Source organism: Cheilinus undulatus, linkage group 13 (assembly GCF_018320785.1).
Source record: "Cheilinus undulatus linkage group 13, ASM1832078v1, whole genome shotgun sequence".
Lineage (NCBI taxonomy): Eukaryota > Metazoa > Chordata > Actinopteri > Labriformes > Labridae > Cheilinus > Cheilinus undulatus.
In genome coordinates, this window is record NC_054877.1 from 35903257 (window position 1) to 36030080 (window position 126824).

General features: G+C 39.8%; 2 protein-coding genes across 3 annotated transcripts; both read left to right on the plus strand.

The window, feature by feature from the left end:
• Positions 1 to 670: 670 nt before the first annotated feature.
• On the plus strand, positions 671 to 38777 carry dnm3b (dynamin 3b). Its single transcript, XM_041803931.1, has 21 exons — positions 671 to 965; positions 1290 to 1653; positions 4945 to 5018; positions 5233 to 5382; positions 9142 to 9345; positions 11574 to 11672; positions 11869 to 12029; positions 12355 to 12497; positions 12641 to 12776; positions 16026 to 16093; positions 16650 to 16788; positions 18827 to 18913; positions 19808 to 19878; positions 20056 to 20110; positions 23213 to 23326; positions 29066 to 29175; positions 29939 to 30053; positions 32674 to 32838; positions 32997 to 33232; positions 33349 to 33522; positions 37171 to 38777. Exons 2-21 carry the CDS (start codon positions 1493 to 1495, stop codon positions 37211 to 37213), a joined length of 2505 nt encoding a protein of 834 aa, XP_041659865.1. The 5' UTR covers positions 671 to 965; positions 1290 to 1492; the 3' UTR covers positions 37214 to 38777.
• Positions 38778 to 43337: 4560 nt separating this feature from the next.
• LOC121520002 (SUN domain-containing ossification factor-like) lies at positions 43338 to 69205 on the plus strand. Of its 2 annotated transcripts, XM_041803182.1 has the most exons (24): positions 43338 to 43626; positions 48017 to 48131; positions 49391 to 49498; positions 49791 to 50023; positions 50225 to 50332; positions 54297 to 54435; positions 54526 to 54643; positions 54771 to 54895; positions 56106 to 56173; positions 56288 to 56395; positions 56877 to 56982; positions 57475 to 57495; positions 57932 to 57987; positions 59279 to 59361; positions 59581 to 59646; positions 59753 to 59818; positions 60011 to 60095; positions 62744 to 64066; positions 64166 to 64253; positions 66565 to 66669; positions 66907 to 67064; positions 67387 to 67475; positions 68346 to 68401; positions 68507 to 69205. In XM_041803182.1, the coding sequence occupies exons 1-24, from the start codon at positions 43562 to 43564 to the stop codon at positions 68972 to 68974; spliced, it is 3957 nt and encodes a 1318-aa protein (XP_041659116.1). In that variant the 5' UTR covers positions 43338 to 43561; the 3' UTR covers positions 68975 to 69205. The 2 variants fall into 2 exon arrangements, with proteins under 2 accessions (XP_041659116.1, XP_041659117.1); XM_041803183.1 differs by lacking the exon at positions 57475 to 57495.
• The last annotated feature ends 57619 nt before the right edge of the window (positions 69206 to 126824 follow it).

The following is a 126824-nucleotide window of genomic DNA, read 5'->3' on the forward strand; positions in this document are numbered from 1 at the left end:
AGGCAAATGGAGGAGGGTGCGCAGAGCTCTTATGTCCCTGAATCATATCAGATATCGTTCAGTCTTTTTGAAAGCAGGCTTGAGGATCAATTAAGTAAATTAGATCATATCACGATGATAGGCACATAGGCACAAGTGGGGACAGAAAGTTGTGATGTGGCGCATAGGTTGTCCTGACAGAGGTTAAGGCACAATGGCAGCGTCCTTTTACGCATGACCGCTTCCACCAGCCTGGGCCTGCAGTGACAATCTGTGCGCGAGCATATACGTCTGTGTCCAGATAGAGCGAAGCCTGTAGGAATTCGGTTTAAAACGTGATAAATTCATGACGGATGCATTCAATCACGGCTTGATTTTAACATGCTAACAACTCGGTGACATAACATGACAGTCACAGTCTGTATCATGTAGAAAATTTACGACAGATGCTGGTTCCTGCTCCCACTGCAGGATCTGAGGCAGCGCGTCCACCTCTAATGTAGCAGCGATGCGCAGCCGTGCCGCATGACTCACAACGGCAGAGAAGGCACGGATGTAAACAGGGGGCGGGCTCAGGTAGGCCTAACCTGTACCTGCTCAGCCAATAAGGACGTCGCATTTCGCTGCCTCGTCTCCAATCTGGCGCTTCTCATTGGTCCCCCGCAGCGTCAGTCACGGTGCAGGAGTGAGACGCAGCTTCGCAATCACACCGCGGAGAGGAGCGCAGGAGAGGGCGAAAAATGATTAATCTGTCAGAGCGGAATTTGTTTTCGGGATGAAGCCGCTCTGACATCCAGCCGACCTGTACGAAAACACACAAGCACACACGATTAATGTACGGGAATATAAGATCCAGCAGGTGGTGCTTGTGTAATCGTGCAGGGTCTGGTCACTCGTCTTTGCTGCCTGATCTGCGCGTCGGTTCAGCACCGGACAGCGACCGAGACCAACGGACACTGAAAACACCGAGGGAATCCTGAGGCGGGGTATGTCCACAGCAACACATGTGACTAAAATGATACATTTCAGCAGATGCTATCTTTTCATGTGCATGCAGAAAAGAATGTATTGTTTTGCGTGTTTGTGTGGGATTTGTGGAGCCGTGAACGCACCATTTTGCTCATTGTGGCTTAATGGAGCTCCAATCAACAAATGCCCTTGAAACAACAGGCTTCGCTGTGTTTGCGCGTGTGTTTGTGTATGTGCATGAGAGGTTATGGTTGTTGTTGAAAGCAACTGCGCAATTGTCTGTCCCTGTCCGTTCATATCTCTCTTCTCTGCCCCCTCCTCCCCCTCCTCTGCCTCCACAGTCGCTCCGACCCTCGCTTGGCTCGGGGCAACGCGCGGCTAGATGACTTCACTACATCAACAAGCACCGCGGTATCCTGGACTAATATAGCAGCGCCACACATCCTCCCTCCACCCCCCTTACTCCTCCTCCTCCTCCTCCTCCTTCCTCCTCCTTTTCTCTCTCTCCATTCGCTGATCCTTAGTCCCTCAGTCTAAAGGCACCATGGGAAACCGTGGCATGGAGGAGCTGATCCCACTGGTCAACAGGCTGCAGGATGCCTTCAGCTCCATTGGGCAGGCCTGCAACCTGGACCTTCCGCAGATCGCGGTGGTCGGTGGGCAGAGTGCGGGAAAAAGCTCCGTGCTGGAGAACTTTGTGGGCAGGTAAATTTGACCTCCAGGAATAGTATAATCCCTTCTCCAGCTAACCTTGAGGATGACATAAGAGGCCTATGAGGCCAATCTCTGTGCAGAGTTCAAACCATCTCTCCCTGAAGCTTAAAGTCACCGCTGCTGCACAATATGAAATCACACACCTTCAGTTTTCCTCCAGTCAATAGCCTAAATATTCCAAACTCACACCACTGCCTTGTGGCTACATCCAGAGGAGGGCAGGCATATTTGGGTTACAGCAGCACTTGGGGATTTCAACCCAATCAGCACCAACTGCTGTCACACACAGTCACCAGAAATAGCCATCGCCTTTTTATTTTAGTACCCAGGCATCTTTTCACAGGCTCTAATATGCCGCTGACCCTGTAAAAATGACAGTCATGTTCTGTTGCATAAAATGGAAATTGCAGAGATGCATCACTGCCATTTTAAACCATAATCCTAGTGTACACGCAGAAGTGTCGGAAAACACACATGAATCTTCATCATTTCGCAACGGATTCCGGTAAGTTGCGATTAAATAATAAGTAATTTAAGTTTATACTTACATCAAGATAACGCAATAGACAAGAAATGTTAGACAGAGCAGATGCCTACATGCCTACTACATGATGTGCTTCAGCCTGTTAAAAGAGCCTTATATCCAATCAATAACATACTGTTCAGTTCTACAGCTCTGTGTTTCAAATGCATGGCAGACCTCTAGATTGAGAGCTTGTTCATGTAATTGATTCAAATATCTGCAGAAACAAGCTCCCTTAATATAACTATTGAAACATTTATCTAGCTGTGCATGCTGTATATGTGCACTGGTAGGATATATAAAAACAGAGGGTGTCATTTTTTCCTCTTAAAAGTTCAGTTCACTGGCTTGGTAGGGCATGACTTAGCTTATTAAATTTGCTCTTTATCTTTTCTTGCTCTGGAATATGACATGTATAATAATCTGGGGGATAAAATTTGATGGAAAGACGTAAGTTAAGGGTTGAATGAAAGCTGCTGCTTAGTTGCACCATGGGAAATATAGTATTGTTGTTCCTATGCCATTTTCAGGACTGAGTGATATTTGATTCCTCTAATATTAACACAGGAGTTTTCAACCTGTCTCAACAAGTCCCTCAAGTGTGAATATGCCACACTTAATTTAGAAAGCTTCTACATACAGCCATTCTTCTATCTACTCTGTTGTCTGTGGTGACAGGTGATAGTTGTCCTGAGATCTCGACTTGTTAGCACTGTTTTCTTGAGATATTAAATCAATGTAAGATGATACTGCAAGCCAATGTAGGCAGATAATTAAAGCAAATAGGCCAATACTGACAACCAAAATAGGCTGATATTAACAGCCAATGTGGGCTGATATTGACGGAAAATGAGGGCTGATATTTATGGCCAATATAGGCGGATATTAACAGCCAATGTAGGCTGATATTGATAGCCAATGTAGGTCGATATTTACTGCCAATGTAGGCTGATATTAACAGCCATTGTAGGCTAATAAGAATAGCCAATGTAGGCTGATATTTACAGCCAATGTAGGCTGATAAGAACAGCCAATGTAGACTGATATCTACAGCCAATGCAGACTGATATCTACAGCCAATGCAGACTGATATCTACAGCCAATGCAGACTGATATCTACAGCCAAATTTAGGCCAATAAGAACAGCCAATGTAGGCTGATATTGCCAGCCACTATGGGCTGATCTTGACATCCAATGTAGGCTGATATTTACAGCCAGTGTAGACTGATATTGACAGAAAATGTAGGCTGAGATATTCAGCTTATGTAGGCTTATAATGACAGCCAATGTAGGCAGAAATTGAAAGCCAGTGTAGGCTGATATGCTGTTTCCAGCCAATGTAGGCTGATATTATCAGCAAATGTAGGCTGATATTTACTGCCAATATATTAGCTGTCAGTATAATTAGAAATGGTCATATTTTTGGATTTTTGAAATGTACTTGTTATCAGGGGGCAATGCATTTATCTAAAATGCAATGTATAGATGAATGCCTTCTTAAGCCGTTGGTATAATATATCTCTTATGTTTTACCATCTATGATTTAGATACAGGGATGTTGCAGGTTTCAGATTGATCAAGTATTAACAGTAGTAGTATGAAATATCCTTAAATAACAGTATGAATAGATTTGGGAGTTTTCCGAAAGCACAGTATGTCCACCAGATGGCTGTCCACTGAAATATTTTTTACTGACTGCTCTCCTACTGTTTGAAGTTGTATCAATGTCTTTTTTGGTTGTTTTTCACTGTTTTTTTAAGCTGTTTTAAGGACTGTGGTCATCCAAAGTCCAGAGCAATAGGTAGCTCAGCTCATAGCAAGAAAATAATTCATCTCTTAAGACGTTTATTCTAAAAGGTTGAACATTTTCATATCAGATATATGTACTTGTTGATATTTCTTCCATATGGTTTTATTAGAGGTCTTCTCCTGGGTAGAATAATATTAACTAAAACCACCAGAGTGCTTCTTGAACTTTCATTTTACCAAACACAGCTAGTGCAATTAGCTTCATTTTATGTGTACGTATATGTGTGACCAAATAGTGACTTTTATTGCTTTTTAAAAAAAGCATCTGTGCAGGGTAAGATGGATGCATTGATTTTTTTCCTGCTCAAGCCCTCAATTAGGGTCGTGATGCTGAGTAATGAGTCGTCTGTGCGGAACCATTTGTGCGCAGCACTGAATGAACAAGAAGAGGGCTCGCCTTTCTTAACCCTTACCTCTTTAGGGAGCTCTGGGGGTTGATATGTGTTAATTAGGTTTCTTGGAAAAGACCTTTAGCATAAGGGTTAGCTGTTTGTGGCATCTTCAGTTGGATACACATTTGCACACATATAGCATGAGTCAGTGTGGATCCCCCAAGGAAACAGTGGAGTCACCATTTTTAAATGAGAAAGCTTCTTGTCAGTGATGCAGCTTTTTTTTTCCACCTGTTGTTTATCAGGTCAGTTTGTCCTGTAGTGTTGCAGCATTACTGTTGCAGCTGCAGCAGTTAAAACTACAGAATCATCTTTTTCAAAATGGCTTCTATTCGTCCGTGCTTGCATTATCTACCTTATTTCATACCAGATTAGTGACATTGAAAGGTCTGCAGTTGGAATGCTGTTGCAAAAGGTGCAATTATCAGAAATGTTTTCCTTCAGGAGAGAAACAAAGTGGAGGTATAAAATAAAACCTATGCCCCTGCCTTTGCTTTATTAAAAGAATTTGTTTTATTGGCTGTGGTTTTGATATAATCAGATTTGTCTTTCCTCAGGGACTTCCTGCCCCGTGGATCTGGCATTGTCACCCGCAGGCCTCTGGTTCTGCAGCTTATCAGCGCCAATGCAGGTGGGAGCACACACATTTATACACCCACACATGCAAGCATTTGCACATGCACACAAAGATGCATAAACATGAATGCAGCCTCCTCTTTTCCTCTTCAGAAATGCTTTTTCCCCCTGGCTTTTTTCCCTCTTAAACTGATTTTTTTTTTTTTTTGCATACAAATGCAGCACAGCCACTAATCTAGGTTGTGTGGTCTTTATTTTCATCCTGTCAGAATGGGCTGAATTTCTGCATTGCAAAGGGAAGAAATTCACAGAGTTCGACGAGGTTCGCCAAGAGATCGAGGCAGAGACGGACAGGGTCACAGGGGCAAACAAAGGCATATCTCCAGTCCCCATCAACCTGCGAGTTTACTCCCCACATGGTGAGAGTTCATAATTCTCTCATCTTTTCACTGTCAAGCAATAGCACACAATAACACTGGTAAATCAGAGTGGACTATGCAAGCTGTGAGTCATCGTATTCACACTCTTGTGTGATTTGCTGGCAAAAAGTGATTATAAAAACTGGGTCATCAGAACCAAAGAATATGGTTTTGCTTCCAAAAATTATAAATGAATGAATTCTACATTGTTTAGGAGTTGAAAGGAGGAAGCTATTTCTTTTTAGGCACTTTGTTGATAAGGCTAAAAAGATGAAAGTATGTTGAAATGTTTATATGGCTTTATAACCAGCTTAATTAGGTGTTGTCCTTTTTCACAAGAGCTTTTAAAAAGTCAGATTTGAATGATGAATGCTACTTTCAGAGCTTTATTCAGAATAAAAAAGGGAATATTAATTTGAATATCTTGGAGTCAGTTAGCTAAGACCTTACATGAATGTTTTCTGTTCAAAAACTGTTAGTATGGACAATTAACATCCAAGAATATCAGAGTTGTGTCTTGATATCCTAAGATATTCCTAAATAATTAAACTGTACAACTTCTAAAGCAAGAAAATTGTTAGACTTCATCTTGCACTACCTGCTAAATGCAGTCTAATCAAGCAGCAGTCTCCGTGGTTGAGGGTGTGAGTTATGCATAGTTAGGTGTATGGCTGTTTTTCAGACTCGGGCAACTCTATTTATCCCAAAAATGCAATTCAGTTTTACAGTCTACAAAGCCTTATTAAAAGAAATCAAAACAGCTGGGGAAACATCAGGGAAACAGTCACAGCAGAAATTAGACAACCATATTTACATGTCAGTTACAACAGTCTAGCAGAAAAATATACTACAAGCACTATGAATACAGTGACAGAGTGCATAAAGACGACACAACTCAGACTTAAAGCAAGCACTGACCTGAGCACAAGTCAATTCCTGCTTTCAGCATTTAGCAGCCCGATAGCAGAAAAGATGAATGAGATTGAGTGCCTGTTGGTTTTTCCTTCATATGACTGAAAGCCAGCACAGTGTAGCTGTTTGTCAGGTGGCTTTAAGCTCCCCTCAACTCCACTTCTTTGTCTGTTTCATGGCTGAGCTGAAGTTAGTTTGAGGCAGTGTTTTAAATGGCGGAAGCTGCAGGTTGGCTTAAAAAAAACCCTTTTAGTAGCCAAATGTCTGACATCTCTCAGGTTGCTTCCAATTTTTCCACAGTCTGTACATCTAATGTAGCTTAGTGCTTACTAAAGGTAAATCTACCTATAACCAATCTGGATAAAAGTTTGCTTATTGCACAAAGTCTGTAGGTACATGTTAGTTTTACTATTCCCACCAAAAAATGAAACTATCTGTAGTTTATCTCAGCTGATCAAACAACTAACAAAACTGTCTCACCATTATTCAACATATTTAGGATAAAAGGTGAAAGGGTCAATAAAATTAGGTATGGTTTATCTGTTTAGCCAAACACTAAACACAGTATTGAATCCAATTGCATTGCAAACACAGAGGATTTCAAACATACAGAACTACAAAAAAGATTTATAGATATGTTAGCTTAAATTGTCGAAAAATGTAAGCTAGGTTTATTTAGCACGATATTTTTTCAGCTCAAATCATACAGCCTCCACATCCTCCACGGCTTCAATAATAAAGCCAGTGAGGAAATGCACAAAAAAATGCAGTTCCTTGAGTGTCTAACCTGACATGCCACATTCATCTGGGAAAGCTCCCATATAAAGTGTTTTGGAAGGGCAGGGCTTTTCAGAAAATTCTTGGAAGGTGATTAGAGGAATGTTCTGCCTGTCATATTCATGGCGGGCGAACCTCTCAGTGAATAAAAGTGGTGCCAAGGCTGGTCGGGAGACGTGCAAGCATGTCTTCTCTGCCAAGAAAAGCTTTCAGTTTGGCCCTTTGCTCTTGTTTTAAAAAGAAACTAATAGCTACTGCGGCAGCAGCCGTTGGATACACTGGCAAACCCCACCCTTAACGATCTCAAACCCATCCCCCAGCAAGCTGGGAGAAGAGCAAAAACATCCTTTCTGTCATAAAAATCTTTTAGTGTTGCTCTATGCCCTTGTTTTGATAAAGAAATGTTGTCTAGTTCTGAAAAACCTGCTGCTGTGGCTATGCCTGAGCAAATCACTCCTCTAGCAGCCTTTGTATATACCCACTCACACAATGACTAACCCTTTCCCCGCTAGCTCTTACAAACTCGTGTGAAGTAGGTCGCAGACGAATGAAAACATCTTTTCCATTATGCAAAGATTTTAGGGTTGTTTTTATTCTTTATTTCATACAGAAACATTGTCCAGTTCTGGTCAACACTATACCAGAGCTGTATCCAAGCTAATCGCCAAACGGGAGGCCGCAAATGGCTTTCAGTAAAACTAAACCCCTGACGTATCTACCGCCTCATTCTCCTCAAATGATGCTGATTGGTTCGAACAGTGTTCGGTTTGGCACAAACGTTGTGGATTGGAGCTTTTCAAGATGGATTTGCCTGATGACAGAGATGGAGTCTGGCAAATCTGTCTGCTTTGCAAGGTTATGACCGTCTTACCTGACATGGCAGATAGTCTGTTTCATAAATCCATTGCATGGGATGTCTGATGAAAACATGGAGTGTGGCCAGTCCATATGATTTGCAAGATCATTACTGAGTGTCTGCTCAGGGATGACTCCAAAACTAGGAAGATTCATCAACATTCATAATAAGACAGCATTTTTTACCACACTAATTGATATGTTTATAGTAAAAAACAGTTTTGATCTGAATAGCTCATGTTTTTTATTCACACTGTAAGGGGGAGGGGGTTGTAATGCATTCATTTTGATTATATCAAAGTTAAGAGTTATGTACAATTAGTAGAGGCTGACTGACTGACATGTTGCTGTATTGTAGCTGTCAAGGAGGCTTAAAGCCCTCCTCAGCTCCATGTCTTTACCTGTTTCTAGATTGTCAGTTTGAGACAGCATTCAAAATATATTGACTCTAGTTAGCCTTTATTTAAGTATAAATAATCATTGAGGACTTCCTCGTTTGCAAGTGTGTGGAAATACTAAAAAGAACATAAAAACAAAATTGAAAAACGAAGAACCATGTTAAAACAATCGCACATTGTGTTGAAATGATTTCAGAGCATCCTAAATTGTCTGGGAGAAACTAGAGTCAATTATAAGACCTTGTTGTGAATTGTTCCACATTTTAGGAGCACAAAAGTTGAATGCAGATTTACCAAATCCAATGTCCAGTGATCCAGTTTAGCATAGATGTTATGTAGGATGGTGTACGTCCAATCAGGGATTTAGAGATAAAAAGATACAGGTGTTTATCCCGCCTCAGTGCCAGAGAAGAGAGATACCACATCCATGTTTTATACAGTCTATGGTCCTACATCAATACCAGTAACTCCAAAATAAAAGGAAGCATCCTTACATCTGCATTTACAATGATTTGTCAGTTAGCTTGGTCTGTCATTAACTGTGTAACTATGTGATTTGTGAGGTTTTCTGCAGCTCTAAAATCTACACAAAGATATTAATTACATTTTCAGGATGTAAGTAGTAAGAAATGAATACACATATGGATTAAATAATGAATATAACACTGAACAGATTTTTTTGGATGTGTTTAGTACAAAAACATTGCACAGTTGATCTAAAGTCCTCACAGTAAACAGTGAATTTCTGACTTTTCCCACCAAAATGTTACAAAGTCATAGCCAGCTTTTCTTATATTTTATTCCTGTGACTTTGCAGTGCTGAATCTGACTCTCATCGACCTGCCGGGGATCACTAAGGTGCCTGTTGGGGACCAGCCTGCAGACATTGAGCAGCAGATCAGAGACATGATCATGCAGTTCATCACCCGAGAGAGCTGCCTGATTCTGGCAGTCACCCCGGCAAACACTGACCTAGCCAACTCTGACGCTCTGAAACTGGCGAAGGATGTCGACCCACAGGGTGAGAAACGGAGGGAGATGATGGAAACGATTTTTGGAGTAATGGAGGTGGTAGCAAAGATGTGGAAAGTGAAATTGGAGTAAATGAAGCCTGGATAAAAAGGCCATGTGGTTAGTGAGTGCAACCTGAACCAGCTGCAGGGATGGCGCTCAGCGTCTGACCTTGTTCAATGACTTTCTAAATGTGGAAACAGAATTTCCCCTCACAGATTGATCAGTTGTCTTGTTTATCGTTAGAGAATATTCAGAAGAAAACGAAGAGCCTTAAAAGATGACAAATATGATGGAAGAAGAGGAAAGAAAATCTGTAAGAATGAAATAAAACAAACATGGAAGAGATGAAGATAAGAAACAAGGAAGGTCAAGGAGGAGAAATGAATTTAATGCCTATGTAGTTTGACCTTCAGACGGGAGAGGAGAAGGGGATGAAATAGCTCAGAAGCAGAGAACTCGGACGAAATGACCTTGTCATCTTGGAGAGATGAATTGTATTAGACAAAGAGAGTGAGGTGGAAGAATTTAAAAGGGAGCCGGTGGAGAGGAGATGGAGGCAGCTAAATATGCACAGATTGGATTAAGATGCAGACGCAGAATGTTTGTGTTTGTTTTAAAATGAAACACTATCTGTTTAAGGCTTTTAAAAAGTACTAAAAAGTTTTAAATACAAGACTGTAAGGTCCTAAATTCCTTGCTTATTGTTTTTTACATGTGCATCTAAAATGTTGGAATATCATGCAAAGTTTCTTTTTTTCCGTTGATTTACTTCAGAAAGATAAATCTCCATATATCCTAGATTCATCTCATTTGAAGTGAAACATTTCAATACATTTTTTCTTTTAATTTTGATTGTTATGGCTTACCACTCTCAAAAATCCAAAATCCACTATCTTAAAATATTCGAAAATTGTGGAGAAGTCCAAGTCCAGTGTTTCCTGTTTTCATGGTCAGTGATGGTTTGAGGTGTCATGTCATCTGCTGTTGTTGGTCCACTGTGCTTTATCAAGTCCAGAGTCGATGCTGTCGGTCATCTACCAGGACATTTTAGAGCACATCATGCTTCCCTCTGCTGAAGAGTTTTATGGAGATACTAATTTCCTTTTCCAGCAGGACTCGGCACCTGTCCACAGTGAAACCAAAAGTATCAGAAACTGCTTTGCTGATGGTATTACTGTGTTTGACTGGCCAGCCAACTGGCCTGTCCTGAACCCCATAGACAATCTCTTGGTAATGTCAAGAGAAGGATGAGAGACTACAGTACAGATGAGTTCAGGGCTGCTATCAGGGCAACATGGACTCATAACACTCCAGCAGTGCCACAGGCTGACTGACTCCAATAAACATCACATAGATGCAATAATTTGTGTAAAAGGAGCTGCAACCTATTACATCTTCCAAAAGGTCAACATTTCTGTATTATAAATCCTTTTTTGGATAATGGATGAATCTAAAGTATATGGAAAGCCCACTTCTTAAATCAAATCAAAGGAAAAAACAAACTTCTTCATAATATGCTAAGGTTTTGAGAAGTGCCTGTATTTATCCAAAGAGGTTGTAGAGTAGTTTTTCTCCTTTTGTTTGTTATTTAAAGGTTTATTCACAAGATTTTATTGAAACTCTCCCAGATCTGACATTATTCAGCACATTCATTATCTGTCCCACTGAGCTATCAGTCCATCCTCAAAGCTCTGCTTTGATTCATGCTAGCAAGTGAACTATATGTGATTGCATGATGTATGCATGTAAATGATTGGTACATGCGGGGTTTTTAATGCAATGTGGTTGGTGTAATTTTTGTCTTTAATATCAGCACAAAACACACTTTACTGTTAATGTGATGGTTTGGAAATCTAAGATTCAGAAAGGTCTTAAAATGTATGAAGAGAGTCTTGATACAATTTTAGTTTTAATGCCAGATTTTCTGTATACACCCTGCATGAGTGAAAGTCTGTGGCCTTTGAATGAATTTAGCCTAAATGAGCAGCAAATCAAAGAGGACTATTACTCCTGTCACTCATTCACACTATAGCAGTGGTTGGAAGAAGATGGTGCAAAATACTCCCATTTAGAGGTATCATCAGTTTTTTATGTTACTTTTAGGTTCACATTCCACCAAAATATAGCTTTAGGTTATATGTTTAATTTCATATTTATCATGGAAGAAAGGGAAAGTTTAGCCCTATTAGTTCATTTGTAGCAGCATCCCGTCTCCTAACTCTTTATGTTATTTAGGTCTTCGGACTATTGGAGTGATCACCAAACTGGATTTGATGGACGAAGGCACAGATGCACGAGATGTGCTGGAGAACAAGCTGCTTCCGCTGCGAAGAGGTGTGTTTGTGTTTAACAGGAGCACTGTCATTCACTTTAGAATTCTCCCTCTTTCTTTGTAATCAAAGTTTCTAATAACATTTCCCTTCTAGCTTCTCTCACTTCTATTGTCTGTTTATCTAGCCTGTGCTGTTTGTCTTTTTGTATTATGATTCATTATGCCCCTCAATTTGTGTCCTTATTTAATCATTCTCAGGATATATTGGAGTGGTGAATCGTAGTCAGAAGGACATTGACGGGAAAAAAGACATCAGAGCTGCTCTTGAGGCCGAGAGGAAATTCTTCTTCTCTCACCCCTCGTACAGGCATATGGCTGACAGAATGGGCACCCCGCGTCTGCAGAAAGTGCTCAACGAGGTGAGTATAGATTTTCTCTTGGAGCTTTTCCACAGAGCACTTTACATGATTAATAAGAGGGCGGCCTGTTTTTTTTTTCACTGCTATTCTACTGAACATCAGTGTGGGTGATACAAGACTGTCAGTGGGTGGAAAATGTGCTTTCTAGTTCAGCTCCTAATAATTTATGATATCACTCCAGCGATCCACGCTCCCTCTTTGAATGTGATTGTTATGTTGTCTTTGAAGTCTGTAATGCTAAATCTCCGTGCTTCTAAAATACCCACAACATAATCTCCAATGTGATTGTATTTTGTTCCATTTTGCTGGCTTTCTGTCTCAACAGCAACTGACCAACCACATCCGGGACACCCTGCCAGCTTTCCGCAGTAAGCTGCAGTCCCAGCTGTTGGCTCTGGACAAGGAGGCCGAGGAATACCGGGGATACCGACCTGATGACCCGTCACGCAAAACCAAGCAGCTGCTGCAGTCAGTAGCCCGTTTTTCCCACAACAGGAGCTTTTACATTACATTTTGTTCAGAAAACCCCCAGCACCTGTTGTTTATAAGCTTATATTTTAGACTTCAGAGGTCTTAAGTGGTCTTTTATTTGCCATATTTTATTCTTTCAGGATGGTGCAGCAGTTCTCAGTGGATTTTGAGAAAAGGATTGAGGGCTCAGGGGATCAGGTGGACACGGTGGAGCTGTCTGGTGGAGCAAAAATCAACCGCATCTTCCATGAGCGTTTCCCCTTTGAGCTGGTCAAGGTGATATATTAGACAGGAAAGATGGAAAAACAGCACATAAATCAGCTGTTGTGCACTTAGTTGGCCTTTCTTTTTGTTAAAGTTATGTTTTATTTTTTTCTAATCATTAAATTAGGTTCAAGGATTTTCTCAGATCACAAGTCCCCTTACACCCTTTAAAATTTTGACCGTATAAGATTTAAAGAAACATGTAAGTGTAGGCAAGTCAGAATAAGATATATATAAAAAAAAGCCTCCAGCTGCGTCTTTCACCATATTCTGGCTTTTTCTTTGAGACTGTGGCCCTCATTTATCAAATGTGTTTACACCAAAAATTTGGGTGTCATTTACAAGCACAGATCAGCATTTATCAATCTCTACTAGAGTGCATGATACGCTCAAATCCCACATCTGGTCTGAGCATGTGTACGCAAGTTTTCAACTCAGTGTGGATTTGTGGTGCAGCATGGATCTGGCAGTGATAGATTAGATATGGCTTCTGAAAGTTATTTAACATCACACTAAACGTTTGACAGTCCCTGTGAGCAACGCTGCTTTTTAAGTGATGCTGAACATCTCAAGCTTTCAGTTGATTTCCTTGTTACTTGTTGCATGTGATAAATGAGCCTTTCTTTATCAATTTAGTAATATCATAGACAGCCGCTTTCACTAATTATTAAAGTTTGTCTGTACCCGTAATACCACAATATCATGGGAGATTTAACCAGAACAGAACTGCAGTGATTCAGAAAAAAAGATGAAACTCAAGAGGAAACAAGCTAACTTTAGCTTCTTTAATAGGAAGTATTTTTGGACCGCTGTAAATAATTTAAGGGTTCAATAGAAAGAGGAGTGATTTACATCAAATAGTTTAACTGTATAACCCTGGAGAGGATGTTTAGGAGCTGACAATGAAAGAACAAAAAAACATTATTTTATAGTCGATCATAATCAGTCGGCATGTCTGGAGATTTGAATAATTACACTGTGTGTTGTGTGTTGCACATGGACGCGTGGCTGGAGGCTGCAATAGACAGGAGCTCATCCAGCACTATGAAATATAAGAATTATTACTGATATGTTTGAAATGAAAGCTGTTAACATTAAAGATATCATTTATTTATTTATTTATTTATTTTAGGGGGGACCTTTTTATGCCCTTATTGATAATGGAGGACAGTGGATAGAATCAGAAACAGGGATGAGAGAACTGGGGAGAGACATGTGGGAAAGGCCGCAGGCCACAGGCTGAATTCGAACCCGGGATGACCACATACATTGGGTGTGCCATAAACCACTAGGTAGTGTTGGGCAATTAATTGAAAAATAATCAGAACCGACATTTAGACCCAATAACCGACATAAACCTGCTGTCCTGCCATCCAATACTACACGGAAGCGCTACGGAGTAAAACTTAAACTGCGGGGCGGCGAGGGGGGGCTTGCTTTGAGCGTTTCTCTCTCTCTGCACATCAGGCCAGTGTTTGTATGAGACATATGATCAAAGTAATACGTGACCAAACAATCTTATCTGGGCGTCATACATTAGTAAATTAACCCCAAAGATATCTAGTTATAGAGATCGGTGCCATCTGTGATCAATCAATAGGTGCACAGTGGTTGCTCGCTCTGCAGCTCTCTCTCTGCACAGAGACTCTTTCATCAAGTATCGTGCTGATTCTCAGTGTGAATTAATAAACATCAAACTTCCTTGCACGGATCAGCTGTTTTAAATCAATTTGCGGGTGAAAACAAATAATGACGACGTACGTTGAAAGGTTATTTACTATAAAAAAGGTTACTGATGATAGAAATAAAGCAGAAACACAGTTAGGGAGAGAAAGAAAGCAGAACAGGTGAGAAACAGGTGAGGTGCTGTGTGTGTAAACTATGAAGAAAGGAAGGGGGTGCAGAAAATATATAAAATATACAGAATTTTAGTTATTTGTTTTAAAATTAAACAAATATTCACAGCACAAACTGAGGCAAAGGGTGGAATAACTGTTCATTAACCGTAATTGAGGAAAAGAGTTAAATTAATCGTGATTATGATTTTTGCCATAATCGCCCAGCCCTACCACTAGGCCACCTGTGCCCTGTAGATATCAATTATAGAGATGTTTCATTTTTTTTAATTGGCCACCAGACATCTTGGGCTTTCTTAGATCTCATTTTGAGTCTCATGAACAGTCAAAGGAAAGCAGTTTATCTCTGCCGTAAACAGGTATATCACTGTCTGCCCCTCTGTACTTATAAATAGCCTTTATTTATGATAATAATACCTGAGGTATCACAGCCACTCTTATCTCAGTCGAGGAAGTTTTAGGCTGGCATCCTTCTGTGAATGTGCTGCTTCTATTAAGAGCCTTTTTGTTGATATCTACACAGCTGACCCAGATGTAAGCTATTGTTTATGTTATAATCCTAATGGAAAGCATTGTGGTATTATCATATATGGGTTATATATCACAGATGAATAAGTGAAATTTCTAATATCAGCTGGAGTTCAGTTGTCCACAACAGTGCTGTTAATAACAGTGGTGATTTTCTTCCACACCTGGTGCTTCTAATTCCCTTTAATGCCACTTTTCAGGCTAAAAAATGAACAAATATTAAATTTCCCTTTACTTCTCTGACATGCTGGCTGAAACCATGATAAAGGGATTGCGGTGTCACTGCTGTATTATGTATATCCATGTCGGAAACTTTGAGGGCGAGGCCAGGGCATGTTATTCAAATGACGATTGTTTGCAGCCCCTATATTTATTAACGCCTTCTTAGTCATACACTGTTATTTGCCAGATACCTGCATAAATCTTAACTGCACTTAGAACAGTTGAAATAATGACTCCCCTACTAAACATTTTTCTTTCAATTTTAAGATAATTTATTAATGAGAGCTGAAAATAAGACAATGGGATTTTTTGAAGTCTATTTCCTCCCCTTCTTCTTTGTTCACAACAATATTCCCTTCAAACTCCCTTTACACACTATTATCTATGTTTGATGGCCTTTTATTTTCTCTTTTAGTGAGTTTCTCTGGAATGATCCCTAAATAACTTCTCTTTTATCAATTGCTGTTTGAATTCATAGTACAAATGATGTTTTATGTACTACTTACAGTCTATTTTCTCCTTTTCCCAGTTTCCTCTGTCATAATTATATTTGATCTCTCTCAGTCTGCCGTATTCAAGCTGTCACCCATCTTTTATATTTGTACGTCTGTATTCTTGATATACGCTGTCTGAACTCCTCCTCCATTCTCCTCAGATGGAGTGTGATGAGAAGGAGATGCGTCGTGAGATCAGTTACGCCATCAAGAACATCCACGGTATCAGGTAGGAATTTGTCACGTGATTCCTGAGAACATACTAACCTGGGATCTTAGCTCTCTCGTGCTTCTCTCTCTTACGAGGCACAGGTAAAAATGCAATGATTAACAGATAGTTAAATACACTAATGATGTACTTAGCATCTCAACAGGTTGAATTTGGTTTGGCTTAAACACATTTTTGGATCAGGATTTGTGAAAAGGGAAGGGCTTATTGTCTTCCTTTTTTGTTATCTGAGTGTCTCTTTATGTTTAAGTGTTTATGTAGTAGAAGTGCTCCTAAGCAAGAGAGGATCCAACATGTTAAGACGTTCACAACTAAATTAAAGCTGGGATTTTCTCTAAAAGCTACACCCAGGCTAGTTCATGTCATAAATATTTATTTTTATGACATCAGTTTGGTTTTAATCAGGGCAATGACCCCTTTTTCCAGATTGCATGCAGTAATAAGTTTATTATCGCTGCTAACAGAACTCAAAGACGATGAAAGTAGAGTTCATCCAAAAGGGAAACCCCTTTTCACAACAATCGTTTCTTGTTCTCATCTTTTTGGTGCATCTTAGGACTGGATTGTTCACCCCTGACATGGCGTTTGAGGCCATCGTAAAGAAGCAGATCATAAAGCTGAAGGAGCCGTGTGTCAAGTGTGTTGACATGGTCATCCAAGAATTGATTAATGTCGTACGCCAGTGCTCCACAAAGGTAACCCGTGTGGTTTATTATTCTTTTTCTTTTTTTTACAAGGTTGGTGCATATTAATCAGCATTTTTGTTAATATGGCAGAGTTAGCCAAAAGGGTAGTTCCATCTGCAGTCCCTGGTCAATGAATTCATTTATGAGGCTTTGTGAGTTAGAAGCAGAGGTGTTGAAGTATGAAAAAAATAGTTGGATAAAGTTGTTCACAGAAAACACTGTTTAGCGTTTTATGAAAAAAAAAAAAACGGCATACGTAATTGGGAGGAATCCTCCTTTCTATCGTAGAGTAGCCTTCTCTGGGATTGAAAACTAACCACATTTTAATACAAATACTTCTTCAAAATATTGAGTGTAGCAGCTAGGAAGTCAATTTCAAAGAAATGTTGGGAGTCATCCAGCCTATCTCCAGTCATCTGTATGGGGTTGTAATTAAGCAAGAGATTGTCAAGTCCAGGCAAAAATGCAAAAACAAAAGGCGAAGGACTCAAATGCAGGAATGAACTAAGGAGGGTTTAATTAAACAAACAAAAGAACTTACTTAAAAATAAATCCAGGGAAACAAAACTCAAAGTCAAAATCCACAGACATAAACACTAGAGAAGCACAGGGAGAATCACGAGGAATAACACTGGGGAGACATCTGACAAACTGACAAAGGACAGGGAGAAGCACAGAACTTAAATACACAGGGAGTGATTACACAAGGAGAGACAGATGTGGGTAATGAGACTCGGGTGAAACTAGTGAGGGTAATAACGGTGGAGGGAAACTGAAGCAGGAAGCAAAAATGGAATCTCACACAAGGGAAGTCAACTACAAAATAAAACAGGAAACATGGAACACTAAACAAGAAGCACACAAAGACTCAAAGATAACAAAACTGTACTAGAAGCTAAACAAAGGAAACACTGAAAACACAGGAGGATTCAAAGAAACTACAGCCAAAAGGAATACAAAGAACACAACACAAGGAGGGAAACTCAAACACAGGGAGGGAAAGGGATTTACAAAATAACACTAGAACATTACAAGAAATAATGAAACACAAAAGGTCATAACTAAGCACTAGAAACACTAGAAAACAGTAGAGAAACTCAAGAACATAATAGTACAAAACCTGGACCAAAACAGAGATGGAGTAAACCCTGGACTGGTTGCCAGTCAGTCACAGAGCTGACATGTGGAGACCAGGAATGCACAATATTATTGGCCTATATATCAGTATGGGCAGGTATTAGTTTAAAAGGCAGTTCTCGGTATTGGCAGATACATTTCTGTCCAAATTTACAACCGATCTTTTGGTTGTGAATATCAGCATTTATAGAATGTAATTTTATTTTTCCTTTATTTCATTTTAAGTTTCATGCCTTTTCCCTCTCTTTTTATCTGCTATTAATTGTCTTACTTTTGTTTAATTGCTAATGATGTGATGTCGTCTTCTTATATGTGTGTTCATGATTTTACTGTCATATAATATCACTGTCTTTCCCTATATATTTTCATCTTTCAGTATTTTAACTGCCTTCATCATCATCTATGTCCTTCCTTTTCCTTTAATTATGCTAATAGACATCTGTATCAGTTTGTTTTGACTTTCTGTTTAATTATCAAGGCTTTCTCTGTCTAGTTTATTGCTAATTTGTTTTTCATTTTTTGTGAATCCCTGAGGTCTTGCTTTTGCTGTCTGTTAAAGCACTTTGTAAACATTTGTTTACTTACTTGATTATTATTATTATTAATAGTTTTTGTGTTCATGTATTCATTTAATTATCTTCCAGGCTTTTATACTGTTTTGTAGAGAAGGAAAGTAGGCAGAATTGGAAACAGGAATTAGAGGGAAAAAACTGAGAAAATTGTTCACCATCAAAAGATATCCAACCAAATATTGATTTAAACAAACGTAAAAAATAGAGTGTTAAATAAATGTAAAAGATGATAACTTTTGTGTATTCATTGTTGGAATATCATAGTTTCCATTTTCAGTCAAAAAATACTCCGCTAGTCATCATATGTAATGAGTGATAATGTTTGTCTTGTGTTTCAGCTTGAGTGCTTCCCCATGCTGCGGGAGGAAACTGAGAGAATTGTGACGTCTCATATCAGAGACAGAGAAAGTCGGGCCAAAGACCAGGTAACTTTCTAGTAACAATGAACACTAACATTAAAAATTACTTAGACTCACATTTAAATAAGTGTTTTCTCTTTAAAGACAAAAAATTCCCGTAACATCTTGTCTGCAGGTTAAATGAAAATCAGATTCACTTATCTTAGCACAAAGATTGCAAGCAGGGTGAATTATTTAGCCTAGTTTTTTTTTAGAGATAACAAACATATAGTATATTAGAGCAGTATAGCACAAAATCTCATTCACCTTTTACATGTGTTAAATAAATACTCCTGTTCACAAATTTCCTGCAGTACTCTGTGCATTGCACATTTCATGCAAATCATTTAATGAAGCTTTAAACACCATTTTCTATAATGTCACATTTATTATAGAAGCACTGCAATGCAAGAAAAACACCGGTGTTACAGGATAAAATGTAGCCCTGTTCTAGTTGTACTTTAAATTAAATGAGATGTTAAAAACAGAAAGAGTCCTCTTCGTCATTGTGTGGTATGATGAGCATATTATGTTATTTCAATAAAAAAACTAAACAAAGAGGTGTTCATGTGCGCTCTAAGATCACTGCCTGTGTACAGAGGAATATCTCTTTCAGTCTGGTTTTCATAAGTTTTTCTGTTTAGGAGCATCCTCAAGGTACCGTGCACTGTAGTGAGTGGTGTAATAGCAATCACATGTCTGCAGGTTCTCTGTACAGTCATCAGTCATCAGTTTAAAATATATAAAGAAAATACACTGAAATGCTTCCATTGAACCAACATTTAATTAGTAAGATACTTCATTAAACTTTCAATCAAACTTTTACCAGTATAAAAGTAAAACTTATCCCTAAAGTATCATACTGTTTCTCATAAAATTGATCTGAAGTGGTATCATGGAAACTGTTTTGTGTCATTCCAGGTTCTGCTGTTGATAGACATCCAGCTCTCTTATATCAACACCAACCACGAAGACTTCATCGGCTTTGCTAAGTAAAGAAACCATCTATTAGCACGACTCCATAGTGATGAATTATTTATGATTCAAAATGTCATCCTGGTGAAAACAAATGTTTACACAACGTCCTTCTTTTACCTCTGTTCACCTTTTTACTCCCTGACATTCCCGTCTGTCCTGTTGCCTTTGTTTTTGTTGTTTGTCCGCCGCAGTGCGCAGCAGAGGAGCAGTCAGACCAACAAGAGCCAGAGTTCAGCGGGGAATCAGGTGAGAATTTGTCACGTCTTGTCGGCCATATACAAAAACAAACAGAAAGTACAAGGTCGGGGACGGGTGCACAACCACACAGCAGCAGGATGGCTGCTCCAGAAAATAGAGAGAGAGTGAGAAAGACTGAAATGAAAGAGATATGCACTGGGTTGCACCAGCTACCTCAAAAGTTTGAATGTAATTTGTCATTAAGGACAGAGTTTATACATTACTTTCTTGTAAGATGTTAGAGGAGTTGTGATAGTTCCAAGTTAGGCAGAAGCTACAACTTCAATCTTAGCTCCTAGTAGGTATAGAGTCCTCCTTAAAATATGGTTGTCATGTGTTGGTTTATGGTTCTGAAAGATGGGACAGCTTAAAGGATAAGAAGGAGCAGAAGGTTTTACATTGGCTGTTTTGCATTGGCAATTGGATCTCTTGAATAGTTTACATCCTTTAGAAATGTATGACTTGGATTTTTAGTCTGCTTTCATTTTCTATAAGCTGAGATACAGAGTAGGATTGGGCTGTATTTATTTTTTAATTCAGTTAAACCATTCCTAGATTTTTTTTGCAGCAGAATACAGTATAAATGCAAGGTGTTTAAAAACCAAATAAGACAAAAACAAATACATTTATGATCAAACACTTGTTGGTGTGCATGCATGCCTCCTGCTAGTGGAGCCTCTTAGCTCAATCCTTTTATATAATGCATCAAGAAAAAAACAAATAAAGAATCAAACAAAAAGACCCAACAAATGATGTTTTTACAGGCTTACTAGTGATTTATAGTTGCAGCACTCACATTTTACTGGTAAACTGAGTTGCATCAGGACAGACAATCAAATCAAGGTTTGCCATTTTTCCCTCTTCCTCTGTGCACAATGGCATCTATGTGCTGTCTTTATTCCCTCTCTCAGAGACTGAGGAATAAAAATCAAACACTATTATCAGACAGGAGCTAAAAATATGAAGTATTGTTCCATGTGCTTTAAACAGAAAAAGATTGCACAGAGATAATATTTTTTCTGCACTGTGCAGCAACAGCGAGCTCTGTTCAGCTGCAAATTCACAAAAAGTTACAGACTACTTTAGTACTCCAAATAACCACAAATACCAGTTAATTTCATCTACGTATCCCATTAAAGGGATATTTTAGTATTTTTGAAGTTGGGCCATATGAGGTACCTAGCAGTAGTAGTGACATTAGCTTCCAGTGATTTCAGTGAGCATTGCTCCTTTAAGAAGGACCCACTGGTTATACCAGCCAGGAAGCTAGTCTATACGGTGTATCAGATGGATAGTTTCTCCTCAGAAATTTGCTGGTAAAAATGGGCCACGAAACAATGTTGGCTCAAATGTACGCACTTTCAAACATTTTTGAAGCATTTAATTTTTACCCAGTAAGCCTCTGTGTTTTTTGTCATTATTTTGCATTGAAAGGGCATGTAACCTGTAGCCAAAGCTCGCTTTGCAAAATATTGACAAAAGCACACAGGGGTACCACAGTACTGCCCATCTGGTAAAAAGAGGAACACCAACCTGCTGAAAATGAACCTCAGCTGGGAAAAATCCACTGTATGTATGAGCAGTTATATTAATGACTGCCGTCAATTGTTGTAATTTTACACTACACTGCAGACTATCAGAGTCTGATATAGTTAGTTATCATATTTTACATACATTAATGTAGCCTTTTGTGGATCATCAGCAGTTAGAATATATACGAGCTGTTAGCCTATTTAAATAGATTTAGGCATAAGATGTAATACCCTAACAAACTGCATTAAAAAAAATGCTTTGCACTGATTTGCACAGCAGAACTTAAGCATAGCTGGTGCAACAGACTGCTGATCTCCCATTTCAGTAAATCTTTCCTTTGCGCATTTTATTTTACTTATGCTCATATATTAGCATTGTTATATTTTTTAATAATGCATGCTGTGTTATGTTTAGTTTGGCACCAGGTTTGTACTGTGTTTTATTTGTTCCTTTGGTTTTATAGTCTTATCTCACTTTAAGAAGCACATTGGGTTCTGTTACTTTTTTCCACCATCATCACTGGTGTAGTTGTTGAGACGTTTCCCTTTCTCTGAACCCCCTCCTGTGTCATCAAGGTGCCACTTTGCATTTCATCCCCATCCCTTAGTGAGAATCTCAGCTGCCCTCTTATGGGTGTGTGTGGGTGAGTATTGCACATTGTGGGTCATGGTTTGCAATGTCCTTTGTGCCTGCAGTAACACTTCTGCCCATTGTGTGGTGCTCTCTCCGGCACTGCTGCATAACAACCCGTCAGCGTCTCTTTCTTCACTCTGACAGGTCATGGTTTTGTAAGCTAATGTTGGGCAGAGGCTTTTTCTTTAAGACATGTTGTACTAGGAAAAAGCTGCCATTTTTTTTAGGTCTCTAAAGCCGCCACATTCCTTCCTGTTGCAGGCCTCCTCTCCTCCCGCATCAGGCTTGATTGTAAGAGTTTACTATCTAACCGTTTACTCTCTAACACCCCCTCCACCCACCAAAGTCTGCAGACTACAAGGGGTTGCCAGCTAGACAAAGAATGAAATGTTTTCCTCATTTTGTTGTAAAAAAGAGAATCTCTAAGTCTAAAATTTGCAGTAGAAGACATTGCACTTCCCAAATACTTAGTGTGTTTGTTCCTCTGACAGAAAGGCTTTGTAACGGTTTGGGTAACCTCCTTAGTGAGTCTTAGGCGGTGCAAGACTGACAGTAATCTAACCTTATGATCACTTGGCACTGAGCCTGCAGCCTTGTTTATGTAGGGCCTTTAGGGTTAAAACACTTACTGCAGCAGACACACATGCTCTATTGTGTACTTGAAACACTTGTAACACAATGGTAACCTTTAACTAACACAGATCCCTGCATGACACTGCACTGACACACACTCTTTGCTATTTTCTGAAGGAGTCACAGAGACACACCTAACCTGACCTCACACACATTTAATCACAGCTCATGCATCAGACATGATGTGTTGTTTGTTTCATCTCTAATAAAAGATTACAGTTGAAGAGCTCCTGCTATTATCTTGTGTGTATTTTAATTACTCTTTTTAATACTGATGCAACCCCTGACTTTCTGACCTTACCGTCCCCTCAGGTGATTCGTAAAGGCTGGTTGACCATCAACAACATCAGCATCATGAAGGGAGGAGCCAAAGAGTACTGGTTTGTGCTGACAGCTGAGAGCCTCTCCTGGTTCAAGGATGACGAGGTGGGTTTTAATCACATTTTAATCACTCGGGGTTCCCATGGATCCTTAAGTCTTAGAAAGTCGTAAATTAGAATTTTGAAATACAAGGCCATAAAAAGTCTTAAAAAGTCTGACTTTTAATTTGGAAAGATCTTCAATTTTAGATGATGCCTAAACTGAGACGTGTCTTTAATTATTCTTGGTTTCTAGCTAAATTGACTAATTTTAACCAATCTTTTAGGGTGTATGCTTGTCCAAATTAGTGGCATAAAATTATTTTCTTCCCTTACAATAATTAAACTTTTAAATTGATAAAATAAAAAGAGAATAATACATCAATCATAATAATAAAAAGAAAATAGACAATAATACTGATAATAACAAATCCAAACAATATTAAATTATTCTATTAAACAATAATTAATCGTATTAAATACATAATTGATAATTACACTGTTAAAAAATAATTAAGATCTATTTATTTATTTATTATTAATCATTTCAGTAGTTTTTAAGGAAAGAATATGGAGTGTTAAACATTAAAATATACAAAATTTCAATTATTTGTTTTAAAATTATACAAATATTTACAGCACAAACCAAATCACATGTGGAACAATAGTTCATTATTCGTAATCAATGAAAACAATTTCATTTAATCATGATTTTGATTTTTTCCATAATTGTCGAGCCCTAGAACTGAGTATTCACATCTTCATGGTGTAGGCACCATATCTGCTCAGGTGTCAGACCTGCTCAGGGTCCTGTGTCTGGTGAAGTTACACATTATGATTGACTGTAATTTGATTAGTTGGCCGTAACAGTTGATGTGGGACAATGTGATTGACAGTATGCTGGAGAGTTTGTGGAAGTGGTTTTAGGCCAAGAACAGAGTGGTGCAAGAGCCCTTTTGAAATCAGTCATGTTTGTTATTACCATTTTTACATGTCTCATGCCCCCCATTCCCTTTTTGAGCCCCTTAAAATGCTCAAAAGATTGTACACACAGGTGCAGTCTGAAAAATGCAAGGCAGATATAGGTTTCATGATGGCCCTCAAGAATTACCTCAATAGCGCCACCTTTTGTGATTCCATGGAACACCCCCAAAAGTGACTGTCATCCAGAGTATGAAATTTGGTGGGCATATGCAGCTAAGGAAGATATACAAATAAGTCTCTTGGAGCAAAACCCTAACTCCAGCAGGAAATCTACCACTTTGAATTAATTAGCAACAAAAGGAGTGTTTTGGGCCCGTTCCAGGGCTTATACTTGATTGAACAAATCCAAAGGATTTTATCCGATCAAGTTGTCTGTTTATTTTGTTCGAGAATCAGTGCACTATTGTCTTATCAAAGCTTGTAAATCTACGTAATTTATTTTTTCTTTCTAAGATTTTTTTGGGGCTTTTTTTGCCTTTTTTTTAGAAAGGACAGCTTAAGAGAGAAAGAAAACATGGGGAGAGAGAGAGCAGGGTGAAGACATGCGCCAAACAGCGCCAAGACCTGGAATCGATCCCACCACCAGTGCATTGAGGACTGTAGCCCCTGTATATTGATGCCTACTCTAACTACAGAGCTAAACTGGTACCCAGTAATTGTTTTGATTTTTTAATATTTAATGTTAATTGTTATTACACATCAGGCACAGTTTATCAAATTCAAATTCCGTGTATATTAAATCACAGCAGGCAAATAATGCTGATTATGGTTAAAAAAAAAAAAACACTATTGAAAAAAATTCATAGCACTTGTTTCGTAGCGCTAGTGGTCTTAGCCTCTTGTCAATCCTAAACTGATTTCTATTTCTAAAACAAACAACATGAACTGTATGACCACACAGATGCTGTACTGGAAGGTAATATCAACTGAAAAATATAATAAATCAGGGATGCACACAACTATCAGCATGATATTGGGTATCGGTAGATATGAACATTTCTGCAGGAGTTCGCAACAGATAAGTTTGCCGTGAAAACTAGCTATAAATATCGTCTGTCTGCACAAATAATATGTTCCTCCGAAGTCTTTAAACTTAAAAGTGTGTTTTAAGGTGTGGAGTTTTAGGTCTGAAATACATATTTAAATGTTGATATCGATATCCGTATAAGCTAAAATGAATCTGTAAATATCGCCTCATCTGAGAGTGCATCCCTAACAAATATATATCAAGCTATTTTTGATGACATGTTGTATTTCAATTTTTTTGAAACTAGTTCCTGAAATTCTTGGACAAACAAAGTCAAACAGCCAATCACAACATACCAGTGTAGAGTTAATCATATTGTGTGATGTCACTATCAAATGCAGGACCTGATCTGAGACCTCTCGCGGATCTGGAACTCACAGTGGAATTGCTAAGACAGTGTATAGTATACTTTATTGTCCCTAAAGGAAAAATTTGTCTCAGACTGTCCTACATGGTGACACATACAGAACAACAGCAATTACACACTTATTTCCGCTAGGCTGTTTAATAAATGAAGACTGATGGCGTTAGCAATAACTTACCTATGATGGAAAAATGACTCATATCTTTAAGATTTTCTTAAACAGTTCTTTATTATCATTGTGCCAGTGATACATTAGAAAGACAAGGACAGGCCTGCTTTTACCACACATGTCGTCCATGGTGCTGGCACGTTTGGCGGGCTGATGTCTATCTGCCTGTCTGTGCCTGCTGTACAGGTTGGAGGATATTCTGCACAGCAAGTGTAGATAGGCAGACACACTGCAACTCCTTCAGCCAGTCTCTGTGGTGTTGTTTGATTGTCAAACACTGTTTAGTCTCTTAGTTAGATTTTAGTTCCAAGAAAGACACAGAAAGACTTCTTTATGGTCTTGTTTTTCAGGTACATTTTATGTGTTTTTCCCTTTAATTTGGATACATTTATGTTGTTTTGGAATTATTTTGGCTTTGTGTTAGATCTGATAGCTAGCTTGTTGAAGGAGTTCATGAGTGAGTTTGTCATCCGTTCTTTTCATTCATCTTTTTCTGTTGTATCTCAGTTTCCCTTCTTGTCTCCCCTCCTCTTCCCTCTGAGAGTTCAGGCATTTGCTTCTTCTTCTTGCAAATTTGGATTAGTCCCAATATCTGTCTGATGTTCACACAAACAGACTTTTAAAATGTATGAAAGCACACTCAGGCCTCAGACAGCACATGGGCCGCTCAGCACTGAGTCTACGGATTGTCATTTGATTCCTCAGTGTGGTAATATGGGAAATTATAGACTCCACTGGATCGCCTTGTGTATTTCTGTTTTTATACTCCCTGAACTTTCTATAGTCACAGACATGCACACGCACCGACTCATGCACTCGCCCTCCTCCCTCTGTTGGTGTGGTTGGCAAGTAACTTTGGAACTGCTCACATACTTGGCAGGAAAAACACAAGTTTTTAATCCAAACATCAGCCTCTAATGTTTCTGCAGAGAGAAACTTCTCTATAAACTATCAATACTCCTTGAACTCCCTCAACAATACATCGTTTTCTGTGTGCAACAATGAAAAGCTGCATTTACCCTCTTCAATGTTCAGATTTTGTGCACAAATTTAAAACACGAAAGCTCTTGCTCTTTGTGCACCTTTTGAAAAACAGCATAACTTCCATCTTTTTACAGTTATTTTACTCATTAGCAGTCTAAAATATCCCTTGCCTTAAGTCTTCCAAGTCAATTTTGGCCACCCACTGAAATAACTTCACTGGAGGTGTCTGACTGTATTTTCAAACTGCTCTTGATTGATTGGCCCTCGTTCCTTTGGCCTGTGCTCGATGCTTTGCAGCCACTCTCGCTCCTCCCCCCTCTTCCAGTGGACCACATCTTCATCAGAGCACCAGGCGAGCAGCCTGCACACTTACTCATTCACGCCATAAATTATGTGAGCTCGCCTTTCTGTGAGCTTTGGCTTCGAATCTTATATCACTCTGGCTGAAACTTCAGATGTATTCACACTTTGGTTTTCACAGCAAAGTTGTCAAGTGTGCAGTTAGTGTTGAAAATGGGTGATGTATGTTTATTCCACAAAGAAGTGAAAAGGAAGTGGTGCGTGTTAGAATGCACTTAGGACAAAATACAGATGATTATAGACCACATAGAGATGATGAATAGATTAAAAATAAAGCAAAGGGTGAGAAGGGAGATGCAAATTAATAAAAACACATCTTTGAGACTTGAAATGCCAACAGAGAGACAGAGAGAGCGACACAGAAAGACAGACTGACAGAAGAGTGTCCATGCCCAGTCTAACCAATGTGCAGACTACTGTACACCAGTATGACAATGAACAGGTAGTCTGAACACTGGGTGGACGGAGCCGGAGTTAAGAGCCAGGCCTTGTGTTGCTGTTTTCTGCTCTTCCAGATGCTCGCGGCTCTGTCGTCTGTGCGCTCCCTTCGCCCCTCTCCATTTTGGCAGCAAGGATCCCGTCTATCGAGAAAACCCCCTTTTTCGAAACTGCGATTTCGGCCTCCTCCACGATTCTCGCCTTCCCTTAGCTCTTGTTGTTCACATCTCTCAGCTTGTTTATTTGTTTTGGTGAAGCCGTCTGAGCTCTGGGTCCCCTCGCGGTCCATTTCGGTCACAGCGGCCATGAAGAGTATCCAGCCTTGACGTGGCATATTCGCTCAGACGACTGGGACAGACTGGCTGCACGTTCAGGGAGGGGATATCACAAAAAAGAGGGAAAGAGAGGGATGGAGGGGGGAGAAAGGGAGTGAGAAAGAGAGAGGAAGAGAGAGGAAGAGGGAGGGGACCTGTGTGACCATATATGGGCCGCAGTGACCCCTTGGGGAATACACCGCAGAAGAGTCTGCACAGTTTTCTTGTCTTCTCTTTTTCCCTCCCTCCTCATCCTCTTTAATTCTTACCTGCAACCATCTACCAACACTTTCCGCACCTTCACACCAGATGTGGGCTTTCTTCTGCAAATCTTTTGCAAATCCACTTTTGTGCTTCTTCTCCTCGGTCTTTCTTCCTCCTCCCTTTGCCCGCTGCCTCTCTTTAACTTCTCCCTCCTTTCCCTGCTTCTCTGTGTGCTGCTAAGCACTACCAGATGTTGAGTTTTAACGCCAGGCTGTCATTTAATCTCTCTCCCTCTTGCTCTCTCTCCCTCCTTCTTCAAAAAAATCAGGCAGGAAGTGGGCCCCTCTGGAATGGAAAGAAAAAATATTGAAAAAATATAAGAGGGGGAGGGATAAAAGAAAAAAGACAAGGAAAGTTAAGAAAGATGGAGGCAACAATGGAGAGTTAAAAGTTTCCCCCATATCAGGCATCAGTAGCTGGCCGTCTTCAGATGTTTCATCTATAAGAGCGTCAACCTCATGTTGGATGTTGTGCTTGCGCTCTTTTGCGTTCACATATCTGCATTTTAACCTCAGCCGGAGAGTTTACCCAGCGCTCTCTCTGACAAAAACGCACCGTGAAGAACGACTGTGTCTTGACCCACACTGTAATGACTTCCACATGTGCTCGCTCCTTCTCCCTTTTCTTTCCCTGACTCTGCCTCCCCCTTCTCCACCCTCCCACTCCCCCCTCTCTACCTCCCACTCTCATTTCTCCCCCATTCCTCCTCTCTTCTGTCACCCTCATTTCTCTTTACTCACCCCCTCTCTCTCCCTCTTTAAAATCCTGATTTCACCTCTCTCCTGTGAATGTTATCTTGTGCAAACGTTTGAGCCAAATTAATATAAGCAGGGAGAGGCTGAAGGAGAAAACTCGATTAGTCATAAGTTAGCTAATGATCCCTCTGTTTTCCTCATCCACAGGAGAAAGAGAAGAAGTACATGCTCCCTCTGGACAACCTGAAGGTCCGCGATGTGGAGAAGAGTTTCATGTCCAGCAAGCACATATTCTGTATCTTCAACACAGAGTCGAGGTCAGCTGGGAAATCCTCAGATTTATATTTCTGCTTTTCCATTTTCATCTGCAAAAAAAGGTTCTTTAAAAGCATCCACATGCAGGAGATTTAGTTAGAGAATTCAAGGCCTCATGTGTGCTGCAGCGGTAGAAATATGTTTTGGATTATGCCTTTAGTACACTGTGTATGCATGGATGTATGCATGATGGAAGACCGGACCAAAGCGGGATTTCCAACAGATCTACAGCACCGTTCATTGAGTTATATTTATGGGGAAGAATCAAACTATACCAAAAAGCAGCAGTAAAAATATCAGCTATTTTTCGTTGAAATTATCTTAAAATCAGACTTGTTTAAAAGCATATGTGTTATGATAGTGGGTTGCAAAGATTGTTTTAAGGACCAAATGAGCTCAAGGACCTGTATACACAAAGTTGTCTTAATACTGCTGAGATTCAGGTCTGGGTTTAGTTGTTGGTGCAGAGCATAGAAAATTTAATTTTAGATCAAATGTATCTACAGCCTTTATAAAAATTTCATGGTAATTCAGTTTTGTAATCCAATTTAGAAATCTATTGTCTGGAAATCTCAAAAAGAGTTAAAAGCCAAAGTAAGCAACATTTAAAGAAGGCATTTGAACAATCAATACTTCCGATTTTCTGTTTTGTAACTTCAAAAAAACCTTTTCAATGAAAGTCTTTTCTATCACACTTGGTGGTGCTGTGGTACCAGCTCATTGTGACATCCATAAATGCTTATCCTCTGCTATCTTGGTGTTTAGGAATGTGTACAAGGATAATCGTACCCTGGAGTTGGCCTGTGACTCTCAGGATGATGTGGACAGCTGGAAATCGTCTCTCCTGCGGGCGGGGGTCTATCCTGAGAAGACCATTACGGTCAGCAAACCCATTTACTCTACATTGAGCTGGTCCTTCCTGTGTTATCAGTCTGTCTGCTGTGGGTCCCTCCCTCTCCTTCTTTCTTATGTGACTTAACAAAAACATCAGTGAAAGCAATAATCTTAAATTTTGCAACTGTGCACATATTTTGCAGACATGCACAGGAAAGAAACATATTTGACAAAAAAAGTCTAAATTTTTCAACATTTGTATCAAAATGTAAGTTATAATCCTTTTTTAAGGTACAATCCTTTTTTTTCATTATTGTGTTTAAGGTGTTTCTGTTATTTGGGAACTCAAACCTTCTCAAAATGTAATACTAACATTTTGAAACCATTAAGAATAAAGAAAAGATTTGTGTATTTTATTTCTTATTAATTCAGGTCAATGATTAGTGAATGCATTTGTGATTGCATGCTTTATTGTCATTTTCAGTACACTTTAGTTAGGCCCCTGCATCATCTCTAAGCAGCTGCAGTGATATCAAATAAGTCCACCACTGCTCCTTCATATCTCATTTCCCTTTAAAAACTCACAGACAACTCAGTGGAAAAATATAAACATCTCCACTTGTGATATGAAACATTTACCTTGGTTTACTGTTCCCTTATTTTCTTTTTCAATCCATAACGAGTTCCTTTGTCTGTGGTTAATTTCATGTCATAATCTCCAGTCTCCCTGAAGTTACTAATTTTCTTATTTTAAAAAAGAGGTTTGTATCCAAACGGTTAGTCAATTACCCTCATAGCTGTTTGGGTTGCACAGCTTTCATACTAGGAGCATATGTGCTGCATGTTGGATGCATCTCCACGCTGTCAAAGCCCTGTCATTCTTCACAAGTTAAATCTTTCTACAAGTGACTTGATTCAGTTTATAGTAGAACCATGAATTCAAAATTAAAGCATTCTGTTCAAAAGAAGGAAGTTTCTCCACAGAAATTTGGGCTTTTACTTTTGAAAGCACAAATATCAGTGTGGAAATAGAAAGCGTCACATACAAGAGAAGATTATAGAACAACTTCAATAAACAGGTGCATTCAGCTTGTATTTTAGTCAATAACCACGCGCAGCATGTGGAAAGAATAGGTGAGGTCTGTATTCTCTAGATTATTCTGCATGAGACGCAGTGCTCAAGTAGGCAGTCTGACAGCCCTGTCCTGCTTACATGTGAATAAAATGAAAATCAAGCCATGCCACGGCCAAGACGTGCTTACACACGTCTTATGTGGGCTGTCCGAAACTGCCTTTAGTTTGAGACATTACAAGAAATCCAGAAAGAAACAAGATTTTGCGGTTATATTTTTATTGTTTGCCAGCCCTAGTATATATCAACATAAATACGCATATACCCACATTTATAGTATATGCATGTAAATACATATGCATTACATATATGTTTTTGTGCATAAACAGACATGCAGAGATAGACAGATTCATAAATAAATAAATACAGTATATGTATACCAACTAGTCTAGGAAACCTTTCTGCAGCTGTTGTCTGTTACTGTTTGTTAAATGCTTCATGCCTCTGGAAAAAGGCATAGATTTCTACTAGTATTGAGAAAGCATTTAAAACTTCCTGGCAAGATTTCCTTTTCTGTTTGATGTTGACATCTACAAAGGGAAAACTGTGATATCTTTGTCCATATCATTCTTGGAGAAGGGCGATTCATCTATTGAGTTACAGCTAAAGCAGCTTTACTCCTGCTCACTTCAACAGTATCACCCTAATTTCAGTGTGATTCTTCTGCTGGAATTACAAAAATGATAATGCACATTTGTCAGAAGTGAAAGGTCAAGTTTTTTTTCAGGTCTCTCCATAAAAGGAGCAGAAAACAGCTTTCAAATTACAGTTTTCGAAGGAACTATATTTTTTTTTATCAGCGTATACTGACTGTAAATTCTTGACATTTGTACTAATAAGTTTGCAGAGTTTTAGGTTTGACCGACAGCCCTATGCCAGTTAAAGTAATTTTCTTTGTTCATTCTCAATCTTTTAACTTAAAAGTGTATTTGAAGTTCTCAAGCTTGTTTCTGTGTTCATCCTTATTCATTAGAATGTATTCAAAGGACTGGAGTTTTAGGTCTGAAAAATATATTGAATATTGGTATTGGCTGAAATAATTCTATATATGGGCATATCAGATGTAAAAAAAATGATTTTGTCCATCTCTTATCATTTCTGATATGTTTCTGGTAGTGAGGATCTAACAGCTGATTGACTTTAACCACACATCATCAAGCAGGTTTGCAGCTGATGTTTTAATGTTTGAGCTACAGCTGATTGTTAGCTGCACTTTTATGTAGATATCTGTTATGGAGACAAGTAAATCACCAGAAGAATGATGGTAGCTGGTTTGTCATCATGCAAATTCTTCATCCTTATGTAAATCTCTAATCAGAAATTTTATACCAACAAGCTTAATGAAGTTTGAAGAAATATGCATGTTTTTTTTCTAATGGCGTACAGTTCAATATCTCTGATGTGCAGTTTGATACAGAGGAGGGGGCTCCAAGTTTAGTAAGATTTAACCAGTATTTCTGAAACACTGTCCCCTCTTCTCTAATAGTCTTTCTTTGCCTTTTGAATAAAGTATTCCTAATGCCTCCCTCTACAGGTTGAAAGTGAGACCACAACCACTTCAGATAACTTCTCCATGGACCCTCAGCTAGAGCGTAAAGTGGAAACTATCCGTAACCTGGTGGACTCCTACATGGCCATAGTCAACAAGTGCATCCGAGACCTCATGCCCAAGACCATCATGCATCTCATGATCATAAATGTAAAAGATAACACTCACACACTCATTTATATGGCTGTGAAAGTAGCTTCTTTTTAATGTGCACCTTCAAGAATGAAGTATACCTTCGGATGTGACAGTGGTAAATAAAAGAGCACCATTATTGACCATTTTCCTGCACTTTCTCTTCCTACCAATAGGTGAAGGACTTTATCAACGCAGAGCTGTTGGCTCAGCTGTACTCTTCTGGTGACCAGAATACTCTGATGGATGAATCCCAGGAGCAGGCCCAGAGGAGGGACGAGGTGCTGAGGACCCACCAGGCCCTAAAGGAAGCGCTAGGCATTATCGGCGACATCTCCACGACTACCGTCTCCACTCCAATGCCTCCGCCTGTCGACAACTCCTGGGTGGGAGGATCCAGTGGAAGTCGCAGGTAAAGTTGTTTGTGATAACGCGGAAATGAACATACAAATTTGAGGCAAAATGATTTTAGTAACTATGTCTCTTTTCCTTAACATAACTCATCACTGTCTCATTTCTTTCCTCCAGGTCTCCTCCACCCAGCCCTACTGCTCCAAGGAGGATGTCCTCAGGACAGCGTCCAGCTCCCCGAGGGGCCCCACCACCTCCAAACCGCCCAGGACCTCTGGGGCCATTCAATAACAGTGCCGACAGTCCCCAAGCCCCCAGCCGTCCCAACAGGGCCCCTCCCAGCATCCCCAGGTAAACGTGTGCTTCACATAACTCACCTGTCAGGAGAACAGTTAAGATTTTTCTCATCTATACAGCATAAATTCAATTTATGTTGTTTATTTAAAAATACAAAACATTGATAAAAACTATATAGAATTCATGTTTTAGCTTCACGGCTTGAATTAATCTTAGACAAAGATTTAGATCTAATGAAGCCATTATGTGTATGATACTCTGACACATAACTCATAACTGATTGTTCTCCAAATTACATTAAAAGGTTGATGTTGGTCTCAGAATATACAAGTACTTTGGTAGAATTTAAATGCATACATTAAAAAAAAAATATATATATATATTTTTTTATCGACACAGTTGTAGAGTAGTTTGATGTGTTTTATAAATTTGCTTTTATTTACTTACCATTCTTGTTCTCACTGGTGAGATGGGGAACATGGTGCAAGAGCTATTCTATTTCTTGTTCAAAATAACAAAGCATCCCTGATGGTCAGAAATGGCCACTTTATGTTTGTCAGTGTTTGTAAATGCTGAACCATAAGCTTCTGTGAGGCGTTTTTATGGGGTTAAACAGACTGAAATGAATACTGATGCCTCCTGTGAGTCACTAAGCACACTGGACCATCAGGGACAAGAGGATTATTCCTTTGTGGTCATTTTTAATGTTACATCCACCACAACCAGACAAGCCGATTGACCGCATACTACAAAAAAAAAGCCTTTTTAATGTTTTGTTTTTTGGTGGGGCTGGGTGGGGGCACTTTGTTTCCCAATTATGCTTCACATCAGTTCATAGTTGACAGGACTGTAAATGGCATGGCTTGAAATGGCTCTGTGAATCAGCCTTTTATCAGTGTTGTCACCAGGACTTGACATTAACACCCGCCAACTATCGTGGTGGGTCCCCCTGTGACTTCAGCTAGCCACTTTGGCAAGTTGACTTTATAACTGACACAACATCTGCTACACTCCAATTGCACATGGCTGTTAGGCGCAGTGTTTGTGAATTAGATGCTTATTGCAACAACATCGCTTTGGGGAAAATTTTCTCAAATGTATGCAATGTGGCTCAGCCTCTCTGTGAGGGTGCGTCTCTCCGCAATCACCCAACAGCATTCATGCCTTATGCACAGTGACAAACATGCTTACATGTCAGCATTGTAAGGTGAAGAGTCAATCTGCAGAAGAAAGAAAAGTTAGCGTGCTGGATGATTAACACAAACCTACACTTTCATTTCCTGCTTTAAAGCACTTCTCTGCCTATGTCAGGTAAGGGTGTCAGCACTGTTAGCATCTCTTTCATGCACACCTGCCAGGGGTGGGCTGTATGTTAAGACTGGTCCGACATCAGGACCCACCGCCACCTTGCACCGAAATATTGGAACCCAATTAAAAAAAAAAATTCCAACCACTCAGATTTATTTGATGAAAAAAATGTCACAGTTACAGCCCCAAATGGAAAAACAAAATTGAATGGAGCTACAGGACAACAAATACATTTCAAAAGCACATTATTACAGAGGATTTTCCTTATTATCTTGTGAAAACAAGCTGTGTTATCCAAGGAAAAGGAGAAAAATATGTAGAAATCTTGAGACAAAGACTGAAAATTAATTTGATTCTTAGGAAAACCTAAGATTGCCTATATATATTTACTGTAGGTTCACCTAGGGCTTCCATGCAGACTTTTTGCCGCTTTTGTTTTTTTTTTTCTCCTGGCACACATTTGGACACACTGGAAAGAGCTTTGCAACCCACCTTTGGGTCCCAATCCACCAGTTGAGAATCACTGACCTAAATGATGAAACCTCAGCATGTGTGCTTGTTATTAAAACAGTATTAAAGTGTTTGACATGCACAGCTTTGAAGTGTCAGAGATCTGCTGTTTAGTGATTATTAATGGATTTAAAAGACAATTAGATCTCTGGAACTGGTTCACGAGAAACACATCTTTTCCTAATGTGAACAAATTTAAATTATCTATCATTAAAACAGATTATCAAATACAATGTAAAGATTTATTCTACAAATACAAAGACATTATAAATGATAACAGCATAAATGATAACAGGAGTTTAAAGTAGTGCCGAGAAGATTTTAGGTTGGATATTTAACATTCTGTGGTGGAGATTTGGCTGAGTGAGAATTGGAGATGTTTATGAAACCTGCTGTTGTTTTTTAATTTTCTCTCTGAAAAAATAATTAACAATCAGTGTTCAATTATTAGTGTATGCTAAGTATCAGTAAAAACAAAAAAACAGGAACTTTATTGTTGTCAATTATAGTACTCCGCATAAAGAAATTGATATTTGCCAAAAAAAAAAAAAAAAAGACCAGGAAAAATCAGAATCTGTCAAATATGTTATAATATATAATGCAAATATTGGACAAATAACAACATTTTTAACTTAATTGTCTTAGCAACTCTCTCTAACAAGGAAATACGACACATCTTAGTGGTGTGCTGTTTCATAGGACAGGGATGGGAATCGAGTACCAGTTCCAGTTGAGAACCAGTTACTGTTCAATCCATTGTCTATTTATAATTCAATGCCTTACTTCCACGTGCCTTGAAAAATACAGTCCTGTGAGAGGCAGTAACCAAAGCAAACAAGAACAGAGAGAGATCAAGGAAGTAAGAGGAGGTAAACATGGCCGACAGTCACAAAAGCAGGCTAACGTGGTGAAAAGTGTGGCTTCATTTCTCAAAAAAAAAAAAAAAAGACATGAACAGTGTGACATGCAAAGTCTGTTGAACTGGGATTTCATGCAAGACATGCATCTTTTTGCACAAGTACTATTCGTTTTGTACTCTTAATTTATTTTCATACATTCAGAGATCTAGGATCCAGAGACTAGTTTTGTATTTATTTTAAGGCCTTTTAAAGAAAATGAAAAGTAGTATTGTATTCTGATTCAAGTTCAGAGGTTGAAGATCAAGAGAGCAGTTTGTTTTAACTGAGACATTTTTGACAAAAGATATATTTTTTGTGTTTCAGCATGTTCCCCTCCCATGTTGAACACTTTTAGTTATCAAAACTGTTTATTACAGCCAGCAATTGAAGTGTGCTTGTCACTGACTCTCACTGAAGGTGGCGTACATGTTGTTCAGTGTTCAGAGTTGTTAACAGTAAAAACCTAAATAGTCTATTTTTTCCAAAAAGAAAATTCAGACGAAGGAATCTATAAGGGAGTGGATAAAGAACCGAATCGATTAAGGAATCAATAATGGCATTGATAACAATAAAATCCAGTCATTTCCCATCCCTAATTTAGAGGGAGAAGTGCTTTATCAGTCATTGGGTTGATGAGGGAGAAAGTTAGCATGTGTTTTGTCTCATACCCGACATTACTGATTTGGCATTTAAAATGTGGTCTCCCAACACAAAACACTGAGGCTAGTGGAAATGCTGAATGCCTAGTACCTTTGTAAAGAGTTAATGTCAAGCCCTGCTGGTGCCTGGTTTGCTGCTGTGGATCATAAAAAGACATCAGTATTAATTTTAGTCTGTCATAACCAGCTAAAATTCTTCACAAGAGCTTTAATAATTCCTTTCATAAAAATGGATTATAAAATGTTTGCAAAGACTGAAAATAACCTCTCTTTCTCATGTCTTTTTTCTGTTCTCCCATTTTTTGTCATCTGTCTTCTTGATGCAGTCGGCGACCCCCTCCATCTCCAACAAGACAAGCTCCACCATAAACATCTTGCAGGGCTTCCTCCATGCTCCTGTCTCCCTCTCTTTCCCTCTCCTGCTCCCTCCCCAGCCATGGCTCTGCTGTTCTGCTCTCTCCTTTAGTGCAGACGCTGAAGTCTTTGACTCTAAATTTCCTGCCAGGTGACGATGTCCATATATCTATGTACAGTATGGTACTTGTCTTGTGGTGTATGTGTACGTGCGCTTGTTGCTCGCCTGTGCTCCAGGTTTGCTTAGCAGATCCACTACCCTGGTACCCGTCCCTGAACCCCGAAAACCTCTACCTAACACATTCATATACAAACCCCTTCACCTCATCATCCACCAACTCCTTTTGCTGCTTCTACATGAAAATACGCTGAGCAGTCGTACTGCCCTACTCATTCCAAAACGCAGCATGGCACATGAGCTGCTTTTATTGCATGGGAGTGTGCGTATGTAGAGCGTGTGTGTGTGTTTTGTGCGTATGTGTATATGGGGGCAGGACTAATTTGCCTCTATGTAGGCTGTTTATTTAGTATTGTATTAATTTATTGAAGAACGCCCCTCTTTAAATGTTAATTATCAGCTTAATGTTCTCTTAGGGACAGAAGTTGTATCTTAGTATGTGTGATAACGTGTGTGGGAGTAAGAGTGTGTGAGGATATGTGTGCATGTGCTGTCCGTCTGCACGTTTGTTGGCGTTTCAGTTGTGTTTGTTTTCATGGTCGGAGCTGTTAAAGATGACTCATTAAGCCCTCGGGGGTAAATTTAATGTTGGACTTCTGTGCGTTGTTCCTGTGTTGTTGTTGTAGCAGCCGTACACACACATAGCAAGGCTGAGGAGCACCTTCAGTATTATTATCTCTATGGAAGCAGCATCAATAAAACATTTAACCTCGTCATAGGTGCCCACCTGTGCTGTATCAATGGTCAAGTTGTGACCCTCACAGTCTTAAGCTCTGATTCAGATGCTGATTGATGAGATGGAACACGTCACTTGGAAGCGAAAACCTTAGAATTAAATTATCTATGAAGCATTTAACACAAATATTTCCATTTAGCATTTTTCTCAGGTTTTCACATCACAACTTTCACTCTTTATCTTATCACTTGTTTCCTCTTTAAGTTCCTCCTCTCTCACCATTAAAGGTCAGTCAGCGTCTGCACCTGAGCTTAAGGTGCTGTCGTCAACGTTCAAGTGCTTCTCTGTCTGTTTGTTATTGTGTATGTGGGCCTAAACTGTGTTCTGATGTATATAGGTAATGATAAGGAGATACTGTACCTGTGGACTATAAAGACCTCATCAAGGATCCTAGCGCTTTAATCGTTCTCTGTGTCTCTACTCACTAAAGCTCTCTTCTATCTAATTTAGACTGCCTTATCGGCATGAATTACAACTCTATATTGCCAAAGCTAAATATAGAAAGAGAATCAGAAAGTCCAGAAAAAATAAGAAAAATCTGCTGAGGACCAACACAAATTGTTCCAGCTGTAGTGAGGTGGTATCGTTTAGCAGAGGGCAAAATGTTAAACTGGGGAATCGCATCAGTTGTTATTTTCTGTGTCTGTATCGCTCCTCAATAAACTTCTTCCTCATAATGTCCCACTTTGTCACGTGTCTTCACCATTGGGCCTCTGGATCTATGTGACCGTATAAACTGTGTATTTATGGTGCCTATAAATGCCATATTCCTTCCATTACTTGATGATGAATTTTACTGAACTCAGGGGATTTTTAATGCCTTGGAATTTTTTTCATATCGATCCCTTCAATTAATTTTTCAATAACTTTTTGTCTGATTTGCTTGGAGTGTTCCAATGTCTTCATGGTGTAATGGTAGCCAGAATACTGATTAACCAGTGTCCTTCCTGACACAGGTGTCTTTGTACTACAATCACTTGAGATACATTCACTGCACTCAGGTGATCCCCATTTCAGTAATTGTGAGACTCCTAGCACCAATTGGCTGGACCTCTGTTGAGTTAGGTCAGTCACTTTCAAGGGGGTGAATATTTCAGAAATCATAAAGTTTACATTATATTTTTTATTTTATTGACATCACTTCAAAGAAATCTGTTTTCACTTGACATTATGGATATTTTTGGGTCATTTTATGGTCCAAAAAGTCAGATTATATTGACCATGATTAATTTATAAAATCAATAAAAGGGTAAAACATCCTAGAGGATGAATATTTTTTATATGCACTGCATGTTGAATCGTTAATGAAGTGCATCAGAAAAAGTCATGCCATTCACAGAAAGCATGCTTAGGCTGGTCTGCTTAATCACTGATTAACAATACCTAATTCCCGGTCAGCAAACTGTCTTCAACATGCTTAGAAAAGTGATTTGAGTTAAATTTTGTGATAACCTAATATCAGAATGCAGCAGAAAATGTTTTTCTTCACACTGCAATAATTAGTGGCGTTATTACCACATTTAATTGCTACTGACTGTCTTAGCATCACAAACTTGATCCCAAATAATTACACACTCAAACCAGTGTTTGTGTTCACTATAATGTCGATTGATTCAGTCAAGAATAAGCACTAATACTTATCATTGTAAAGCAGTTATTCGTGCATGGACAGAACTCATGTGTACTGTGAAAGCACAGCTGATTTCCATAATATAAAACAGTAAAACGTTTGTCTTGAAAGAAATGTCCAAGTTATGGAAAACAATCATTTTTTCTTCATAGATAGCTTATTTACTTTTTCATTTAACTTACAGTGAATTTATTTTTGTTCCTGCCTTAATGGAGTATAATGAGTCAAAATTACATTATTTTGTAAAAAGTATAAATAAAATAAGTATTAAGCGACAGTTGTCTTAGAAAATACATTTGTTGCATGTGGATTTGCATTAAGGGAATCACATACTTTTTAGGTAGCCTGCATTTTCAGAAATACACACTTAGCAATAATTAACATGACATCAATAAGTCCAATGTGCTTTAATTAACTGTTGTTCTGTGGTACTGATACACAGTGCATTCAGAAAGTATTTATACCTCCTTTACTTTTTCAATTTTATGCTGCAGCCTGACACTACAGTAATTGAACATCATTTTATTCTCATTTATCTACACCCAGTACCCCATAATGACAAAGTGAAAACAGAATTTTAGAAAATTTTCTAAATGTGTGCAAAAACACTGATATAAGAATTCAGACCCTTTGCAACAACACTTTAAATTGAATTTTATCTTTGCTGAGATTTTTCTACACCTTGATTGGAGTCCATCTGATGGTCACTCTGCCTGAGCTACAGAGATCCTGTGTGGAGATGGAGCAAAGTTCCAGAAGGACAACCACCACTGCAGCCCTCCACCAATCTTGGTTATGGTGGAGGGCTGAGACGTAAGCTTATACTCAGTGCAAAATGTATGAAAGAATGCTTGGAGTTTGAAAAAAAATACCTGAAGGATTGTCAGACTGAGAAACAAGCCTCTTTGGTACGATGAAACCAATATTAAACTGTTTGTCCTCAAGTCTAAGGTGGCTTACACACTAGGGGCCCAGTCCCGGATCCAAGTGCACTTGAGCCCAAAGTCTGGTTCGTTTTGGTCTGTGTGAATGCAGGTGAACCATGAATCACTCGGTCTCGGTGCTGTTCAAGTGGAAATCGAATTGAGATGCTGTGGTGTGATCTTAAATGGGCAGATCATGTTCGAAAACCCTCCAATATGGCTGATTTAAAACAATTCTGTGAAGAAGTGTGGGTCAAAATTCCTCCACAGCAATGTGAAAGACTCATCACCAGTTATTGCAAATGCTTGATTTCAGTTATTGCTGCCAAGGGGGGCACAACCAGTTAATAGGTTCAAGGGGCAATTACTATTTCACATAGGGCCAGATAGGTTTGGATTTTTTTCTCCTTAATAAATAAAATCATCGTTTAGAAACTGCATTTTGTATTTACTTGAGTTTTCTTTGTGAAATATAAAACTTGGTTTGATGATCCAAAACATTTAAGTGTGATAAATATGCAAAGAAAACAGGAATTAGAAAGGGGGGAATACTTTTTCAAAGCACTGTATACTGATACAATGATATGTTAACTTAATCAAAATATAGTAGTCTGGCCCCCAACGGTAGCCAAGACAAAATCTGGCCTTTGTACAGATTTAATTGATGACCCTTGCCCTGGGGGTTTATACAGTAAAATGATAACTTTTCTTGAATTGCAATCACACAAGAAAATATAATCTCCAAAAGACGTAACGGCATGGCTCTGTAATAAAGTGAAATGCAACACTTGTTTATCCAAATCTTTATCAAGAAGGCAAGTGGACTTGACTTGACCTGGACTCAAACCTCAATCTAGTCCAGTTTGGATAATCATGACCTGAATGAAGGAGAACCTACAAGGACAACAGCTGTTTTTGAACGTAATGTGGAATTATTCTCAAACTCTGTGCCAGAAACCATCATCTGTAATTGAAATAAAACTACATGCCACTTTCATGTCTTTGAAAGTTTACTTAATACTTCTCTCAAAATACCCTGAAATAAAAGTGAAATTAGTGATTTTAAAAACCACTCAAAAAGCACAAGCACACTAGAAGCTACACAATAAGGTATAGATATAACATAGGTACTTCTAGTCCATAAAATTGGCCCCATAGAATGACTTTCTTTCCATTTATGCTGATTCATTTTTTACTTTTAGGAACAACAGTGACATCTGGTGGCGGAGTGATCTCCAAGCAGCCACTAGTCAGAAACTGCACAATACCTTTGTTTCTACATCTAATTTCTGCAGTCATTTCAGCATGTCTACTCAGTGAATCTGTCATATAAGATGCATCCATTCACAGAGCTTTTTTTGTTACACTCAAAACAAAATCAAGAAACAAAATCAAGCATTCCTGAAGAATGGACATTAAGTTATAGTTTAAGGCAGGATCCTATCCCACCTATTTTACGGTGATATTTGTGAGGCATGAGTGGCAGAAACACATCTCTGCTTTATATTTGTTCTTGTCTTGATTTTTTTAAACACCTGTTCCCTTGAGTTCATATCGGCTTTCTGTGACTTCAAACAGCCTCAGAATACCACAGCACACTAGGTTATTATGTACTTTGTACATTAGCTGGGCTATTTTAGGAGTTTGTGAGAAACTCTAGTTTAAATCACAGCAAAATACAAAACTCTTAACTGCAGGAAGAAATAAAAGTACGATCTACTGAAGGACTAGCCTACTTTATTGGCTCGCATTGCCTTTTCAGAGGATACAAGAATTCAGCACTGTCACTGCAGCAGTGTTTGACCTCAAGGGGGAGCTGTGCAACCATAAGCCCTCGTTGCACTTAGTGTCTGCAGTGGAGCAAGAAGAGACAGGGGAGCGGTGTCTGTGCTGTTTCACTGTTGACATCTTTTTTCAGAGTCGTACATCTTGTACTGAATTATCAAATATTAAGGTCCGTACATGAACAGGTTTCCCCAAGTCACACACATGACGATTATCATATTTGACGAAGAGTCAGATAGATTTTGCTCAACAAATGTAGGCATGTTTAACTCTTAGATAAAATTAAATATTCATCTAATTGAAACAAACAGAATATTAACACATCTTATCCTGTATGATTTATGTTCTCATAAGCTATTCTTAGGGGCGTAAATGACTAGGAACTTTCTATTTATAAAATTATTTAATGCAGAAAAACTGCAGAACGTAGGCATTTAGATCGATCGACAACTTACTGCAATAATAGTTATTCTTCATCAACCTCGAGTGATTGTAGGGTATTATTAATCATTAAAGTCTCAAACGTAAAGCCTGGGAATATTTAAAACTAAATTTAAAAAACTTGACTTTATGATTATGTCTTTTTTTTTTACATCCAGGGTACATTTTACGTCAGCCTTTAGAAAAGGGCTCCAGTGTGTCAATCACTCAGCACGACACCTCGGTGACTCTTGACTCTCACATTGATTACTATATGTCAGACTATTTTTCTCAAAACAAGCCGTAACTACTGAAATTCTTTAGTTTATTAAGGCAGATTTAAACACCCTTTACCCTATTTTGACGCATCACTAGAAGAAGCTCCACCCATTCGGGTGTTGAAAGGCTATGAATCAAGCGCCCCTAACGTACGGCCAGTTTGAACTGCGCAACAACCTCGCTGTCTCTCCATTGGACGGTTAAACAGTGACTCGCGCCGACAGTCGGTAGCAGGTTATGTGTGGGTGACAGCAGTTAGCATCACACTTCACCCATGAAACAACGACCATAAGCTAAGTTTTCAGGAAACCGTTGATGAGTTTGTGTCCGTTTAAGCATAAGAAACCGCTTGATAAACGGATAAAACGTATTTTCTGACCACGGTGAGGATGTCTGTCCCGGCAGGAGAGGGATGAAGATGACACCACTGTTATGGCGAGTTATGTCAGTGTGGCTATGTGTGGCTGTCGTCTGTAGGTAAGTTAACAATTTCCAAACCGTTTGAACAGAGTGTACTGTTGTAACCTGTCGAAGGTGGATATTAACTGATTGAACTGTGACAAACGATGCAGTCTTTTATAAAGTCAGAGCCTTGTACTTTAGCTAGCTACCTAGCTTCATCACTACTGCTGTGATGTGGCACCTGGCTGACTTCTGACTTGTTTGATTGGCGTTAGCTTGTTTCGCTGATCCTCAAACTAGCCTGTTAGCTAACTTTACTAACACACAACCAAGCTGGGGCATAACAACATAACAGACGGACATAACCACCCGTCCATACATGGCATGCTTCTGGGGAGTAAATTAACAGAATTAAATAAATAGATTTAATCAACTGCTGGTGTAACCCTTTTAACTGGCGACTGTCAGCTTATTACATCTGTGTTTTTTGTAGTGACAATCTATATCAAACTGTCAAGGCCCCCGTGAATGCCCTTGAAAGCTTTTTTTTTTCATTACAATATATAAATAAACGTAACAATCATGTGTCTCATGGGTGCCATGATTTCAACAACAACAGACTCATTCGGCTGGATGTCGCCAGATAAAACGGTCACACTTTCAGCTGAAACACCGGAAGTTTTGGTCATGTATGATCATAGACTGAGCATTAAAAGTAACACTTTCCTGATACTTTTGGTTGTTATTTAAGGTGTCAAGATAACAATCATCAGTACCCACCGATGGAAATGACTTTATTACTGCAGACCCAGATTTAGAGTAAATAATTTAAGTTCTAAAGTGATCAATAAGAATACAAAGAACAACTGAGAATGAAACTAAATGTGATATCATGTCACATTACAAACTGTCCACACTGTGTATGTACTTTTCTTATTTAGGTAAGACCCAAGTGCAATCTAGCTGCCTTAAGTGATAGATTATACTGACCGATAACCATTAGGGTTAAACTAGGATGTTGGTGTTAAAGAACAGGACTGCTGCTGAAACAAATAAGGTGAGCCTACACTATGGGTCTATCAGTCAGCTGTTAAAGTAGCTGCTTAATGCCCTCAAAGTGCCATGCATGGGGTGAGAGATGTCAAAACAACAACCAGATATCTGCCGTACATCGATGACTGTACTGTACATTAATGGTTTTCTATTCTCACCATCCATAGTGGCACCAAGGCTAACTTAACTGATGTTTCCCAGATTTAGTTTGTCAGCTGCTGACAGGATTATAGACCTTTCACGTCAGTGGGGCCTGTCTTCTTGAAAGCTTGTTGTGGGTCAATGTAAGTGTGACAGAACATGGTAAAGCCAGCTGAGAGGGAGATTATGTAGGATCATTGTGGGCTCTAGCCATGATGGTAGAGGAAAAGGACAAAACACACACAAGCACTGACTAATGTATTGCTAGATATATAGAGAGGGGAGGGTCAGATGTGATGTAATGTGGTATTAAGATCTATGCTGGTGATGTTGACCTGGCCTACTTTCACAAGCATTGCTGTAGATCTCATTTTAGAGACATTTTAACCTTTTAATGTCTGCCATTATCTTTGCACAGTGCAGTTTATTTAAATAAAATACATTTGTTCTAGTTTGAGCTGTGGAAATGTGTCACTTGTGGATGTTAATTGACTTTTCACAGCATGCAGACATGCCCTGGCAGGAAAAACACAGGTGTAATTAATTACATAATTAACAGCTGCCTGTAACACATTAAGGCTTATGAGCTGCAGGACTCAGCTGAAAGTCATACGAGGACACTTAATAGAATATCTAAGTTGTTTTTGGTTTGTATCACTTAAAGCCATACTCTTCTTGTTGTGAAATGTCTGCTGTGAGGAGTTCTTGAACTTGCCCTTTGTTTTGTTTTTGAACATCTGTTTGATGTCACTGAAGAATCAGACTTGAATTCTTGTTGTCTAATGGTGCCTGGGGATGTTTACTTGGAGTCTTGATTCATTTGTCCACCATCCTATATTTTGGTTTTACAGTGGAATCTCGCAAGAAATCTATCTGCATTTTGTAGGGTCCTTTTTTAACACCTCCTCCCAGTCTGTTTGCCAAGATTTAAAGGACTCATGAAATGTTTGGTAGTATTTTTCACCTTTCTGATGTCCCTATTGGGCAGTATGTATATCTGCTGATAATGAATATGGATCAGATACCACTGCAATGGTCTAAAAGACAATCGACACCATTGTTCAGCTCAGGCTGAAACTCTGTTAAAAATGAGCAAGTAGATACAGAAAATGAACTGCAAAGAATTTTGTTTCTTTATTATATTTCATTATGAAAGCCAGCAATTGCCAGGAAAGACAATACATGTGCAAATTAAGCAATTAAACAATAAGGATTATTGTAAAGAAGGTTTTCTTTTGCCACAGTTTTTTCATCAGTTGAGCATTATATGAGAAAAATGAAGAAAAGGCAAGTATGAAAAGTTTATTTATTTATTTAAGGGCTAATAAAATTAGGTATTGGATCAGTGTGATAGATGGTTAACTCCGTGATCCTCAAGTATCCATACATCCATCCATAAATTCATCTATATGTCTATCCATTACTCCTCATAGGCTATTCTAAGGCACATCCCAGAAGAGACATAGAATACCTTCAGTAAGTTCTGGTGGGTTTATTCCTGGCTGGACATGCCGGAAGACCTCCAAAGAGAGGTGACCAGGAGGCATCCTAAACTGATGCCTCAGCCACTTCAACTGGCTTCCATGGTCATCAACTTCCATGTTGGGGCTCTACGCCTAGCTCCCTCCAAATCCCCAGCTCCTCACACTGTCTCTATCTCGGTCATCCTTCAGAGGGGAACTCATTTGAACTGCTTAACCCAGGATATCATTCTTCCGGTCACTGCTCAATCTAGATCAGTTGGATACTCAAAGCAGAATCATGGGACTAATGTGCTCATAGAGGAAAAGCTAGATTGTAATCAAAGGATAACTATGATATTGTTTTGCCAATGAAAAAGGCTGCTATATTAACACTCATATCATGAACCTAAACATAAACTTAACAATTAACTGGTCTACCTCTTAGTAGATGCCTTTAAGTGCATGAAAGCAAAATAATCCCCATGTTAGTCGCACAGAGGGCTTATGAAAAAATCTCACCGGATTATCTCTGGGAATTATAATTGTGGTTATGAATGAGGCATTTTTCATTGGACAGACCTACACGTCACTTGTGAGTCAGTAGTGTGACTCAGGGACTATCTTGATGAAGGTGTACACATGCACATGAACTTTGCTCTTCCAGAAGTCACAGCCATTTATTTAATTCATAGTACAATTAGCAGCACAGTCCATCCTCATGTAACCTGCTTGTTTAAATTTTTATCTTTCTTGTATTTTATCAGCTGTTTTTTAAAAGTCACATCCTATTTGTGTATTGTAAAAGTTCTCACTTTCTAAACTCACTATTAGACAACATGTATTTTACTAAGAGAAAACACATAAAATCAAAGTTTCCTGCTTTAGGCTAACTCTTTCTCTACCCAGTGAGCAAATTATTCAACAAGTCATGTCTCTGTGTCTGTTTTGCTCCTTTGGGATTTACACTTGGACAGCTGGCTTTAAATGAGAAAACAAATGCTCTGTTGTGTCTGTAACTCCTATAACCTCTCAGGTCACAAAAACAAAGCTGTTGAACCAGCCCAGTGGCCAAGTAAAACACCTGACCTGGAAACCTGTATAAAACCTAGATAAGGGCTGGGATTGTTGACTAGTACTGTTTGCATGTAGTCTTTGAGACAGCATGGGAACCTTTTCCAGCAGGAACCTGCCCTTATTAGGGCAATTATTAAAAGCCTTGTTACCATTTATCATGGTGGTTTTCCTGCCTGGACTGGGCTCAGTCACTTTGACTGTTTCTGTGTCATACAGCAGAGCTGTGCTGTTTTAAACAGAAGAATTGACTAATAAACTTAATATGAACCTAACTTTGCTATGGTATTCCGCAGTCTTACTGCCACCAAGCAGGTGACAGGTACCTTAGATTTTAGACAAAAATAGAACAGATTGAAATATAAATAACATTAGAAGGATACTGTGGACTTCATGTTTGTTTTCAAGGCCATTCAGTCCAGTTGGGCAAAGTGTGACTTTGAAAACATTGCTCACTCTGCATACAGATAAGATGAATTGTCTACATTGGGGTACAGGCCTCCAGGGGGTTTCTGAATGCGTCACTCTGGGACATTTGGCCACCGCCTCCTCTGTGCATGACTCACTGAAGAACAAGAACATGTTTGGACTGCTTGATTTAACAGTTTATAATCCACCTTAACATGACTTCCTTTTCAGGTAGAAGGACCACCTTCCTTCATTAAAAGCTGCCCTATATTTAGAGAAATGTACTTAGTAGTATTAAGAACCTGCATGTCTTTCACTTTATCTTGTAGGTACCCTAGTTTCTATGTGGGTTGCACGGAGTTGCAGCAAGAGCCCCAGAGGCCCGATTCCTCACAGGACATCGGTGCGGAGGAAGACTCAGGGGAAAAGATCCACTGTCAAAAGGTAGACTCAGCTGCACACAACCATACCACAGAGTTTCTCTGGCTGCATTTTGAAATGCAGCCAGAGATGATGCTTTATACTTGTGCAGAAAATTCTATGTCTTTGAAAAGCTTTCTTTGCTCAAATGCCAGAAACACAAAGTCCTATGTTTTCCATTTGTGCAATTAATGTAGCTATTTATTACTTTCTATTATATGGGATATGTTGTGAAATCTTTTGTTTGCTTAAAGTATTTTTTAAAAAAGGTGCTTTTGCAAGTTGTTATCAATGGTTGTAAGGCAGAAATATACGGTTTTTGAATGGAAATTATTTGTCCTGTAACAGTATTTGTCTTCATCCTGAGCTTTCATGGTTTGGATGTTATGGTTCCAAACATTTCCAGTAATAGAGGAAGCAGCTTCAAGTGTGTATTAACTGTTCTCAAGCCTTGTTACTACGTCTCATCCTGTTGATTAACTGATGCATCCATGGCTCACTGACAACTATGCGAATGCAAACTTCATGAATCATGAAATATAATATGCTGCACTCAAAGGCTTGTATTTTTTGTGTTATGATTTGCGTTTGATATGTTTTATATTTTTACAACAGTAGATCATATTCATTGCCACGTTGTTTTTTTATAATGCATATTAAGACTGTCAATTAATCCAATTGTGGATTAAGTTGTTATATGTCCTGCTGCAGTTTTCAAATCGCAGAAGGTACAGTATTTTTTTAAATGAAATGTGTGTTAAAATACCAGTTTGATAATTTTTTTTGTTTATCATTTTCTTTTTGGAGCTGAGATGTTATGCTCTACGGATCATGCACATTCAAGTAACAGTTTTCACTAGAGTAGTTTGCAAAATAATTGTACTTTACCTATTTTTGTATTTTTAAAATTAGAATAACAAAAAACGTAAAACTCCCCTCAACAGTTTGTACCCAATTGGCAATATGAGTCAAAATAATCAGGATCAGATATTTTTTCAAAATCATTTAGTCCCTAATAAAACAATAAAATTGATTATCTAATTGACAATTTTCTCATTGCTGTGCAAAAAATAAAACATTTAAAGAAAATAGTGTGGTGAATCCAGTATTGAGTTGAGCACAACATTTTATCTCTAAATAATTATGGTGAGATTAACTACAAAAGTATCTGAAAAATATCAGCAGCAAAATGTTTGAAGTTGCTCATTTGTTTAGCCTCTTTTGCTCCTTTCACTGTGACAACAATATTTGTCTTTAATTGCATTTATGTGTTTTCTCTTTAGGTTGAGGACAGTTTACCTGCTCAGTCCTTGTCTGAAAGTGTGCAGTTGATAAAGGATGAGCAACAAAAAGAGGAGCAGGCAACCCAAGAAGTGGACAAAAAACATAAGGTAGAGGTACAAACTAGTCGCTGGAATATTAATGAATTGAAATTGGACAGAAACAGAGACAAAGATGATATGTATTTAGATGTTGAAACATGTTTTTTTTCCCTGCAGAGCAGCTCAGTAGCTTCCAGCCTTGATAAGCAGTCTTAAGCATCCCACTGTCCACTACTTTTTATTGATCGTACCTGGAACATCCAAAGCTTAAAGTGTTTAGCTGATCAGTTCGGCGTTGTCTAATGGTGCAAACGATCTAACATTTCCCCAGACAGCTCAAATATCTCTGTTTTTCCATCAGGCTTCAGAAGTGGAGCAGGCTACTGTAAAGGAAGAGTTGGAGGAAGACAAAGAGGTTTTAAAACCTGAGCCAGAACCTCAGCAAAACTCAGAAAATCAACTTTCTGAAGCCTCTATATCTCAAGAACAGGATCTAGCCTCCCTGCTGCCTGCATCTGACCCTGTCACTGATAGCACTACTGAGCTTAAAGATGAGCCCAACACCCCTAAACTTCAAGACATTATCCAAAGCAGGCAAGATTTTGTCACTGCTAGGCTTATCTGTTTTATTTTCATAACAGAGCTTGAAAATGACTTAAACGTTGCTCTGCCAAATCGAATTTTTGTGTTGAAGAAGAACTTTGTTTTGTATTATACCATTGAAGACCTATATGAAAGCAAGTTACTATCTGCGAAAATAGTAATAGCTTTTTTTTTTTTTTTATATTTTTTCAGTGTTTCAGAACTTGCATTTGACAAAGCTGCACCAGAGGTTGTTGATTCAAACCTGCTTCCCGCTGACTGTGAGGGAGAACAAGAATCCAACCCATATGACAATGAGAGGTAAGTGTGGTTTATCTGGCCCACTTAGTGAGATATCAAGATATCTTTTCTTCTGCTTTTGTGAAGTGGGCTTGTCCGCTTCAGAATCAGCTAAATCATATTTGAAAAGAGCCTTCATGTTTTTTTTACATCTCCACAATGACACCAGCTGTGGCAGGACAGGAGGCATTGTGTTCTCTTGTTGTACACCTATCAGTTCATCAGTCTGTCCCCTCCCTGTGAAAGTAGAAACACCAAGAGGAATCTTCATATTTAACACAAACAACAATGAACTGTCACTGTAACACCTTAATGAACATTTTTAATGAAAGCTGTGAAAGTGATTTATAAATTGTGTCTCCATAAGGATTTGAGGTATTTCTTCTCCATTATTTCTTTCTCATTCTTATGAACGCCCACTAAGAAACAGAGAGACTGATCTTTGGTAAATGATGGCTTCTCTTAAGCCTTTGTTTTGATTGTAAGGTTAATGTGTTGTTTCAAAATATCCATATTCAGAAATGTAATATGGGTTTTCCACATGGATGATACTCAAACGGACCATCCAGACGCATTTGTGGCGGCAAAAGTATGACTACTGAAGTTTTTGTGGTGATGACACGATCACCATCTCGAGCACGTGAGAAAGATAAAACGAGTGATAATTTTGCTAATACACCCCAAAACTGAAGCTCCTCATATCTTCATTTTAATAATTTTTTTGCAGCTGTTGCTGTTTATGTTGTCCTGCACTCATAGTTTGGGATGATAGTTGCGATATGTATCTTTAAATCCCCATGTGATAAGGGGATACCAAATTAATCACGTCAAACACAGGAGATGTTAATGAAGCGTCTTTAACTTGCCTGTGTTGCTCTAGTTATGCATAAGTCCAAATGTGGCCTAGCTACAGAAAGTGCAATTTTTCTTGGTCTGAAACCTCTCAGTCCAGTTCTGTGCAGGACTCTATAGATTGTCCTCTTTGAGACTAGAATTCCTGACTTGGCTAAGTCATTCACTAGAATCTTGGCAGTTGTTCTGGGGTTTTTAACACATCTCTCACTAGCTTTCTTTCGAGTCCTTAAAATTTTTCTCTTCCTACCTCTGCCAGGCTTGTTCTATCCGTGTGGCTCTCTTTTAATTTTTTGATGATACTTTTCACTCCATTTCTTGGAAACGCTGTGATAACTTTGTAGATCCTTCTCTTGCTTTGTGAGCATCAGCTATTTTTTTTTCTCAAGTCTAAACTGATATCTCTTGTTTTTGCCATGATGCTTTCTCCAGTGAAAGTTCAAACCCCTACTGAAGTTTTTATATGTGCTTATTGGAAGAGAACCCTCTGTTTTAACTTGATTTTACAAGCTTTGAGCGTTGCACAGTTAAAGCACATCATTGTACAACAGTGATTCGTGCTATGGCTCAACAAAAAGGTCAGGGGCTATTAATTTAGACCCTGTTTGTTTTTGTGAAATAATTTTGTTTCTGTGTACAAAGCGAAATAATGTAAGCATCCATAATAAACTAGGGTGGGTGGATAAGCTGTGTTAAACAATCTTTACTTTGTTTAACAGCACTTGGGAAAACCAGAAATTTTCATGGGGGGCTGATAATTTTGTCCTCATCTGTATGATGTTAATTGCACTTGCTGACTGTCAGCACTAATAAAAAGTTAATTGTTTGTATTAGCAGATATGAAAATTTCTGTTTGGCCATAAAAATCTGAATATATCAGCTATATATTGGCTGTAAGATCAAATTAGTTTGTGGAGATTTAGGCTGGATTAACAGCCTCAGAGAGCTGAAGCTATTTCTTTATTAATCATCATTTATCACACTTTAAAGTGTGTTTTAAGGATTGTAATTTGTTAATTTGTTCATCCTAAATCTTTAAATTGTGTGTTATAAGGACTAAGAACTATATTTGAATTTTAGTATCTATATCTGTATCTGCTGAAATTATTTTGTAAATATTGGCATATCTGTTATCAGCAAAAATCCAGTATTGTGCATCCCTATAAAATATGGCTGTGTTGGTGATTGTTCAGACAACTCTGTTTACCAAATATTTAGTGTCAGTATTGCATTAACACTTTCATTTTCCACAAGCAGAGGTAATTTTGGCCATCCAGCAATCAAAGTACAGTTGAATTATATAATGTTAAAGATTATTTCACCACTCCCTTTCACTCTTGTTATTTCATATTGGCTGTAGGTTTAGGGAATAGGCTTTAGTTCACCTAATCAACATGCCATCATATTTCCCACATTTGGCACTGTTTGAGGATAAATGGAAGTTAGCTTAATTTTTCAGTTTTAAGCCTTAATAAAAGCTGTTCAAGACAAGGGGCAGCACTGGGAAGAACGGCACAGTAAAATGTTTTTTTATTTCGGTTAAATTAAGTGAAAAAGCCATATCTGATATCTGTGACAATATTTTGGTCAGTTTGGACGTTATTTTATGAGTTGAGATTAATCCAACATCTGTTTGGTAAAACCAAACAACAACAAAACTTAAGTCACAACTTCACTAGTTCGAACATAGTGTTTATTGTGGTTTAAAGCCTAACTTTAGACAGCTATGCATAGCTGGTGTAACAGGCCCCTGATTTCTGATTGTTAAGAGCGGACACACACAAAGAAAAAAACAATGAGGCGGGGTGTTACAAACACTTGAGATGCAGGTTTGTCTAGATAGGACAATACCAAAGTACCGCCCCACCCATTATAAAAGCATTAGCACATGCTCAAGATTCATTTTCCACTGACGTTTATTGATATTGGTGATTAAGTTCAAGCAATTTTTATTGGCAAGTCAGGTCAGAAATGCTCAATTGCCCGCACACAAAGGCTCAGTCCTATTTCTAATTTTAACCCCCCACCTCTGGATTTTAAGTCCCCTTGACCCCTTGAAACAGACCAACAGGGAAGTCTTGCCCTGTGAATAAAACGTCTCTTAAAGTTACTGATACATCATCAGTGGCTGTTAACAGATACTGCTGGCATTGCTTTTATAAGCCACTTTTTAAGATGCTGTTTGAAATCGAAGGACCATAATGTATTGAAACAACAGGATATCAGAGTATGTCTCAAGAAAATCTCTGTTTATAGACTAATACATCTCTAGCACTTCAACCTAATCCTTTATTCTTAGAAGAATAAGGACACCCTACTCCTATCACTGAACATGCAAAGTGTAGGGCTAAGTGGTAGGGGCAAGGGCTGTATCAGGATTAAGCCTATACCTCATATCTTTTTACCTTTATTCTGATGTTTGTTTTGTCAGCTATTTTAAATGTATTCTCAGTCTTAGTCCAGTTTTATTCAATAAAAACCCTTACATTTTAGTCTTTACTTTTAGTCACAGTGTTTATTCTCTTTGAGCTGATTTATTCAGCAAATTGTAAAATCAATATAAATGTAAAACACTCATTATGCACTGTCACTACAGTAATTTATTTAAAATACACTGGTTAAGATACTGAAAAAATGGTGGTCAATAAACATTTTTAGTCACATTTTTCGCCAATGAAATTAACTCTGCTTTATTCCTTTTAGCCGCGCTTCTGCCTGCTCTTTCCCACACAAAAAACACTGACTAATCCAAGTGAGGCCTTCATTCAAACACAATGTTACACAAGGCACTTACCAGACATGACTGGGGGAAGTGTTCCACCCTGACTTGCCTTGCACCGGTGCAGATTGTACTGCATGCCTCCAACCAAATGCATTGGAGCGCTCAGTACTTGTTTGCCTCCTAACTCTTCATGCAACCTCAGTTTGAAGTCTTATATTGCCTCACAACGCCTTGCAGCAATCTTCTTGCATTATGCCCACAGCAAGCCTGGTGCCTTATTTTGTCCTGGCCAAAATCAGACGGCCTCTCTATGGGAAACACTGACGATGTAAACTGCTCAACTGTTAAGCTGAGTTATGTAACTTGGAGAAAGTAAATCTTTTTTTTTTTTTTTTTTTTGCCTCTCAACAGTCCTCCAGTCGTTCTGGAGAACACCTCTAACGTCCACACTGCAGGTACTCAACCCCACCCAGCCCCTCCTCTGAGTCCTCCGGCCCCTCAGAGCTCAGAGCATCTGGACACCAACACCTCAGACCATCTGACAAAGCAGGTAGAAACTCCAATTCTGAATGAACTATTTTCCTCTCCCTACCAAAGGAGGAGAAGGTCCCAGCTCTCATTTTCTCATTATCTGTGACAGGATCCGAGCTCCCCTGCTGCCTCAGACACAGATACCAGTGTGAGCAGCAAAGACCCCGAGGACATCCCCACTTTTGATGAGTGGAAGAGGAAGGTGATGGAGGTGGAGAAAGAAAAGAGTAAGACTGCAAGTTTATCTTTCTCAAGAAGGCTTCATGTTGTAGAAAATTACATCCCATCTGTCTGAAACCAAAGAAAGAACTATCTAATCTCCCCTTCAACTTTTTGTTTTCTTTATCTCTGTAGCTCAGTCTACTCACACATCCAACAATGGGGCTTCTACGACAGTGAAGAAGGTACAGAAAAACTTCAACAACTATGCCTCAGTGGAGTGTGGAGCAAAGATCCTTGGCTCTAATCCAGAGGCAAAGGTACTTTATATTTGATAAGAATTATGAAAGCTTTATTTTTGCAGGATCTTTTAAAACAGGAGTTTTCAAAGTGATATAACAAACAAACACAGCCGGGAACAGTCAGATGAATACAAAAGCACAGTCACTATGTGGATCAATATGTGGCTGACCCTTCCTACTGCAGCCAATATATCTTTTTTGGCCATGGTAATCCCTTTTTTAGTTTTTCAGTTTGTTTGATTTGCTTGACGCTGCACTCATGCCAAACTACAGCCATCTCAAGTTGAATCTTCTCGAAGACTGGCTTGGTCTTTGTTGCCTGATCCAGCTTTCTTTCCCCATTTGAGGCCCACACATCCAGGAGACAGCTCTTATTCTCTCCAGACAACTGCTGCTTTGTTTTTATATCCCATTTTCAGTCTGACTTTGCTGTCTTCTCTGAAGCCTGACTCTTAAAAAATGGCACTCTTTTATGTTATTGTAAATCTAGTCCCACCCCAACCAAAAACGTATGCATGTAGCTTCCAGCGTAAGGACACTGACCCTGACTTAAACTTGTTGTTTCCTCTGGATCAGCATGGAGTTGGTTCAACACTGGATATGGTTCTTCTTGCTCAGAGCTTTTCTTTGGCGATGGAAAAACAAGGAACTTATGCAAGGTTAAGCACCACCTCTGAATCAGCTCTGAAACTGGCTTGGTGGAAAAATAAAAGGAAACGACAACGAAAGGTCAAAATAAGTTATGACAGATTAAAAATAGTGAAGGCAATAAGAGGAAATGAAAAATACAGATTATTACAGAAAATCCATAAGGGGGGGTTGATATGATTTTGCACTTAAATCAGTCTGAGGATGAGCTGCTGCATTCTGATCTTGCTGAGGGGAAACAGAGTTCTTTTTTTTGTTTTTGCTAGTGAGAGTAAGTTGGAGTGATCTTGAGAAGATGAGTGTGAGGATGATATTTGCACGGTTTTGAGAGAGCATTGGTTTTATTCTTGCCATAGTAGCAATTTGGAAGGAGCATGACTTCACAGCCTTTTTGGTGTGTTTTTCAAAGTCAAGGTAAAAATAAAACAGTTCCCCAAGCTTCTGGCAGCTAGCTTCATATTAGCAGATTTTTAAATTGGCATGTCTTTTCCTCCTTATCCAGCTGGGCAACCTGCTTTCTCTGTTTGAAACATAATGTCAAATTCAAGCACACATTGATTTGTGAAATCGTCCCATACAGAGCACCTCGGCTATATTGATGGAGAACATGGACCTGTATATGCTTAACCCCTGCAGCAATAAAATCTGGTACGTAATCAGCAATTTCTTAAAACACATGCATCCTAAGATATACAATGTTTTAATATTCATTTTACAAGTTCAGCTAGATTTTGAAGTCTTGTTCTTTTTTTTCTTTCTGAGGTTCATCATTGAGCTCTGTGAGCCCATCCAGGTGAAGCAGCTCGACATTGCTAACTTTGAGCTCTTCTCTTCGACTCCCAAAGACTTTCTGGTCTCCATCAGTGACAGGTGTGCAATTCAGCTGCCATATATTTTTCTTAAACAATGGTTTTTGAAACCCTTGTGAGGAGATTTTGGCTTGTTATAAAACAGATTGAGATGAATTTTGGTGCCTTTTTATGAGCTACAAAATTAAACAAAAACATCAGAAAGAGGATTAAGTATTTTTGTATTTTTATTCATGCCTCTAATAGCTGCCACTGGGTCAGTGTCAGACAAGGTAATTAATAGCACCAGGCTGAAACAGTCTCTGTTTACATTCCCCAAAACAAAGAGTTAGGTGAGTGAGTTGGTGACCACTTTAACAATAAGGCCTTTTTTGGGTAGAAAAACTGAGTGAAGTTTTGCATAGACAGCATCAGAAATATGATGCCATTCTTTCAGGATCAGAACCTGTTATCATTTTAGGATCACTGTTAAACTCTAATGACTTAACCTCATTCACATCCATATCACTGGATTGACTTTTTTTGTCTGGTTACTCCTGTAGATATCCGACAAACAAATGGCTGAAGCTGGGAACCTTTCATGCACGGGATGAACGCACAGTTCAGAGCTTCCCTTTAGATGAGCATCTTTATGCAAAATATGTGAAGGTGAGCACAAGTTTCTGTCTTCTTCTTCTCACACTATCCTTACATCAGTTTACAGTCTTTGCTAAAGTAGTGCAGAAGACTCAATGATGCTTGTTTTACTCCTTTTGCATCTGAACATGGAACTGCAGCTGTTTCTATACACATTTTTTTAGTGAAAGTGTTTAAATTAATAGTTTTGTCCCTTCACTTTTCTTAAGAGTCTCATACTTTATGCTATTTAAAGGAATATTATTGTTTTTTTTGGGGGAAGTCTTGTCATAGTTCTTGAATTTAAAAACATACACTGGATAAGGAGACTGTTTGATCCTTGTAATCTAAAATATGACCATCCTCTTGCGAATGGTTATTTAACCTCTAGATTTGTACAGCTGAGTCCTGGAGATGTTCCTGGAACCTCTGAACTTTCACCTTCACACAAATTTTTGGTCCTGTTTTGATGCATGTGTACTCTTCCTTAATTTTTTTCTCCTTTTTCTGTCTCTTTTGCTTCAGATGTTCACCAAGTACATAAAGGTTAGCTGCTTTTCTTGTAGAGGTCTGTGGTTGTGTGAACTCAACAGTTAACATGCTTTGATTTGTGCAGTGTTTGATCCACTATAAAAATAACATCTAACTTCCTTTCTTACTAAAAATACTATTCAAATATAATCAATCATACATGATGAGTATTTGACCATGTGATAAATTTACCTAGATGTCATTAACATGGTTAAGCACAGTAAGTTGAGTGATCGCAATTCTTTCTTGCAAAGACATCCCTTTTAGATTTTTATAAATTACTATCATCATGTTTGGTTTTAACACATTGTGGTGATTTAACAATGAAACTAAATTACTGGTGTGCTTTTTGTCAATAACACAACCACTGCTGACAGTGGTGTTTTGGATGAGGAATGATAAAGCACAGATAATAGTATTTGAACCTTTTATTTCAATATTGTTTCTATAGGTAGAGCTGGTGTCCCACTTTGGCTCTGAGCATTTCTGCCCCCTCAGTCTCATAAGGTAGGTAAAATTGTAACAAACCGCATGGCATGTTTTTTTTTTTTTGGTCTTGTAATCTGTCTGGTACTGAATGTCAGCCCTCGTAATAGAACATATTTTAAAGTAACTAAAATGTTTTTGCTAAGGGTGTGTAATAGTGATAGATAGGAATATATGATATTGGATTTTTGCTGATATCCAAACTGCTGATATTTACTAATTAATTTTCTTGTTACCGCTATTTTAATGTTGTTCAGACCTAAAACTTCAGTCCATAAAACACACAATTTAAAGCTTGAGGATGGAAAAAAAAAAGTCCTCGAGTGTAAGGAATGATTATGATTAAAGTAACAGACCTCAGCTGATGTGTGTCTGTTGGCCTAAAACTCCACAAATTGAAAGCTGTGAAAGCGCCACAACAAAACTCTGCCATCCTTATGCCTTAGGACATTATATGTTAGTTTCCATTCACCATGCGGATGGATTCTAAAACTACTTTGGGAAAACATAAATGCATAATGCTCCTTTTATTAAATAGGTTTTATACTTTTATACTTTATGATGTGACAGTGATGTCACCCTTTATTTTCAGAGCTAGGTCATATAATGAAGAGTTTCTGGGGGTAAAGGGCAAAGCTTGGGTCCATACCGGCTCACTGTATAAGAAATGAGAGACATCATACAAGCATGAACACCTAGGCTGCCTAAGTGTACATTCCAGAGTTTCACTAACTCTGATTAAACTATTTAAAGTGTGTTGAGCAAATGTTTGCTCGTTGCACACACCATGAACTCTGATGGTGTGGAGGGATGTTATGTAATAATTGGCATGTGGTAGTGGTCAGCTCACCCTAATACACTATCAGGCCGCTGTGGGAACAGGCAGAGCTGATGCATATGCTTGCAGCTGTTCTTCCTGTGTGGAAAGATAGATACAGCTTAAGCAAAATAAGTGTCAGTGTTAAAGCCAGCACATACATCACAGTTTCTATAGCTGCTAACTCAAATAGTTGCTGAGGAAACAAAAAAACACCTTGTGCATGGTATTTTTAAAGTCCAGGCCTGGGGAATAAGAGAGAAGTTTGGGTCTTGTGTTAAAATGTTTCTGTGTGAAGAAGAAAAACCCTCTCTCGTACTGTATGAGCTGTATTTGTGGGGTGTGTGTATTTTTGGCTTTTATTGAGCCACTCTGCCCCCTACAGGCTGTGTAAGGTTTTAAAATAGACCACATTGAAGTAGTTTGATCACACAGATCAGATTTCAAAGTTACATCAGCCTGGTTGACATGATTTTGATGTCCTCTTTTTCTCAGGGTGTTTGGCACGAGCATGGTGGAGGAGTACGAGGAGATAGCTGATCCCTCAGAAAGGCCGGATGATCTGGATGATGACTTGGGTAAGAGTACTTCGTCCACAACATCCAAGAATACACCTGAAGAAACATTTTGATGCAGTTTTTAATCACTTTTGCAAATATTGAAATAATCTTTGTGTATTCAGATATTATTCTAATACTCAAAGAATCAAAGTGACAGTGCTTTTGTATTTACATTTAGCTCTGCCCCTTTATGTTTTGTTATAAGATTGGTGATATTAACAGCACGTCTCCCTGTAGATTATCCTCCTGGCTACACATCTGGTGAAGCCAAGCTGTCCAATAATCTGATCGGATCAGCAAAGGGTAAGTAAAGAAAATGTTGATTTCCAGTACAACAGGTTGAAATCAGGGATTCAAACCTTTATTACCTTATTCATTTGTAACCTAGTTGTGTCAATTTTCTCCTCAGATGTCATTTTGAACATGGTGAACAACATCGCTGTCAATGTCCTAGGTGGAAGCCAAGAGATGCAAGGTATGATGAACAATCAGCTTGATGTTTGAGCTAAGACTAACATTTTCAGTAGTTTTATGTCACAAAATAGCTATTTCCCCCACCCCCTTCATTTATTTATTTTTTACAATATTCTGATGACTACTTTTACAATTCAGATAACTTATCATTTGTGTGTTACTGATGTTTTTTTCCGTAATTTTCCTTTCCTAGGCAACCTTTCATCACAAGAAGTGAACATGACTGAGCCAACACTTGAAACCACCACACAAACTCCAACTACAGACCTCACTACAGTGTGAGTATATGCCTTATTTCATCAAGCATGCAGATAAGTTGACCTACGACATACCTCAGAGCCAGTGGTATAATTTACAACTGAACAAAACATGTGAGTAGCTAACTATAATTGACAAATCAAGATTGTATTTATGGTTCTGGAAGAAGGAAACACAAGTTACAGGTATCAGTATCATGATTGCTGTATGACCTATCTGAGGCATGCATGAAAGTCCTTTTATTGACTTCTCTTAAAGAAATCCATGTTTACAGGGCTCCACTTCTGGACTCAAAACCTATTAAACCCTCCTAATCAGTGATTCTGTGCCTCCATTTAGCTGATTTATTTGTGCTGTAAACAACATTGTAAAACCGTTCTTTCTGACCAGGCAGTCTATTTGATAAAAGGCATTCCTTGAGGGCTGATATAGAGCACAACATCTTCAAGACTTCAAATTTTATTTGATAAAAAAAAAGCTTTATATCAACGTGTGATGCATTTAAGTTCCTTAGAGTGACACAAGCCCAAACGTATCGAGGTTTGAGAGCATCAGGTCAGCCGACCTGAAAAGGCAGCTACTTCAATAGTGTGGGGATGGTTTGGCTGCAAACCTTTAGACAAAACACAGTACTGTTGCTGCCACCTTGTGGCAATGAGTCACACTTAAGGCTAGGTAGTCAGCATTAGAAAAGAAGGACTGGAAATGTCCTTCATTTCGTTTGCACTAATAAATACTTTTGCCTGCAAGCTGCAGTCACAGATGAAACATTGTTCAGCTTTTTACATGTACAACCCCAATTCCAAAAAAGTTGGTGCAATATACTTTTTAAAATGTAAATAAAAACAGAAGAACAGATGTTAAAACTGAGAAATCTTACCATTTCATGAATAATATTAGCTCATTTTGAATTTGGTGGCAGCAACATATCTAGAAAAATAGGGACAGGGCCATATTTACCATTGTATAGCACCCCCCCTTCTTTAACACTAGTTTGTAAACGTCAGGAAAGTGAGACAAGTTTCGAGAGTGTTGGGAGAGGAATGTTGTCCCATATTTGTCTGATGTAGAAATTTAGCTGTCTCTTTTTTGCTGTAGTCTGTATGGGAGTACATGTTGCTGTAAAATCTCTTATATACTTTTCAGGATTTAACTTTTCAAATGTGTAAGCTGCAAATGATTGCATTCCTTTTTTTTTTTTTTTTTTTTTTTTTTTTACATTTTGCACTGATTACGCACTGATTTCACAGATTAATATTCGATTACAACTAACACCTAAACTTACACGATACAAAGTAGCTACTCTGTGATAACCATGGACACGGAAAGCAAAGTGAAGGAGATGTTTGGGTTGCTTTGGAACTATTCCTGCCAGATAAACTGTGGAAATACTTTCATTAGTGGAGCAAAAATGTATATATACTCACTGAAATGCCCAGTACCTGTTTACCTGTTTGTGGTACTAATTACTAGACAAAGTTAACTTTGTGTCTTAACCAGTGGTGTTTTTAACATTCTGTTTATTGTTTGAACTAAATAGTGTACCAATTGAATCATGGGTATTAATAAAATTCACACATTTAAAGAGGAAATAGTTGTTGAAATAAGAATTTTAGCAAACCCACAAACTTAAGAGAGGGATGTTAAAGCTCTGACTGGGCTCTACATCTTCTCTGAAGTATGTAAGGTCATATCCCACCTCCTTCAACAAAACATGATTGTCCTAATTACCATGCACTTTCAAACAAGAAGCTTTAAAGTTAGCTAAATATACTAGTATACCTTATCTGAGGCAACTTCTTTATTTTGTCCTCTCCAGTAGAAGATTTGAGGCATAATTATATTTTCTCATTCAGGTGTAAAGAGGATGTTTACATGTTAAAGTATATTTATATATAATCTCCAAATTGCTGTAATAATCAGGATTACCATCTTGCTGCAATCCCAGAAGTTGCAGACTGACAGAAGGGACTGGAGGTTGCGCCCACATTTCATGCAAAGTATCATGTGGGTTAGGAGTAAGGTGGATAACTGTGGTATGAAAGCAATCTCGCACTCGGGGTTGAGATGTTAAACTGAGTATCAGCATTGCTGTCATTATCCTCTGCACTAAGCCATAGCACAGCATCACTCAGTTTTGTTTGATATCATTTAAATAAAAAAATCTTTGTTTTTTAAGTCTGCTGTGGTCTACAATACCTACTAGATGTAACATTTCTGCTTGCCAGCTAATGAAAAACAACTACAAACCCTTCTTTTTTATGACAGCTGACACCTCTTCAATCATAAAAGAAATACAATTATAATGGCAAAGACTGACATTTTTGTCTCAGTAAAAGTTGAAGAAAAACAAAAGATGGCTTACAACGCCTTCAATAAATAAGCCCATTATAAGGCAACTGTAATATGTGGATTTACAAGCAATGCAAAAAAAGGCTCTTTAGGTATAATTAGAGATCCTTTTAAATATTTGGCACACTATGTATCAAATCTTCTCTCCTATATAATTTTACTCTCTGGAATTCACTTAAGTGTCACCCTATCATGCTCAGATATTTTGTAGTTGTGCTTGGAGTCTTTTTTTTTTTTTTTGAACTATCTTGGGCGCTCAGTTAAATTAAGTTTTTCCACATATATCAGAGATACTAAATGATCATTCTCTCTCTAGTCCAGAGTCTGAGGAGGGAGAGGTATTGCCAGACCTTGACATCTCAGCAACACCCTCTTTGGTGACCCCTGAGACAGAGACTCCTGCAGCTGATACAAGCAAGCAAGTGCTCCCCCTAGTGGAGGAAAGTATTGTCATTCCTTTAGAGAAAGATGAGGAGGAACCCATCAGCTCTACAATAACTCTTTTGGATAAAGAGGAGGACTTTGAAGAAGAAAAAGACCAAATCAATGAGCATGAGCACCTAAAAGAGATCCAGAACTCTTGTTCTCTACTTCCCTCTTTTTCCTCCTCTTGTTCTTGTGCAGCTTCCCTCCAGGAGTATCTCCATCGCCAATGTTCAGCACTGCTGTCCAAAAAAAGAAAATGCCAAACTATAAATAGAAAACAAATAATCCCTCCAATCCAACCACCTATTTGGCTCCTGCCCCTGTCCCCCTCTGCCTGCCCTGAACCTCAGCAGCACCACAGTGAGGTGCACCAGCTCCATGAAAAAGAACAAGCTGCTGAGCAGGAGCCAGAGACCGGAGCCAGCCTGTCACAAGCACCACCTCCTCCAGGGAGCGCATCCGAGCCTCAGAGAGAATCCGTGTCCGAACCTCCTCTGCTGGAGCCGAGTCAAACCTCAAACCTCCCCGTGCACAGTGCCACCGACTCATCCTCAGCCAAACCCACCCCTATTGTGGAGACGCCACAGCTGTCTTCAGAGGAGCCATCAAGGGAGCTGCGGCCAGAGAAGAGCCAGGATGTTTTGGATGAAGAAAGGCATGTTGAGCCTTCAGCTTCTCTCACTAACTTCACCTTTGTGCAGCCCAGTGTCAGTGCATCAGCAGACAATTCCTTACAGCCAACGGGAGAAGAAAAACCTGATACTCCTCAGCTGGAGATTACAGCCCCTATCCAAATCCCTGATAAAATGGATCAATCCAAAGTCCTCAGTCCCACTGATGCCCCTCATTCAGAGCATTTTCCTGAATCTCCAGCTGTACCTGAAAGCAGCACCATCTCCACCGAACTGTCCCACCCCACTGCAGACATTGTAGCAGAACTGGAGCCATCAACAGAAACTAAAACAGAGGATTTCATAGAAGAAATGTCTGCATCATCAAGCAGTAACAGTCAGTTGCCTCGCCCCTCTTCTCCCTCCTCATCATCCCTTTCAGACATCTACGCAGATCCTCCCAACGGCACAGAGCAGAACGGAAACCAGGTGCATGGTTCCAGCCAGAAGGAGTCAGTGTTCATGAGGCTTAACAATCGTATAAAGGCCCTGGAGATGAACATGTCACTCAGTGGTCGCTACCTGGAGCAGTTGAGCCAGAGGTGAGATAAATAGACTTGTACATTTTTTGATACAAAATAACAACACTAATATGAGTAAAGGGTGCTATTTTTGAATCTTATCCTGTGTTTTGATTTTAGGTATCGAAAGCAGATGGAAGAGATGCAGAAGGCTTTCAACAAAACCATCATCAAACTCCAGAACACCTCCAGAATAGCAGAAGAGCAGGTGAGCAGCTAAAAATGTTATTCCAGACAGTAGGCGTGTAGAGAAATGTGTTTGATTTGACTTTGAAAAAAATGTTACACATTTTCACAAAGTTATACATTGTGAAGTAAAATTTTTTTGTCAGTGTGGCAACAGAATATATAGACTATAGTAGATGCAGGTTGCCAGTTTCACAACTTTAAGTTTCTTTTTTTATTTTCTGGAGTAATCAGTGTTGTATTATAGCAAATTTGACACACTGCAATGTGATATGGAAAGGGTTGCGTGCAGTTAAAATCTTAGACACACAGCGAAGTCAGGAAAGTCTCATAAACAAGGCGAAGGAAATTGATTTAGGGGAAACGTAGAGATTCTGTGCTTTGAAAAAGGAAAAAGATAATGTTAAAAAGAGGGGGGGGGGACCAACACTTAACCTTTAATCTTACTTTTCTGAAAGTAAGACTTATCATTTGAATAAGGGCATTTTCAAAAGCTGTCTGTTGGTAGCCTATTTTGTAATCAAAAAGCCTACAAAAGTTATTTTTTTGCAATAATAAAATAGTTTATTACAATATTTGGAGTATTGATGTATTACTTTAAATTCCTGATTACCTCGAGGTCATAAATATATTGTTGCTTTCAATGTTTCTTATGAACTGGACTGAATCATAAAACAGGTTAGATCATAGGACATTCTTGACCTTGCTCGCTTGAGTAAATTTATACTGATTTTGTGAAAGTGGGATATTACATGTCTGTCAGTTCACAGTGCGTTTCAGAATAGTGGGATGGCAAGAGAGCATGACATAGCGGGAGCTCCATACACCTCTGACCTCTGCCTCTGGCACAGAGGAAGAATACCTTCTCTCCCCTATGCCAATGCTATGTTCATAGTGAAGAGGGAAAAAAAAAATCACAGCTTTAAATGGCACTGCAAATCAGGCTACTGACAAGCAAGCAAGCAGCTAACAAGTTGTATGATGAACATACATGTATAGTTAAACATGTACATGTACAGAGTTGTTAGTTCTATGAAAGTCATACCTGAAGCTAACAGGATCCAAAGGCAGATGACAACAAAGTTCCTGCAATGCTTAGCATTATGCTCGTCCACTTCTGGGTCACAGCCTAATGCAGAGATTGTGGATCATACACAGAATAGTCTGGCTAATTGAGATGCATACATGCAAGAATAAATCCGTCTCCATCAGTATAATTTAGGTGTGTTAGTCTGATTTTAAGAAATTTTATTTGGTACAATTTCAGAACATGTTTACATGCAAGTCCAGTTTTAATCAGACTTATACAGTATTTTGACTTAAGTGTAAGATTGCATAGCATGTAAATGAACTGAATGTGGTCAAATACTGTCATAATCTCTATAAGAAGATTAATGAAACAAATAAATAACACAAATGGATCTAGTCATGGAAATCCAGCTCAGGCAGGCATCTTAAGCTGCACTGATTTCACACTGACATGCATTATTCTCCACAAACAGCCGACAAAGGCATCCCCTCAAATTGGCACTGTATTTAAGCTGCAAGATTTCCAGTCTCCTCCTGTGCTAGCTCATCATCAGTGCTGCCTCAAACCAGAGCTGCACTCAACTCCACCACCACCCTAGTATCTAACTGTAGACCCAGACTACAGGGGTTTATCTCATCACTCCTGGCATTTCATTATGAAAACACATAGTAAGGAGTTATGTGGTCAGAACCCATTGCTACATTATGAAACTCAGATCTGGTAATTATTACAGCCCTGTATGCTTAAATCCTGGATTTCTTTAAGTTTAGATGTATATCCAAAGAAATAAAGCATTATTTTTTTGGTCATGATCTGTTTCTTGAAACATTCTCTGGTGATGTATTCTTAAATTACAAGCTTCCACACAGTTTCAGCTTATTGCATATTCATTATTTTTTCCCCTAAAGGCACCATGAACAATATTAAACATGGATGTCTGCTTTTGATGTATTATACCAGTGTTAGCATAAAGCCAATTCTGCAGGACTGAATAAACTAGACAATAACAAATGCATAGCACATACCAGTACTTCTCAAACATTGTTTAGTATGACTATCCAGGTTCAACTGACTCACTCTGTGCTCCAGCTGCCAAAACTTTCCAAGTATCACTCATGCTCCAGAACTGTGTTTCGTGAGTCGGAGCAGAATAAGGTTATTCTGGGTCACAGGCCACAAAAGCACACACTGTACCTGTTTGCTGGGGACACACACGCTATACCGTCCCTGTGACTCTCTTAGTCATACTACCTTTTAAAAAAATGATTGGTTGCTTAATTTTGTTTTCCTCTTCCATGCACAGGACCAGCGTCAGACTGAGTCCATTCAGATGCTGCAGGCTCAGCTGGAGAACGTGACTCAGCTGGTTCTCAACCTGTCTGTCAGAGTCAGCCAGCTGCAGAGTGAGGTAGATACAGCACTCTAGGCACAAAGACTTCATCTCTGATCTGCTTTATCAGTCAAACTCAGTACATTTAGGCTGTTCCTGAGACCAGTAATTACTATGCACTTGGTTGCTTACCCTCGGAAATACATCTTTATTTGCACTGAAGTAAACATTTAACTTTGTTTTGTATATGGCATTCTTATTTTGTTACATTTAAATGCTGCTGTTTTGCTTAAACAATCATTGTGTGTTTCGCAGGTTTCAGACAATCAGTACTACCTGCTGTTGTCTCTGGGGTTGTGTGCATTTCTCGGCCTGCTGCTGTTTGCCAAACGCTGCTGCATCTCCACTGTTCCTCCTACTGCAGAGCCAGAGCCACCCATACCTAAGAGCTACACCTACTGCTCTCCTGAGAGGTAGGGAGACAAGCTGTAACTTTCTCCTGAAAATACTGATAGCATTACAAATATTGTGTTTATTCAGTAGAGTAAAACTTAAGTGTTTACATATATGATGGAACTACAAAATGGTGAAGGTGGAGGACGAATGTGAATAAGCACGGCGTGGGAGGGCTGTTAGGAGTCTATAGGTGGAGGTTACAGTGCTTTGAATGGCTCTGACTCATACGTCTAAGTTTTCGTAGGGAACCTCTGAGTCTTAAGTGATGACAAATCTGTGCCTCATGTTCTAACAAAGATCCTTAATGAAGTCGTTATCCCCATCCATTACTGTCTCCAGGCAGTTCTCCTGCGATGAGACGGGTTTGAAGAGGAGTGCATCATATCCACTCATCAACTCTGAGTCATTCCAACTAGCAAACACTGAAGGTACGGCGCATGAGTGCTATAAGGGGGATTGTATTAACTCACATCAAGATTCCTCTCACAGCTCTTAAATTAAAGGGAATGCATGTGGTGTCACTTTAATGCTCTCTGATAAAAAAGGAACACTACACATTTTTAATCTCTACTTTTGTGATAGCCGTTACTTAAAATCAAGCCTCGGCTGCTTGGTTGGCTTTGGCATCTTGCTCATCTTCAGCCTCACGTAGAATCTGTGGGTCTCATCCTACTAAAAAAGAGCTAAAGCTTTGCATTAGCATACTGCCTTTTTGGATACTTGAAAAGTTTTGATGTCATGTTCACAGCAGAGGAGAGTTGTTTCTGGCCTAAGCAGTTTATGCTTTACTGTCACGCTCTTGACCTTTGGTGCAACAGTGTCAAAGCTTGCAAATCTTCAAGCCTTCTAAGATCTCTCAGATTTGAAACGCTCTGCTACTTTAGTGTTTGTCCTCCATAGACTTGAGCCAGCATCAGATGTCAGACGGGTGTTTTATCAACACACATTGAAGTGACTTTGATTTGTTTTTCTGCCCTCCTGTAATACAGATAGAATTGAAGAACTTGAAGTTATACAAGCGGCAAAATAATGATATGATTAGTAACAGTTATATGATTACTGAAATCAACGTGTTACATTTCTGCCCTACAGATGAGATCTAACTACAGTAACTTTGTTACTTTGTAACATATGCTGCCTGTCTTGGCAAGGATACTCTTGTAAATGAGATTCTTCATCTCAATGAGATGTTAAAAAGATATAAATAAAATGTAATCCCAACACATTGTTGATGACTCTGTGCAGAACAGAGCCATATCTTTTGTTGAAAGAAATTAATCTCACTCTTTGACTCACAGATCCTGAAAATCTGCACCCAGAAGAGACACAGAGTCTTTGTCCAGCCAACAAAAAGGTGAGTAAAGTTAATATATTAAAATGCAGAATATGTTTGAAACTTGGTTTTGTAAAAAGATAACGGATGTTAACAGCGCTAACTTATTGATCTCTTCCCTCACAGAGGAGACGTCGTCGGCTGAAACCCATAGAGAAAGTGGAGACTCTGAAACCGTCTCTTCATGCTCCTTCAGAACTATGTAACGGAGCTGCTTTATGCAATGGTCTCCCCATCACCACAAACCCCCCTCCCCTCACTAATCGGTTACTTCAGCCCATGTTCAGAGACTCGCCGTCAGAGGGCAGCTCAGAGGGGTCCTCGCATTCAGATGACCCCTCCTTCTGTGGCATCACCACAGCCTGCCCCAGAATCTGTGATGGACTCCCTCCGCCCAAAACCCGGGCAGAGAAACGGGCTTTGAGACGCAGGCGTCCTAAGCCCAGCTGTTCAGTGGTGGACTTCCTTCAGGCACCAAGGAGGGACATGAGTGATCCGTTGCCCATTTCCACCATAGAGGACCTCATGAAGACAAAAACAGAGCAAAGCTCAGGACCGTTTGGGGTGAATGTCGCCCTCTCAGGGCCGGTTTGATGTTTGACATCTGCACTCTTCACTGACTGCTTATCTCTTTAAAAAAGAGCATGGATGTTTATTTGTGTAGCTCCAGGCAGCTTTAAGCTTTGATATGACACAATCTCTCTAAGAGTGTTTTCTTTTCTGTTCATGGTCCCTCTTCACTTCTGTTTGTTTATATTTGTTATATTTCAAATCAACAAAATGTCTTCCAAGCTTTTCATTAAAGCTTTCCTCCTTTGTTTTGAATTATTGACTGAGACTTTTTGAAAAAATAATTTATTAGTTTTCTTCTTTTTTTTTTTTTTCTATGCACAGCTGACCAATAAGCACATCTCCTCACAGAGTCAAAGACAGGAACAGTTCATCTTTAAAATAAAGCATTAAAACTGTAACCAAACATGTATTTACTGGGTAAAATTCATGAGATTTTGGATGATAATGGATTTTTTTTTTACTGAAACTGAAAAAATGAGGTAACACACCAGGGTAGGGTGTCTGAACTTTTTTTCACTAAGAGCCACATACTTAAAACTACAAGGAATAACCAGGTGATTTTAATATACCTCATCCTAAGTGTATTACAGCTGGTAAAACCAATCCAGTGTAGGTTAAGATATGTTTAGTAATTTAATAAACTCAAAGAAAACAACGGCCTACATCACAGCTTTCCATTGATGGCTGACAAGACAAATAGCCAATCATTGAGAAGGATTCTGTGGTGGCCAATCAGATTTCAGGTGGCCCTGGCTACCATCAGATCTGCCCCTGGTCAGGATGAGTTATATTCTGTTCAGCAGAGACACGCTGATGCTGATCTAAACATTCAGATACTAAAATATCGCAAACTTCAAAACGCTGTCATGCTTTCTGCAGATGTTGGTGCTTGATGGTTGGCACAACATGCTTTGTAAATTGGACCACGAGTTAGAGCAGATGGTGGCATAAATGAGCATTATTGGTACTGCCATATTACATCTCTTTTTATTGATAAGTGTGTTAAGAGTAAAGATATTTTGGTAGTCAAAGCTAAAAAGTGCAATACAGTCAAACTCAAGTTTCATGTTCTAACAGCACCAACATTGGAGGGAGGACCCTGTTGTATCTGAAGGTGCTCTAATTAGATCCTATGAAACACTTGCTAATTTGGGGTTGTTAAGCTCAAAAACTCACCAAGCTTTGTAGATATATCAGTATTAAAATCTGTTTTGGTGGTTTCATGTACAGTCGCTAAAAAAAAGTATGTGAACCCTTTGAGATTTCTTGGATTTCTGCATAAATTGGTCATCAAATATGTTCCAATCTTCATCTAATTCACAACAAAAAACACAGTCTGCTTAAACTAATACTGCACAAAAAATGATGTGTTTTCATGTTTTTTTTGAACAAAACATGTAAACATTCACAGTGCAGGGTGGAAAAAGTATGTTAACCCCTAGGCTAATGACTGGTTGAATCTCCTTTTGCAGCAATAACCTCAACCAAACGTTTCCTGTAGTTATAGATCAGACCTGCACAACGGTCATGAGGAATTTTGGACCATTCCTCTTTACAAAACTGTTTCAGTTCAGCAATATTCTTGGGATGTCTGATGTGCATCACTCTCTTGAGGTCATGCCACAGCATCTCAATTGAGTTGAGGTCAGGACTCAGACTGGGCCACTCCAGAAGGCGTATTTTCTTCTGTTGAAGACATTCTGTTGTTGATTTACTTCTATGCTTTGGGTCGTTGTCCTGTTGCATCACCCATCCTCTGTTGAGCTTCAGTTGGCGGACAGATGGTCTTAAGTTTTCCTGCAAAATGTCTTGATAAAATTGGGAATTCATTTTTCCGTCAATGACAGCAATCCGTCCAGGCCCTGAGGCAGCAAAGCAGCCCCAAACCATGGTGGCCCCTCTACCATATTTTACAGTTGAGATGAGGTTTTGATGTTGGTGTGCTGTGCCTTTCTTTCTCCACACATAGCGTTGTGTTCCTTCCAAACAACTCAATTTTGGTTTCATCTATGGACAGAATATTTTGCCAGTAGTGCTGTGGAACATCCAGGTACTCTTTTGTAAACTTCAAACGTGCAGCAATGTGTGTTTTGGACAGCAGTGGCTTCCTCCATGGTGTCCTCCCATGAACTCCATTCTTGTTTAATGTTTTGCTTATTGTAGATTTGTCAACACAAATGTTGGCATTTGCTAGAGATTTCTGTAAGTCTTTAGCTGACACTCTAGGATTCTTCTTTACCTCATTGAGCATTCTGCGCTGTGCTATTGCAGTCATCTTTACAGGACGACCACACCTAGGGAGAGTAGCAACAGTGCTGAACCTTCTCCATTTGTAGACAGTCTGTCTTACCGTGGACACATGAACATCAAGGCTTTTAGAGATACTTTTGTATCCCTTTCCAGCTTCATGCAAGTCAACAATTCTTGATCATAGGTCTTCTAAGAGCTCTTTTGTGCTAGGCATGGTTAACATCAGGCAATGCTTCTTTAGAACAGCAAGTTCAACACTGGTGTGTGTTTTTTATAGGGCAGGGCAGCTTTAACCAACACATCCAATCTCATCACATTGATTGGACTCCAGGTTGGCTGACTCCTGGCTCCAATTAGCTCTTGGAGAAGTCATTCGCCTAGGGGTTCACATACTTTTTCCACCCTGCACTGAGTGTTTAAATGGTTTGATAAAAAAAAGAAACATGAAAACATATCATTTTTTGCACGGTATTAGTTTAAGCAGACTGTTTGTCTATTGCTGTGACTTAGATGAAGATCGGAACACATTTGATGACCAATTTATGCAGAAATCCAAGAAATCTCAAAGGCTTCACATACTTTTTCTAGCGACTGTATGTGCGTCTTCCTTGATATCCTTGATATTTGTCCACAACATTCACATGTTACGTTAATGGACACCTCACTGCTGATGGCAAGCATTTCGCGCCAGTTTCACAGGAAGTTGGCATAACTTCATAACACTACACACTCTGGGAGGCCTATTTAGAGCCCTAAATATTTTAAATGAAGCCCCACATATTAAAAAAGGACCATTTAAGGCGGTCTGCTTCCTTTTTTCTTATTTGGCTAATGACTTACCTTGTACAAGAGACCCTTGGTGTTCTGTACCATAAAAGGTGTATTAATCATGTATGGTATGGTAATGTAATGGTATTTATTTTTGTTTCTGTACTGGCATATATTAGTTTGGGAATATCAGATATTGGCAAAAATCTAGAATCGAGCACCCCTATGGTGTAAATCAAAGGCAATTTTTTAACAAAACCTGTCACACTGTGTGTTCACATTGCGATTTTCTACCCTCACTGCTGCCTTGCCTTTGCTCTGAAAGCTCTCCCCTCCAGTTGCTGCATTGTTCAGTCATCTGAAGCCTGATTGGTTGGTGTGAGTCTCAGTCCTGCTATTACAAAATAATTGAACAACACACACATAAAATGAAAATTACTTTTCCACCCTCTTTCTACAGCAGAGTGAAGCTTAATTCTAATCCCGAGTGACCCCGCAAATGCTATGGAGGGAAAAATTAAATCAGGGCTGAGATGGATTTGAGCTCAGCCCCTCTCAGAGCTGTGAGCATCCACTTCACTGAAGCAGACCGGTGAGCCCCCCCTCGGTCCTCAGGAGAGTCGTACTGTAAGTGACCCTGGGCCCCGAGCACTGGAGGAGAATAATGTTCCCCTGCCGGCCACAAGAGAGACTTTCCCCGGTGAGATAACAACACAGTGTTACAGAGAGGTAACAGCTACAGCTCTGGTCTGCTGCTGACTGCTCTACATCAATGCTTTTGACTCAAATGTTACAGAGAACACAATTCAGCTGGTTTAATGTGCAGGGCATTTCTTTGTGGTTTGAAAAATCAGTCACAACAAACCAAAACACCTCAGTAAGGTTGCCCATTTGGTCATTAGTAAGATTGATAAGTACCAAAGCTTGAATGAAGCTACATTTATTTCACAAGAAGTGCATGTTATAGAAATTAATCCACCAATAATTGCAAGAAAAAAAACTCCTGCACAGTCTACACTGCAGGAAAAACATGGGTGACGTTTCAAGCAGAAGTTCACGTGCAATTTTTGTTTGTGATTTAAAAAAAAGAAAAGAAATAATGCAATATTAAGTTTCTAAGACTTCTACTTTTATTGCTGCTGTACTGAGACAGAGATCAGTGTCTGCTGATGTTTTTAAATACATATATTTTAGGGCTTTTTTTTGCCTTTATTGATTGGGAAAGGAGCCACAGGCCAGACTTAAACCCAGGCTGCCTGTGTAGGGCGCACCCCAAACATTTGGCTATCTGTGCCCTGTCAGTTGATTTTTTTATATCAGTGTTTAAAATTCTGGTACTATGGCAGCCCTGCACCTCAGGGTAAAATCATAAAAAGATGAAAACTTGAGTGCCAGCAGCATAGTGATCATGTCTGTGTGCTGCCATACAGACAGATGCTGTTATCCCCTAGTCTCTCTCCCCCCAGTTTCTGAACGTATCCACTGTCCTAGCGCTAATAAGGCCTCTAAATGCCAGGGTTCAGAGGGAGTGGCGCAATGTGCACACTGGACTGTGAAGCAGTGGAAACGTCTACTTTTGCAGTCAGATGGGTGAGTCTGGGAGAACATTACCTGCCTGACTGCATTGTGCCAACGGTGAAGTTTGGTGGAGGAGGAATAATGGTATGGCGCTATTTTTCAGGGTTTTTCACTGTGAGGATCTAATGACAACGTCAGCCGTGTATGAAAACCTTTTATCTCAAATCTACAAAAGCAGCTGTGAAATAATGGTGCTTCAAATTTACAAGCAAGAATGAAAGCTATTATTAAGGCTGAAGGAGGCCATACAAAATATTAGATTTTTAGTTATTATGTGTGATGTTATTTGCCAAATAAATGACATTTTAAGTTTTGAACAAGTTTTTCACAGATTTCTAAAACCTTTATTTTTCTCATTTCTATTTCAGGTGGTCTAATACATTTATTAAGCACTGTACACATGGACAGAATAGTACCCTCCCATTAAAGAGAGAAAAACCCATAATGGTCAATGCAATAACTTGAAACTGACATGAGTTATAATACATAAAAATTTACTGAAAATCAACTAATAAAAATCAGACACTGCTTTTGAATTTTGGTTCAACAGAATGATTTAAGAAACAAACTAGCCTTGACTAAAATGATGGTACCCTTAACTTAATATTATGTTTAACAACCTTTGAGGCGATCACTGCAACCAAGCAATTTCTGTAACTCTCAGTTATACTTCTGCACCTGTCCACAGGTATTTTGGTCCACTTCTAGAGACCAAACTGCTCCAGCTGTCTCAGGTTTGAAGGATGCCTTCTCCAGACTGTATGTTTCAGCTCCTTCCACAGATGCTCAGCAGGATTTAGATCAGGGCTCAGAGAAGGCTACTTCAGAATAGCCATTCTTAGGGTTTTTTTTTTTTAACTGTGTGTTTTGAATCATTATCCTGTTGGAGGACCAATGACCTGAGAATGAGACCAAGCTTTCTGACACTTGGCAGCATGTTGCACTTCAGAATGCCTTGATAGTCTTGAGATTTCATTGAATGCTGCACAGATTCAAAACACCCTGTGCCAGATGCAGCAAAGCAGCCACAGTGCATAACCAAGCCCACTCAATGTTTAACAGTAGCTACAGTGTTCTTTTCTTTGTATGCTCATTTTTGTGTTTGTGAACATAGAGCTGATGCGACTTAACAAAAAGCTTCAGTTTTGTCTCATCTGTCCAAAGGACATTCTCCCAGAAGCTTTGTGGCTTGTCAATATGCATTTTGGCAAATTCCAGTCTGGCTTTCATATAATTTGCTTTCAACAGTGGAGTCTTCTTCGGTGGTCTTCCATTAAGCCTACTTTGGATCAAACATTTACAGATGATGCGTTCTGACACTGATTGACCTTGGAATTCAGCTCTAATCTGTTTAGAAGTTGTTCTGGGCTCTTTGGGTACCATTCGTATTATGTGTCTCTTCAATTTGTCATCAGTTCTCCTCTTGCGGCCACGCCTACAGTCCCGTGGACCCTAAACTTCTGAATAATATGTGCAACTGTAGTCACAGGAACATCAAGCTTCTTGGAGGTGGTCTGATAGCCTTTACCTTTAACACACTTGTCTATCATTTTCTTTCTAATCTCCTGGGACAACTGTCTCCTTAGCTTTCTGTGGTCTATGCTCAGTACCAAAGAGCACAGTGACTACTTTTCACGCTTTAAATAGGCAGACTGACTGATTACAAGTTTGAAGACATCTGTGATGCTAATTACAGGAAACACTTCAGTTTAACATGTCCATATCAAATTATTTTCAGTCTTTTCTAGGGGTATCATCAATTTTTCCAGGCCTGTGTCATTAGTTGGTTTTTTAAAATTATTCTGTTGGGCCACAATTCTAAAGCAAGGTCTGATTTTCATTGGTTAATTTTCAGTAATTTTTTATATATTATTACATTTGCCAGTTGCAAATTATTTCAGAGACTATTGTGAGTTTTTCTTTAACAGAAGGGTACCAGCAGTTTTGTCCACATGTGTATATTTGATATCTTCATTTCTATTTTATTTTATAGTTTAATTTTTCTTCTTTCCTGTTCAGTCTGTCTCTTCTGGAGATGTTACGGATAAAGATAACCTAAAAATAAATCTTTGACAACAAAAAATAAGACGAAAAGTCTTTTTAGTTTTCATCAAGGACACTAAAATGTTGTGCTGGACAGCTGGAAATGTTAAATCCTTTATAATTCTCCACTGTGCATATAAAGTATGCCATTATTTCCATCAGTGTATTATAAATAAATCAGAGAACATTGATAGTGCATCAGTATGAGTGTTTTACATTTTATTTAATTACCCGGCTGATTAATTTATTCTCAGAGAGTAAATGCTGTGAAACTAATGAACATTTTAATCTAGAATTTAAACTAAATTACAAATAGCTGCCAAAAATTAATACTGCAACTGTACAAGCAAAGATAGTCATGCAGTCACATTTGTTTGACAGATTTTTGCAGTATTGAGATTTTTAAATAGTGAGGACGTTTTTACAGACTGTTTTGTTTAGGATATTTGGCATTTTGCACCTTAAACATTATAAAGTTTAAAATATTTGCTGAATCTGAACTCAGCATGAAAAGCACGTGGTATTTTTGTGCAGGAGAGGTTGACTATGTTCATCTCATGCTGTTTAGCACCAAACCACTCACAGTATACACACTAACAAAGATATCTACTGACTCACATCTAAATAACTTGGTGAAATTATTGAGCTGAAAACATCAGATTTAGTGAAAATAAGACAGTATGACACCAGACTAAAGCACAGTGACCTCTCTTATGTAAGTGTGTTGTTATTTTCTCCAGCAGGGGGCAGTGTAATCTTTGGATACATCTACCCTGTATGATTTTTTAAAATCTTCCATCACCATCATTTTCCATGTGATGAGTCATTACTCAGGATGGAAGTAAATTAGTTCAAGGGCTAATGCTGCTCTCAAACAAGCCGACTCATTTGCTTTTGTCTCATTTTTGCCACAGAAGCTGCTCTCCTTGTTATCCTGTTTGTGTTCTCTGATTAAAATGTGCTTATTAGACTCTCAAACAGGGGAGATTTGAACCAGCTCTGCTCCTTTTCTGTTCCTCTAGTGCACATTTAAAGAAAAGCAGACTGACTGTGTGTTTGAAGACAGCGCCTTTTGATGTGCGTCCTCCAATAGAAGCATTTATCACAGGGCTCCAGCTGTGTTGTTTCTTTTTTTTTTATTTTAGTCAAAAAGTGGATTAATTCCATTACTGTCATACTCTCTGTCTCTTGCTAGCTGTGGTCAGGCACGGTCAGAGCGCTGGTGGATGTGAGAAATTAGGTTAAAACCTCTTTATTCATGTGACCCGGTTGGGTAGCAGGAGCCTTTCAGAGATAAGCGTGCCTGATGCTCTTTTTTTTCCTTTCATTTTGTTAACAGAATTCCTGGGTTTCTCTTTGCCCTGCCTCGTTCTAAAGATTATCTGTAAATGCAGGGCTGCAATCCTCTTTTCCCCAGCACTTTTTTTTATCCCTGGTCTGTTATGGACTGAATATTCCCAGTGTGCTCTTAAATCTGTAGGCTGTGTGCTTATTTATGTGTACAGGTGTCTGGTAGGATAAAATACCATGCAGATTTATAAACTTAAATACAATCCTAGTGAACTATAATGATGTCTGATTTTATACCACAGCAACAAAAACCAAGTCCTAGGCAAACAGTATTCAGTCAGCCCCTGTTTCAGCCCTGCTCAGAACGACTGGTTTCTGTGTCTGTGGCTTTAAATGTTACTGAGCTGTCTGACTCCGCCCCTTCAGGAAATGGATGTGGCTCTCTTGATCCTTCTGTCAGCTGCTAGCTGAGAGAAGGGGGGAGTCTTCTAAGTGGGGAGGGCCAAACAAATCTGGGGGAGGGGCTAACTCCCCACATGACATCATGAGGGGAAAATCTGACAACGGCTTGTTTTAGCACACATTTTCTAAAAGGTGGAGAAAGAGACGGGACGAGGGAAGAAATTTTTCTGGTACTTGAGGGGATTGTGGACAGGCCAGGGGCACAGATGTTTTGTTTTAACAGCCTAAAAAAAGATATTTGCATAATATGTTCCTTTTAAGGAATCCCTATTAGATACACCTTAAAAATGCCCATTTTAAGCCTTGTTTACATGGACATGATCCACTTAAAACTGACTTTTTTTTTTTAGTCAGGAACAGTCTCTTCATAGATTTGACCTTAATTGTAAAATGGATAACAATTTTGATGAAGATGCTATGCTTCCAACTCAGAGGCAACAGTTTTTTTCTATTTTAACGTGATTGTACCCCAGTGCACAAAGCAAGGAATTTAAAGAACTTGTCTGGCCCGTCCAGAGCCCCGACTTCAACTCCATCAAGAATCTTTGGGATGAACTGAAATGGAGATTGTGAGCCAGGCCTTCTGGTCCAACATCAGTGCCTGACCTCATAAATGCTCTACAGCAGTAGTCCACAACTGGTGGATCGGGACCGAAAAGTGGGTTGCGAAGCTCTTTTCAGTGGTTCGCGGATGTGTGCCTGGGGAAAAAAAAATTGTGCCAAGTTGTCTATGAGACTCTAAAAACATGCATGTTTTGTCCTGTTTCAATGTTTTGTTACACCTTTGTCTTAGGCCCAAGCTCTATAATCTTTTTATTGAACACATCTGATTGACCAGAAAATTTCCAAAATTTGGGTCGCATTTCTCCTTGAGGAGTTGATGGTGGGTCCTGTGACCCAACCAGTTGAGAACCACTGCTTTACAGAATGAATGGGGACAAATTCCCACAGTAATACTCCAAAATCTTGATGGCTCTGCACAACAGATCTTTCCTTGGTAGCTAAGCAACAACCTTTGACCTTCTAGGCATCCCAGTGCTAGAATCCCATGCAGCCAATAGGGATAGATACCAGTAATTGAGTCCTAGATATGACTGTTATTACTCGTAATGTTTAGACTGTACTAACATTTCATTTAGCCAGCTTTGCTTTGCTTTAGCCAGGAATATATCAACTGATTTAGCTTCAGCATTAGACTGATGAAAAAGTTGGTTGAGACAGCATTTCCAATATGGCTACTGTGTTTGCTGAGCTTCAAAACTGTGCTTCAGAGACAACAGGTGACATCACTTAGACTACGTCCATCTTTTATACATGGATATACGACTCAGTCTTACTGTCATGTCAGGTTAAAATTAAGTATAAACTGAACAAAACCAACCATAAATAAAACTTACTTCAGTGGGATTCTGTGGGACAGGTGATTGATTGGCAGGTGTTACCATGGGCTGCGCAAGATGATCTGATCTAGGATCGGTTAAGTGTCGCCTTCTGATTACAGAGAAGTAACGACAAAATATGGGAGAAGGGGTGTCCCGCTCAGGACTCACAAACCCAGCTGAAAAAAATAGTACATCCTGGCTGATATGGGACAGTTAGTGACCCTATCAGGGAGTGTGCATGCGTAGCTAAAGTAGCTCATTTTTAAACTAAAGGAACATCCTGATTAAATGGTAGTTTAAGAGTTTGTGTTGCATGTTTCCGTTGAAGCAGCTGGGCTTAACCCTGTATGCCTCTGCCCAGTTAGCTGTAATTAGCATGATATAGCAATAAGGGTTATTGTCTCATATTCCTGTTATTAGGCTGCAGAGAGATTATTGGCTATAAACTCAGCTGTAAAATGATGGTAAAGTCAGTACATGTAAAGAGACATACAGTAGGCTACATGCTGACACATGTAATGTGTCACAAACGTACTCTTACATGTTAATTTTGTCGTATTTCACACAGTAACCCAGGTAGGAGCCTTTTAAATGGCATTAATCATTTAAGGAAACAGTTACCTTCATAAGTAATGTTACCAAACACTGATGCTAATGATAGCTCCATAACTCCTGGAAGAAACAGTTTTCTATCGCTTAAGTAACATAAAGGTGCATTCTGCATCAGCTATACTCGTTTATGTCATGCAACTCATAAGAAAAAGTGTTCAGCATTTGAGTTTTATCTTCAGTTTCTCTGGAAAGAGCTTGTTTAAGGCTGAAGATGTGTCCACACTTAAATTTAGCCTTGTGCTACTCCCTCAAGTACTAACATTGATGAAAAAAATATTTTAAACTTAAATAACATGAGGTAAATTATCTAAATCACTGTGATTAAAATACATTAAAAAGAAAAGGCCTTGTGGGAATTTATTAAATGAAAACCTTGGTAACTGGCTCAGAGTTCTCAAAAGACCATTCAACAAGGCTCCTTCTACAGAGATGTTAACCCAGCTATTATTTCACTTCTTCAGGAGAAAACTGAGATTGTTGCTAAATTCAGATATGAAAAAGTCTGCTAAAGCTCACAAGAATGTTGTTCTCACACATGGACAAAATTGTTAACTCCTGTTAAAGAAAGAAAAACCCACAATTGTCACGGAAATAACTTCAAATTTACAAAAGTAATAATAAATAAAAATGCACAGAAAGGCTTTCCACAAGATTTTGGGGTGTTTTGTGGGAATTTGTACCCATTCATTCTGTGGAGCATTTATGAGGTCAGGCAGTGATGTTGGATGAAAAGGCCTGGCCCCCAATCTCCAGTCTGGTTAATCCCAAAGGTGCTCTGTGGGGTTGAGGTAAGGCCAGTTAAAGCCCTCAAAACTAAACTCATTAATCATGTCTTTATTGTTCTTGCTTTGTGCACTGAGCCACTGATATGCTGGGAAAGGACAGGGCCTTCCCCAAACTGTTGCCACAAAGTTGGAAGCATAGCATTGTCCCAAATATCTTGGTATATTGAAGCATTAAGATTGACCTTCACTGGAGATAAGGAGCCTAGCCTAACCCTGGAAACAGCCTCATACTATCATCCCTCCTCCACCAAACTGCACAGTTTGCATGATGCCATCAGGTAACATTCTCCCAGCATCTGCCAAATCTAGATTCACCCATATGATCGCCAAACACTGATTCATCACCCCACAGAACATGTGCTATACACCTGTAGCAGTAGCAGTCATGACCTCGCTCTCTGATTCTATTTGGTCTTACACTAAGTTTCTGTTGCTCCTAAATGCTTCCACTTTTGAATAATATCACTTACTGTCTTATTTCAAAGGTGGCATACATCAGAGTATCACACTTGAAGTCACTGAGCTCTTCAGAACAGCTCATTCTGAATCACAAATGTTTACAAATGGAGACTGCATGGCTAGGTGCTTGATTTTACACACCTGTGGCAACAGGCATGATTGAAACACCTGAATTCAATAATTAACAGATGTGGCCAAATACTTTTGTCCATATATTGTAAACCTCATCGGTGCCAAGTTCTGGCCTAGATGCAGATGCCCAGATTTACAAAGTTAAATAGTGTCTCTGTGCCAAAAACATAGAGTTGAAACTAACATTTCAGTTGTTCTGCAGTTATCAGGTTATGTTCAGGTTTTATTTTGAAGGAATGGCAAATGAAATGACGATTCCACTCAGTGTCTAATAGTTGCTGCCACTGTCCTTAGCTTTTGTTGCCCTACAAGCCTCCGCATGGTCACATGACTGAACGCTATGAATAGAAGACTGTTGGTATTCATAATTGGCCGATCAGACCTCAACAATGCCTGCCCCTGTTTTTGGCAGCGCTGGTTCCGGAAGTAAAATCCAGCATGCAAATCCTCTATAGATATTTTGCAAAATACATATTACAATGCTTTGAACCAAGCTAACCAGCTATCTGAATACTCATGACTATAAAACATTTGATTTGGCACAAAAATGGCATTCAACAACTGAGAAACGGTCCAATGGGCTTAATTTTATTCCTTGTTAAGGATAGCTTTTCAACCTTTTATATGGTCCTTTTCCACACGCATCTTCATTCTAGTACATTTTAAATGATATTAGCTGGGTTTCCATTACAGTTTTTTGCAAAATAAAAGGTTTATTTCTAAAATTTGGACTAAGTATAATTGCACTTTGAATGTGTTTCCATTGAAGAGAGTTTTGGGCACGAGCCTCACATTTCTCGTAAAAATCTCATCTCTTGCAGACTCCGCCTCAAGAAAGCTGGATGCTCAAAACCTGCTGCTTGTTGGTAGGGTTATTACATTTACAGTGGTTGCCTTGACAACTTTGAACAAAGACGAAGGAAACAGATGAACAGAGGCAATGTCTGTATGCATGGCAAAAGCCATGTTTAAGGGTATAAGTACAATGTTAAGAAAAGTCTCGGCCTCCTCTTCTGTCCACACAGGACCGGTCATGTGACACCGTACATTACGTCCTGTGACTTGCAAATGCAGAAAAAGTGTTTCCATTGAACTTTTGCGATATATTTCTATGTCAATACGTCTGAAAAATCTCCTCATGAGAGTGTAGCGATATTTGAGAAGTTTTTCAAAATTCAGACGTTTTCATTACCTGTTTTTTATTGCGCTATTTAGATTTTGTGCATTTCTTTTTTTTTTTTTTTTTTTTAAAGATTTATTTTTGGCCTTTTGTAGATAGGACAGTGGATAGAGTCGGAAACAGGGAGGAGAGCGGGGAGAGACATGCAGGAAATAGTGCCACGGGCCGGATTCGAACCCGGGTCGCCTGCGTATATTTAGCGTGCGCCTTAACCACTCGACTACTGGCGCGCCAGATTTTGTGCATTTCTAAGGGTAATGGAAATGCAGCTAACGTTATAATAGCTCATAGTCTGAGTATTTATTGCTTTATAATATGGCCGCATGAATGGACGTCATCAACAGCCAACAGTTCTTTGTACGTGGGCGTGGTTAGACATTTCCATGGTTAGCAGAGAACACACCACTCAGAGACATCGCCGTGGCACTCCAGGATTGTGGGTAATGGAGTATTTCTGGCAGAGAATGCAAATAAACATTTTCTCTTATAAAGAGGTTGATATATAAATTTATACCATTTTTACATTGAGGTAGCTCATGGTAAGTCTAACATGGATAACATGGCTAATAGTCAGATCTGCTATGGAGAAAATGAATGAGAATTTTACCATACTGTTGAGCTCTGTTTAACACAGCCTGTTATAATCCCTCATAATCCCACTGATCACGTCACATTATCCCGTATATAGGTTAATAATATGAATCAAAACTGGCCCTCAAATATAAATATGATAGCTTTCACTGCTTCATCTGTTTTCAGTGGCTTTCTTCAATGACTTTGCTTTCTTAATTTCACATGGACCTGATGAAGATATTCCAACTGAAATATTCAATCTATTTACTAATTCATCTACTCACATGGAGAAAGGAAATGGCGAAGCATTTTTCTAGTGGTGTTACACCTATGAACATCAACGTGAGAAGTATTGCAAGTAATTTTTCTCCTTACTTGGCAGAAAATGTGGCAAAATGTCCTTCTAGTTCACCTACAAACATTATCCTGAAAAATGAGGATTTTGGTTAATGCTTTCTCTGTAAAATACGATGATGACCTGGACGCAATGTACCAAGATCCGTCAACATCTAGAGGACAAAGTCCTCCCACGTGACGGCGTTAATGTGTAGGCTAGCTCTCATTGGGCCTTGGTGCTCGTCTGTCCTTTAAAAGGGCGAACTCTCACTTTCTTCTCCCATCTCTCTGGCTCTCATTACTTCTCTTCTTCTCCTCGTATCCCTTCATCTCCTTAAGTATCGTCTCGCACCTTAAGATGTGTATAATTTTTTCCCAGTGCTCTTACCCTCCATTAGCTCTCTTCTTTTCTCACCACTCATACTCCTCAGTGTGTGTGGGAGGGGGTGCGTTAGCAAGCAGTAGAAGATCCCGTCAGTGTGTTCTCATGCGATTGGAGGAGAATAATCCTCTGAGTGCTTTGCTTTCTTAGATTTTTTTGTGTGAGAGGGGAGCAGGGGTTGGTTCTTTGATGTTCCGTGGATAACCATTTGAGACCGCCGCATTAAATGTGGCTTTACAATTTCTGTCATAGTCCCCCCTTCCTACCCTCTCCTCTTCCTCCTCCACCAGCTTCATGACTCTTATTCCTCATTTCCTTCTTTTTCTCTAAATTGCACCACTCATTATACTTCTACGACCCAATTTCCTGCACTCCCCTCCAGTGTTGGACACAACAATAAACACATTTGTAGTAGTGATTTAGGAGCGGTTAAATCTTCTCCATGGTTGAGCTACAATGGCGTTCTGACAGGGTCGTTTAGCGGAGTGCTTAGCGAGAGGCAGATAAGGCGATGGCAGCCACTTGGAATCAATTCGGCCATGCCTTACCCTCCATAAGCCCGCAGTCGCAGAAGTCCCATTCCCAGGCGCTCGTGATTAAGCCCCGGTGCGTACGGCTGAAGCAGACGCTCAAAAAGCTGCAGCAGACATGCCACATTTGATAAGCCTTTGGTTTGAGATGTATGTATATGAATAACAGTCTCCTCCAGGGGAGCTTCTGCTTAATGTTTCATGGAGTTTTTGCCTCCGTGCCTCTCTGTCATCTGTGATTTGCCGCTGTCTGATGCGACTCACAGAAACATGAGGTGCTCCCTGTGATCCTGACACACAGGCCTGAGGTGTGTGTGAGAGGGAATAATAGATATACTCGCACATACACGCTGCATTCATCTGATATGGACGTACACTGTGGAGCCCACGTTCACCGGGTCAGCGTGTGCTCTCATGCGAAGCCCACATGAGCGAGACAAGGCCGAGATACACACGCGTACAGATGAGATGTGACATGTTGACTAAATACTGGATGGGATGCACACCATTCAGCCTAGAGAAAAGAATGATCATGCATGACGTGCACTTTCACAGAAGCATGTAGTCTAACCTTTACCCTGCTGATGAGTGACTCATTGCTCTAAAACCAATGAAAACCTTACACTCAAATCTGTCTTTAGAAACTCATCCATCCGTTTATTTCATCCTCTGTTATTCTCATTTCTGAATATCCCTATGTTGGTATTGTGAAACCAATTAGTAGTAGAGATGAAGGGCAATCGAAGGCTACAGAAAGGTACTCAACCTCAGCACATCCTGAATACTCCATGGTGATCTCTATTTACAGACTACATCAGAAAGGGATGGGCTTTTCCAACAAAAACACTCTTCAATCATTAGAGGGAATTATGTGATGATCATCCACTCCCCTTAGTAGACACAGGTGGGCACTCGGATATAGACTTGTTTGCTTTTTATACGCGTCAATATGTCTACCACGTAAAACCTCTAGGATACCTAAAGATAAATGTCAAAAACCTGACCTGCAAAGCCTAATTACAAAAGCCCGTAAGTGCTTGGGTCCACATCATCAATGGCCATGCCCAGCTTTTCAGTGCCAGGGTCCAAATCACCAGAGTCCAGAGTCCAGATCATCAGAGAACAGGTTCACATCCCCAGGGTAATAATTCAAGCTTTTTATAATCTGGGTTTTGATCACTTTTGTCCAGGTCCAGGATTTAAGCGTCCAGTTCCCAGTCTAGATAATTGGTGTCCGAGTCCAGATCATCATCATCAACCAGGTCCTGATCATCAGCATTCAGATCATCATCATCAATGTCTGGTCCCAGATCTCCAGCTTCCAGATCCAGATCAAAAGTGTCTAGGTCCGGCTCTGATTTGTCAAAGTAAGAGTTAGGGTCAAGGCCATTAGTGTCTTGGTTGAGGTCTTCACTGTAAGGTTTGGCTCTGAAGTATCTGGGTCCAGCTCTTTTGCATTTTGGTGTAACTCTGTTGCATCCTTATGAGACTCCTCAGGGTCCAGGGCTTGATAATTGGTGTTTGGGTCCTTGGTCTGGATCATCAGTGTCTGGGTCTATTTCTGTAATGTCTTGGTCCAGCTCTTAGGTGTCTGGGTCCAGTTCTTTAGTGTCTGCATTCGGATCATTAGTGTCAAGGACCGGCTCTTTACTGTCTGGGTCAGGATCTTCAGCGTTTGAGTCCTGCTTTTCAGTGTCTGGCTTTGGCTCTTCAGAGTCTTGGTCCAGACCATTATCATCTGTGTCCAGCTGTCTTGTGTGTGGGTGGAGCTCTTTTGTGTCCTTATAAGGGATCCAGGATCCAGGGTCTATATAATTAGTGTCTTGGTCCAGAATGATTACTGTATTTGTCCTGCTCTTTATTGTTTGGGTTCAGTTGAGTCCAGATGTTCGGTGTCCAGGTCCAGCTGGCACCTGAGTCTAGATCAGCAACATCTGGGTCCAGCTCTTTGGCATCTGGGTCCAGACCAACAGCATCTGGGTCCAGATCATTAGTGTCTGGGTCCAAAATGTGATGTCTTTTACTGAGGAACCAATGTATTCAATAAAATGCTTGAAAAACATCTAGCTTTACTCATTCTTTGATTTTTTAATTTCAAACATAATAAAAACATCATAATAAACAGTAACTTTACCTGTACAGCACATTTTATGCAAAGGTCCAACACATATAGCTAGAAAAAGTAACAACAAAGTAAAAGTTCAACAAGCTGAACCGCAAAATCCAACACGAAGAAAAGAGAGCATGTTGATAAAGTGAACACTTATTTATTTCTACCTTTAGTCTTCTTCTCAACAACTAAAGCTAACTTGTTTGTCTGGGAGAATACACAACAATGTGTCAGTCACGTTGACTTTCTAAAGGCAGTGTTTACTGGGAGGTTACAGGGTCGTACATACGCAGTTGTCTCTTTGCATGTTGTAAGCTCTTGCTAATTTTAGCCATTGCTGAGTTTATATTAAGGGCATCACCTAGTTTTGCTGAGAGTTGGAGGGTGTTTGAACGGCGCAGCTGAGGCTGGGACTCCTCCAGGGCTGTGTGCACTCACCGAGGCTAAGCTAGCCCCTGCTGAATGGTCACTAAATCCCTCATAATTGCAGCGCTGTGTGCTTATTAAAGCACAGTCTTCTATTTTAGTTATAAAGTTTAAAAATTATGAAGCTGTTTAAGGGCTTTATTTCACTGAGGTGAGTTGTGTGGGAAAACTAAATTAAGAAGTGTAACACTTTTCTCCTGCTGCTAACAAAGTAATAAACTGTTATTTGAGTAACAGAATATGATAAAGAATCTACAGTGCTGTGAAAAAGGATTTGCCCCCTTTTTGCATATTTCATATGTCAAACATATTTAAATATTAGACCAAGGTAGCTCAAGTAAAGACAAAATGCAGTTTGTAAATGAAGATTTTCTTGTTGCGTTGGGTAACAGGGGCAGCAAACTGTGGAGTGTCATTTTGCGATGTCCAGATCTGGACTTTGCTGATAATGCTGTGATCCTTGTGGAGATTGCTGATGTCCTCTGGGGTTTCTTAACTTGCTGAGTGAGGAGGCTGAAGGGTTGGGAATGCACGTCTCCTAGGCCTAAACAAAGATCCAGGCATTTGGGGATGCTGCCTTCAAATCTGTGTCTGAATGGTGAGAGCGAGAAGTTGTAGGGCAGTTCAGCTACCTTAGTGGAATAATTCATTGATCCACTATGAGGCTGAGCTCAACTGCAGACTTAGACTCCCCACATGGGGCGATCAGCTCACTGAGCGAAGACAGTATGGCATTCCAGTATCCGAGCATGCAGGCAGAAGTCAGAGTCTTTCAGTCCTTGGTCCTCCTGGTCTCCTGTGAGGCCTGACTGATGGGCAGAGGCACCGACTGGACTCCTTTGTTACTGCTTCTCTTTGACATGTTATTGAGTATGGCAAGACCGTGTGTCTAATGCTGACGAGCTCAGGAGAGTGGGGATGGGAAGGGCCCCAGGAACAGCAGCTGTAATTGTGTGGGCATATGGGGGGCTTTCCCAGTTCTGATCCAGCTCACCGCATGCAAGGCCCACAGGACCACGTGCCAACTTTATGCCTTCTAGGATGCTTAGTGACTTATTATGTAGAGCTTAGCTGACTACTAGCTGACTACTAGGACATGTTAATGTCTTACATTGGCTACCTACCAGGCAGCCTGTTGGTTGTGGGTAACTGTAAGGCATCTAGGCATAGTTTTTCCCTTCCAGGCAAATGTGTACTAGCTACCTACCAGGCAGCCTGTTGGTGCTGGATGACTGGAAGGGGCCTAGGGGCTGCCTAAGAGGTAGCTAGAATTTATGGAGGGCAAGCGCTATCAATGCCTAGCTGCCTTACAGTCATCCACAATCAACAGGCTGCCTAGTAGGTGGCCAGTATAAGCAGACAGGAAGACATTAATGTGCTCCTACCCTGTTTTTAGCTGCCTTGAAGTCAGAGGGCATCTAGATGCCTACCAAATTAATAAGCTTCTCTTAGGCCTCGTCCACACAGAGATGAAAAACGATATATTTCTGTATTGTTTGGAAAGGTTTTCCCCAAACATGAGATTGTTTCAGGAAATGTCCACGTAAGCATGGAACCACTGAAAATGCTGTAGTATATATGCCAAGCCTGTAAGTGGCGCTGTAACACTGCCACAGAAGTGCACCAAAAGAGAGAAGAAGATTACAGAAAACTGCCCAAAACTTTCTCCTGGTTGCCCTTCTGGTTGTTCTCTGCAGTGCATTTAAGAACATCTGGTGTATGCTGTTCTCAGTTGTGGTAAAGGAGCATCAGATTTTGCTGTAAAAGCCATAAATAAGCTCAGTAGCTTCTGCAGCATGAACACGACCCTGTAATCCACCATTGTTGTTTTGGTTTGACACGCACATGTGGCATAAGTGGGCTACACTATGTTTTACGTAATCGTTTCAAGAAAGATGCAGTTGGCTGTCCATACGGTGATGAAACAGTAAGCTTTTAAAAAGATGGTCACTCTGGGACCCGGTTTCCAAAAAGTGGATTTTATGGCCTCCCAAAACACCGTTTCCATGTGGATGAAATGCAGATACAACAAAAAACTTTTGCGTATACTCCTGAATTTGTCTCTGTGTGGATGGGGCCTTAATGTGCTTACGGATATTCACCTGGGTTGATTTTTTTAGCTTGTTTGTTTTAATCTATGACATTATTCAGATTTGACTTAAGGTAGCTAATATTAACAAACTTATGCTGGACATAGAAGCTAGCAAGCAAGCTAACATAGCATAGTTGTCTGGGTAAGTGGCAAGCTTGCTCGCTTGATAAGATGGTGACTGGTGATTGGATGAGAGGTTAAGCTCAAGACTTCACCTGATCGGAAGTCAGCTGGAGGGCGGGACATGCCTTCCATTCACCCACTGCCTTCCGGACAAAGTTGAGGGCACAAAACACCATCGAGCAACATGCAACCAGATGGCAGTAGTCACTGACTGGCGCCGCAGCCCCAACTAGTGGTGGGTGACTATGTTTACACAACATTTAACCTGCTTTGATATACAAAGTGTAATGTGAGAGCTATCTAAATGGAAAAATGCATCAATATAGCAGCTTTGACTCTGAATCTCACCCAGTCCACCAACTCTTCACATGAGAGCAACCAAAGTCATGTGTTTAGAATGGAACAGGACTAGATCACAAGAGTCGCCTTAAGATGGACACCAACACCCAAAACCACCTGGTGTAAAACTGTGACAGTCAAGCTTGAAAGAATGACTTGTCACAGGGAGAAGCACACAATCCTGCTAAACAACAGAGTGCAATGAAAGGAGATCACTGAAGCCAGATGTCCCATGGAGGAAGAAACTTAACCCCGCATCATAACCAATTAAAGTAACTGGTTTGGAAACCTCTGTTTTTCTTGCCAGTTTGAACACTTTTAAAAGCTAGAAATAAAAAAAATATCAACTTTGTTATGCAAGAGGGCAACAGGGGAAAGAAAACTAGTGTTTAAAAAAGTCATTTTTTCCAAAAGTATAATAAATGAGGCTAAAAAGATCAAATGAAAAGAGAGTGCAGATACAAAGACATCACACAAGTGCAATGAGGCAGCTGTCTTAAAGCACAGTAGAGCTATAGTTTGAGAATAAAAAATACCAGGGGACAAAATAATGTAAAAAAAAAAAAAAAAAAAACACCATGCAAAGCAGCAATAAAGAAGTAAATTCCATTTGTATGTGAGGTCCATATTTCCATTAGAACAGCTCAACGATTGTTTTTGACATTACATTGTTGCTGAGCGTACTTAATTCAGCAGAATTAAAGACAAGGGCTGCATGGTCTCATGTGTCTCCGTAATGTCCTAATTAGTATTTAAATTAATTTGAGTCTCATGTGTAGCTGCCTTTGTAATTGTGATTTATAGTGTTTGGAACAAGCACCGCAAAATTATGTAATGTGGCTTGGGGAAAAGCAACAAATAATGCCATACATACAGAGTATGAAAACACAAAGACTATACATTCAGAGAGGAATTGTATGCTACATTTTGTAAATATCTCCTTCATTTTAAATAGACTGTCACGTTCTGTAAAAGTGTCCCTTTAGATGCCACTATGATGCATATAACATGATGAAGTGCCTTCTAGTTGTCCTTCCAGGGGCTAATACATGACAAAGTGCTCTTCTCCTCATGCAGGCTCACTGGCCAAAATGTGATAAATTGTGCTTCCTGAGGTGCACCTTGATGAAGATTTTGATAACACATAGATAGATAGATAGATAGATAGATAGATAGATAGATAGATAGATAGATGGATAGATAGATACTTTGTTGATCCTAAAAGAAATTCAAGTTTCAGCAGAACCAAGCTCCTCAAAATCCTGATGTGAAGTTCAAGACCCAGCTCAGGAACAGATTGCAAAGATGTCACACTTAAATGTTTCAGATCATCAAACACATTTTAATATTAGAAACAAACAACCTGAGTAAATACAAAATACAGTTTTAAAAAGCCATCTAAACCTAGCTGGCCATATGTGAAAAAGCAGTTGCCTCCTATACCTAATAACTTGTTGTGCCATCCTTGGTGGCAACATGAAGGGCCTGTCTAAAGTCATGCCACAGCATCTCAATCAGGTTTAAGCCCACACTTTGACTAGGCCACTTCAAACCTTAAGTTTTTTTTTTTTTTTTTTTTTCCAGCCAATAAGAGGTGGAATTGCTGGTGTGTTTGGGATCATTGTCCTGCTGTGTAACCCAAGTGTGCTTAAGCTTGAGGTCATAAACTGATGGTCTGACATTCTCCTTCAGGATTTTCTGGTAGAGAGCAGAATTCATGTTTCCATCTGTTACAGCAAGTCGTCAAAGTCCTAAAGCAGCAAAGCAGCACCGGACCGTCACACTACTACCACCATGTTTGACTGTTGGTATGTTGTTCTTCAATAAATGCCAGATGTAACAGGGCACACACTTCTCAAAAAGTTCAACTTTTGTCTCGTCAGTCCACAGAATATTTTCCCAAAAGTCTTGGGGATCATCAAGTTGTTTTTTGTTAAATATGACAAACTATTGTGCTGTTATTGGTCAGCAGTGGTTTTGGCCTTGGTTACCATTTCTTCCCAGTTTCTTTCCTACAGCTGAATCATAAACGCTGAACTTAACCAAGTCAGGTGAGGCCTGCAGGTCTTTAGATGTTTTTCTGGGTTCTTTTGTGACCTCCTGAATGAATCAGCAAAACGCTCTTGGAGTCATTTTGTAAACCGGCCACTTATGGAAAGGTTCTCAGCTTTTCCAAGTTTTCTCCATTTGTACATAATGGCTCTCACTGCGGTTTGCTGGAAACCCCAAAGCCTTAGAAATAGCTTTGTAACCACTTCCAGACTGATGGATGTCAATTACTTTATTTCTTATCTGTTCTTGAATTACTATTATGTGTTGCTGTTTGTGATATTTTCGGCTGCTTCACTTTGTCAGACAGGTTCTATTTATGTGGTTTCTTGATTCAGTAGGTCTGGCAGTCATCAGGTCTGGGTGTGGCTAATGAAATTGAACTCAGCTTTCCAAAAAATGTTGTTAATCACGGTTAAGTCATGATTTAAGATGGGAGGTGTGATTACTTTTTCACATAGGGCTAGGTAGGTTTAGATGTCTTTTTTCCCTTAATAAATAAAATCATCATTTAAAAACTGCATTTTGTATTTACTAAGCTTATCTTTGTCTAATATTAAAATCTATTTAAAGACCATAAACCTGTAAGTGTGAAAAATATGCAACAAATAGTGAATCAGGAGAAACCCTGTACAGCGTGAGCACTTTTTAAAAATGGTTTTTGCCCATTCAAACATCATGAGTCTGCCACTGCTTGAGACCATGGACGGATTGTCATGAGTGCCATTTAATTGAAACCTCATGCTGATGATTCATTTGCCCCATGATTGCCATGATTCATGCGAGGAAAAAACACAATAGAGGTTTAAGATACTGATTAAAAGCGACCATTTTATAAAAGCTTCTTCTTGCTATTTTTCCTCCTAAAATGACGATTAGAGGCAGTCTGAAGGCCACTCCACTGACCCTGACTCTCCATGCATGTCTGGGCTGAGTGGACCCTCCTTGCTCTGATTGTCACCATGGTTACACATAATATGGAGGTGGGGCTACAGATGAAGATGGGATGATTATGATGATGATGATAGTGCCGTCACAGTGCGTCCCCCAGGGCTCATGCTTTTCACATCAGGCCCACCATCCTGCGCTCCTGACCTCCGTCACCTGCCCCGGGGAGATGCACTTGCCAGGTGAGAAAAGCACGCAACAGGACCGTGGAGAACCGGGTTGACTGTATGTTTACTCCCTCGAGCAAGGTTGTGTTTGGCTGATATGTTCGCCCCTTTTTCTCTGGTTTTATAAATATAATGCAGGTTTTTTCCCCCTTCAGCCAAACCAGGAACAGTGAGGCTTCAGCTGATAGAACCAGCAGAATAAAGCCTCTCCCTATGAGATTTACTGTCTGATCATATTCACTGAACTTCAGCTTCCAAACCATTACTTTGTGTTTAAATATTAATGTTGTCAAGGGGGTGAGGGAGCTGCTCTTGTTAAAGTAACTGAATAAGACAGTTTTTATATTGTTTAGAAGGAAACATGCCAAAGAAGATCATGTAAAGGTAAAACTGAGAATCTCTTTTAAGACCTTATAAACAGCTTTAAAGCGTTATTACTGTAACTGGGATTTACTTGAACACAGTATAATCTATCAGAGATCAGATAGTCTAGGTGAAGAGGGAACCTCTGGTGTTAAAATAAAGCTAAAGTTTTAGATCTGTAACATTAGTGCCAGCACTCTTGCTAACATTTGCTTCCATTCAGATTTGGAACAGCTGGAAAATGCTGCAGGTCAGGCTAAACCCTCTGACATTATTTTTGAAGTCCAATGGGGCCCCACCACGTTATTAGTACAAAATAAAGGCCTTACCATTTCAAAGGGATAGTTTGGAATTTTTTAAATTGTGTTTTGTAAAGTACTTGGCAATAGTCATGGTTTTAGCCTGAAGTGGTTGCTGTGAGCAATGCCCCTTTACATGTAATTTCCACATACATTGATTGTGTTGCACCGTTTTTTCCAACCAAAGTAGCGACCTTGTACAATGGAGGCACGTCTAGAGTGTTGAGGATGGAGCACAGCCTTGATTAGCTTGAGACAAGAGGGTAGACATCATGGGGGATGTGTGTTAATGGAGGAACAGTATGTCAACTGTGATTATTTATACAAAGGATATGTGGTTTCATGTAAAATTATATAGCTTTTAACCTCAAAAAGTGAACTTCTCCTCATCAATGGCGCCATAGTAGCTTGTGACCCATTGAAGTCCTGATGACCTTGTGCTTGTGCAGCAGGATGGGACATGATGTTGACATCTAATGATTTTTGATTGGGAGTCTTTGCATTGTGTTATACTTTGAAGTTGACTGGATACTTTGAATGTTTTACTGGCTGTTTGGCTCGATCTGCTCCATGTGGATTGACACGGTTTGGCAGCGACCAGCTGTGAAAATAGACCTGCAGTGTATTTCCGACAAAGCAGAGTGGAGTGGCTGTTTGGGGATGTGCAGAAGCCAGACTGGAGCACAGGCAATGGAACTGCTCCGGTTGACTAGAGAAGGACCAATTTTCTCAGCAGTACATTTCGCATTTCAAATGTAGTGGTGCAGCAGTTGTATGTGGAAATTTGAGGTTAGGCATGACATGCTTGAGGAATAGACTATACAGCACTACAGACAGGTAAAGTTGCTCCATGTAATTAAGCAAGTTTAGGGTAAAAATGGGCCTCGCAATGCACGCTTCGGCTACCAGCTACGTGTTCCTCTGCCTCATTAAATCTGACCAGCTATTTGGGTCTGTGGGCTTCATCACAGAAAACAAGAGCAAGTAGTCTAATCCCCTCACTCCGAGCTTTGTCCTTGATGTTCTAAAGGCATTTTTTTTAAAAATTTCTGGGTAGATGTTCTACAGCAGAAACCCTGGGGTGTAGCTACTCCAGTAAGTTTCAGAATGCAACATGAACGTTTCAATCAGGAGGGAAAAGTGACTGATTTGAATATAAAAGTTTATTTTACCTAGATGTGACATTGAATTATAGTTACACTGTGTTTGAGATAATTATGCATGTACTGTCTTTTGTTGTTCTGTTTTCCTAAATAGTCTATATAATTGGCAGTCACTAGGATTTTTCATTCCTCAGCAATTATGTTGTAATCTGGATTTTATTTGGCAAACTTACCAATGATAAAATTTTTTTTTTTTTTTTTTTTTGGCAAAAAACCTAAAATGCAGTGTTCCAAATTATCAAGCAACACACTGTTTCTAAACACTCAATAGTTTCTTAAGGATTGTAAACAGTAATCTGCCATATTTTTGGCATTAGGGGGTATTATTTCTCAAATCAAAGCTATTTCAATAAGAAACATCTTTACAGATCAAGTTCCATATTAATGTAGGAGCCCTTCTTTGATATCACCTTAACAACTCACACATCTTTTGAACTTTTAAGTCCATGATAGTTTCTGTATTTCCTTTCAGGATGCCAGATTTGCCTCCCAGAGATGCTGTTTTGAGCTAAACTGCCGCCCACCCTCATAGCATCTTTTTCAGGGTGGCCCAAAGGTTGCCAATAGGGTTGAGGTCAGCGGATGATGGTGGCCACACCGTGATTTTTTCTCCCTTTATGCCCTTAGAAGCCAAGGCCTCAGTGGTATCTTTACATCATGGGGTGGTTTGTTGTCTTGCATGAAAATGATTTTACTTTGGAAGGCACAGTTCTTCTTTTTATACCATGGCAAGAAGTAGGCGGTTAGGAACTTCACATATTCAGCTGAGGTCATTTTGACCCCTTCAGGCGCTTTAAAGGGGCCTACCAACTCGCTTGTTATGATTCCAGCCCAAAACATCACCCCACCATCTCCTTGCTGATGAAGAACCATCCAGAACTCCATCCATCTGGACCATCCAGCATTCATCAGTGAGTAAAATTGTTTGAAAATAAGTCTTCATGTTCTGAGTCCACTGCAATCATCAATAAGGGTGGCTTAAATACAGCTGTATGCACATCAGTAAGCCTCTGGAGGATCCTGCATCGAGACGTTATTGGGACTCCAGAGGCACCAGCACCTTCAAATACCTGTTTGCTACTCGTCAGTGGATTGCTTGCAGGTGCACTGTTAATATGATATATTTGCCATACAGAAACTTTCCTTAATACGCCTTTATCTCAACGAACCTGTCTGCAATCTGAATCACACACAGTCTTTTCACAGTATGATGATCTCTCTTCCTGAGAGCCAGAGTGAGAGATCTTCCTGATATATCGGCATACGGCACTATTTCATGCTTTTCACCTGCAGAAAGATCTTTTCTTCCTGACTGAACTTATGCTAAGCTATATTACAATGGGGATCAACACACTGGAGCCAGATGCTAATTTGAAAGTGGCTAACATAAACATCTTCCTTACAGTGGCCTTGTGATTGGCTTATTATTTGCAAGCCAGCCCAGATTGAGAGTTGTAATTCAGTCCTGTCAATATTAAAAAAGAGCCTAATACAAAGGAGAACACTGAAGAATACAGAGAAGACACAAATTTATTCAAAGGAATGTTCAATTTTATGTTGACCGTGACATGCACTGATCAAAATGTGTTCATCTGACCAGAATTTTCGTATCAATATTGTCCCTTTAAGCTTAGAGTTAGTGCCATTATCACTTTGGCTGGGAGGTGAATACTATTAACTTTCTGCTTTCTGCTCTGCCTTGTTTTTCTTGTCCTTGGTATTCTTTTCAATTTGTTAATTCAAAAAATAATTTGACCAGTTTATGCAACTGGCCATGAAACAACTACGCTCAAGCTTTTTCCAGTGAGTCACTTCTAAGGGTAAAAAGTATTAGTTTTTCTTTTTTTATTTTCAGATCTTTACATGGAAATATCCGTCCATAACCATCAGACATGGACATTTGCTCATCCAGTCAACATGTATTTTGTGGACTTTTAGAAGGCCGTGTCCCTCGTGAGGTCATGTGGGGGGTACTGCAGGAATATGGGGTCTCGGGGCTGCTGAGGTGAGCCCAAAGTGAGAGCTGTGTCTGCATCCTCAGCAAAAGTTGGACACATTTCCTTTGCGTGTTGGCCTCTTCCTGGGTTGCCCCTTGCCTCCAGTTCTGTTTGTGATTTTCATGGACAGGATCTCCAGACGCAGCTGAGGGGAGGAGGGTTTCCAGTTCAGGGACCTCAGAATTCCATCTCTGCTTTTTGCAGATGATGTGGTTCAGTTGGCTTCCTCAGCTAGGGACCTCCAGCAGGCATTGGGACGGTTGCAGCTGAGTGTGAAGCAGTTGGGATGAGAGTCAGCACCTCCAAATCTGAGACCATGGTTCTCTCCTGGAAAATGGTGGATTGCTCCCCATGTGTGGGGAGTGAGTCCTTGCCCCAAGTGAAGGAGTTCAAGTATCTTGGGGTCTTTTTCATGAATGAGGGCAGAGGGGAGCGTGAGATTGACAGGGGGATTGGCACAGCATCAGTAGTGGCGCTATGCGGACCGTTGTAGTGAGTAGGGAGCTGAGCCGAGAGGTAAAGCTCTCAATTTACCTGTTGATCTACCTCCCAACCCTCACCTATGGTCATGAACTCGGGGTAATCGTGGATACAGGCGGCCAAAATGAGTTTCCTCTGGAGATTGACTGGGCTCAGCCTTAGAGACAGGGTAAGGAGTTCAGACATCCGCCGCTCCTTCGCATCAAAAGGTGCCAGTTGAGGTGGTTCAGGCATCTGATCAGGATGCCTCCTTGTCGCCCCCTGTGCAGTGAAACTTGGATCTTTCAACATGGTCCTGAGACAAAATGGCAGTCATTGGCAAGGCATGCATTGGAAAACCCCACTGTCACCAAGGATGAAGAAATCACGCCAAAGCAATTCCATGACCAAACGGCCATGTTGATTGTTTTCTTCGACATGAACCCTCTGAGACCTGTGTGGTCGTATATAACAAGAAGAGACATGTGTTATTCGAAGTTAAATAACGTCTGAACCACAATCCCCAGCCATTTACTTCTCTGAAAGCCCAAATTTCCCATTCTAATGATGCTATCCACACCTTTGTAGCTCTTAAAGAACATTTTCTAGCGAGTCTGGAACATGGCTCACTTTCCGGGGTCCTTAAAGAGGAAATCCACACCAGTAACTCCGATATTGGACGTCTTTGTGTCTGTTTGTATCCCAGAGTGCATTGTGACTGGGCTGTGACAACCAACAACAGGCTGTTCCGTTGTCACGTCATGCTTTGCCAAACAGTGCATGTGCACAGACTTATAAAGTGGAGGAGAGAGCCTGAATGACTCATCATAATAAGACACAAGAACTTCTTTTGTAAAAATTTGAATATTTTGAAGACTTTTCATTATTGAATGATTATTTTTTAATTCTTTGGTCCCAAAGAGATGGGAGAGCAAGTTTGTGAAAAAAAAAACCTTCATCATTTATGTTTACTGTGTTTATTACATAAAAATCCTGAAGTTGTAATTCATCACTTATTGGAAACTTACAGCAATCATGTGTGAATACCCAACTTTTAATACTGAACACTAAGTGTGAATATAAACCACAGGGTTTTATCCTCATAAGTCTCATCATCTAATAGCCATACCTTGTATTCATATTTAGCATGAAACAAGAGAGAAAACTATCTCATGCACCAGCTAATAAATTATCTAAATGTGAACTGTTTGACTTTTGTAACCCCTTCTTCAAATACAGCTGAATCTCACAGCAGAAAAGTGAGACTCAAACTCAGGGCTTCTTTAACACAGTAGAGAAACTAATGGATGAAGTCACAGGGGCCATTACAGCTCTCTGATGTTACTCCTGCAGCTTCAACATTATTATTTAAAGTTAAAGACACCTCCTTTTGTTCCCTCTGACATTTTTAGGGACTCCAAGTTACTAAATTCAACCAATTCCAAAAATATCTCAGCTGAGCTGAGTGTGCCACTGATTCCAGGGACATTCTCTTTTCTTCTATAAAATCTTGTTGAAAAATGTAGAGTCCAGGCCTCTGTGATCCTTATTTTAGCTTAAAGTTTAAACAATGACCCATTTCTCCCTTAACCAGATATTTTGGTTAAAGGAGAAATGGGTTTTATTTAGACTTCTCATGCATCATTATGAATATTTATAGCAAAAAAGCCTTTAGGGGTTTATGTTGTACCTCAGTTTTGGGGTTGGTATTAGTTAGATTCAACATTAGGTGTAAGGGAACGTTCATACTGCTAAGTTAAGAGGAACCAAAATCTGATTCGTTTTGCTCATATGTGACTCTGATCTGTTTTTTCTGATAGTGTAAACAAGAAAAGTCACACTGAATCAGATCTTTTCATATTAGATTCAGTCTATGTTGCAAAAACAGATTCATACCTGATCTTTTGGACAGACGGGTTCACATTGAATGCAACTTTGACGTTATTTGCATATCACAACCTGGTGTTGGTGAGCAGAAGAACTGTGGAGGTGGGGGTCTTTCGCTCAGTGAAGACACACATGCAAGACATCAGTGATGAGGCAGTCAGTGGAGGGACCTCGAGGTGTTACCTGCAATTTCCATATAGGACAACCTTTTCGGGTTAATTTATCATCCATTCTGGTACAAGTCCATGATATTATTCCTTCCGCTATTGGGTGAGTACATTAGGAAGATAAAAGGTTAATGTTTGCTCAAAGGATCTGTGGTTTTATGTATTCTTTGGCTAAATGTCTCAAAAGTTAACTTTTCTTTGTCAGTGGCGCCGTTGTAGCTCTGTGACCCACTGACCTCTTGATGACCATATGCTCTCGCTGCAGGATGAGACATAATGTTGATATAGAGATGATTTGCAACCGGGAGTCTGTGCATTGTGTTGTATTTTGAAAGAACTGAATATTCTTGTTATCCACTTTATTTGCCACTTTACCCCATTTTTGCTGCTTTTCGTGCTATTTTGCAACTTCTTTTTGCTATCCATCACCTACTTTTGCCACATTTTTACCACTTAAAGCCATTTCCCGCCATTTTTCAACCACCTTTCCTTTCAACCCATTTTGCTACTTTTTGCCCAATTTTGCAACTTTCAATCCAGTTCTGCCTTCGTCACCCATTTGTTTGCAATTGTTGCCACTTTGACTCATTTTTTTTTGCGCTTATTGCCCTTGCCCCCCCCCCTTTTTTTTGCCACTTTTATCAATTTTTCTTGTTTTTTACCCTTATGTGCAGTTTTAAACCCATTTTGCTATTCTTTCTAACACTGTTTCCCACTTTTTGCCCAATCTAGCCTTTTTTTTGATACTCTTTGTTATGATCCAGGTTTTGATTTATTATGAGGAGTTTTTCATTGTTTTCCTGTATTTATTCTGTGTATTTCGTGTTTCTAGCTTTATTTTGTATTTAGGTTTTGTGTGTTATTGTCCCTGTTGCTTCTAGTGTTTTCTGTTTGTATATCCTCCTGTTTTCTTAGAGCTTTCCTAGGTTGTACTTATGGTATTTTGTGAGCATTGGCATTTGTTCCTTGTCCCCTGTGTTTCATGTCTAGTTTAACTCCCTGTGTTTGTATTTGTTTCCTTGCTCCCCTCCTAGTGTTTATGTTTGGAATATCTTCCTTGTCCAGTGTTCTTGTGTATTGTGAAATGTTCCATGTTTCCTGTTTTATTTTGTAGTTGCCTTCCCTTCCTGCCTCAGTTTCCCTCCACTGTGATTACCCTCACTAGTTGATGGACTTTGTTTTCAGTGAGTTTTGTTGATTTAATTTTTCCCTTTGTGGTTCCTTAGTTTAGTCATTCCTTTGTGTTAGAATTTAGTCTTTTTTTGGATTTTCCTTCTTTTTGTTGGAATTAAATCATTTTGAGTTATTCTGCATTTGGGTCCTTCCATTTGAGTTTTTCACCTAACTCAACTCACTCAACCACTTTTCAACCATTTTCTGTCACTTTCCACAATAATTCAAGACTTTTTTTGTTGAGGTTGTCTCAGTTTTTTCTATTTTATTTTTCATCCTGATATTTGTGCACAGTATGGCCTAACTAAACTTGGCATTTCTTTCCTAATAATTTAATTCAGTGTGACCACCCATATTGTTGACATTACCAATAATAATGTAATTATATTTAAGGGCTTTATTTTACCAAAGCATGAATAAATGGAACAGTCTTTTTTTGTTGCTTTGATAAGAGTGGTAATTATTCATGTTAAAAATCAAATAGGGTTATCACAGCTTAACTTGACCATGATTTTACTGACCTCCTTCCTTTACAATATTTATCACTTTTTTTGTTTAAGTGCAACTTTTTCTTCTTTTCTCTGAGAGCACCCATAATCCTTTTTGACATTTTTTGATAAACTTTAACAAAAGCAACTATTCATCCCCCTTCTTTCATGTTTCATGCATGCTCCTCTCCCCATTCAGGAACACTGTTTTCACTGTCAAAACTTTAAAAGAGAAAGTTTCCAAAATGAAACACAAACTTTGCATATGGCCACTTGAAACTGATTGCAGAATCTCTTATCAGATATGGATCAGCACTTGTCTGCCGCCCCACATCTCACAGACACATACTGGTGAAACAGGACCAGAGTGACGAGGGTAGTATGAAAGCAGGAGGAAAGGGGGGCTCTGAGAGATGAAGGAGCTGCTGCATAGTAATCCTGTAAATAAAACGCTGTACCATCCATCATCAATTTGGACCGAACCTGTGGCTGTAGACCCTTAAAAGTTAACAGGTGGTTTTACTCTCAAACCAGCATTTACTGCAACTTTTATAAACCAGAAAACTTGCCAAGGAAGTCACCTTGGAATACCGACGCTGCCCAAGCTGGCTGTCTGCCATCTCAGTGGACAGATGCCAAGACTGTCTTACGGAGCCCATCACCATTCTAGCTCTTTATTTCTCGTTTTTAGTGAGTAATGTTTATGTTAAAATCAAACAAGTACTCATTTTTAGACCAAGGATGTATCCCAAATGAATCCTTTTCCTCTTCAAAGGTTTCAGAGAAGACAGAATTGCAGTAAAAAGCAACATCCAGACTAAAAATACCTCACTTGATATGTATCTGGAGCCCCACAATGCACCCTGAGACCCTCTTAATTAAACCTCTCTCCCTCCATCTTCCTTTGGTTTTTTAGGTATGCAGAAGGATGTTGTTACTCAGGTTCATCTTGTAACAGATCCATGTTGGCCCTGGGCTCATACATAGTGTAATGAAGAGTGATTATTTGGTTTGAGGCTATAGCAAGAAGGTAGAAGAGGAGAATACATCCCTGCAGGGGATTTTTTTAATTAGGATGCAGACACTTGTATTCTTTAGTTATGCAACTTTGTGCCATTATAACGTACAGTAAATATTGACACAGATGTCCATAATTACATCTTAAATAACGTTTCCACCCTCAAAAGTTGGGTAAGGTACAAAAATAACTGATTCATACAGTCCTACTTTTTATGGCACCCCTCTGTTGACGTACGAGGGCCTCTATCTGACTGTAAAGAGAGGAGCTAGTCTCACTGCAGTCAAATAAGTGATCCCATGAATTTCAACTTCCTGTATTGCAGCAGTAATAACTGACAAGCACATATGTGACAACATTTTTAACTGAGCAACATAACTTTCCTCCTTATCTGTTATTTTGTTAAGGTATCTTTTATGGTGCTGGTTAGATTTCTGCTTCTTTCTGAGGCATTTCTTCAAGATGCATGAGTGGTATATGAATTTAAATGTTGTAATTGTTTACTGTGTGTTTTCTGTGTTAAGTTTTAAATGTATAAATGTTTCATGCCATTCCGACACCACTATGGAAGAGTGTAGATAGTGTTATATTGTTATGTTATGTTATGTTATGCTATTGTACTGTTCAGAAAAAGGCTATGTACCCTGTGGTGGGAAGCATGAAAATTAATATGAAATAATTGTAAACAACAACAACAACAACAACAAAAACATGGTTTGGAGGTTTAAACAATCACATTCAAACAAGCATCAAAAACCTGGGAGTGGTTGTAGATTCAGATTTAAAATAAATCCACATTTTAATTAACCTGACAACCACTCATAGACAGCTGTTGGGAAAGGGCAGAGCCTTTGAAAAAAACTTGGAGTGTGATTGGATGAACAGTCTGGCTGTCACATCTTTACAGGCCAATCAAAGCAACAAAACACGTGACGTAGCCGCGACCGGGGTGCGTGTGTGCAGCTACCGAGGAATAATGCGAACTATGGTGACTGTAGACATGTGAGTACTCACCTTTTGTCATTTTTGAGAAGAAAACAACTCAATGCTGTTTTTTGTTCTTCTTTTAACAAAGAAATGTCAAGCTCTGATAAAACTGGTGCTTTAGCAGCATCCACGCTAATGTCCTCCGCCATAACGACACTGGGCTTTTGTTGCTGCTTGCTAACGTCACAACTCTGCCGCAGATTATTGTTTTATCCAAGGTTTTTATTTTGCATTACTTACACCAATTTTTATGCATTTTACTGACTTTTTATTATTATTATTTTTGCTGTAGTGACTTTACTTTTTGTTTTTTACCTCATAATTAACTGTCTTAATGCTCTTTTCTACTTTTATTGTTTTTTTGCTGTGTCTGTTCTCTGTGTAGGACTTTGGGCTCCAGGTTTTTAGATATGAAAGGTGAGGTACAAATAAAGTTGAGTTGAGCAATGACATCTATTAATAATAATAAAATAATAACAATAGCTTAGATTTATATAGTTCCTTTCATCTGACCCAAGGGTGCTTTAAAAAAAAAGACACAAAAGAAGACAAACACTAAACCTCTAAGCCTTATTCTTGGTTTCTGTCATTTATTATCTTCAAAATCTCTTGGTAAGCTGAAGCATTCAGAGTTCCTTTCACTGGAACTAAGGGGCCAAGCCCAGCTCCTGAAAAATAACCCCACACCATAACCCCCCCTCTTCCAAACTTAACACTTGGCACAATGCAGTCAGACAAGTACCGTTTTCCTGGCAACGGCCAAACCCAGACTCATCCATCAGATTGTCAGATGGAGAAGCACGATTGGTCACTCCAGAGAGCGCGTCTCCACTGCTCTAGAGTCTAGTGGTGGCGTGCTTTACACCACTGTATCCAAGCTTTGCTCTGCACTTGGTGATGTATGGCTTGGATGCAGCTGCTCGGCCATGGAAACCCATTCCATGAAGCTCTCTACACACTATTCTTGAGCTAATCTTAAGGCCACATGAAGTTTAGAGGTCTGTAGTGATTGACTCTGTAGAAAGTTGGCAACCTCTGCGCACTATGCACCTCAGCATCCGCTGACCCCGCTCCGTCATTTTACATGGCCTATCACTTCGTGGCTGAGTTGCTGTCGTTCCCAGTCGCTTCCACTTTGTTACAATACCACTGACAGTTGACTGTGAAATATTTAGGAGCGAGGAAGTTTCACGACTGGACTTGTTGCACACGTGGCATCCTATCATGGTACCACGCTGGAATTCACTGAGCTCCTGAGAGCGACCCATTCTTTCACAAATGTTTGTAGAAACAGTCTGCATGCCTAGGTGCTTGATTTTATACACCTGTGGCCATGGAAGTGATTGGAACACCTGATTTCAATTATTTGGATGGGTGAGTGAATACTTTTGGCAATACAGTGTAACTGAGATCAGTGACAGCACACTGAACATCATATTCTCTCTCTATTTGATTGCCCCCCTGCAATGATGCAACTCTCATATTCTCCATTGCACTGGCCTGCTCCTTTATCTCCATTGATTGTTTGAAAGTGGTTAGCTAACAGTTACGAGCATTACTGCCACCTACATTGGCGGCCAATACTGACATCTATGTTTTCTTCCATTCAGACCAAAGACTATAGAAAAAATTCAGATGAATCAGTCATGCACCGAACGAGACCATGATGGTTGGGGATGAATACAAATACATCCTCTTCAAGTGCATCCCACAGGTCCCTGAATACAGCCTGAGCTCTCTGGTGTGCCCTCTAGAGGTATCCTCCAGTGACATTAACATTGCATTGCCAAAAATGTGAACCACTGTGGTCATGATGCAGGAAGTTGTGTAGGTAATCGCGGAGTTAAAAGGAAAGTTTGTTTCTGTCCTTAAAGTTGCCAACTCCGTCGACTGTTTCCCAAAGCTTGGGAAAATATCTGCAAAACATAGATGATTAGCGAAAGAAAGAAAGATATATATATTTTTAAACATAACATGGCATATTTTGGAAATTCAGTTTGAGGAAGCAGGCTCGAAGGAATTAAAATTTAAGTGAACCAGTACAAATCAAGAGTTGAACAAGGGTAAGGCCTCTAATGGACCAAAAACATCTTTTAGTTCACAAGTTTCAGGGATATGGTGTTGTTTAATCAATTCATGGTATTCAAATCCACACACAGCTATCTCCCCCATTTACTCATTCCATATCATAAACACAACGCAATCCCAGTCCCTCACAGCCTCTGGCAGGGATCTCTGCTCTTAAATCTTGTTCTGCAGCCAGTGAACGTCTCTCACCCCGCTCGAGACCAAATCCACGCCATTTGATAAACCATCGTTTTGTCCCTGGGGTCACATTTTCCCCTGAACCACATGGTCTCATCTTTGTGCATGTGATTGTATGCATACAAACATTTGCTGCATGTTTCTGAGGTCACATGTGTGCATGTTCTTTCCTCCCACAGAGACCGTCTGTGTGCTAGGCTGAGTCCTCTGCTGCACATTTATGACACATTTATGCTAAACTTTACATGGGAGCTTTGCTCTGAGACAATGCGCCAGGCTGTCTCATACACTTCTTGCTGCCAAAATGATTAATTCAGTCTTTTGCCTTTGGGTCCAAGTTCATTAAAATACTGTGTTAATCTTCTGTGTGGGGGGAGCGATCAGAAATAGGCCTATGACTTATTTTGGAATACGGATCTTTGGCTCTGACTAATCGCTGCTTGCTGACGTCGTGATCAGAGATGTTTTTATGCACACCAATATGATGTTTCGTCCCTGTTTAAAAACAACAGGCCATGTCATATGTGGAGAAAAGCTTGTTCCAGTGACTCATGAGGCATTTGCAGACCCCGTATGGGGGGGGGAACCAGGGAATAAAAACAAAAGCTCTGGTGCTTCATGGCTACTTCAGAAGAAGTGGGTTACTGTACAAGCTCCCTCCTCGGGCTACTTTTCTCTTTTACGACGTACAACATAAGCATTTTAATTCCTCCAGAGTTACTTTGTGTGATCCACTCGAGAGCCTTGACATCATTAATCCATTAAACTTTAAATTCCAGAGGATTTTTAGCCTTCCTGCTCCCAGATTAGCAGTTCAGTGCGTTTCTGTGTCAGTTCACTGGGTTGAAATTAATTTCTCGACTAATTTAGTAATTGCACGCCAAAGCTTTTTTATCTGCGAGGAGGATAAGCTGCATCACACTGCTGCTGTATTTCAGACAGGTTAGATGTTTGGGAATATGCAGTAATGTTCACTTTGCAGCACGGGCTTATTTTAACACTCTTGGCATCATTACTACACATCATGCACGGGTAAATAACTTAGAGACTCAATCAAATCCTGCAGGAAACCGAACTCCTCTATTCAATCTGTGAAATCCTGATTGTAGAATATTGCATGTTGTGATCTGCTGGTGCATCAGGATGAAACATGATAATTTGCACAAGCTTTTAACCAGCGTTAGTGAATGCATGCTCTAACTGTGAGTACTGTATTATACAGGACGTCTGCTCGGGATAAGTGCTTGATTCACTGCTGCAGCCTGCTGTAGCCATTATGGATAAATCCTCTGACACACTCACGTAGAGGCTACTTCTTTCACATGCTGTCATGTGTGTGCGCGTGTGGTAAAAATCGGCGCGAACGTGCTCTTAGTAGTATCGTGGGTGGTGTGGGCTGTAATGAGGGAAAGGGGGGGATGATGTGGGCACATGTGTGATGATGAGTGACTCTCAATCCCTCTCTCATCTACAGTGTGAGTCACTGCGTCTCACTCACTCGCACAATGATGACAGTTGGGTGCTGGCACGGGACGGCTGGACGCTGTCCCTGCTGATCATCCACAACGTCTGACATCCCTGCCTCTCAGCTCAGATCGAGTTCATGGGGGTTGTAGGGCATCAAACGGCCGCATTAATGGAATTATACTGCAAAAACTCAAATCCCATTGAGTGAGTTTGTCTAATTCCAGTCCAGAATATCTCATTACATTTATCATTTGCCACATTCACCTGAGAAGTAATGATAATCATCTTATTTCAAAACAGAAAATGCAAAAATAAAGCTTTATTAATAAGTAAAATTATATATCTGCAAACGCAGCAAGCCAAATGTGCATTTTAATGTCTTATAAATGGGCTGTGCTATCTAAATTAGGTAGTGTATCTTATTTTACGCCACTAAAACGAGCTTTCTCAATTGGCAAATATTTTATTTTAATTATTTCAAGCAATTCAGGCCCTGGAATTACATATTTATCTGGACTGGTCAGATTAATGTAACATATATTATGTGTAGAGGTGGTTTTAGTAATTTATGTGGTTCTTACACATTTAGATATCAATCAAAGTAGGTTAAAATAAACTTTTTGAATCATATTACCAATGCTAACAAAGACAGAGAAAAATAGAGCATACCAAAATCTGATATACTATTTATATCAAAATACCCAATAGTATTTCATCACGTCTCAGAAGAGCTTCATAACTCAAACTCACTATATTCTAAAATGTCCCCAGGTCAAATGTTTATCAAAAAAATAGAATATACTGTGTTGTGCTCATTGTTGGTGCAGTGTCTGCATGCCTTTTTATTAACCCTGCAAAGCAGATGGATTGGCCAGATTCCATGCCTGTCATCAGGTAAATCCATCAGACAAAGCTCCAATATTTAAACATTCTATGAATGTAATCTTATAATGTAATCTGTAATGCAGCTTTGGGTATGTTATTTATGTTCTCTTTTATCTGCTGCTGTTCTTAAATGGCATTATAATCTGCCTGACCATGGGTGTGTGGTTACTATAAGGGTCACATTAGGGTTGATGTGTCAATGAGCATCTCTGCCAATGTACTGACTTTTTATTTATCATTGTCTCTGACATTATCTGTTTGCTGTTTGTGATTGTATGTATGTAAATCTAAATCTAAATGTGAAACGACTGTGCCAGGTTTGAGAACAGGCCTGTCTAATCATTTCAGGAAAATGAGCCATTAGTTACGGGTGGGTTTTAGTAGTGCTAAACGCCGATAGCAATGGCTGCTGTTGATGTACCTCACGGCCCTAGAGGTCTGCTGATCAGCTTCGCCTTGTCGTCCCGAAAACCAGATTAAAAGCCTGAGGTGATCAAGCCTTCTCTACAGTCGCTCCCAAATTGCGGAACAAATTGCCACTTAAAATCAAAACGTCCTCCACCCTACCAACTTTCAAATTGCGTCTTAAAACTCCCTTTTCTTTGGCTTTTAATTCAGCATGAGGGTTGTGTGATTTCTGTCCTTTTATGTCTTTTATTTTCCCAATCCCTTGTTTTTATGTCTTTTATTTGTTTTATGTTTTTTATGTTTCTATGCCATTTTATAGCTTTTTATGGTGTTCTTGCCTGCTTTTATTTCTTTCCTCCTAATGTTTTTATTTCTGCAGTGTTTGTGCTCTATGTTTGTGTGTTCTTTCAGCGGAAATTACAATGGCTGCAGACAGCATAGTGATTTGTAACACTTAACCTTTTTTAAATTATCTTTAAACACTCTTAAGAAAATAGAAAACCTTCAACCTTAAAGAGTATTTGAAAAATGAAGTAAACATAAATACTGAAATATGAACTATAATCAATAAAGTTCAGCAGAAAATATCATAGACCTAAAACATTCCACTTTTAGTCAGTGTCACTCCTCCCCACAAAGTTAGATGATAAATTAAATGTAAAAAAACAAAGATTTGTTTTAACTCTTTAGTGATCCACAAAAAGACTTGAAGTCCCAATACTACAAAAACACAACTTAGCTTGTATCTCTTCACTTTTACGTCCTTTAAAGTTCAAAATCCACTCAAATGCAATCGCCGTAAAGTTCACAATCCACCCATCACAGAAAGGAAAAAAGGCAATTCCTTGTGACAAAAAAGGGAAAGTGTCTCAGAAAAACATGTCATCACAGGTATACCAGGAAAAACTACAAAAAGAGGTGATCCACCCAGATCCATGAGAAGCACAATCCATAGGAAAGTTATCCTTTTGTTGTCTCTCAGCCACACGCCACTGTGCTTCTCTAATATATTATTATAACAGCATATACCTGCATACATACACCTGAAGATACAGGGAATGATTTATTTTCAATAGGCAAAAAGAAAACCTTATGTTTGCAATGATTAGCTTTTAATGATCAACTGAGATGAAAACATTTCCATTTATACATAAGGCGACATTGTCATAGACAAGCTTGGATGTAGCTATAGTATAGTTGCAGTTTTAACATAACTGGGCCATATTTTTTATTAAAACAAGAGTGAAGAGCCACACTGAAAGTGTTTCTCAGTGGAGTAGATGTTTTTGCACCTCACCTGACCAGCTTTGGCCTGAAATTAATCCACTGACAAAATCCACCATTTACGAACTATGGCAGGGCCTGTCTGGTGAGCTCAGGTTACTACTGGAGTTGCACATTCCTGCTCCCTCTATTTGTCTTGTTGCTCTTAATCGGCCCGTAAGTAATTTTGTCCAATCACATTCTGAAATTTTTCTGCAAAGTCCTGCCCTTCACAAATTCTTTGTATGGGAGGATTTCCAGATGAATGTGAAAAATATATCCCGTACAATGAATATATGAAACCGTATCTGGCATGTCATGTTACAAGATTCAATTTTTGCAAAAATTGATGTCTCCTGAGCTGCACTGCAAAGATCTATGTATTTGTCTTTATTCTTGTCAAAATGCCTGCTGTAAAGTCTGGAATATAAAGGCTAATTTCTGTTCCCTTTTCCTACAAAATCAGATCTGTTAAATGATTCAGCCATCACTGCTCACATACTCACAGGGGCAGATGCTGAAATATTAATCCCCTGGAGGCTGCTGACACATTAAGATCTCCACAACTTCTTCATTGCTGCTCTGTCTGTCCTCCATCCAACTGTCCGGTTGCAGTCTCTCTGTGCCAGTGTGAGCTGCCATCATCTGTATTTGTCTGTAGTTTTAAATAACTCACAATATTTAGCAATATTTCCTCAGAACGTCTGAGAAAAGTTCAGGCATTTATCATTGTTTGCTGCTCTGTCTTGAACTGTTGGCTATATTGCTCAACACTGCCCTGACTGGCGTAATTGTAGGCGTTGGTGCTTACTCATAAGTTTTGAGTGAATGTGCAGACATACAGACAAATGAACACAGAGCCTGGACAGTCATGCTGATTTAGAGGACACGGCTAACATTTTGGATGAAAAAAAAAGGGTATAAAAATTGTATCTATACATTGTTTCTTTTTTGTAATTAAAATTATAATATTCACCCCTCAAGTCTTGGTACAATCTCATTTCAAGATATTAAACACACAAATGCAAAGCTCTGCATTTCATGTAAAAAAACTCAAAATTAACTCTCCCATAGGGGCATGCTGGATTTACCTGTCAAGAGCCATGAAGTGAGATGCACTGCCTAATTGACATATCAGATTCTTGAATTGAGATATTTACTCAGACTTGACAAAAAAATACACAAATGCACACATGGGTTTGGGTCTTTTACTGAACTGCTAGCTTGCAGCCTTTGAGAAACATGACGGAGCTGCCTGAAATGCACATTGCGGCTGTTGTGACACTAACTAGAATTACAGTAAATTACCAGTTTGTAGTGAGGTGTAATAGCAGCGTGCTAGCTTTTGTTCCTTCTGTGCTGGCTGCAGCACTTCACTCATATGAGGCCCATCTGCAGGCCTGTCTTACCCCCACCCTCCTTAACATGCGGTGTACCCTGTTATCACGCCTCCCTCATACACACACTCACTCACACACATACACTGATGCGTGCTTACCTGAGGTGTGAGAGTCGTGATAATGGTGTGTCTTGCAAACCCAGTCATCACATGTCACTTCTGACATTCACCGCTCGCCGCCTCCGCTTGTAGACGCAGGCAGACATGCAGCCGCTGTCACAAATATGTGATTGTTGTCACATGAAAGTATGAACAACAGAGAGGAGGAAGCTGACAGGGTGTGATCAGCAAAGGTGTCGTGTTATATCTGCTCATAGTAAATAAATAAATAAATTCAGGCTCATAGTCAACAAATTATTGGGATTTTAATTATCTATCAGAAAAAGTATATTACCATTTTACTATAAAATGGAGAAACACCTTGACAGTGACCAAAAATTTTAGATTTTTCAAGAGTGCGCTTTAAGTTAACTGTCTATGAATAAGCTGCCAACGATAAAATGGTAATGATTCTGGATGTGTTTCAAAAACTAGCAGAGACTGAACATATAGAGAAAATGTAAGGTACATTTGGCCCAAAATTCAGGCTGAAGTAAAGCTTAGATGTGGTAAGACCACCTGAGAGCATCACAGGGCGGGAGGAGTGCTCTGGATGTCCTTGCACATTACCAGGGGAAATTAACCTCCTGAAAAACAAGAATGTCCACGCCTTTAGTGCAGAGTTAGGGGTGGATGTAGTGAGTAAGCACTGCCCAGGATACCAGTGTTGCCCCTGGTCATGGTGTCGATGTCCCAAGGGTCTGAAATCAGCCAGTGGTTCCTGGGCATATTCACAGGGGTGAAAAGGCCCAGACAAAAGAGATGCCATCAAGCTTGACCTTAGCTTCTGAGTGACACATGTGTATGGCCATGTGTCGAGCTTGACTCTGGCCAGCATCCCTCCTCCCCGTCCAGTCCCAGGTTGTGGCACGTTGTGTTCCTCAGTGAATCCTTAGTGGCCCTTATGCTTATTATACCCCTCCTGCTTTGTTTCACACAGGTTAGGAGAAAAGCATGATCAGTTAGCTAGACCAGCTAACTAGCTAAAACAGCAGAGAGACCTCTGCTTTCTTTTAGCTTACAGTTAGCTTCAGCCTGCTGCAGAGCAGGTAACTAGCTTAAAAATAGACTAGGTGGTACATCTGCCTCTTGTAGTCAACAGATAGCGTCATCCTGGTGCAGAGCAGCTAACTGACTGAAACTGCAGTGAAGCTTCTGCTCTCTTTTAACTCACAGAGTTTAAGTCTTTTGCGGAGCAGCTAACTAGCTAAATAGCAGTGAGACCTGTGTTTCCTTTAAGCTTACAAAGTAACTTTAGTCTGGCAACAGAGCAGCTAAATAGCTAAAATAGTAGTGAGAGCTCTGCTTCTTGTAGTTAACAGTTAGCTTCAGCCTGGTGCAGAACAGCTAACTAGCTAAACAGCTGTGAGGGCTCTGCCTACTTTAAACTTACAGTTAGCTTTAGCCTGGCGCAGAGCAGCTAACTAGCTAAAACAGCAGAGAGACCTCTGCTTTCTTTTAGTTTACAGTTAGCTTTAGCATTGTGCAGAGAAGCTAACTAACAGAAAAAAGCATTGAGACCTCTTCTCTTTTAGCTAACAGCTAGCTTTAAGCCTGGTGCAGAGCCGCTAACTAGCCAAAAATAGCAAGTAGACCTCTGCTTACTTTTAACTTACACCTAGCTAATAACGTGAACCAAGGCAGCTAACTAGCTTAAACAGCCATGAAACCTCAGCTTTTTTTTAGCCAACAGTTAGCTTTAGCCTGGTGCAAAGCTGATATAGTTTATTTAACTAAGAGACTTCTTGCTATGAACTGATAGGCCTGTCTCATACCAGGTACTTTATTGACATAGCTCATCCAACAAAGTGAGGGTGCTGTGTAAAATTTAAATAAAAACGGCAATTATTTTCAAATCTCATAAACCTGTGTTTTACTCCCCATGGGACTTAAACAACATATCAGATGTTGAAACTTGGACATTTTACCATTTCATGAAAAATATTAGCTCATTTTGAATAACAACAACCCATTTCACAAAAGTATTTAAAATCCTGTTTATTTATAAAGACGAAAACCCGATGCCCATAATACTAATATGCTACTCTGATTTAAAGGGTTATTTTTGATGTCCCTCCTTGGCCTGGTTTCTCAGAGATTACTAGATAACAAATCTTTCCCAGAATCAGACATAATTCTGTCATCTGTTGATATCACTCCTGGTTTGCTCTCAGGTCTCAGGGTGGCCTCCTGGTATTAGCGGAGCTCAGTCCCCGGTGTTGTGCAGTTGGTTAAAACTGTGTTTTTTCTCTGCCATCATCTGTAGTCATCCCTAATCCTGTGACTGCAGCTGTACACACAATGGATAATCCCATCATGACTCAATTGTGTGTGGAAATAAAGACACACGTTGGCTATGAGGAGGGGAGTTATTTGTCAGAGCTCAAAGAGGGGACAGGGTCTGTTGTGTGTTCACTGGGGAGGGTGAATAGTATTAAACATTCACCTGCCAATACGTCTGTGATTGGATGCAGTCCAGTCGCTCCCTCTGGCTGCTGGAGATTTTTTTTTTTAAAGGAGGCGTCACACTGTAAAGAATAGGAGTAGATTAGTAATGTGCATTATTTAAGGTTACACTGCACATTAAAAACAGAGGCACTGCTCAGTGTTAGGGGGCTTTTTCAGAGTGATGTTATGACAGGAGAGTCAGTTTTTTACATTGGTTTTCTTTCTTCTTTTATCTCTAGCCTGAAAAATAACATTCACTTCATTGTTGTCAGTTTTTTTCTTGTTGTCCATCTGTTGTTTGTTCTGAACTTCGAAAATCCACATTTAATGTTTGTGCTCCAAGCAGGTGGTATTATTTACAACACACGGTCAAGCTCAACACACCATTTCAACATTCATACAATGATCTCATTCTTCTCCTTAGTACAATTGTTGTTTTCACTGGATATGGTCTTTTAGTGGTTTGTTTTAATTCTGCATTTCTGTGTATAAGACTGCATGCACAACCTAAATGACTTCAGGACTTAGAGGTCAAAATGGATGGATTACTGTAATCATTTTTAAATGTGAGGCAGGTTAACCTGACACACCAGATTGACTATTTCATAAAGCCCTTACATCGATTTATTTCACAATAATCTTGGAAACCTGTTGCTGTGGTCCTGCTTAGCTCAGCGTTTCCCTGGTTTGGAGAGAGGACTAGTCTGACCTGACCTTTCTGCCATGAGGGGCCTTGACTGGAAGAGACCTTGAAAGCAACATTTAGGGTGCCTCTCTTATTTTATCGCTGCTGTGCAAAGGGGCCATTAAGTTTTGGGCCACACCACACCCCATAGACCCAGACCTGCAACTAAAGTTATAACTATAGGTGCTGGCTTTATTAAGGTGATTGGTGCAATTTCTCATTTTGAAATTTGCTTTATAAAAACTGTGCTTTGACACATTTTTCTAAGTAAATGTTCTAAAATTCAGATTTGCTTGGTTTTCATTGTGTTTTCAGTAATTAAGCTATTTTACAGATTTGGAGTGTCTATTTGTGAACTTTTTGGGATACAAAAGTGCTAAAATCTACAGAAGGGAAGCTATTAAGTTAAAGTAGCTACCTAGAGAGTTTTCTAACTCTGTGATCTAAAAAGATTCTAGTTTTCTTTCCTAAAAGTTTAAAAGGAGTTTTAAAAACATTTCTCAAGTTGAACAATACACATACAGAGTTAAAACAAACTATTTTGGTTACAGCTAAAAAAAAAACCTAGGGCCCTGCTCTGACTAGTATAGGAACCCAGGGCCCTGCTCTGACTAGTATAGGAACCCAGGGCCCTTTTCTGACTAGTATAGGAACCTAGGGCCCTGCTCTGACTAGTATAGGAACCTAGGGCTCTGCTCTGACTAATATAGGAACCCAGGGCCCTGCTCTGACTAGTATAGGAACCTAAGGCCCTGCTCTGACTAATATAGGAACCCAGGGCCCTGCTCTGACTAGTATAGGAACCTAAGGCCCTGCTCTGGCTAGTATAGGAACCTAGGGCCCTGCTCTGACTAGTATAGGAACCCAGGGCCCTGCTCTGACTAGTATAGGAACCTAAGGCCCTGCTCTGGCTAGTATAGGAACCCAGGGCCCTGCTTTGACTAGTATTGCAACCCAGATCCCTACTCTGACTAGTATAGGAACCCAGGGCCCTGCTCTGACTAGTATAGGAACCCAGGGCCCTGCTCGTGCTAGTATAGGAACCCAGGGCCCTGCTCTGACTAGTATAGAAACCCAGGGCCCTGTTCTGACTAGTATAGGAACCCAGGGCCCTGTTCTGACTAGTATAGGAACCTAGGGCCCTGCTCTGACTAGTATAGGAACCCAGGGCCCTGCTCTGGCTACTATAGGAACCCAGGGCCCTGCTTTGACTAGTATTGGAACCCAGATCCCTACTCTGACTAGTATAGGAACCTAGGGCCTTGCTCTGACTAGTATAGGAACCCAGGGCCCTGCTCTGACTAGTATAGGAACCTAAGGCCCTGCTCTGGCTAGTGTAGGAACCCAGGGCCCTGCTTTGACTAGTATTGCAACCCAGATCCCTACTCTGACTAGTATAGGAACCTAGGGCCCTGCTCTGACTAGTATAGGAACCTAGGGCTCTGCTCTGTTTAATATAGAAACCCAGGGCCCTGCTCTGACTAGTATAGGAACCTAAGGCCCTGCTCTGGCTAGTATAGGAACCCAGGGCCCTGCTTTGACTGGTATTGCAACCCAGATCCCTACTCTGACTAGTATAGGAACCCAGGGCCCTGCTCTGACTAGTAAAGGAACCCAGGGCCCTGCTCGTGCTAGTATAGGAACCTAGGGCCCTGCTCTGACTAGTATAGAAACCCAGGGCCCTGTTCTGACTAGTATAGGAACCCAGGGCCCTGTTCTGACTAGTATAGGAACCTAGGGCCCTGCTCTGACTAGTATAGGAACCCAGGGCCCTGCTCTGACTACTATAGGAACCCAGGGCCCTGCTTTGACTAGTATTGGAACCCAGATCCCTGCTCTGACTAGTATAGGAACCCAGGGCCCTGCTCTGACTAGTATAGGAACCCAGGGCCCTGCTCTGACTAGTATAGGAACCTAGGGCTCTGCTGTGGCTAGTATAGGAAACCCAGTGCCCTGTTCTGACTTGTATAGTAACCCAGGGCACTGTTCTGTCTAGTATAGGAACCTAGGGCCCTGCTCTGACTAGTATAGGAACCCAGGGCCCTGCTCTGACTACTATAGGAACCCAGGGCCCTGCTTTGACTAGTATTGGAACCCAGATCCCTGCTCTGACTAGTATAGGAACCTAGGGCCTTGCTCTGACTAGTATAGGAACCCAGGGCCCTGCTCTGACTTATATAGGAACCCAGGGCCCTGCTCTGACTAGTATAGGAACCTAGGGCTCTGCTGTGGCTAGTATAGCAACCCAGGGCCCTGCTTTGACTGGTATTGGAACCCAGATCCCTACTCTGACTAGTATAGGAACCCAGGGCCCTGCTCTGACTTTTATAGGAACCTAAGGCCCTGCTCTGGCTAGTATAGGAACCCAGGGCCCTGCTTTGACTAGTATAGGAACCCAGATCCCTACTCTGACTAGTATAGGAACCCAGGGCCCTGCTCTGACTAGTATAGGAACCCAGGGCCCTGCTGTGACTAATATAGGAACCTAGGGCCCTGCTCTGACTAGTATAGGAACCTAGGGCCTTGCTCTGACTAGTATAGGAACCCAGGGCCCTGCTCTGACTAGTATAGGAACCTAAGGCCCTGCTCTGGCTAGTGTAGGAACCCAGGGCCCTGCTTTGACTAGTATTGCAACCCAGATCCCTACTCTGACTAGTATAGGAACCTAGGGCCCTGCTCTGACTAGTATAGGAACCTAGGGCTCTGCTCTGTTTAATATAGAAACCCAGGGCCCTGCTCTGACTAGTATAGGAACCTAAGGCCCTGCTCTGGCTAGTATAGGAACCCAGGGCCCTGCTCTGACTAGTATAGGAACCCAGGGCCCTGCTCTGACTAGTATAGGAACCCAGGGCCCTGCTCTGACTAGTATAGGAACCCAGGGCCCTGCTCTGACTAGTATAGGAACCCAGGGCCCTGCTCGTGCTAGTATAGGAACCTAGGGCCCTGCTCTGACTAGTATAGAAACCCAGGGCCCTGTTCTGACTAGTATAGGAACCCAGGGCCCTGTTCTGACTAGTATAGGAACCTAGGGCCCTGCTCTGACTAGTATAGGAACCCAGGGCCCTGCTCTGACTACTATAGGAACCCAGGGCCCTGCTTTGACTAGTATTGGAACCCAGATCCCTGCTCTGACTAGTATAGGAACCCAGGGCCCTGCTCTGACTAGTATAGGAACCCAGGGCCCTGCTCGTGCTAGTATAGGAACCTAGGGCCCTGCTCTGACTAGTATAGAAACCCAGGGCCCTGTTCTGACTAGTATAGGAACCCAGGGCCCTGTTCTGACTAGTATAGGAACCTAGGGCCCTGCTCTGACTAGTATAGGAACCCAGGGCCCTGCTCTGACTACTATAGGAACCCAGGGCCCTGCTTTGACTAGTATTGGAACCCAGATCCCTGCTCTGACTAGTATAGGAACCTAGGGCCTTGCTCTGACTAGTATAGGAACCCAGGGCCCTGCTCTGACTTATATAGGAACCCAGGGCCCTGCTCTGACTAGTATAGGAACCTAGGGCTCTGCTGTGGCTAGTATAGCAACCCAGGGCCCTGCTTTGACTGGTATTGGAACCCAGATCCCTACTCTGACTAGTATAGGAACCCAGGGCCCTGCTCTGACTTTTATAGGAACCTAAGGCCCTGCTCTGGCTAGTATAGGAACCCAGGGCCCTGCTTTGACTAGTATAGGAACCCAGATCCCTACTCTGACTAGTATAGGAACCCAGGGCCCTGCTCTGACTAGTATAGGAACCCAGGGCCCTGCTGTGACTAATATAGGAACCTAGGGCCCTGCTCTGACTAGTATAGGAACCCAGGGCCCTGCTGTGACTAATATAGGAACCCAGGGCCCTGCTCTGAATAGTATAGGAACCTAGGGCCCTGCTCTGACTAGTATAGGAACCCAGGGCCCTGTTCTGACTAGTATAGGAACCTAGGGCCCTGCCCTGACTAGTATAGAAACCCAGGGCTCAGCTCTGACTAGTATAGGAACCCAGGGCCCTGCTCTGACTTTTATAGGGAGCAGGAGTGCTTCAAAGGTGTAGTTCTTTTCTCCTCTTGCAATAAAACATGCTGTACAGACCTGATTAAACTGTCACATAAGCTAAATCAGAGGCAATCCTTCCAGCAGCAGCCATTGTAGCTTACTGTACAACTAAACCCCACCTGTGACTGCCTTAAAAGACACTGGTTGGTCAGGTCCGTTCTCAGACCTGGCGGAGTTGTTTCAGACTGAAGCTTTGCAAGATGGGTCTGCTTGATGACAGACATGGAATCTGGCCAATCCATCTGCTTTGCCAAGGTTATTGGGCAGCATATTTGGCATTAAATGTGCTACACAAATAAAGCTGGTTGAGTTTTGTATGGGATAGACTTGGTGAATCATCATGTTTTGATACAAGGTTATGTTTTTTGGGAAAAGAAAGCTGAAACCAGTTAGATAAATACTGCACACATGCCTCCAGGCCGTTCTTGTGAATGTAATCCCTCAAAAAGGCTTTGAGAGATCCTCAAACTTTGCACAAATTTCCGCTCCGATTAAAGGATAAACTGATTTGATTTTTTGAGGTCAAAAGTCAAGGTCATAGGCCTGATGCCCATACCTGCCAATGTTCAGGTTTTAAAATAGAGGAAGCTTTTTGTGGAGGGGGGTTGAAGGGGTGCCAGGAGATGTGCCTCAATACTATGCTTGTTCTATATATGTAATATGTACAAGAGACACCGGTTAAGTTTCAGCCTTCCAGCTTGGTGGGGGGACATTCATTCCCTTAGTGTTGAGTCTGGGGGTCCCCCCCAGAAAATTTGGAAATCAAACACTCTATTGCCTGTGTTCAGATGTATTGTTATTCTTTTAGCAAAGGAAAAGGAAAAAACAATCAGCCCTATTTCGTTTAATTAACAGTGTCAGTATCTTCTATCTCCCCCCACATGACTTTTTCACACTAGTTCCATCTTTCCCAGTCTAATAATGCTGATGCAAATGATGGAGAAGTTTATTTTTGATTATCCAGATTTTAACATAATAGGGGTATTAGCTTCATCTTACATTTTTGGCAAAGCTGGAATTACTTGAAGTTGTAGCCTGTGTTGTTCACTCTCTTTTCTTGTTAAACTGTTCATATGAGCAGAAAATGGTTAGAATATCTTGTTTTAGAGATCTGTGACTCTGTGTGAACTTCACTCTTCAGGACGTACGGTAGTTGTTTTTAATCATATGCTTACACACTGTAACGAACATGGGAGGGTGCTGAACGTTACATGGATGATGAGATAAGGTATCATGATAACGCAGAGACAGAAGAACTGACAACAAATGAGAACAAATTGCTGTTGCAGAGCAGGGGGTTCACATTTTCCACACCTACACCACCAGGTAACTCGGAATCTCTCCTGCTCAAAACTTTCAAATAAAGTTTTTCTGCTCTCTCTTTCAGCACAAATGGTACATCATCATCACTGGAGTCATATTCACTCATTTTATCTTTGTTTTAGCTTGGTGTGGTGTTATTATCCCTATAGAAGCCCACAGATCCACACAGTTGATCATAGAATCAGTGCGCTGCGGAAAGAGACAAAATGTCAAAAGCTGCATCGTAAATTAGTGGCTGACACAGAGGTTTTTTTGGGGAGAAATAAAGGGCTTTGTGCGTTTTCGACAGAGTCTTACAGGCAAGCCAACATATTTTTGTGGCCCATTTTTATATCAAACTTGTTAAACTACGCGGATAAAACATTCCCATCTAGGTACTCATAAGTACCTCTTACGACCCAACTTCAAAAATCCCGAAATATCCCTTTATTTCTTCCCTTATTGTGCTGTTGGCATATCATCAAGCACACACACCAGTGTGCAGAGATGCTGAGCTATTATGCAGTTATTTGGTGAAAACACCTGCTTGCATGGTAACAGCATGGCGTAACTTGAGTAAAGATAGGTCTACTGTCTGCAAGAACCGATGGAAATATGCTGCAGTTTTTATGATGTACAAACTTTCCAGTGATCAAGATACAATTTAACCTCTGTATAACTTTAAAATAAATGATGATAAATGTTAAAAAAAATATGATCAGTAAGTTTTACTTTGACATTGCTATTTCAAAGCCATAACCAGGAGTTTAATTTAGTTTGAGACTCCAACCTGCTAGCTCTGTGATTGACCAGAGACCAGTCCAGGGTGTACCCTGCCTCACACCCAACGACAGCTCCAGCCCCCCCGCAACCCCCAACGGGATAAGTGGTATAGAAAATGGATGGGTGGATGGACTCCCAGCTACTTTGTTTTTAATCCATGTGTGGCACCTTTACGTGTGACAAGGACGTGGTGTTTGCTTAGGGTTTCCTTCATTCAGAGAAGAAACGTAATCAGGATGGTGCATAAGTGGATGTATCAATATTGCCTTTAATAAAACGCACTGTCTGTTATGAGTATTTATCACAGAATGTAAGAATCTGAGCACGATGTGGGTGGAATTAGATGGCACACGCTGCAGGAGTGGGTGGGAGCGGGATTAAGAAAAGAGTCCCAATCAGGACTGTAATTGCAACCAAATCAAACAGGCAAAATGACTGGTTGTTTACATGTTAGTCTAATGTTAGACTCTCCCTGGTTGCTCATTTTAGTACTGGAATTCCTTTTCACAGAAGGATGTCTTTAAAAAAATAGATTCATCATTTTCTTAATTTTCGAGCTGTTAGTGTTGTGATTGTTCAATTTAAGTGCAAAAATGTTTTTTCCTTTGAATTTTCAGTGTGCTTTTTACTGTGTGGATCACTTTAGGCTGCATGTTTGTATTAAAGGCTCTCTATAAAGTTGAGCGGAGTTAAGCTTTTGTAAAATTAATTATTCAGGAGACAGAAAAGAGTGAATTCATCTGGAAAAGTGGATGTTTTTGCTTTAGCAGGTTGTGTGTGCTGTGAAGAGAACTGTAAGCAGACTGTAGTCGGTAATTGCAGTAGTGTATTGAAGCTTTTTCGCAGAGGGGTTTCCTGTTTGCACAGGGTTAACACGCACAGCTTGAGACTTCACTACAACCACAGGCTGTCTGTGCTGATGCCTGTTTGAGACGTACGGAGCCACTGACCATGCTCATATGTGTCCTCCTGCCTCGGCCTCTTTCTTTGCTCCTGCTTCACTGCCTTTTGTTCACTGGCTCAGATAATGAAGAGTTCAACCCAAGGGGGACAATTAGCTTCTTAATGTGTCTGATCTGATAGACATTTGCTCTGCTGAGTGTAAATCCTGCAGAGAAGCTAGCGCTGCCACGCTAACGCCACCGCAGCCTTACAAGTCTGGCACGGTGACACAGAAAGGATCAAACTTAAAACACACGCCTTCTGTGTCTGTCTCTCGGCTGTACGAGGAACATGAGCCCCCAAATGCATTCGGGAATTTGCCTTGTGAAGATTTTCTTTTTTGTACAGAGTGCACCCCGGCGGATTCCCACTGCACTTAACACTCGAAGCCCGCACTCGCCTGAAGGAGATGAATCCAGTACCTTTTGTCTGCGAAGCCCCTTGACACACCAATCAGGCAAAGAGGCAGGGCAGACGCTGGGAATTTTAATCAAAAGGAGAATATTGAATTTGTAGAATTCGAAAATGTGCCTCTCAAACAAAATGCTCCCAACCCTCTTTGATATGGAAAGCTGCTGCTCCTCCCTCCCTACTTCATGAATTAAATTATTTTTCCTGTCTGTACAGTGGAGCAGCCCGGGGCACTCTGACCCTCATTACATGAGTTGCACATATGAGAGAAAAGCCTCCATGTCTCTTTATTTGCCCTTCACTTTTTTTCTCTTTTATTTTCTCCTGTGTCTCGCCTGCACAATGACTCCCCAGCCGCGCAGTGACAGGGTGTTAAATAGGTTGTGAGGAGGTCTGTAGGTTATAGAAGATTAACAGTCGAGGGTCTTTAATTACTGCAGAGTTCATGTGCCTTAACCAATATTAAAGCCTCGCAGAAAATGAAGCAAGACTTGCCATGTTTTAGGCCAAAATCCCAGCAGCCAAATCCCTTTTTAGAAGTGGGAGATATTATAAAATCTGGCTTTTTGTTTGATCTCAACAGCCTTCTGTGTTCCTGAACGTCGGCACTTTTTCTACTCCAACCAGTTTAAAAAAGTAATGAGGTACTTGAGATTTCTCTCCTCTCTCATTTATGTTCGTAGCCTTTGATTTTAGCACAGAAGATGTTCTTGACTTGTGTCTTCAGACTTTATCGTATCAAAGGATGAGTGTAGTTCTGTAGTTTTGCACATTTAACAGCACTACAATGCAGCCCATTTATGTAATAACAGCATTCTTTAGAGGAGAAGTGCCTGGAGAGACTGTAGTCAAGGCTGCCCTGTTGAAAAATGACTTCAGTGTAGGTTTAGTCCTCCATTCAATCTCTCAGGTTTATAAACTTAAAGTTAAAAGCCCACCTCAGCTGTCCTTGCATCAGTGTTTTTGGTGTACTGTTGATGTTATGAAACAGCACAGTCTTTATACACTATACATTAGCAATCATGTTGCTGTGTTTCTGGCCATGAAAATGAACATAAATCAGATGTAACACTGGCGTGCAGGTGAGCTTACCCAGCCTATGTTTCCTAATTGAAAACCAGTCCTGTTTCCATCCCTTTTCTTTAATACACTGGATGTTGGGGCTTTAGATTCTGGCATTTTTCATGAACACGGGCTTGAATAATGCTCTTTTAAACTGTAATGAACCTCCCACCACAAGAGGTTGCTGTAGTTTCAGTTAATGGCCGCTGCTTTCCTGTCTGAGCTCTCCCCAGGTACTTCACTAGACGTAAATATGAGAAGCTTAGCGGTTAGTGTGTAGTTGAAGCAGCGCATTATGACAGTTTTTTAAGTAGAAAATGGAAATAAAGAGGTATTTAGGCTGTCGATATTTGATGTCACGTACATCTACTCAACCAAAATAAGAAGAGGCCACATATAAAAGCACGATATTAATCTGCAAAAAGGAACGAAGGCTGGTGGAGCTAGCTGCTAATGATAGCCATGCTTCACAGAGTATATCTGGCTTACAATAGACCTGCTATCCTGGGATGAATTTGACTGTTTTCTTATTTTTTTTTCTCTTTATACTAATCGGTTAAATACCGTTTAAAGAAGCGTTTGGCTGAATGGGGAAATAGATGCCTGGGAACATCCTTAGATAGAAATGTATCAAAGCTTGAAAAAAAGAGGATAACTTAGGGAAAAATGCATTGAATGCACTGATGGATCCGTCTTAATCAAGATTGGTCCTCCTAATTACATTACCATATTATATGGTAAAACCATATAAAAGAGGTAGTGTCTCAGTATTTCACTCTAAAACAGCTTCCATTATAGCTCTGTTGACTTCTTCACTAAGCAATAACATGAAAACATCCACACAGTTCTCACACACCCCTTTGTTCCTCACCAGCTCACCCTCTCTCTACACCTGTGTCAACCTGGCTGCAGCAGACTTTCCATTTAGCACCAGTCTTACTTACAGGCATATTAAAACATTAAACTGCAGACTTTTCCCACAGTGCTACAGAGCACTCAGTTTACTTACAGCAGATTATCTGCATCACTTGGTCGCCATATTGGATATCCCGTAAAACTATATGAGCAGTAAGAGTGCAGTTCTTGGATCTAAAACCAAAACAATGAGCTAAAAGAAACTAAAACTCTCCATATAGCTGAGGGTAACTGCAGTGTTGCTGTTAATCCCCTGTGGAGTCTTTACCACAAGCCAGTGGTCAACTTATCCACTGCTAACATAAAATATTGATGAAAGTAGCTTTAAAGACATTAGTGTCATTAACTGGCTTAACGACAGACAGTAAAACTGGGTCATCTGCAACTACTCTCTCCATCTGTATGCTAATGACCTCGAACTGAGCCACACTACCACTTCTGTAACTGCTGGTCATTAAAAGAGTCCATGCTTCATACTGATGTCTTATATCAGGTTTAACTTTACAGGGGGTCAATAACACGGGACACTGGTATGCGGGACATTCTCAAGCCTTAAACTCAAAATAACAATAATGTTGATACTTTGTGAGACTTTATTCCTTACAGTCAAAACAGTCAAGGCAAATACTTAACTTGGCTGAAATCACAGAAAGCCAAACATTTAGCAGTTTGATAAACTCAAACAACAATTAATGCAAAGCAGTAGAAATGACTAAAGTAGCTGCTTTTATTTACTGCAGTTAAGACGACACTGACTTTTATGTGAAGAACTAGAGGCATTTAATCAGTCCAGGTCTTGAAAATACTACAATATGTCAACAAAAGATTGCTAAAACATTTAACTGCTCTCCAACTCATCTTGTGCTTCCATCAGTGTTTATCTGAATCACTTGTAAGTTTTATAGTCCATTTTACCATTAGGCAAAAGTAGGCAGTGCCTGGGGCCTTCTGCTGTGAGCAGCTCTACGATATAGTTGATGTAGGTGTGCATCAAATTTGACCTCCGAAATTATTTAAATGATTCAAACATGAATTAGAATAAGTGCAAAGAGTGAATTAACTACCCACAAAATAGAGGTGAAATAGAGGTGACTGTCACCGGAGGTGGGTGGAGCCAAAACGCTGGTGGCTCACCAGATAGACAGTATGGGGCAGTAGTGATAGACTTGTAGACCACTACTGTGAGATGCTGCCTCTGTCAATACAGAAATACAAGCTAAAACTAATAAATAAATAAATTAATTAATTAATCAGAATAAACTCCCATTTAAGGTTAGGGTAAGAGTTAAAGTAAGGGCTAGGATACCAAAAGTTAAAAGTCAAAAATCTTACCCGCAAAACCTGATTATAAAATGTTTTGTAAAGCTGATTAAACAGTCTGCTTACAGAAATAAAACCTTTGGCCTCCACGAAAATACTCTAATGTAGCTAACACAGCCAATGCTATAGCTCATGCAGCTTCATTAGCCACATACGCTATGACATTATTGTAGGTGACGACTGCAAATCTCTTACAGTTTTGCACATCTCATAAGCCCGTTCTTTATTCACAGAAAATAGCTATGTAGCTAATATCATTAAAGCTAAACAAGCTACGGTAGCCACTTTGGCTTATGCGACATTTGCTAAACCTGGCTGACTTACATCAGTGACCTTAGCTTTGTTGCCTACGTAGCTAACGTAGCTTCATTAGCATTAGCTAAATTAGCTAAAGTTCACATTGCTAAAGCTAACATAGCTACATTGGCTTACAGAGTTGCACTAACTACGCAGCTAACATTGCTATGTTACGTTTCAACTTCTAAAACTTGTCTTTACATAATATAATCCTGGATTAGACCTCTGACCTTTTGCTCTGTTTTATTCATGAAAAATTGCTTAGTTTGCGATATTTGCAATGTGGAAAATTATGTCATTCCCTTCCTGACAGGGGTGGAGTTTCATAGAAGTAGTCTTCAAGGGGTCTGAGAGCTACGGTCTACAGCCAAAACCCTCTCTCCAAAAGCACCAAACTGTCTTCATTAAAACAAATTAGTTTGATGGATCCTTACTGAAACAATGGATTTGTGTGTTATTGTGTGTTAAAATGGCATTTTGTAGATACACATTCAGGATTTGTGTCAGCAGAATAGATATTGCACCAATAATGAGCATAGATTATTCAATTTTACAAGCTCCTCCAAGCCTGGAGACATTTTAAATATGTGGTGAGTTTAAGAGCTAAGAACTGATAAAGTAATGTTTTGTATTTGGTAAAAAAACGGAAATAAAAAAAATAAAAATTGTGTGGTAGGAGCTTAATGGATGGGTTTCCATGGCCAAGCAGCTCTAAGCAAGCCTGACATCACAGAGTCCAGTACTAAGTTTTGGATGGAGTGTTGTAAACCACACCAACACTGGACTGTGGAGCACTGGGCACGTGTTCTGGGGAGTGATGAATCAAGTTTCTTTGTTTGGCGGTCAGATAAATGAGTCTGGGTTTGGCAAACAGCTGGAGAACGTTACCTGTCTGACTGCATTGGAGGAGAAGGAGGGATAATGGTATAGGGCTGTTTTTACAGGGTTTGGGTTAGGCCCCTTATTACCCACGCCGATGAAATCAGCAGGGGGTTATGTAAAGGGTTCTGTATCTTTGTTTGTTTGTTTGTTTGTTTGTATGTGTACAAGATAACTCAAGAACAGAAAGTCGGATCTTCACCAAACTTTCAGGGAATATTGGGATAGTGACAGGGAAGAATTGATTAGATTTTGGTGATGATCCGGGCACCCGTTCGGTTTTTCTTGGACTTCGAAATTTTGAACACCATAGTAATCAATGGGAGCGTAAGTTCATCGGTGGCGCTGCTTAGGCGTGGGTCTGCTGCCTCAGACGGCCATTCTAGTTTGAAATGAAAGGCAGTCAGAATGTTTCAGCATACCAAGACATTTTGGACAATGCTATGCCTCCAGCTTTGTGGCAACAGTTTTGGGGAAGTTTTTTTGTTCTAACATGACTGTGCCCCAGTGCACAAAGCTATACAGACTATGAAGACAATGTTTGATGAGTTCAGAGTGGAAGAAATGACCTTATAAATCCTATAGAGAATGAATAGGCACAAATTCCCACAAAAAATTCTAAAATCTTGTATAAAACCTTCCAAGAAGAGTGGAGCCTATTACAGCTGCAAAAGTGGAAAATACTATAATTGCATTTTTTTCTCCAATATTGCAATGGCAATTTGACATGCAATTATTCCTTAACTTTCTTTTATTATTAATCAAGGACTGAAAAATTCTTTGAAAATATCTAATTTTGATGATTTTGACTCGTATTGCAAATTGGATATGAATTGTTACATTGAAGGGTTTTTGTTCTTATAATTAAAAAGAAAAAAAGTACAAAAATGAAGAAGAAAGAATTTTGGGTGGACTTTTCTAAAAAATGGCACCTGAATGATTGCACGATATATCATGCATAACATTTCAAAAAAACTTAAAAACCGGTATTTTGACTCAAACTTCAGGTCAAAAAAATTTTGCAACTTCTGTGATTTGAAAATTGCAGCAGGCCATATTTCAATTTAATCACATTTTTGATTAATTGCCCAGCCCTAAAATCCATATTAAAGTATTTAAATACAATTATACTCCTTGAGAGTGCAATGGTTATGCATCCAAATACTTTTGGATGCATAACCATTATACTTTAAAGTGTATAAAATCAAGATTTTCTCTTGCTTTGAAGTGATATAAGTATTCAACTCAAATGTTTATAATATAGAAGTGATAAATGTAGACATTTCTGTGTGAAAATATTACAAATTGCAGCCTTAGATTTTATCTTTCCTCTGAGGCTTTACATCGGTCTGTTCTCTGGTTATTGCTGAAGCTTTCACTTTGGTTCGTGGCTGTGAGCTTTCTGCAGGTCTCAGCTGAAACTCTTTTTTCTCTCCTTAATCGAGACTAAAGATTAAAGGTGACCGGTGCTTTTGCCGTCAGGGCCCCTATAGACTCCTCTCGCCTGCAGGAGCTCAGACTGCTGGAGTTGAAAATCACTTCATACCGTGTTTTATTCTGCTGTCGTTTTCTATTTTGTAATCAAGCATTCCTTTTATTCATTTCTTAGCTGGTACAGTAACTTAATTATGACTTTGTACATCATTTTTTCTGTTAATTTGATTTTTATCTGCTGTGTTGAATGGTGCTTCATCATGAAATATCATCATTCATCAGTCTGTGTATAAAGCTTGATGAACATTAGCCCAGTACCTTTACGCACCATAAATGCCACACACTAAATGAATATTAGTCAAAGGAGATTCTGGGGGGTTTATGATTAGTCTGAGGTGAGCAGAAGGCTGTAATGTATTTTAGTTCTGCTCTAACAGCTACAGTATGTCTGATGCTCCAGGTTGTGACACTCTTGGGTTACTGTTGGCTAAAGCATATGGCGGGCTCTCACTCTGCTTTGTAGACCCTTTAATTAGCTCAGCGGTCCAAAT

Excerpts from the sequence above, each read along its gene's own strand:
- dnm3b (XM_041803931.1), top strand. The coding sequence starts at position 1,493 with ATGGGAAACCGTGGCATGGAGGAGCTGATCCCACTGGTCAACAGGCTG. Across the intron at positions 9,346-11,573 it reads GAAGGATGTCGACCCACAGG|GTCTTCGGACTATTGGAGTG; the intron begins GTGAGAAACGGA and ends TATGTTATTTAG. Across the intron at positions 12,030-12,354 it reads TGCAGAAAGTGCTCAACGAG|CAACTGACCAACCACATCCG; the intron begins GTGAGTATAGAT and ends CTGTCTCAACAG.
- LOC121520002 (XM_041803182.1), top strand. The coding sequence starts at position 43,562 with ATGAAGATGACACCACTGTTATGGCGAGTTATGTCAGTGTGGCTATGT. Across the intron at positions 50,333-54,296 it reads AACCCATATGACAATGAGAG|TCCTCCAGTCGTTCTGGAGA; the intron begins GTAAGTGTGGTT and ends GCCTCTCAACAG. Across the intron at positions 54,644-54,770 it reads GGAGGTGGAGAAAGAAAAGA|CTCAGTCTACTCACACATCC; the intron begins GTAAGACTGCAA and ends TTATCTCTGTAG.